Genomic DNA, 131,573 nt, shown 5'->3' with positions numbered 1-131,573 from the left:
CGCAGCTCTGCACCCTCCAGGCCACCAGGCCTCCAGGGGCAGTTTCTCTGTCTGCTCCTGGCGGAGTCTTCCCTGGGCCTACATCTGGGTGAGCCATGCCACCCCTCAGCATGGCGCCCGGAGCACTCTGCTTTCTCCCTGCCCAGACATCCTGGGAAGGAACCAGGCATATCCCCACTTCCACATCCAGGGCCCACCCAGCTCCTGGGAGAGCAGAGGATGTGGGAGAACTCTGCTCAAAATGTCCACTTCTGACGGCCAGCACCCAAGCCACAGAAATGTCCCAGGAAGAGAGTCCCGGCCACCCGTGCTTCCAGAGACTCCTGGCCTAGATGGCTACTTGCCCGCTGAAGCCTGGGGCCTCCTGGCTGTGCTGCCTGTCGTCAAGCTGATGCTTTGGGAGGTCTGAGTGGGGGCATTTGGCCTCAGGTCAATTTTGCTTTTCCAAGCTGGACTCCCCAGGCCCAGTGAAGAGTCCCTTCTCGCTGGCTCTCCAGCCATGGCTCTCTCAGACCATGGCTGACCACACGGCTGAAAGCACAGGCCCAGCCTCCTGATGAGGACCTGAAGTTTGAGGAAACCAGGAGAAGCAGCTTCTGCTTTGGGAGCCAGCCCTTGGCAGGTCCCCAAGTGTCCCTGATCCTGGGGCAGCTCCTCTGCTTGGCCTGTCACCTCCTCCAGGAGCTGAAGAAAGGGCCTCGAGTCCAGCAAGGGATGCCAACTGAGGGCCTCAGCCCCAGGCCCAGTGATGACAGGCGGGCCTGGGGTGTCCTCAGTGCTTCTGCTGAGGTCACAGCTCAAACCTGTGACCAGGGACATGAAGAATCCAATTACCCACAGGGACTTTTCCCAGGAAGTGCGTCGGGGCACTTGAGAGTCCCTGTCACCCGTGTTCTGGTTCTCAAGTGCTTAAGCAGCCTGGGAAGCAGGGGTGCAGTCAGGACACGGTCTGGATCGATGTGGAAGATTTCTCAAGACCATGGCTGACCACAGAAATGATCAGCACCTCCAGGGCTGACCTCTCCAGCACTGAGTCCAGAGGACATGACCTCTGGGAGTCCTCAGACCCTGAGTCTGCCCTTAGAAATGGCCTGGGGCAGGCTGAGTCCAGCACAGAGTGGGCGGGGGGGGGGCGCAACTGCCTTTCACAGCAGTGAGGAGCCAGCACCTCCAGATGTTCTAGTGCAGAGCCCCTGAGGTCCTCACTGGTGTCCTCCCTGAGGGCTGGTCCTCCAGGCTGGTCCTGAGCTTTGAGGCCCCATGTCCTTTCCAGTGCTGCAGGTAGGTTGAGAGCATTTCTTAGAAGGAGGCCTCCTCAGCCTCAGCGCTGCATAGACTTGAGGCCAGGTCTCCCCAGGGGACGTGTGGAAGTGCCCTCTGACCCCAGGCCCCCTGTCCCAGGGCTAGTATGGTCCCATGTGCCACTAGGACATTCCTGGATGTCCAGGAAGATAGTGGAGCATCCACCCCTTCCCCTGAGTGTGAAGGAGGCCCACACCTGTGAGGGACCCTGGGAGGTATCACATTGGCCACTCTGGTGGGTGTCCCAGGGTTGTTCCTGTCCCTGGCCTGCGATGAGGCAGATCCTCCACCAGGGGGCGCTTGGAGTTAGCTGCACTGGTACATTCTGGAAGAAGAGGACCAGGACTCCCAGGCTGACCCCTGCCCTTGATAGCACCAGCTGCTCCCATGCCCACCCCTACTTTTCTTCAGGGAGCCCCTTCATCTGTGCAACAGCTGTGGTTCCACGGGTTCCCAGCCTCCTGGAAACGGCCCAGCTGAGACCTTGCCAGGCCGACCCCAAACAGCCCCAGGGGCTTGGAGTGGAGAACAAGGGCCTTTTGTGGAAGAGGAGCTTGTGGGGAGTGGCCCCAGGTCTGTGGGTCCTCTGGCTGGCGGGCCAGCCCTGGGGCTGCCAGGTCACAGGCTTCCCAGGCAGTCCAGTCTCGGGGCCAAGCTCAGGACACTGCAGACCCTGCCCTATGAATGAGAGTGTGGTGGTCACCCCGAGTGGCTCCACAAGTGAGCCTGCTCTCTCCCAGCTCCGTGTCCTCAGAGGCTGTGCCATTGGGCATGTGGGTTCTTCTCACGGAAGCGTTCATTTCCACACGATGGAAGGATCGAGTCCCGCTTGGGTCAGAGAAGGAACCTACCTCCCAGTAAGGCAATCGACTCCGTTTCTTCCCAATACGCTAGTGTCCTGGGCTGGCCCCAGCCTGGCACATCTCCTCTGCGGGCCTGAGAAGGGCACCCAGGTCCTGGGAGGTACATCCCCGCCTGCGCTGGCCAGTGTCTGGAGGTCACTGAAGACCCCTGGGCTCAACTCTGCCCCTTGAGTGTGGAGTGCTGCAGGGGCTGCCCACACGCCTCTCCTTGCTCATCCCCAAGTGACAGGTGGGGACCTGAAGCCAGGCAAAGCCAAGCCTTGCAGGGTTTCCTGATGCCACCCAGCCCGGCTTAGTACCTCATGCGCAGCCACTGAGAGGAGCCTACAAGTCCTGCCTGAAGCTGCCCTGAAGCTGGAGGGGGGTCGGCCAGGGTCACAGGGCAAGATGCAGCCTGTGGCCCCGGCAGAGTGTCCTGCTTCTGTTCCAAGTGCAGAGGGAAATGTGGCCTACCTCCCGGGTCTCCAGGCCCAGCCAGGCCCAGGATGTCGTGGCACAGTACTTGGGGACGGGTCTTTAGAGAGTCTTTAGTGAGTGCAGTCACGAGGGTGGCCCTGATCCAGGGCAGCTGGAGCCCTTGTGAGAAGAGGAGATCAGGACAGAGACCCACAGCAGGACAAGGCATGAGGACACAGAGCGCATCTTGGCCGGGAGAGGCCTCAGGAGGGCCAGACCTGCCGACGTCCTCGCCTCTGACCCCAGGCCTGTGAGAGGTGAGCTGTGGCTGCCTGTGTTAGGGCAGCCCGGATGGGCTGGATGTGACCCCAGTGCCCCCAGGCCTCCCCGGTGGAGCGTTGACCCTCTGTGAGCACCAAGAGGAACAAGCTTCATCCGACTGTGGGGTGCAGAGGGTCAGGGTCAGGTAAGATCATCGGGGCCTACCCTTGGATCTGATGGCTTCACAGGAAGGAGAGACATCACAAGGTGCACACACATGCACCTGCAGGCTTCCTGTCCTCCCATGGAATGTCCTGCACCACCTTGGGGCAGCAAGAGCCATCCCCAGATGTCACCCCTCCACCTTGGCCTGCCAGAACCAAGAACCAAACCAAAGCTCTTTTCTTTGTGACGCCCCAGGCTGTGGCTCTGTCAGTGGCAGCAGAGACCACTCCCATAGCACGAGCAGGTCAAGGTGGATTCCTGTTAAGCCTTCGGCAGGGCTGCGATGGCCAGGGCTGCACCACACCTTGGCCGGGAGCCGGCCACTCGGTATCTTTCACTCCAGGCAGAGCTTGCTGGACGCTGCCTGAACTTTTCCTGGCCTGAAGGACAACTTAGTCTGGCCTGTCCAGCCCTAGAGAGCAGAGGGCACCACTGGAATCTGCCACAGCAGCGGCAACCATGGAGCACACATCCAGGACCTCGCAGGGCGATGCTTAGGACAGCCAGGAACACCGGAGCTCTGGGCCCAGAGGAGAAAAAGCCATGGACAGAGCGATCCCTGTCCCTGGCACAGGACTGCCATTGCTCCCCGTGAAGCAGGTCCCCTGCTGACCCATCACAGTAAGATCCATGCTCTCTCTGCTTTCCAAACCTCGAAATCTGACCCCATGCAATGAGTAAGAAATTCTACCAGGGCTGCCCAGGGGCTTGAGGACCAGAGCACAGCCATGGGCAGACGGAAGTGCTGGCCACACCCAGGAGCAGGCCCCCCTGGCTGGGCCCTTTAGGTGACTTGTGTGCACAGTAATGACAGATCACTGTGAGGTGGCCCAGCTCTGAGAATTCCTGCAGGAGGTGACTGAGGTGTCCTGAGGCCACACCCCAGTTCACCGAGCCTCGAGTGCTCCCCAGGGAGTGGTCAGGCAGCACTGCACCAGTGGCCAGTGTGGCCAGCGGAGCCAGTCCCCAGCTGTGTGCTGGACAGTGGGCCGAGGACGCACAGCCAAGGTGGGAACACAGCTGGATGCCAAGGCTGTCCCACAGGACCTCCGGGACCTCAGCCTGACCCCTTGCAGGGGCCCGAGGGCTGGTGCCACAGACCCCCACTGCTTTGCTTGTCTGTCCTGGCCTCGGTGAAGTCTGGAGTACTGCAGCCTTGGGGCCCAGAGATGCCAAGGCAGCTTCCTGTGACCCTCTGTCACCCAGGTCTGCCTCTTGAACACCACTGAGAGCAACCAGGAAGCCCATCCCGGGGGCTGTGAGGCAGCTGGGTGAGCCAGCTGCAGGTCCTCAGCAGTCCCCCACCATCCCCGCTGGGTGCCAGAGCCAGGGAGAGAGCCTGGCACTCTTCCCAGAGCGCCGATTTCAGACAAACCACAGACCAAGCAGTCTGTGGCCCTGTTCTCTTTTCTGTCTGTCGGAACCTGTTTGCAGTTTCAGAGGCAGAAACAGGCTTCTCAGCCCATCTTGCGGGCAGGAGAGGCTTTGTGCACAGAGAGGAAGAGGGAATTTTCTGGGTAGAACTTCTATGAGCCTCTTAAAAGGGGACAAACCCAATTGCTGGGCACTCGATTCCTTTTGGCTCTTGGCTCTGGCTGCTGCTGGGAACAAGCAGACGGTGGCAGGATCCCCAGTAGCTGCCATGAGAACAGGGGCACACACAAGGGTGGGGCAGGGGCAGGGCGGCCAGACGGCTCCAGGCTGCCCACCTACCACACCTAGGAAACCCACGTTCCTCCCTTTTCCAAAGCAGCCTGGCCTGGGGGCTCACTGCGGTAATCAGCTTGTCTGGGAGTTCCACGCTGCTCTCTACCACTGAGTAAACCAATCAACCAGAGGATTTCAGCCCGGCTCAGTCCCACAGAGGGACACTGGCTCCCAGCCCACAGCCGCAGAAGGTCCTCAGCTTCAATCTGGGAAGATCTGGGAAGGACTGGGTGGCTGGCAGCCCCACAGGGTGGACATGACCCAGCCCTGCTGGGGGGAGGGGGGAGCTGGGGATGGCCCTGCAGGGAGGAGGGGCAGAAATGCCGCAGATGTACTCTGTGGGCAAGAAGTCCTCAGGGGCTGTGAGGGCAAGCAAACTGAGCTGACCCCAGCCTCCCACACAATCTGAGAGGACGGCAGGGGTCAGCCACTGTCCCAGCTTGGCTGTGGGACACTCCCCCCACCACCATGCAGGCCGCTGTCCCAGCCTCCACCACTCTCCTGGTAGCTCCCCTCAGTTGCAGCTGTCACAGATGTCCCTAGGCACGTCAGGTCAGGGGACAGTGGCTCCCCAGGTGACAGCCTCTGTACTAACTCTGTGGAGAGCAGCGTCGGGAGCACACTGGACAGACGAGCGCCCAGTGTGGGAGGCCGGGCCGGCCACGTCGGCAGAGGGCACAGGAAGAGGAACCAGCTGAGATGTGGAGCTTATGGGTTCATGAGTGTGGAGGGAGCCACGTGGGCACAGGAGCCCCTCTCCCTCCTGGACACAGCGCCTGCAGGTCCTGGGCAGGGTCCCCCATGGTGCAGGAAGACGGAGCCATGCCATGGAGAAGGGCCAACACCCGGGGCTGCTGGCAGCCACCAACTGAATGGGCGCAGCCCCCAGGTGTGCAGTGGCTGGACGGTGGGTGGTGGGCACTGGGCAGGGCTTGTGGGAGGCCAGGTTTGGAGGAGGGCGGCTGGCTGAGATGGGGAGCTGGAAAGAGGTGCTGGAGGGTGGGTCCAGACTCGCCCTGGTGCACTAACTACTCTCCTTGGATTTTGAGGGGAGGAGTGGGGTAGGCCCCTGGGTCGGAAGCTGGGGATGCTCTGGGCTGGGGAGATCTGGGGAGACGGAGCTTCCCTACTGTCTGGATCAGGGCTGCGTACCTTACCTACCCCTCGCTGTCCCCTCCTTGAAGGGAAGTGCCACCTGGCTAATAGTACAGGAGCCACTCCCACCAGAGATGGACATTTTCCCCTGTGCTGCTAGCACCTGGGCCCCAGGGACAGCAGAATGTGCCCATGGCCACAAGGCCAGAAGTCTGCTGGCTGGGTGCACACGGGCCAAGTCAGCCGGCTGCCTGCCCCGGGTGGGAAGCAGGTCTGGGGTGGTTCCCAGCGGTCCGGGGCCCAGCTGGGGCAGAAGCTCTTCTTGTGTCACACATGGGTTTTCTCCAGCGTGGGAAAGCCGTGCCACCAGAAGCTGACCGGGGGAGGGAGACAAGTGCCCGAAGGGAGCCAGCCCAAACAGCACGTCCAGCGGCTTCAGGATTAATGTAGCCCCGATGGCTCCAGGAATGCAGGCGCCAGGGGCGCTGGGCTCCTTGCAGGAACAGCCCCCAGCCCCCCACCCCGCCGCTGGCACACAACTCCAGGGGCGTGGACGGACCAGCCACCACCCAGGAGGTGGGCAGCTCGGATCACCGTCTTGGACTCAGTGACCCGTGAGGTCATGTTCACAAGGCCGCTGTGGGCAAATGGGCAGGAAGCCATCCAGCCAGTCCTGAGACAGGGATACCGCCCACGAAACAGGCAGTGAACAGTGGGAACTCAGCAGGAGGAGGCAGAACCAGGTGAAGGACGGGAATGGAGACCTGGGGGCTGGGTCCCAGCAAGCGTGGGCAGAGGCGGGGCTTGGGGGCCCTGGGCAGGAGGGATGGACTCTGGGGATGGGGCTCTGTTTCAGGTGGTGGGTCCCTGGGGCCGGCCTGGGAGGGGCTGACCCCTTGCCCTGTGTCAGGCTGCTTCCCTCCACCAGGTCTCCCACCTCAGGCCTGGGCACTTCCGAAGCCACGAGCAAACATCAGCGTTTCCCGGCCAGGCACAGGGCACACACCTGGGATCCCAGCAGCTGGCCAGGCTGAGGCAGGAGGATCTCGAGTTCAAAGGCAGCCTCAGCAACAGCGAGGTGCTAAGCAACTCAGTGAGACCCTGGGGATGTGGCTGAGTGTCGAGTGCCCCTGAGTTCAATCCCCATTACTCCCCCACCCCCCAAAAAAGTCCATGCTCTCTCCTCTTCAGAGTTCTTGTTGGGACTTTGGTCACAGAAGCAAGAAGCTAATCAGCATGAAATCTTAGTGGCCAACTGGTTATTTAAGTAATAGACGAGGTCACAGCCCTTTACTGCTTTCTGGTACAGGAAGTCTACTCTGCTGCAGCGGAGACATGTTTGGTTCCTAAACATCCCAAGCCCTGAACACACGCCATGTTCTGAAGCGATGGCTCAGGACGTGGGAGATGAGGTCAGGAAGGTGGAGCCTCTCGAGGGGATTGGTGCCCACGTAAAGGGAGCCCAGGGAGGCCCTGCCCTTCTCCCTGTGGGAAGGAGCCGGAGGACACAGAGCCTGGGCCGGGAGACCCCCAGCTGCAGTGCCCTGCCTGGGACCCGCTTCCAGAGCTGTGGAGCTCGGTGGGAAGGCGTCATGCCACCCAGCGTCAGGACGCTCTCGTCACCTAAGAGAAGCCGGCTCTTCCCCAGCCTTCCTGGGTGGGCCTGTCCTGGACATCAGGCTGCCACGCTCCACAGCTCTCATTGACTCACAGTGGCTTTGCCAGGGCCACCTCCCTGCTCCCGTGAGATGGCCACATGTGCCACTCATCCAGCGATGGCGGGAACATGGCCATTCCACCCGGCTGCTCTGAGTGCCACCAGCACTATGTGCCCATGCTTTGGGCAGGAGGATCTTGAGCTCCTCTGGGGTGTGCCAAGGAGGGCGGGCTGTGCCACAGGGCCACCTTGCTGGCCTTTCCCAGACCCTGACGGTCTTCACGGCCACCCCATCGTCCCTCGCACTCCCACCCCCGTGAGGCTCTGGTCCCCCCATGTCCTTACCGGCACCTGCTGCTGCCTGTCTGGTGACAGCTGTAGGTGGGATGGGGCCTCTGAGACCACGTGTCACCTGTGAGGGGGAGAGAGCAGGGTGGCCCTCATGTGTCCCCATAGCGTCACCTGCTCAGGAATAGCTCCTGCTCCACACCTGCCTGGCTCTCCGCCCCATGTCCACCCCTGCCCAGCCCCTCCACCTGGACGTCCCCCACACCTGGACCCTCCACCCAGCCGTTCATGCCCGCCCACCCCTCTACCCCATGTCCATGCCTGCCTGGCCCCTCCACCTGGCCATCCACACTTGCCCTCCCAAGTGCCCCTTCTCTCATCCTCTTCTGTCCTCAGTGTGGCCCAGGTTCTTTACTGACCCCCAAACCCGTGACTGCCCAGTCCAGAGACCTCCACTGAGTACCACCCCCCTGACCTCATAGGAGTGTTGATGGTGGGCCCCGCCCTCTCCCTCACATGACTCCTGGGTCAGTGGAGTCCAGCATGTGGGCTGTGTCCTCTCCCCCTTTCTGATGGTCTTTGTCTCCTGGAGAAGCCCTCCATGTCCCCAGGTCACTGTCACTTGGCCAGCTGGGCCTGGCATGGACTCTGTCTTCAGACATGCGAGTTTCTCCTCACCAACCCACTGCCCTCCCCTGGACCAGGGCGGTCACCTCCTGCCTCTCCATGAGGAAGCTTGGGGCAGGTGTCCCCAGTGCCACCTCTGTGTGCTGTCGCTCAGGACCAAAGTCCCCAGTGCAGGGCCCATCGGAAAAGGGACCCACAAGCGTCAATAGCTGCCCTCCTCCCTGAGGCCACAGCCAACCTCTCATGGCCCAGGAAGGCCAGTCCACCTGCTCCTGGGGACACAGCAAAGTCTCGATGAGGACATGGGACTGCTGGGCATGGTGAGAAATGGGCACAGTCAGGGCCATGTCTCAAGCAAGCCTCTGGGTCTGGCGGTGCCACACCTGGCATGTCCCCCCGGCTTCCCACTGCCCACCCAGCTCCAGACCCACAGGGCTGGCTGCCACAGGGCCTTTGCCCCTTCTTTTGCTAGGAAGGCTCATTGGGTCCGGGCCTCACTCCTTGGATACCTGAGGGCTGCCCTGTGTCCCCTGAGCCTCCCATTGGGGTGCTTCTGCCCACGGGTTATGCCCCTGGCCTTCCTGAGGTGTGCCTGCCCACCAAGCTACTGCTCCTCAACCCCTGCTCTTACCGCCCCCACCAGGAGGGACACCCGGGGTGGGCCAGGGTTCTCCTCACCACACCCACCGCAGAGCCGAAACCTCGGCGGCTCAGTAACCACGTGCACAGCGGCACCCAGTATGCAGTGCTCCTGCCGTGGCACGTGGGTCCCCAGGTCAGCAGGGTTGGTAGAGATGGCCTGGGCCCAGAGAGCCTCTCCTTTCCTACTGACCGAGCCTCAGTGGACCTGGAATCCCAGCCGGCGGGGGGAGTCCAGCCTGTACCCAGGACTGGTGGTCAAGAAGCCAAGGTGTCCTGGGCACCCAGGCCCAGGCCCGGGATCTGTCCTGTCCAGAGAACATGGGCCCCTACCAGACCCTGGGGAGCCCTGGGGCGCAGAGGTGCCCTGCACCTGGGATCAGGTCCTCTGTGAGTCATGAGGAGAGAGCAAGAGCAGAGGACACAGAGAGGAGAGAAGCCATGGGGTGGTGTGACAGGTGGGCCTGCCCAACCCAGGCCTGCTCTAGCCCAGGAGAGGCCCGGGGGCCCCTGGCACTGGCCCTGGCCGGTACTGCCCAGGCTGAGGGCTGAGCGGCCTGGCAGGGACAGACGTGCATTCCCCACAGCGTTTCCCAGATCGAGTGGCAGCCTGTGCGGGGCAGACCCAGCCAGCGAGTCCTGTGGGGCCTGAATCGGACACCTAGGACCCTGACCCTGTGGACTGCTGGTGTCCACAGAGGGGCGAGAGGTGCCTCTCCAAGACAAGGTGGCTGCAGCTCCCTGCCTCCTCAGTGCATCCACACGCACACACTTCTCACACAGCTGCCAGCCCAGGGGTCTCACTGTCACCATGTGTCCCCCTGACGAGGTTCTGCCTGGAAGCCTGTGTCTCCCACAGGTTCCCCGGGGGGTGCTGGCCCAGGACCCTGCTCTGAGGTGTCAACAGAGGCCTTCCCCAGCTCTAATGGACACTTCTGATGAAGACAATCCACAGCTCCTGTTGTCTGGACCCCCAGGAGACCCCGGTGCTCAATGTCACCTCCAGAGAAAGCTCCTCATCTGCCTCCTGTGTCCACGTTGCAAAGCGGACGGCATCGGCCAGCTGGGCCCAAAGCCAAGCCAGGGCCGGTCTGTGAGGACCCCGCCTCCCTGACCTTGGAGAGGTGTGACCCCCCGGGGCCGGGTGTGCGGCAGGCTGAGTCACTTGTTTACCAGGGGCTGGGCCGGGCTGCAGAGCTGGCCAAGGACCTGTGACCTGCCCCACGACAGCTCCCCTGGGAGGGCTCCACCCGGCTCAGAGGCCCGGCAGTCAGAGCCACGCAGCACCCCTCCTTACCCGGTCCTGCAGCTGCTACAGGCATGTGGTGAGGCTTGGACCCTGCGTGCAGCCTCATGTGCACAGAGGGGTTACTGCACATGAACACGGAGCTAAACACACGTGTTACGTGCTACTGTGCTTCAAACTCTCGTGTCAAAACCTTGCTTCCCAGTGCAGCGGGCAGGGTATGAGAGGTGACTGGACGTCAGGCTGTGTCTCCTGAAGGGTTCGCCCTAGCCGAGGAGAGGGCCAGCCGCCCCCAGAGTGCTACAGAGGACTTGGCCCCCTGCCTCTCCTCTCGTCCCTCTGCTCCGGCCACAGTCGCAGCTCTCAGTCTTGGCTTCCGCCTCAGAACTGAGTGCACCCAACCCCAGGGCTCTGCCGGCGGACGGAGGCACTGCCGCTGCCTGAGTAACACCTCCTGCAGCACACAGCTTCCCCAGGGCGGAGGCCACCAGGTCCTATGGGGAGGGCCTTTACGCTGGCCTTTCAGGGCGGGGCTCTGGCCTGGGAGCCTCTGGACCTGGGTCCTGCCGGCTGAGGACAGGGGAGTGTCCCGGCACAGAAGGCCAGATGTGGCAGAGGCCTGGGGAAACAGAGGCGAGGAAAGGCTCAGGCTGGGGGCCAGGGGCCAAGCCCTGATGCTCCTTGGACTCAGATTCAAACAGGGAGTCGGCGTAGGGTGCTGTTTTCAGAAACCAGGCGGCTGGGTGGAGTGGTGGGGCCCGAGCTGAGAAGAGGAAGCCCGGGGGGACAGAGGGGAGGAGGGGCAGGTGCCCTCAGCACAGCGCCATCCGCCGCAGGTGGACAGGAGAAGTGGGAGCCCCGGAACACACTCCGTGGAGGTGAGAGGAATCTGGTGAAGACTTTGCCACCCCCTTCCCTGTCACCTGCTGCACAGGTACATGGGCACAACAGGACAGGAGGACTGTGCTCCTGGGTGTGCGTGACAGCATGAGGGCACCGAGCAGCAGGATTTGCAGGCCCTCGGCTAAATGTCCCACCTCTTCACCAAGAATCAGTTCAGAGAGGTTGAGGCTCATGTGAGCATCACACAGCTGTGACAGGCTAAGGTTGTGGACTCTGGTGAGCAGCTTGGTTCTCCCTGTTGTGCTGATCTGTCCAGGGTGCTGTCCAGGAAGTCAGCCCTTGACCTCAAGGCCCTGTTGGCTCTCCTGCCCTAGGGACCCCATGGGCTGGTGTCCCAGGTCTCCTCACAATGACTTCACTCCCATCTCCAGATTCTCCACAAGGGAACACTGTTGTTCACAAAACGTCCACGAGAGGGACTCTCAGAAACCCCAAGCCCGGGGCTGGGGACACAGCTCAGTTGTAGAGTGGTGCCTCGCACGCATGCTCAAGGCCCTGGGTTCAATCCCCAGCATCGGAAAGAAAATTAGAACCAGAGCTTAGAAAGAATGTGGGTTCCCCGGCCAACCCGCCGTAGCAGGAGTCTGCCTTTGGATGATGGGTCTCCTGCCAGTCCTCGCGCCAGAGGCATCAGGATGGTGTCACACAGGTGGCCTGCCTGGCAACGGGTCCAAAGGTGGAAAGTGCCTCTTGACCCAGGGGAAGATGCCTGGCAGCTGCCCTCACCAGCACCTTCCAGAGCCGCTCTGCAGGCCATCTGCCTGCTGTGCCCAGGAGGAGCCTGCCAGAGGTCTGCCCGCTGCCTTACCACCGAGGGAGCCTCCCGAGGAGCTGCTCTTGCCCTCGGCATGTTCCCCATCAGGAGAATAGACCACGCCCAGCTCGGACGAAGAGGACACCCTCAGACTGTGCGCAAATGGCACTCATCCTGTCCAGGTCCCGGTGAGAGGAGTGAGGCTCCCTGCCAGGACAGAGCATCGGAGGACTCGCGTGTCTCAGTCGGAGACACCCACACTCACCTACATACACACATGGACTCACACTCCCCTGAGCCCACTCACCTGCAGGAGAGGATCCCTGACAGGAAGTGCCCTCTCGGTGCTGGGGCCACAGAGGCCATGGCCCGAAAACCTCAGCCAGGCGCCCAGGGACACAGGGTGAGAAGTGACACTAACCCCCCCCCCACACCCAGCCAAGAGCTCGTCCTTCTAGGACCCCTCAGGAACCTCCACAGGCTCACACTCACCCACACCCACACACACCTGCACACACTCACTCACCTACACAGAGGCTCACACTCACCCACACACACACTCACCTACACACCCACACCCACACTCACTCACCTACACAGAGGCTCACACTCACCTACACTCACACACTCACCTACACATTCACCAACACTCACACTCAACCTACACAGAGGCTCACACTCACCTACACACACACACTCACCTACACACTCACCTACATCACACACTCACCTATACTTACACCTACACTTACTCACACTCACCTATACACACACTCACCTACACACACATACTCACCTACACACATAGGATCACACATATACACACAGGCTCACACTTACCCATATACACAGGCTCACCTACACACACATTCACCTCCACACATATGATCAAATTCACATATAAACACAGGCTCACACTCACATATACACACAGGCTCATACACACAGGATCACAGTCACCTACACAGGCAGACTCACACTCACATACTCACCTACACACATTCACATACACATACAGACTCATGCTCACCTACCCACACAGACTTACACTCACCTGTACACACAGGCTCACACTCATACACACAAATTCACACTACTACACATACACACAGATACTCATATTCACATACACAGACTCACACTCACCTACACACATAGGTTCACATACAGAGACTCATACTTACCTACACACACACTCACCTACATACACAGACACACACCTTCACATTCACACATGGACTCACACTCACCTACACACAGGCTCATACTCACCTACACACATAGGATCACACTCACCTACACACTGAAGCTTACACTCACTTACATACAGAGACTTACACTCACCTACACACATAGGCTCATTCACACAGGCTCACACTCACCTACACTCACACAGACACGTTTTTCAATCTACTCCTGGCCCCTCAGTCTTCCTGTGGAAATTTCAAAAGATCTGGGGAGTCGCTCCTTTCAACTTAGAAGTGGTAAATCAAGACGAGGTGGTGGGCACCTGTGTCAGATGCAGGAAGGACAGAGCAGGTCAGCCGGGTGAGAAGGCTCTGACCGCCAGCGGTTCCAACCGAGGCTGGCACTGCAGGGTCAGATGGAGCGGTCAAGCGTCAGAGTACCCCCTGCTTCCAGAGAGGAGCAGGGGAGAGTGACAGACCCGAGGCCTCCCAGCCGGCACGTTGCAGAAGTGGCCTGGGGGCTGCACCAGGAGGTGCAGGAACAGCAGGCCTGGCACAGGGACAGATGGCCTCCAAGCCACTGTGACGTCAGGTGTCACTGCCACCACCTTGAGGACAGGCTCACACATACACAGGCTCACACTCACATATACACACAGGCTCACAGAGATCTGATGGATGGTGATAACTACCCCTTTTCTTCGTTTCTGACAAAGGGGTGTTAAAGTCTCCAGTTTTGTGAAGAAGTCATCTGCAACTGTGTAATGACAATTGTGCTGTGTAATGACAATTGTGCTTTGGTAAACACGCCTTCCTGATAACCTTTTTCTTTTATCATTATGGAATGTCCCTGTTCTTCCCCGGCAATAGTTATCTGACATGAAAACAGCCACTCAGGCCTTCTACGCTCCACGATTGCATGGTGTGACTTTGTCCAGCCTTTTCTTTCAACCTACGGGCATCTTGTGTTTTGAAGTGTGACTCTGGGAAAGGGCATGTAGCAGATGGCTTTTCCTGTTTCATCCCCTCAGCCGTCTCCTCTCAGTTGGAGTCCGAGCCCTTCACAGTGTCCTTACTGGCGTAGATAGGTTTCACAGGACGGTTTTTTACATTTTCTGTGAGCCTGACCCTTTCTGTTTTGCCGTTACCCCCTCACACTCTTCCTGGTGCTATCTAAATATTCTTAGTATTGCATGTTAATACTGGGTTGGATTTTGCTATAGCTCTTGGCTCTACTTTATACGCATTACCTTGCACGGTCTGTTTAGAACTGATAGGGCACCACTTCGTGTAAAATGTGGAAAATCTGCCAATACGCAGTCTTCCCCAACACAGCCATGCTGGGCATGGGCTTCACAGCTCCATTCTTTGAAAACCACAGCAAACAAGGTTATCAATTTTGCTTTCTATATCATAAAACATAAATACCCAAGAGGGGGAAATAGTTCTTTGCATTATCCAGACACTTGTCAATTCTGCTTCTTTTCATTCTTGAAGACCCCGTCCCCACGAGCACTCTTCCCACTCAGCCCAAAGGACTCCATCGTCGCCGTGGCATGCCCATCTGCTGGGGGCAGCTTCTCTGAGTTCCTGCATCTGCAGATGCACTCACTTGGCCTTCATCCCTGTGGACATTTTTGCTGGGTAGAGTGTCTTGGCTGCAGTTCTTTCCTCTGAATACTGTACGCTGCATTGTCTTCTGAGACTTTCTAGAGAGAAACGCATGCATTCAGTCACAGTTTCCCTGTATGTAGTGTCTCATTTTTCTCTAGCTTATTTGAAGAACCGCAGTTTAAATAACAAGACTCAGTGTACAGTGCACTCTAGATATCAAAGAGCTTCCCCACTGGCATTATGCAGTCCGCACACCACCGAGGAGGCTGACTGTCCCGGTGGGGACAGGCACCGTTTGGAGTAGGGCAGAGACAAACCCAGAAGCCCTGCCTGGGACTCTCCACACTCAGTCCAGGGCGAGTGAAAAGCACCTGTCCACTGGGCGGCTGGGAGGAGGTGCCACACTCACTCATCCACAGGAACCAATGCCTCTGTGTGACGGAGCGGCACCCACACACGGGTGCACCCTGGACTTGCAAGGCATCCTGGGTAACTCAGAGGTGAAGATGAAGACCTGGTTCTGACGGAGTTTTTCAAACCTTGGCTGGAAACGCTGAAGCCAAGTCTGCCGTGGTGAGTCTGTGCCCTGCAGTTCCCAGCCGCGGATGGAGGAACTTGGACACACGGGGCTCCTGCCTAGGGCAGAAGGCGAGACGGAGGCTGATGGAGACCTCGCGCAGCTTGAGAAGGCTCAGCACACAGGCCTGTCTCAGCTCACCTGGCCTGAAGGGATTCTGGCTGTGACTGTGGGAATGATTATAAGTTTCAGGAAATGTGTTTGCCTTCAGGGTATTTTTAAAAGTCAATTTTCATGCTTATTTTATAACAAAAACCATAAACCTTTAGTATTAAAGTTATTGATTTCAGACAATTTTATTTTAAAAATTATTTTCTCAAATTTAACAAGTATAAAAAGATCTTTTAATTGTAATTATTCTTGAAGGAGCTGTACACAAAACAACGTGGCGTCTTCTGCTCTCAATTATGTTAGACATTGATGGGGAATTTGAGCTTTCTCACAGTGTGCCAAGGATTTCAGCCCCGGTCCAATCATGCATCCCATCAGCAATTAGTGTTTCCCTGCTGAGGACTGAGAGAGAGGGAGGGAGGGAGGAGGGAAAAGAGCCCTGCACCCACCTAGGGAGCTAGTTGTAGAACGGAGACACCACAAATGTGCCACCTCCGCTTCCTCCAGTGCCCAGGGGACGAGTGCTGTAGCTGAGCAGGCCAGCTCCTCCCAGGCCCACCTCTGTATCTGTGAAACAGCAAGACCTCCTGGGTGGAGGGAGGGCTATAAATCCGTGAGCCCCTTGTTCTCGCGCTCCCAGGCCTGCAGGAGGGTGGGCCAGGGAGCCCCGTGGGTCAGGAGGGCGGGTGCACCTGCCTCCTCCACACCTGCATCCCTGCAGCATGGTGCCCCTCCCACTCGGGTAGAACATGGAGGGCTTATTAAAATGCACATTACCCCTCCCAGGGGAGTCTTCTGGAAGGACAGCCAAGAAGCTGCCCACATGGAGCGCTGCTCCTGCCCGGCCCTGAGGTGCATGGGTGTCTCCCCGTGAGGGGTGGGTGCAGAGCAGCCCCACCCAGAACTGCAGCCCCCCTCCATAGCCACAGGCTTCCTTCTCCAAGGAGGTGGAGACCCACTTCCTCCTGCTTAGGTGCCGAGAGGAGTCACGCACGTGGACCTCTGCGTAGGGCCCTCCACCCCCAGCTCGCGGCTCCCGAGTAGAGCCCCTCAGGAGCATGTGTGATTGTCCACTTATTGCAGGATTTTTGAGTTGCTCCTGTGACCTAACTGGACTCTGGGCACGCAGACACACATTCTGTGCAGCGGGCCTCTCCCCTAGGGCAGAGGCGCAGGAACTGGGTTGCCAGGTCCTCTGAGATGTGTGTGTGTGACTTTGCAAGAAACTGCAGGAGTGGCTGCATCTGCAATCCCACCAGCGCGGACAAGAGCAGCTTCCTGTTGCTGACTCGTGTTTCAGGTGGCTTCCCAGCCCTGTGCAGACAGCCAGGAGGGTGACCTGGAGGAGGAAGGCTTGTGGTGGCTCACAGCTTCAGAGGGCTCAGTCTATGGTCACCTGGCCCCTTTGTTTGGGCCTTTGGAGAGCAGAGCTTCATGGTGGGGAGCCCTGGGGGCCAGAGCTGCTCACTTCATGGTGAGCAGAGGGAGAGGGAGCGAGACATGTGCTGGGGGACACGCCCTCACCTGGGGACCCAGCGTGCTGCACATCCCAGGTCCCCCACTGCCTCCTGGCCGTCATCAGCAGTGCTTCTCATTCTGGTGTTCAAACGGGTTTGACCCCTCTGACCCACGGTACTGCTCGCCTGCCTGTCTTCAGTGCAGGGTCCGCTCCAGGAATCTGCCACAGCCTGGCGCTGTCCTCTGCCTGTTGAGCTGAAAGCTGGCCCGGTGCAGCCCAAGTCTGTGAAGGGCTGCAGACGGCTTCTCCCTGGTCATGTCTGCATGGTGGCGCCCAGTGGATGGCGGCCAGCGTTCTCTACATGGGCCATGCTTACCCATCACGCCTGAGAGCCTTTGCCTGACCCAAGGCCAGGAAGGTGTTTGTCCTGTTTCCTCTAAAGGTCGCAGTTAGGTGCCATACATTTCCGTCTGTGATCCACGTGAAGCTGTTTGGGGCTTATGAATGTTTGCTGTGCCCACAGAATCTGGGGACAGGGCTACTCCCTCTCTGGGAATGGCCTTCTTCATTCTGCTTGGCTGGGGTGGCGTGTTTTGCCTGTTCCTTATTCCCTGTATCTGAACCCGCCCTTCACAAGCCCTGTCCTGACTAATGGGGGAGGAGGAGTGGGCCCCATCTCACCGTTGACAGTGTGGTGCTGACCTCTCATCTCTCTCCTCCGCCTTTCCAGTCGCACCAGGAATCTGCAGGCTCCTGCATGGCCTGGAGCCTGGATTCCACCTCCCTGGAGCCACCCCCATGTTCATCCTGGGGCTTCCTGAGGCTCTGGGTGCCTGGCGCCTGCCAGCACCTTTCTCTCTGGAGACGCTCTGCTGAGCTCCTGGGAAGCCCCTGCTACTGGGCCTTCTGTTGGGCCCTGGTGCCTGGTTACTGGCCTACCTTCACTTGCTGGCCCCACCTGATAGCAAGACCACTGCTGGGAGCGGGGCCCTTACGTATGCATGGGGGGTAAGATGAGCCCAGACTTCTTGTCCTGTACACCTGAGTTTGTGTTCCAAACCTACCATGGTGTGCGACGTCACCTTCCCGAGCTGCTATGCCCAACTTAACATGAAGGGGACAGTGCTATCCCATTAGCTGAAGGACAGACGCTGATGGTGTCCGCAGAGCACCTGTGCCGCTCCTGGGTCCCACTGGGCTTGCATCTGGAACGGGTCTCAAGGTCCCAGTTGAGGTTTCCGAGGCATCAGAAGGACCAAGGCAGGGGGCAGCTCCAGGCCCCACCCATCTCTCAGAATCAGAGAGGAGGGAGGCAGGTCCTGACACTGTGGCCCCCAGGCTCCTAGAGGTTCATTGTTTACAAAGACCAGAAATCCTGGACCGAGGGGCTGCAGCCGGCCTGGACGTGAAGGTAGGCCAGGGAGCCGCGCCGGTGGCAGCAACTTGGCCCCAAGTTTTACTATCCAGTGGACAGGCCCTCGCCCGTGCCAGGGTTTCCCAACATCATGAGGGTTTCTGTCTTCCTTACCTGCTTCTGCCATTTCAGTCCCTCCGGATGCTCCGGCCTCCCTGATTTCAGGTTTGTCCTAATGCTCCCGACACCTGCCCCTGCCGAGGTTCTCCCAGCCCCAGTCTCCCAGGCTGCACACCTCAGTGCACTCCAACACCGTCCTCCCAGCCCAGTGCCAGCTGTCAGTGTTAAGGAACAGACAAGTAAGGAGGGGGGACCCGAGGTTAAGAGAGGAGTTCTATAAACCGGGCCCATTGTGCTGACCCCCACATGCTTTCTTTTCCAAGAAGCAATTTACCTGCAGCCCTGCTCTGCCTAAGTGGACAGGAAATGTCACCTTCCTCAGCAAACTACACGTTAACTGCAGGAGAAACGCAGGCCCAAGATAATATGTTGGGAGGAACCCACATCTTGGGGACCAGATCCTGAAACTCCAGAAGATAAGCAGGAAATCTAAGAATGTATGCCTCAGAATCCAATTAGAACCAGTCAGCACGAGCCAAGGAGACCTAGAGTTGCCATGACAGTAGGAACTTGAAAGTCTGATGTCACCCTGCTGTCAGTCAAAAGTCAAGGGGTGGACCTGGGCAGGACTCTCTGGAACCTTCTCTGGGATCCCCAATAAAACTGGAGTGCGGCAGAGGCACATGTCCCTCTCTTCTCTGAGGACCCCTCTCTCCCTTGAGAGTGTCCCCTTTCCTATGCCTTTAGTAAATTCATTCCTGTTACTGAGTGACATGTCTAAGATCTTTCTGACTTGATCTCAAGAATCTGGGTTCGAAGACAGGGTCTTCGTGGTGCCTCAGTTTCCCGGAAGGCCCCAACTCCGTAACTTGGGTGTGGATAGAACACCCAAGCTGAAGCTGTCTCACAGAGGAGCAGCCGTAGCCCGAGCTGGGCTACCCTCCAGACCCTGCCTGGGGCGGAGCACAGAACACACTTCTAAAATCTTGCTACAAAATCCACTCCTGAGGCCAGAAGGTAACTCACAGGAATAGCTGGGGGTTGGTCAAGGAAGCTGCTGAGAACTCAGGTCAGCACCTTAGTGCCTAACCCTGTGCCCGGCCAGCATCAGTGGTGCTCAGTGCACCCAACGGCAGCAGTGCAGGTGCAGAGTCCATGCCTAGGTCATGCTCACATCTGGGCGGGTGGCACGACACAGCTCTGAAGGAGGGGTGGCCTCATGGCCATATGTGTCCAAGCCCTTGTGGGGGAATTTTCAGCATGTGGCTGGGCAGTGTCCTCTGACTGGGGAGCGGTTGCCTTGCTGATCCAAGGCCTTCACCCAGGCCCTGGCCCTCCACTGTGGGTCCTCTTTCCAGTGCCTACTTCCTGCCCCAAGTCCCTCCCGGTTCCTCCTGTGACCAGGAGCTGACAGGGCACCCTTTTGCCAAGCAACTGCCAGGGAGTAAGCTCCCACCCTGTGTGAGGAGAGCCCGCGGCTCCCAGGGCAATGCCCTCAGCTCTTAGATGGTCAGCCCAGGCAAAGCTGCTGACCCCTTGCACCCATAGGGTCCCTCTGCTCTGGGGGCACCTCCAGCCCTGGCCAGCTGCTTTTCATGTCAGGAAATTCTCATGACTTCTAAGAGGAGCCCCAATGGGGACAGTCCAGTAAGCCTATTCTCGTCCACGTTCAGGTTCAGGCCACATCTCACCTAGGTCTGACCTACGGTTAGTCTATATCTGAACTATACTCACTCTGTATCCTCGGCTCTGGATCCTCTACGTAGTCTACACTAGTGTGTATCCATCTACATTATTGTTTACCTAGCCTCCACCTAGCCCATGTCAGTGCCTACTCTATGCCATAACTAGATGTGAATCTAGTCTACTCTACAGCTTGTCTACACCCGGCCTGCGCCCAGTGGGTCTCTTTCCTTTTCTCCATACCAGTCTCCAACCCCAGCTAGCCTTCACTGTCTGGCTCATGGGCATCCATGCTGTATGTACCCGCCGCTGTCTTCTTCCCGTCTGTCCTCGCTATGTCTAGTCTCCTCTCTGTATTTCGGGATGTACCTGCTGGCACAATCCAGAGACAGACAGCACAAAGCATGGCTGCCAGTAGGTGCCCTGTGAACACTGCTAAAGGCTTTCAGCTTGGGAAGCAAGGGGCGTCGCCAAGCAGCTGGGAGCTGACTTGGAAAGGATTCCCAGAGAAACCAAGCACGCTAGGGGTGGGAGATAGGCGCTCAGGCTGGACAAGGTCCCGGAGATTGTCCCCCATGGACCGAGGGATGGGAATAGAGGTGACGACAGATTCAGTTTTGATAAAACACACTGAAAATGAAACTTTCCATGGCCCCTAATGATATGCTCAGTGTCAGAAAAGGAAAGACAACAGCATGGGAGCCAGAGCTTCTGCTCACTACCAACCCCAGACTTCCACAGGGGAAAGCCACACCAGCTGTGATTTCATCTTAGCATCGGGAGCCATCTCATCACAAAATCATGAAAAGTTCATTTCTGTTAGGGTGAAGGCGCTCCTGCACCCGCTGTCTGACGGGTCACAGCGCGGGGGAGCTGCAGCAGGGCCACACCGTCTGGAAACTGGAACCTTCGGGAATGCTAAGTGTTTGTTTATGATGCTCATGACGTGGATAACAGGGCGTACGTCATCAATAACAACAGTAGGTATTGCCTGAGATTGCAGGAAAATTCCCAGAATGAGACTAAGGATACAATGGAGACATGCCATGAGGTGCGTTTCAGTGTCTCTCAGGATACAAACAGTGGTGTTATTCCTCAAGTGTAAACAACAAGAAATATTTACCCCAAGGTTAACAATTTACACTAGCCCCCCACCCCCCAACCCCATCCTAAGCCACGACCGGTACAACGGCCTAGCTACAGAACCTCTCCACAGTGCGCCCTGCTCCACCTTCCCCCCACACACTGAGTCACAGTTACCAGGAAGGTCCACTGCTGGTCCCAGGAGGGGACTGCTGTGCAGTAATCATCAAGGAGCACAAACAAGAGCGGTTCCAGGAACTTCCTCCAGAGCGGCTGCAGGCTCGGTGCGCAGCAGTGCCCCTGTGCACATCCTGCCCGTCTTGCTCAGTGAGCCCAGAACGGCAGGGAGGGAACCCTAGAGCTGGAAGGGTGCAGACCATCTAGGAAGCAAGGACGCCAACGTCACGGGCTGTCTAGTCTGGGCTTTGAACTGTGGATCAATAACCACTGACGACAGATTCGGTTTTGGTAAAACACACTGAAAATGAAACTTTCCATGGCCCTAATGATATGCTCAGTGTCAGAAAAGGAAAGACAACAGCATGGGAGCCAGAGCTTCTGCTCACTACCAACCCCAGACTTCCACAGGGGAAAAGCCACACCAGCTTGATTAGTAGCTGAACAGTCATGGCAACGAGCAGAGGGAAATCATTCCTTCCCTCTCAGAACACCAAGCCAGCAGGAATGAGGCGCGTCCTGAGCCGGGGCTTCCTGGCAGTGTCCCAGACTACTGGGCTGGCACGAGGAACCATAATGGGAAAAACACTCCCTTGAAGATCACTTTGTTAAGTCGGGGAAACCTTGAGGGCATCACAGGAAGGACTAGGGAGGAGCTGCTGCGGGGGCTTTGCAACCTGCTTCCTTCCTGTGGAGTCCCAGCGGTCTCCAAAGGAAACCAGACACTCCAAGCACAGATGGAGACCCACAGACGTAAAACCAGTCACTGCTGGAGTCTCCACCACCTTCCAAACCCAGACATGCCGCCCACTAGCACTGCCTCTGGGCCCGGGGCTCCTGAACATTTGTTGCATGAATGTAAATGAATGGGAATCCTGCATGTGGATGTCTTGGGCATAAATAGAAACTCCTGAAGAACCCAGCAGGAGCCTATTCAGATGCCAGGACGTTGAAGAAAACCCAGGGCGCAACCTCAGGCCTGGGGCTGGCGCGGCTGAGGTTGGGCTGACACCCCGGTGAACTGTGCAAACACACGGGTGCTCTCCTGACGTGGCAGTTCTGCAGTCTTACAAAGTTCAAGATCGGGAGAAATGGAGACCTGCTCCTGCCACACACAAAATACTCAACATCAGATTTGCCATGTCACGAAAAGAAGGCTTGCTGCCTCTGAGTGAGAGCCCATTTTATCTCAGGCCCACTTTCCTTTTCCTGCTCAGGTTGCGGTACAGAACCACCCGAGACTGGGGCACTCCTGGGCAACTGTTGAGGACCCACCTCTTTCTTCATCCAGCTTCACTGTCACCTGCACAACAAGTTGTAGCCCAAGTATCATCTCGAGGTAGAAAGAAAGAGCCGGGCTCCCCTGGACACGGTGGGCCTTTTATTTGAACTGAAGGCGTCATTACATAGTGCAAATGTTTCTTTGGTAATGTACTGAATACAGTGAACATGAAAAGGCATTGGCTGTTGGTGACAGAACAGGAAACAAATATATACACTAGGCTTCAGGCCACAGCACGGCCCTCACCTGCTGCCAGGACACTCCTCAGGTCACCAAGACCGAGCGCCAGCTGGGGACTCCACAGGCACGTCAGTTGGAGTTACAGAGATTGACAGCCCTAGACCCTTGCCCCAGCCACGCACTGCACTGCAGCCCCTCTGTGTGCAGCAGCAGAGGCCCCAGTGCAGGTCACAGCCACTCTGCCACCTGAGCCACTAGCCATAGGATTTTAGGCAAACTCGTGAGCTTCCTCGTTCACAGAACTGTTTTAAGATTCGATTGCTAAATTTGATTTAATATTTCAGAAGAAATGCTGTGGCCTGGGAAATACAAGCCAGCCTTAATTTATTCTTTAGCAATGTGAGGATAAGCAGTCCAATACCCACACTTGTACACAGACCCTAGTCCACTGCCAACACCCCACGCTCTGTGCAGCAGGCCTCAGCGACCCCCTGGGTGGACACCAGGCTAGCCATCCATCACACCAACCTCCCCAGCGGGGAAGGCCCCTCCTGGGCCAGATGCTGCAAGAAGCCAGTCTTCCCTGTCCCCACGATGGTCTCACTGCATGTTCTCAGGCTGACTCCTGCCACCTGGCTCTAGACCTGGGTCCTCCGCGTCCCCTCCCAGCCAACCTCAGGCAGGAAGAGACTCAGAAATGTGTAGAAGGAAATCAGCAAGTTCAGAATGTTCCTCAAAACCCAGATCACTCCGTCTTTAGACTAAGACAGAAGGTTTTGGTCAATTAAAAAGAGACCATGAGGTATGACAGTTGCTTTTCACTAAATTCTAAAACCAAAAATTAAAAAATAAAAATAAAACAAAAGAATACTTTTGTATGATGATGTTTCTGCCATATCTACACCTAAGAAATGGGCAGGCTTCTTTTTAATATAAAACATCATACAGTTAAACAATACACAAGGTACAGGGATTCATTTTTTAAAGGTTCACATGATGTGGAGTCACAGTCCCCGCGCTGGGACTCCGGTTGTCACTGCCCTGCAGAAGGACCTGGAGAGTAGGCCTTGCTCGTGGTCAGCAGAGGAGCTGGCAAGCGCACCAAGGCCGCAAGCCACTGGCCAGTGCATGGGCCTGCCAGGAGGCTACAGGAGGAAGAGGGAAGGTTTCCACTCCGGCTCCAGGAGAAAGAGCCCGTCTGTGTGGTGGCCCGGTGACGTCCCTCCGTGGGAGGAGGAGCAGTCACTGACACACGGCTGCTTCGCTTCATGGTTAAATACTGAGTTGCTGAGAAAGGACCAAGAAGGTGGGGGCAGACAGCAGGCAGGGAGCGGGAGCCCGAGCGACCCGACCGGGTCCCCAGAACGCTCTCCTAAAGATCCCGTTTTGTTTCGTGCCAAATGTGATTTTCTTTTTTAGTGTGGTCTGATGCAGCCCAGGCTTCAAGAGCCTCCTGCCGCCTCTCTGTGAGGCACCCTACTGCCGGCAACACCCGTCTGCCAGTGCCTGGCCCCAGAGCCAGGCGCAGCAGGCGTTTAGAGGCCTCCTGCCTGACGGAAAAGAAGTGGTGTTATCAGGCAGAATCAATTTAGGAGCCTAAAGAGTTAACTGTGCGATTTAATAGTAGCACCAGATTTTCACTTGAAAGAATTAAATAAAACCTGAGAAGTCTAACACAGAGTCGCTCCCCTTCCTGCCTGCCGCTTCCTCCACGGAGCGCAGGTCTGGGGCGCCTGGGCTGCTGTCTGAGGCCCAGCCCAGTCCCGACACTCGAGTGCAGGGGCTCCCTCTGGTCTGCACTCCTGGTGGACTTTGTTCCTGCAAGAACTGTACAGACCACCCGAGAGCCTGCAGGAACTAGGGCTTCTCCTCCGTGCCTTTCTCCACACAGACTGGACAGCAGGCTCCTTCCGCTTCCACGGGCTCGGGGCAGGTGGCAGGAGGGCAGGATTCCACGAAGCAGGTGACCTGCCCGTCCTGGAGGAGGGGGAGATGGGCACAGTGTCATTTCAAGAACTGACCTGGACATGGGGCCGGTCACTGCGTATCCACGTCCCCACCCCTTGGCCTGCAGAGGCCTTCCCTCTCCTGTGACTAGAAAAGGGGACCTTCTTGGCAGGCTTCCCAGCTATAGACTCAAGGTAAGGGAACCGCCACTTGGATCATGGATGACTCACCCTCCTCCTACCCCTGACTCCTCCAGGACAATGGACCAGAGAACACCAGGAGGCCACCTAGGCCTGCTCTCCCTGTTTGCTGCCCAAAGGAGACAGGCCCAGGGTGCTTGGGTGCCCTCCCCACATCCCTGGCAAAGGCACAGCCTCATCTGCGGCGGCACCCGAGGCGCCTGGGGGTCCTCATGCTCACAGCCCCGACAGCCCCAGTCTGGGCTGCAGGTGGGCTTCTACGGCCTGCTGGTACCCACGCCCCACTGCTCACCTTCTCCCAAAGCCAGCTCGAGCCCCATTTCCTGTGTTGCTAGTGCCCCAGGCCAGAACTGGACAGAGCCAGCGGGGCAGGTGATTACCACGGACTCTCTGGGGGAAGGAGCCCAGCGGCTGTGTTTTCAGGTTTCCGGGGTGGACATGTTAGTGCCACAGCTGGCAGAAGGTGGAGCTGGAGCACACAGTGCCCACTGCTTACCCTGCCCTGAGCATGGCTGCACACTGCCCGGGCCTGGGCACCAGCACTGCCTGGCAGGTACAGCTACAGCTGGCACCAAGAGGTGGGCCCCCGTGCTCCCGTGGAAAGGCAGGGACAGGGGAGGAGCTGGACTGGCCCCTGACGTGTGGCATGGCGGGGGCTCTCTGTACTCACTTTGCACCCACAGACGGTGCAGGGGTCGGGTCTCCACGTGGCGCTGTTGACACGGGGCTCTCCACTGGCATCCACACACTCTGTGGTGCTGAGCCGGGACTCCAGCCTGTTGATCTGCAGCAGGGCACAGAGCGTCCCCGTCACCTCTGAGCCAGCCTCCCCCATGAGGTGACACCTTACACTGTTCACACACAAAATTCTGAAGCACTGCTGGGAACCTCAGTGGCACTGACCAGACAGGCTCCCGATGGCCTGGCAGCCTCTCTGAAGCCAGAGGAGCTCAATAGAACTAAAAGGAGGGGACTTGGGAGCGAGGGCACTTTCCTCCCATGACTGCCCCCAATCCAGGGCAAAGCGCACTGCACGCAGTGTTCCAAGGAGCGGTGGCGGGCCAGCCTGGGGATTAGGCCACCTTGCTTCCCACGGGTGGGGTGCTGGTGTGCACTGGACACATGGTGTCCACACTAAAGGTGTGGGTCAGTGATGCAGGATGTGGGGGAGGCTGCAGGAGCCCAGAAGACCCTCTGAGGGCCACCTTCCCACACCCTGGCCTTTGTGCAGAGGGCCCCCTCTACGAGCAGGGAGAAGCCAAGGTCCTGCCACTGTCTGCAGCCATGCACTCCGTGAGAGGGATGCTGTGCTGTGGCTCACTGAATGCTTCCCACTCGGGGTGTCCTGTCCCTTGCAGCTGAGCCTGATCTCAGTGGTGCTCAGGTCCGGCATAGAGAGAGCACACTCACCACACGCCTTCCTGTTCTGGGAACAAATGTCTGTGAACCCTGCCCAGCTGCAGCGGCAGCTGTCCTGACAGTAGGCCACACCAGCTGTGCGCAGAGGAGACCACCAACCTGTTGCCTGTGTGTGTCCACAGGGGCAGCTTCTTGTCGCAGCCCGCCAACCACAACAGCGGTCTCGGCCTTGCAGAGCACACCCTTACCTATGCACGGGCCAGGCTGCCCCAGAGTTGAGTGACCGCAGGCCTGTCTACCCTGCCAGGACCCTAGGCACAGGCGGCTGATCCCGAGTTAACTCAGAGCCGGGCCTGTGTGGGTCTCAACGGAGACATGCGTGTGAGCACTGAGCTCAGCACAACGACAAGGCCAGGCCTGAGCCATAGCTGCCTGAACATCACATGACCAAAGGAGTCAGCAGGGTGTCACCTGAGACCCCGTCTGTAGCCTGCAGCCATCCCTCTCCAAGCAGCTGAATAGGAGTTCAGGTTTGCCTTCTCCCCAGCGGCCCCTCTTGGGGCTTCCTGAGACTTTGCACCAGCTGTGTTCTCAGCAAAGTCACCTGGCTGGTGGCCACACAGCCCATGACACTACCCACTGCCTGTTGTCCCTGATCCTCTGGGAAACCCGGGGAGACGAGCAGGGCCCACAGCAGCAAGCTGTGGACTGGAGTGGTGCCCAGCAGGGTCCTCGCCCTCAGTCCTTGGAGAAGGAAGGCCTCCTGATCAGAGGAGGCAGGCGGGCTGCGGAGAAGGCTGCTGGTGGAGGGGCTCAGCCCGCCTCACCTGCTTCCTGAGCTCTGTGATGGTCTTCTGCATTTCCAGGACAAACTCTCGGAAGTCGCTGGTCGCTGGTGCTCCCGGGCGCTCCCGGGCGGCTGAGGTGGTGTTGCCCTGTAGTTCGCTGGGTTTCAGCACACTACGGGAGGGGAAGCACAGACTCACCCACGGTTCAGATCCTGGCTCCTGAGCTCCCTGAGCACAAGGGCCGTGGCCCAGCGTAGCCCCCAGGGTGAGGCTGCAGGCCTGTTCCATCTCCCCGGACATCCCTCCCGTGACAGCCTGGCTGAAAAAAAGCGCAGGCTGGCAGGGAGACCGCGGCCTGTCACAAGGCATCCGGCAGCTGGGGGCCTGCTTCCAGTGTACCAAGAGACCAGCACCTTCGCATCTTCCGGGGTCGCATTCCCCGGCGGGGCTTGTCCTCCCTGTAGCTGAAGTCCAGAGACCGCCTGCCTCGGAAGTGGTAGGAAAACGCGTTGAACTGTCCCCTGGTCCTACAGTCTAAAGAGAAACCAGAAAAGGGCACGCTGCAGACAGTGAGGAACTACGGTGCATCTCATCAAATGTGAACCCCCTTTGTGGGGCAGTCAATGAGCCAATTGTGGTGCCTGGGGCCAGGAAGGGATTGTGGATCTGACCTCTGAGGTCCCTAGGCATCCAAAAGGTGGGAGTGGGCCCCACTTCAGCACCCGCAATGCCACCAGGCCACCCTGTCGTCTGACCAGTCCCCCACAGCTCACACACAGAGGCCAGGGGCTGACTCCAGAGGCTGCTGGCGTGGGGGCCCCCTCCTATGGCCCGGTGGCCTGGTGCACCTGACAACCTCCCCCACCCATCCTACGGAGGTGGGTCCACCTCTGCTCCACCCAAGGGAGTCCCAGACACCTTCTCTGAGGCTTTTCTCCTGGGGCCCAGGTGGAGTGAGATGCTCTGGGCATGGGACCCTGGGGCTTCCCACATCATCCACACGGAGGTCAGGGTTTCTGGGGGCTTGTGACTCTGCCTCACTGAGGACCAGAAAGAAGGTCAAGGCCACTCTGCCCTTTCCTGATTTGACAGCCTCAGGGGACCACTGCGGCAGGAAGGTACAAGACCAAGGCCCACGAGGACAATACCGAGGCCCTGTGGTGGGCTCTCCAGTTCCCGTCCTAGGTGGTATTCGCGGGCTGGCTAGATTGTCATCTGGAGAGGGTTCTTCAAGGATCGCAGCCCATTTCTGCCCACGACACCGCTGAGGAGGACCCTTAGCTCGGCACTGTGTCCCAGCACCTAAGCACTGGGCTTCTGGCCCAGGCCCAGCGTGCCGACCCGCCCGCGGCACCCGGCCTGCCGATCGCCCCAGAGCACACGGAGTGAAGTGTCTGAAATGGCTCAGATAAATGCATCGGACCAGCCCGGCAGGGCCCCTCACAGCCCTGGCCCCTCCTGGGACCCCAGTCCTCCACGTGTGGCGGCCAGGCCAGGCCCCGCACTCTGACACAAGGCAGGATGAGCCTGACTGGTGTCCCCTCCCTGGCAGACTGGGGTGGGGTGGGTCCCTGCAGAGTCCCCAGTGGGGACTCAAGAAGGCAAGGTGGCTCCCAATCCCAGGCACCACAGAGTGGGTGCGCCAGGGAGGGGTCTGTAGCCATGAGGTCCCCAGGGAGCAGGCTGTGTGGGGACGGGCCCCAGCCCTGCCAGGAGAGCCCTCGGGCTGCCTGGTGTGCAGGGCGGGTCTGGGCCATGCTGCTCAGGCCGTGGGCTCTGCCCTGGCTCAGGAGGCAGGAGCTGCCCGGCTGGTTGGCCCCGGTGAGGCTGGGGGAGCAATGTGAGTGGACACAGGGAAGCCGATGTGCTCCTGTCAGTGAGCTGGACCACGCAGGGCCCAGGACAGCGTAGGCAGAGAGCCTGAGCCCAGAACCAGAATCCGTCCTGAAACCAGCCCTGCCCAGGAGTGCCAGTCCCTACTGGGCACAGTCCTCTGCCCAGGGCCCTGGGGGCTGTGAAGGAGGCGTTGCTCATCTCCCCCCTCGGGCAGCGTGCTCACAGACCCCTGGGTTTGGTGAAACACCAGCACAACCCCTTAGGGAGACCCACGTCCCCAGCCAGCAGACAGACTTCACGTGTCTCCTGATGCCCGGCACCAAGCCCAGCGAAGGGTCCAACCTGAGGAAATATCAGGTGAGCTGCCCGGAGGCGATGGCTACGTGACAGAGGAGTGAAGACAGGCCGAGACTCGATTCCTGTTTAGACGATGCCACAGGACATGCAGGTGAGAGGTAAGTCATGGCCCTGAACAGATCTGGAGCCCAGATGTAAAGCAGCACAGAGGACATCACTGGACATTACTGAACAGATGGCAAAATCTGAGTGACCTCCATAAACCGCTCACGAAAACGTCCCAATTCTGACAATACACACTTACGCTACTTAGAAGCAAGGCAGTGCAAGGCCTACAATATCCTGGGCTAATACAGAAAAACATCCACATTGCGCACACGCATGTGCACACATACACACACACACACACAGTGACAGAGGGGCACTGTAGGGCAAGATGTTAACAACTGGTGAAGCTAGGTTCAGTGTGCAGTTCCTAATCGTGTCCCAATGCTCACTACAACAATTCCAAACGATTTCAGAGTGCTTAGCGCAAATGAGGGTGTGGGCGTGCACTTGCATGTGTGTATGTGTGCATGTGTGAACACATGGGCCTCGGTGTGTGAGTGTACGTGCATCTGTGTTCATGTGTGCATCTGTTTTTCCCTAAGACTCCTCAATCCCACAAATAAGTCATCATTGCTACCCTGGTCAAGAGCATCAGTCACCCACCGCCCAGGAGCTGTTTCTTAGGATTCCCAGGGGCACAGGGGGCAGCCTCGGGGGCTGACAAGACGTGGCCACAGCTTAGGAAGTGTGCTGGACAGGCGCCTTCTTTGAAAGTTGAACCAACATAAATAGAAGCTGATATTCTGGCCTGTTGAACTTCAATTCTTTCTTTTTCTTTTCCTGCTATATTTTAGATACAGCTTTTGGGTTAAAATAAAAACAGATAACCTTACAAAGCATTTTTAAGCTGTGGTGGCCCAGGGCCAAGCCCACTGTTTCAGGGGAAAGTACCGGAACCCAGTGTTGGCAAGTAGCTCCTGTGGTTGTGGCTGCCCTGCAGAGAGCAGAGTGCCCACAGGAGCGGGAGCACCAGCCCAGCCGGCTGGGTCTTCAGTGGAGAGCAGACGCCTGGCTCCGGTCCAGCGCAGGCAGCCAGAGGGCCTGCTGAAGTTATCAGATCGCAGAGTCCCTGCATTCGAGAGTAAAAATAGCTGGCTTTCCCATGGCTTTCAATGGAACCATTTTCTGCCAGCAGAATGGATTTCTCTGCTGTGCTCGAGCAGAAGCGTTCACGCCCGATGCACAATGAGAACACAACAGAGACAGGTAAAGGTCCCCAGCAGAAGTGAGGAGGCAAATGCTGTGACCCGGAAAACTAGGCCCCCAGCAAGCAGTGTCCATGCACGTGAAGCGTCCCACCACACACGCAGGCACGTGTGCATTGATGTATGTGTGGAGACAGGAAATCAGATCACACACTTCCCTCCCAGAGACTGAGACCCGCCGAGGACCATCTGAACACCCAGTGGACCTGCTGCACCTGCGCTCCGGGCAGCAGGAGGAGGAGGAGGCCACCAGTTTCTGAACTCTGTGCTCCTCCTGAGCCCACCTACTGTGCAGGCTCCATGAGGGCAGCCTGGCCAGCATGAGGGGCAGCCCCGCTTTTTTAGGGTGCGAGTGCCAGGCTGCCTCCACGTGCCCTTCTCCACCTGCCCCGAGGCTGGGCTTCGCCCAGGGGCACTTGTGTTCAGACACTCACCAGGCTCTACAGGGAGACCAGCCAGGCCTGAGGAACACTGTGCCTGCGCCCCTCCCAGTGCTGCAGTCACTGTGGACACGGGGCCCACGGATCACATGGCCACCGTGAGGGGTGGGGCGAGGCAGGGCGGGGGGTGGAGTGGGGCCCGCCCTGTGCACATTTCCCAGTGCCAGGCAGGGACCATCACTGGCGTGCTGCAGTCTGCGTCTGCACAGACGACCTCCAGCTGTTATTTCCCCTGTGCCCTGCTCCTAAGGTCTGCCGGGAGGTTGTGCTGCACGGCAGCAGCCGCCTGATCTCATGTGGCCATGTCTCCTGATGGCACCGAGGCCAGGAGGAGCGGCTGCCCAGACCTGCTGCGTGTGCACAGCCCTCGGGGTGTGTGAGGCGCGAGCTCCTAGGGAGCATCTCAGGACGTGTGGCCAGTGGGCTGGGTGCAGAGGCCACAGCTACCCCACCCGTGCCCATCCCCCCCACACTGTCGGGCTGCCCTTGGCCGACACTGGAAACACAGGAGTGGGACGGGCAGCGTGGGCCCCCAACGCACCTTCGCAGCAGTCCTGCCACAGCCGCAGGTCCACGCGGGGGATGTCCTCGCAGCTGCCATAGCCATGTGGGAACTCAGCCACCCTGAACACGTCCCCTGGCACACGGGTGATGTTGTCTGAGTTGTCGCAGAGGATCCTGGCCAGGGACGTCTGCTTGAGCTGCGTCAGCTGGGCGGGGGAGAACACCCCGGGGTTTTCATACCACAACCTGCATGGGCAGAGACGGCGAGGTCAGAAGCAGGAAGGGACGCCCCGGGACCCAGGAGTGGGCTGGGCTGTCTCTCCAGCAGCAGGGAGCTGGCCAAGAGCAGCAGCTGCAAAGGGGTCAGCACTGCTCACGCTTCTCCCCAAACAGAGCGGATGCAGAACCCCGAACACAGGAGGCCACCTGCCAGCTGCCCGGGCAGCAACACGGGGGACAGGCCACTTACAAAACAATGATATCTGCAAGCCGTCTGCAGAGTTACTAAGGAATAGGGAGGGTGGGCCGCCTCCCAGGCATCCAAGTACAGTAACGACGCCAGCCTAAGACGCAGAGAGGGCCAGCCAGAAGCTCAGCTGCTCTGAGGTCCACAGGGGCAGAACTGCATGGGTGGACCCACAGGCTTCCAGGAGCTGAATCCTGCCCCTCAGGCTGGGGACTCAGGGCACCTGGCCACGTGTGGCTAGCCTAAGGAGGTGGGGCCATGCCCCTGGCAGGCAGGGAGGTCCTCATAGGTCCACCAGGGTGTAGCTTTTCCTTCTCAGCCAGGACGGGTCTCGGTGTCTCTGGTTGTCACGGCAGGCTCTGCAGGGCATCCGGGCTCACCTGTCCCCATCCCGCAGGCGCCGGAACTGTGTGCTGAGCAGGCACATCAGAGTGGGCCCCAGGCGGCTGCCAGGAACCAGGTCCTCCACCATGAGGGCCGGGAACAGGTCGATGTTGAGGGTGGAGCCGTACAGTCTGCAACAAAGAGGCAGGTCCCTTACCTCACAGGGCTGCACGCGGCAGAAAACACAGCAAATGCAAACGTCCTCATTTTTCCTTTCACTCCTTTACGTTATTCATAACTACACTTCACAAACAAATTCACCTTTATTTCTTTGAAACATATATCCATTATACTTCGAAGACTTTTTTCCTACTTTCTATTTTGTGGGTGTAAAATGTACCTGCCCCAACTTATCTATCAAAGATTTGAAAAACCCAAGAAAGCAAATTAAACCACACACCCCGCTGCTCTGCAGGGAAAACCCACCATCCACTATGCCTGCCGGGCCTCTGTCCATGGACGTATGGACAAGGACCAGTATGTAGCCACAGCCACAGCTTTAACAGAATGGAACTGCATTCTACCATACATTGGAAATATATCTGCCATAATGAAATGTTTTCTAACAAAGATGCCAAAGGACTAGGAGGAAGCTTAAGTGTCAGATGACGAACTTCTTTACCAAATTCTTCCAATTCCTCAGAAATGCTGGCTTACAAACACACACTGATGATTTCTACCGGTCGTTCACGTCCCAGAGTTTCACGGTTTTCAAAGGCTGTGCTGGTCAACAGGTGCCATGGTCCCAGGCTCACTGGAGTCCTAAAGGTCTGGGATCCCACGGCCACTCCCCACAGAGCACACAGGAGGCACACGTAGCCAGGGCCTCTGCCTCTGATCAGCAGGCACCCCAGTGGGCTCCTCCATGGGCACAAGCTCCCAGGGGCCTGCAGAACACAGCTGCGCTCTCTGTTCCATGTCCAGGCACCCTGGATGTCCAGCACCTCAGTGGGAAGCTGCTTCTCAGAGGAACCTGGAGGCTGACTGGTCTGTGCCGGACAGGGCACCCATTGGACTGCAGGGACCAGCCGCCTGCAGACTTCCCCAGAGGACTTGCTCCCTCCTGCTCTGTCTTCTTCCCATCCCCTCCATGCCCAGGGACTTCCCATTGGCTGCCCCGAGTGCTCAGGGGTGTGCCAAGCCTGACAGCTTCCTGTGCCCAGGTGAAGGCCTATCATATCCCACGACCGCTGCTGCTCAGAGATGGCACTTGGTGGGGACTCCTGGCAAGTGGAGGGGCTACAGGAAAGCCAGATCCACCTGCCTGAGTTGCTCAGCACAGCCTCAGTTCTGGAACATTCTAGGGTAATTGGCCCTTCAGTCCAGCCACACCCTGGCTAGAAGCACAACTGGGTCAACTAACTGGGAGCTTGTCCTGGCTCAGCAAAGCTCACCTCCTGAGCAGGCTGGGCAGGTGGGCAGCGAAGACCTGGCTGGGCTCTGCCCTCGCGCCCCCGACACTTGGTGGCCAATGGCGCTCTCCTCTCATCCCCGGGCGGTGCCACACACACACAGCAGCGGCACAGCCCGTGGCCAGTCACACTGGTGCCCACACAGGAGCCAGGGCAAGCGGCTTCCCAGAACTCACCTTCGCAGCTTCTCGCGGATCTCAGGGTTCTTGATCTCGTTCTTCAGGTCCTCAAAGGTGTGGGCGGCGGACAGGTTGCAGTAGACCCTGTAGTCATGGTAGGGCGGGATGCCGTGGTCCCGGCCCCGCTGGATGTTGATGGCAGCCAGGTCGAGGGCCACTGTGTGCGCCATGGAGAAGAGCCGCTCTGTGAGCTCCGTGTTCAGCAGCTGAGAGGGCACACGCATCTTCCCTGCCACCCCGAAGAGACCCCTGAGCAGTGGATCGATGCCCCCCTCGTTCACGATCCGGAAGGGTGAGAAGAAGGCTTTGTGGAGGGGGATGTGGCCCTGCGCGATGGGCTGCAAGTTCTCGTCCAGCCTCTGGAGCACAGGATTGATGAGCGTGTGGCCAAACCTGAAGGCCGCGGTGGCGAAAGCATTGAAGATACCAGCGTTGACGTTGGGGTCGTAGCCCCGGTACTCGCCCAGCATCTTCATGCCCACCTCCCCCAGGACTTTGGGCAGCCAGTGCTGGTAGGTGATGTGCTGGATCTCTGCCCCCACGATCTTGCGGGTCTCGTGGTAGATGGTGTCCCCGTCCCAGTGCGGGTTCAGCTTCAGCAACTCTGTGGCGATGCGGTTGTGCTCGCGGAACCACAGCGTGTGCATGCTGGTCAGGCCCAGCTGCTCGTTGGCCCGGTGGTCCCCAGCCAGGAAGCAGGGGATAGGGCTCTCATTCTCATCCCTCATGCACTCGGTGGGGGGTCCGGTGGCGAAGGGCAGCAGGGGCTTCCCGGAGCGCTGCACGATGCCCTGCCGGAGCAGGCCGCGGTGGCTGGCCAGGTCCCGGATGCTGCGGGCCTCGTGGTCTGAGCTGCCGTACACATTGGATGCGTCGATGTAGGAGGTGAGCTGGTTGATCTGCTCCCGTGGGTACACGGAGTTCATGAGCAGGGACGTCATGCCACTGCCGCACACGGGGCTGGAGCGCACGAAGAACATGCAGCGGGCACCGCTGCGCACGCGGGGGTCATTGGGTGGGATCATGACGGAGAAGCAGGGGGGGTCGTTGCTGCACACGGAGCTGCAGTGCTGCCCGTCGGAGAAGCGGGCCTGGCTCAGGGCCACCACCGTGGAGTCCAGGTCGTGGTCCAGGAACTGGCCCCACTGCATCAGCATGTGCGTGAACTGCTCGTCTGCCGTGACGGCCTCCGTGCCGATCAGCGTGGTGGACACCAGGCGGGGCATGGGCAGCACGTGCCCGTTGTAGAGCCGCTGGGGGTTGACGCCGCGGGGCGTGTTGAAGCCGTTCTCGTACACGGCCGTCAGCAGGCGCTCGAAGGCCGTGAGCGAGGCGCCCCACATGGGGTGCTGCAGGTTGTTGCAGGTGCCGTCGTGGGTCCGGTACTTCTGGTGGAAGCACATGTCGGAGCAGTTGTTCACTCGCCGGTGGGCGGTGCAGCCTGACAAGTTGGCGATGAGGCTCAGGTACTGCGGGGACACCAGGTCATTGTAGTGGTAACCTGCAACACAGGCAGTGCTTACCTCCTGAGGGTGCGTGGGCCTCTCTGGCTTTGGGGTAGAACTCTGCCCAATGCCCCTGCTGTTCCTGGTCATGAAGCCCTCACGGGCCCTGGGCCTCCATGCCAGGTCCACTGTGGCGACACTGACAGAGTGAGGCCACCTGCACCTTCCCATTTCCTCTCTTCTCCCATGTGGCCCAGCTTGCAGCTACTTGAGGAGAACAGGCAAGAAATACACCCCATGGCCACTGAACACCACTGCCTCCTGCTCACTGGCAGGGCCATTCCCCAGGCCCATCACTGCACAACCAAAGTCCCATCAGCTGCCACCAAACACCCCTAGGACACGCCCTCCTCACCACTGCTCTAGCACGGTCCAGAGGCAGATCCTCACGATGCTTGCCTCAATTCCGAGAGCCTCCTCTTGGCGAGCCCTGGCATAGATGGCCCTCCATCTGGTCTAGGCGCTGGCTCCAGAGGGTCACTGGGCCACTCAGAGACCTTCAGCCCACCTCCCAGCTGCACGAGTCCAGACTTGCCCACCAGGCAAGTGACCAGGTGACGGCTCTTCCTAAGCCAGGGCCCCAGTCTTCCCCTCAGACTTCTGCTCACTCAGAGCTCATGTTCCCAAACTGCCCAAACATTCACAAGGCCTTCCTCAACGCTCCTCTCCCTGGAGCGTGCCTGGGATCTGCCGGAAAGCTGGCACAAGGCACGCACGTGCTCTCACAGATCACGCCGGCACAAGCATGCTGACACCCTCACGTGTGAGCACACTGAACCACACATGTGAACTTTACATGTGCACACAGGCACAAACATCCCTCCACACTCGCACCATTGTGTGAGCACATTCGTGTGCGCATCTATATACACACAGGCACACTCAGATACACGTGCTCACAGGCCTGCTCACACACTTACACATGCACATAACCAAATACTGACACAGGCATGCTCTTGTTCCCACGGGCACACATCCAGACACTGCGCAGAATACACACTCTTGCTCACATGCTCGCACACACATATTCTGACACACTGACACAGACATGCATTCTTTTTATTTTGAACCTTGGACTAAACCCAGTGGCACTTAACCATTGAGCCACATCCCCAGCCCTTTTTACTTTTAATATGTTTTTAGTTGTCAATGGACCTTTATTCTATTTATTTATTTTATGGGGGGCTGAGAACCAAACCCAGTGCCTCATGCCAGGCCAGCGCTCTGCCACTGAGCCACAACCCCAGCCCCAGCCCTTTTTGGTTTTTGAGTCAGGGTCTTGCTAAGTTGCTGAGGCTGGCCTTGAACTTGTGATCTTCCTGCATCAGCCTCCTGAGCTGCTGAGATGATAGGGTGGCCACTGGGTCTGAGAAGGCATGTACTCGTGCTTACACGTGGGCATGTGCACATATTCGGAGAGGGCACAGGATATACACTCTTGCTCACACACATGCAAGAGACACTGATATAGGCATGCACTCTTGCTTACACTGTGCACACATGCACATATCCAGACACATGGAGACAGGATCCACACACTTGCTGAGTACTGAGCCAAGACTCCACGTTTCCAGCTCTGCAGGCAGCGTACACACGGCCTCAGAGGAAACGAAACTGCTAGTGTCTGTAGGAAATGGCACCCAGAACCCACAGCAGGCGGCGTGAAGGAACCTGGGGAGGCTTCCTAGGCCAGGGAGGGGAGGAGCTCTCAGAAACCCCGGGAGAGCAGAGGGGATGCGGCCTGGCTGCCTACCTCCCTGCCCCTCCGCAGTGCACACCTCCCGCAGAGAAGAACCAAGTCTGGCTGCTTTCACAGCTACAGCCGGGGAGCCTAGAAAACCCTCAGTCTTGAACCTCAGAGGCACCAAAAACCCAGAGAGCCAAGAAGGAAAGTCTTCCTTCCACACGTCTGTGCTGCAGCGTGGGCCTCGGGCCTTGCCTGGAGCATGCTCACCTTTTCCCTGGCATTGGCCATGGGCTGACGTCCTGGCAGCCCCAGCAGACAGCAGTCGAGATCCCCGCTTGGCTTCTCAGGGCTGGGCTCCCTGCGCCCCCGCCCCATGCCAGGCACCACAGCATGGAGGACAATCCCATTTCTCTGCTAGAAAACCTGGTGGCTCTGAGCCCCTTGCTGGCAGCCAACAGCCTCCCCACCCCTTCTCCCTGCACCGTCCCTCTGCTCCGGCCACACTGACTTGCCCACGTCCTGCCTCGCAGCCTGGGCACCTGCGGTTCCCTCATCCCAGGAGGCCTCTCCTCTTTGGGGTCCCCAATCAAGTACCATCTTCACTCTGGAATGGGCCTGCCCCCAGCAGGGCTGCCTGCCGCTGCTGCCCGGGCGGCTCCCCGGGGCTGGTCTCCTGGCTTAGCACCTGTGCTTCTCAGGAGTGCTGGGCCTTTGGGGCTGAGGGTTTCCTTTCTTTCATGTTGCCACATCCCCAGGCCTGGAGATGGAGCATGTGCCCCAACCGGGGTGGGGGGTGGACGGTGAGGCCAGTGTGGTGGGGCTGTGGGGGTGCTGTGGATTTGTGCCTCCCCAGCCCTTTCCCTGACGAGCACGGAGACATACGAGACTGGCAGGGAGCTCAGCAAATCTGAACAGGGCAGATTTGCAGCTGGCACCCCCAGGGGCTGATCCTGCAGGCCACAGGGGCGTTCCAGGCCAGGGGTAAGAAAGGCAGCCAGCACGCAGTGACGTCTGGCAACTCTCTCCTTGTGCTCCCTGAGAACGACATGCCATGAACAGAGGAGCCACACCTGAGCCTGGGGGAGGCCTGGGGTGCCCAAGAACACACGGCCTCTGCCGCACCCACCCCCAAGCTGTGCCCAGCAAGCAGAGGTGCCCAGAAACCCTGGTGGAAGGAGACATGCAGCCTGCAGTCCCACGTGGAACACCAGGCTGTTCCGTCTTCCCAGGCCTCCAGTAGGGAGGCTGGATGCCCCAAGGACAGAGAGGCAGCGGCTGCCGTCCACACGTCACCAGGCAGTGCCTAGAAGCTTCAGCTCTGGGACAGGACAGGATGAGGACCGCCCGTGGTCACCCAGCTCCAGAGAGAAGTGCCGCAGACCTCACCCCACGCCTCTTTCCTCTCACACGGTCACGGGCAGCCATGTTAAGCCCTGAGTCACCTTTTGCCATGATCGTTTAAAAAGCCTAGGGAAAATGGCCTGGAAACGCAGAAACCCCAGGAAGCCGCTCTGACGCAGCGTGGGACGGCTGCTCCCCGTCCCTCCTTCTGTGTGCAGGTGAGCAACAGGGCAGGACCGAGGTCTGCAGGGACTGTCGGCGCCACCAACAGGACAGAACTCACACTCTGGTCCCGCACCAGGGCAATGGTGGGCAGGGCAGAGGGCAGTTCACACTCGGCACCCACTCCAGCTGCCGCCTGGGCTGGCTTTTCAGATGCTGGGAATCTGCAAACACCCACACTGCACAGCACCCACGCATGGACACAGCACCCACGCATGGACACAGCACCCACGCATGGACACAGCACCCACGCATGGACCCGCGATTACCACATACTGCGCTCGAGCCTCCGCCCACGGGTCATCATGCTCACAGGGAGGACCTGGTGCAGACAGCATGGACAGGCCTTTACAGCCCGGTCAGCAGGTTGTGCACACGACAGTCCCCCTGAGGCCCAAAGCAGAGCCCCAGCTCCGACACTGTGTGCCAGTCGCCAGCCTGGGGTGGAAGGTGCCGGAAGCCCTCAGGGCTCACGTGTGGTGTGGGGACGCTGGTCAGGGAGGGGACGTGGTACTGACTCGTTCCGTTCAGGTCGACCATCAGGCCATGCTGCACGTGCTCCTGGATGAGCTGCAGGGTCCGCTCGAATATCTCTCCTGCTCGGGCCTGTCCCACGGTGTAGGGGTCCCTCGGGTACCGGAACAGGGCCAGCAGGTCGTTGGGAGAACGAGGCCGGCTGACAGGAGTTGGGAGAGAGGTGCCATGAAACACGGTCTGGAGTCAAAACCCGCCAGAGTCCAAACGTGCTGGCGCTATTATGTGTCTCTAGGGCTACTCTGGACAACAGGAGGCACCGTACCTGACTCATCCGAAGAGGAAGGCAAGAGAACAAGGACAGACAGACAAGAGCCAAGAGACACTAAAAACAAACCGTTAATAAGGCATCAGAGAAGGGCACAGAGCATTCCAACCCAGGTGCAGAGAACAGCCGGCACAGCAGGCGCGGGCTGCCTCCGAAGGGCTCGGCTAGGCCACCTCGTCCAGTGACACTGAGAGCCTCACGGCAGCCGTCTGGCCGCGCTTCAGCGTCCACCTTCTATTAGGAAAGGACACGTCCCTGTGTCGCCTAACACCCCAGTCAGAGCCGTGCTGTTAGTGACGGTGACACTCCAAGTTTCTCTGGGGACTAGACAGGGCAGAGCTCTGTGCGGGGCCCTGGGCTCTCCACCCGCACCCAGCCAGGGGACCCGAGGCCCGCCCCGCCCGCCCCGCCCCGTACCTGTCAAACAAGTGCGTCCGCGTGGAGTTGATGGCCCTGTCCACAGTTGCAATCGCTTCCACAATGGAGGTGGCAACAAATGGGTCCCCGTTTCGGCTGATGTCGGGAACTGGGGAGCACAGAGTCACAGGTTGCCAGGAAGCCACCACGTGACTCACCAGACCCCACCCAGACGCCTAGTCACTGGGACGTCGCCCCTTCCACCCCAGAGCTCAAGCCCGGAGACGGCTGGCTCCACCAGAGGCTGCCCCCCCCCCCCCAGGACAGCGGCAGCTGAGGACTCCACATCCCAGGGCACGAGGGGCGTGACCCCAAGAGCCTCAGGAGGCACCTGGAGGCCCCAGGGGCCAGCTCTGGGGCCTGCGGCCAAGCCCAGCCCCTCGCCTCCTTGAAGGCTGGCCTCCACCGCCCACGCCTCAGCCACTGCCCTGCCATCAGCCACCTCCACGGGGTGCTTCCCTGCTCAGGCACCCAGCATGGCACACAACCACACACCACACCACACCACCACACCACACCACGCCACCACATCACACCACACAACACCCTACCACGCCACCACACACCACTCCACACACCACACCACCACACACCACACACATACTACACCACAACACACCACCACACCACACCACACCACACCACGCCATACCACACTACCACACACCACACCATACCACGCCACCACCCACCACACCATACCACACTACCACACACCACAACATACCACGCCACCACCCACCACACCATACCACGCCACCACACACCACACCATACCTCACTACCACACACCACAACATACCACGCCACCACACACCACACACATACTACACCACCACACACCACCACACACCACACCACACCACACCACACCATACCACACTACCACACACCACACCATACCACACCACCACCCACCACACCATACCACACTACCACACACCACACCATACCACGCCACCACACACCACTCCACACCACGCCACCACACACCACACCATACCACGCCACCACACACCACTCCACACCACAACACACCACACACATACTACACCACCACACACCACAACACACCACCACACCACACCACACCACACCACGCCATACCACACTACCACACACCACACCATACCACGCCACCACCCACCACACCATACCACACTACCACACACCACAACATACCACGCCACCACACACCACACCATACCATGCCACCACCCACCACACCATACCTCACTACCACACACCACACCATACCACGCCACCACACACCACAACATACCACGCCACCACCCACCACACCATACCACACTACCACACACCACACCATACCATGCCACCACACACCACAACATACCATGCCACCACCCACCACACCATACCATGCCACCACCCACCACACCATACCTCACTACCACACACCACAACATACCACGCCACCACACACCACACCATACCACACTACCACACACCACAACATACCACGCCACCACACACCACACCATACCACGCCACCACACACCACACCATACCTCACTACCACACACCACAACATACCACGCCACCACACACCACACACATACTACACCACCACACACCACCACACACCACACCACACCACACCACACCACACCATACCACACTACCACACACCACACCATACCACACCACCACCCACCACACCATACCACACTACCACACACCACACCATACCACGCCACCACACACCACTCCACACCACAACACACCACACCATACCACACTACCACGCACCACACCATACCACGCCACCACACACCACACCATACCACGCCACCACACACCACACCATACCACACTACCACACACCACACCATACCACGCCACCACACACCACACCATACCACGCCACCACACACCAGTCCACACCACAACACACCACACCACACACATACTACACCACCACACACCACCACACACCACCACACACCACACCACACCACACTACCACACACCACACCACACCACGCCACCACCCACCACACCATACCACGCCACCACACACCACACCATACCACGCCACCACACACCACACCATACCTCACTACCACACACCACAACATACCACGCCACCACACACCACACCATACCACGCCACCACACACCACTCCACACAACACACCACACCACACACATACTACACCACCACACACCACCACACACCACACCACCACACACCACTCCACACCACAACACACCACACCACACACATACTACACCACCACACACCACACACCACTCCACACAACAACACCACGCTACCACACAACACCCTACCACACTACCACACACCACACCACACCACCACACACCACACCACACGGCACACACAACAACAATGTACACACACCACATAACGCACACATACCACACCACATGGCACATGCAGCACAGTGTACACACCACACCACCACACACCGCACCACATGGCACATGCAGGACAGTGTACACACCACACCACCACACACCGCACCACATGGCACATGCAGCACACAGCACACACATGCAACACAGCACACACTACAACACATGGCACATGCAGCAGTGTGCACATACCACACAGCACAGACCACAGTGCACACATACAACACACCACAGACACCAGTGTACACACAGCTGTGTACAAATGCCACACACAGCACACCATACACAAACACTACACCACACACAGCACAGTGTACACACACTAACACAACACACCACACAGAGCACACCTTATACACACAATCCACAGCCACACAGCACACACACACCATACTCCACAAAGCACACTATACACACAGCACACTATACACACCACACACAGCACAACCACACACGCACTTAGCCCTCTACTCAGCTGCTGTGAGCGGAGCTGGCCAGGACCGGACCTGGTTCCCGCCAGGCTGCCTCAGTGGCGGGTGGCTGCAGCTGCGTCCCACTGGGGGCGGGCAGGCCCGAGGGCCAGGCCGCCCAACCCACGTCTCTCTGCAGACTTGCTCTTGGCTGGGAAGACCCACTGCAGAGACCCGGGGTCCTCCGCCAGCTGCCAGCGCACTCCTCCGGCCCCGCCCCCCCCCCTCCTCCTCCTCCTCCTTGGGCGCAGCGCCTGCCCTCATCTCTGCGGGAGCACGGCCTCCTCGAGCAGGCTTGGGTCTCTGGTGCCAGCTTTTCCCTGGTCACTCGGGTGTCTTTTCACCAGTTGTCCTCCCTGCCTTACTGGCTGCTGGCTCACCCCGAGGTGTAGGGCCAGTCCCAGGTGACCTCACCGTCCCAGGACCCAACTTCTCCTTCATCTCTCCCTGGGGCTCCAGAGCCGTCCATCCAAAGGGCCTGCTGCAGGCCATGGCTCACCGTCCAAATGACCCCTGACCCTGCTCTTCCCAAACTGGCACCAAAGGGCTCTGGCTGGCCCTGCGGTGGCTCTGCGCAGCATCCCAGGACCTGGCCGCGCATCTCCATGCTACCAGCACCTGTGAGGCGAGGCTGTCATGGGACTCGGGACCATACTCCTGCGCCGGTGGACAAGCCTTGCCCACGGCGCAGTGGCCCCTGAGAGGAGGACGCTCACAGCTCTATCCCATGGGCATGTCCCAGTGGCTTCCCACATGCCCAGAGTGGAGGCCACACTGCAGCAGGGTGGGCAATGAGGCCCAGGGACTGGCCCTGCTCAGAGCCTCCCATGTCCCAGCCTCCGTTCACGGTGACTGGCACCTGCTGCTGCTGCCCTCGCAACTGGGCAAAACTGACCCCCTCATGCACCCCGAGCAGAGCAGCGCAGGCACCAGGCAAGTGAGCAGCTGTGCTCACATCTCAGAAGCCCGTGAGTCTGGGATTCAAGTGGCTCAGGAGAACCCGCCTGGCCCAGCCTCGTCAGGGGCACACCCTGAACAGGCCACACCCACCCCTGTCTGCAGCTGATATCCTCAAGCTAAAAATTAAGTCATTTTAACTGTGTTCCCCATCTGTTCTCAGGAAGACCAGCCACTACATGGACGCAGAAGGCAAAGCTGGGGCCTACCGGAGGCCAGGAGGTGGACTGTCAGGGCCCAAGACCTCAGGGGCGGGCGAGAGCCTCTTACCCAGGGGCCCTGAGCATTTTGAGCAGGCTGGCGGGCGGCAGGCGCATACCCAGAGGCAAGCCCTTGCAGCCCAGGGGCCCAGCAGCAGTGCAGGGTCAGGGGCTGTGGGAGGCAGGTCGGGTGAGAGGCCTGCAAAGCTGCCTGTGGAGCTGTGCCTGTAACCATGGGACTCACGAAATCCCTCGAGGAAGGGCTGTCAGGGACCAGGACACATGAGGGTGGGTGTGAGCAGGGCAGCAGCGCCTGCAGATGAGGTGGAATCCATATTCCAGGCCACTGACCAGATCAAGGGAGAGGACTGTCCAGGCACATGGTGAGGGAAGCACAGGACGTGCAGCTAACCCCAGAGACGCCCTGCACGAGCACAGGGCCCTCCACAGAGATGCCCCTGCCCATGGAGCTTGTGACCACCTTGCAGAGGGTCGAGACAACAGGGGTGCTACCAGAGGTGCTCGAAAAGAAGGCCCAGCCACACCCTGACAGCTGTCAGGGCTGTGGAGTAAGGACGGCCGTCCCCTGGATCATTCCCCGTGCCATTCACCTGGGGGACAGGGCTGGCCTGCGCACTGTGCTTCTGGCTGGCAGAGCAGGACACACCCCAAGCTCCCGGGCACCCCGTACCATTCACACTGAGCACCATGCCCACCGAGGCGTATCCAATCGTGTTCCGGGCCACACATTCATAGCGACCCACATCTGCGGTTCCAACGTCATTGATGGTCAAAAATCCTTCAGGGCTGATGTGAAACTTCCCACTTTCTGTTACCTGAACCCCATCCTGGAGCAAAACAACAAAAACAGTCTCAGCAACAAAGCTGAGAAATCAGGGGATTTTCCTGAGAGCGGGGAGGGCGGCCGGGACTGCGGGACAGCGTCCCAGGCTGTGCGCAGAGGGGCCCAGGGGAACTCTCCAGGACTCTCACACACCTCTTGCAGGGGCAGAGCCTGGTACCAGAGAGGCTTCACCACAAGCGCAGGGACACTCGGGTAACTCCCCTGGGCTACAAGCTACGGTGGCAGGGCCCGGATAGAGGGGCACCTGGGACTGTCCCTGCGTGAAGGGTGTTTGGGACCCAGGACAACTTGGAGACAGAAAAGACAAGTCACACGTCAGGTCCAGGTGTGCGTGGAGAAGGCCACAGGCTGAAGGAACTGGAGGGGGCCAGGACATCATTGGCCTGAGAACTGTGCCCTAAGGGGAGCCTGGCATGGCCACCTGTCGCCCAGGAAGCACTTCCTGTCCACACTGAGTTCAATTAGCATTTTTGTATTGGATTGAGTAGTGACAGCAAAATAAAAATCAATTGATCAATCAAATAATGAGCACTGTCTTTATTGTCCATGAGGCTGCAGACATACAGAGGGGGTCGGAGGGAGAGGGAGGACCTGCCACATGCACCTGCTCCTACTAGGAAGGGTATCCCTGAGAAGCCTGCGACACAAGCCTTTTTCTGCTGCAGGAAGTCTGTAGAAGGGTGGCAGCCACCTGAACCCTTCCGCCCAGAGAGGAGCCAGGTGGGGTGGCTTCAGCTCCTACCTTGTTCCAGGTGATGGCCGGCTGTGGCTCGCCCTGGGAGCTGCATGGGAGCTGCACATTGGTGCCCACCTCCACCGTCAAGTCGCTGGGAATGCTGGTGAACACTGGGGTGACTAGAAGGAAGCATGGATGGCAGAAAGCTTTCAGAAGAGCGGAAACCCCACCTCAGTCACGCCAACCCAGAGGCTATGGGTGACAAACCTCCCGGCCTCCCAGTGGCAACCAGGAAGAGCAAGGGGACCAGAGGGACAAGAGGTGGTCTGCCCCCCACCCTCCATCTCGCTGCTTCTACCCTGGGCCCCAAGAGCAGCAGCACAGGTGGACAGCAACTTGGTCCTCTGCAATAGCCCCCAGGACTCCCCATGCCCAGGTGCCCAGAGTGCCCTGACCCACACCATGGGCAGGACAGACTGCTGGGCTGCACGTTCCACTGGGCCATCGGCTTAGAGAGCCTCTGCTCGCAGGCTGGAGAGCCATTCGAGAAGGGAGGGACCACCAGCGGTGGGCTGGACGCCTCTCAGAACCCCACTGCCTGCACTCTCGCTGAGCAGGACAGGTCCTGACAAATCAGGGACTTGAAGGGCAGATCCATAAAGCCCAGAGCCCACCCAGAGGGTTGATAAGGGACGAGGCCCCCAGAGGCCCCCAGGATGCTCTCCTGGTCTTGATTTGATCTTCTCAGGGCAGCCAAGGGCCCTGAACATACCCTCTGCCCCCTGCCCCATCTCTGTGCATGGCAGGTGTAGCCTGAGAGGCCCGGTCCTCCTCAGCTCAGGGGCCTTTGTGCTGGAGACACTCCCTGACCTTTCCATGCTGGTCTACCAGGAGGGAGCGGGCAGCTGGGCCTCCTCTATCTAGAGGAGCAGGAAGTGAGACTTCCAGGAGGCCCAGGGAAGACAGGAGCCCAAGGGCAAAGGGGAGAGGAGACAGTGTGCCTGGGGACGGCCCGGGGTCTGCAGAGCCAGACAGTCCTCAGCCCCACCAGGCAAGGGCAGCTGGGGGTCCTTCCCCAGAGTCCCCGGTGAACCAAAGGGAAGCAACGGGCTTCCCATCAGCCGGTCACTTAACCACGCTCAGTGCAAGCACCACTAAGACAGAGCGAAAGAGCCCGGGTGGGCTGCTACGGAAACACCCTGGGAACACGCTGGTGGGGAATCAAACACGAGGGGGAGGGGCGGTGGCAGCAGAGTGGGCTGCAGAGATCCCAATGCCGGGTCCAACCCCTCACCCCGCCCGCAGCGCCTACCTCGGGGCTGCACGGTCAGGTGCACCACCACCTTCTGGGAGCCGATGATATTGACGGCCTGGCACTCATACTGGCCCTGGTCGTGCAGCGCCACCCCCGAGATCCTCAGTGTGCCTGAGGACAGCACCAGGTGCCGCCTGTCCACAGAGAGCTGGCTGCCTGCAAGGGGGAGCGTCAGTCACACGGCAGGGGCTGGGTGAGGCAGGAGGCGGGCCGCGGGGCATCAGGACTTTCTCTCTGGAAATGGCAGCCTTGCAGGAGCTGGGCTTCACCTGGGCCAGGAGGAGGCTGGTCCCAGCTGGGGGTGAGCAAGTCACCCTCCACCCAGCTGACGCCCTCAAGTGCCCAGGTGGGAGGCCACGCACACTGTGGGATCAGCTCAGGGAGGGATCAAACACAGTCCTGCACCTGGCCACTCCCAGCAAAGGGGCTAAGAAGAACCCACAATGGGGGAGAATAGGGGGTCAGGACTGCGTGGTGACTCTCAGGGGCTGGAGGGATTGACCCTAAGTGTGTCTGAGAAGAGAGAACAGGAAAGGAGCTGGGGGCTGGAGCATTCAGAAGCCCGGGCTCCCCCAAGCAGGGGCCTGGCACATTCCTTTGTGGAGAAGCCTCTCCAGATCCCACAGGGTAGCTGCCTGAGGACAGGAATGTGTCTGTCCTTCAGTAGCCCTGAACTGGGTCCCTTGGTGGGACAAGTGGACATGGTAGCCCTCTGTTCAAGCCAGGGTGGCTGGGACGGTGTCTGGAAGGACGGTCTGGGGCAGATGTTTCCCCAGCAGCCTGGGTGCCTGCACGCCCCCAGCCCCACACTGTTGGCAGCCAGACACCAAGTGGACAGAGGGCATCCGGCACTCTGGGTGTCAGAGTGAGCATGAGGCCGGGTGCTTTGGCATGTGCCATGAGGGACCCAGAGAGCTGCATCCCTCATGCTATGAGATGGGAGGCTTCTGATTAAAGGCAAGATGTATAGATCCAGGAGGCAAGCGCCCCAAGTCCCTTTAGCAAGGACAAAGCCTCGTGGCCTTCTGGCCACCTGTGCTGTGGACCCATGGGCACCTTGCCCTCTCTCAGCACCTGTCCCGTGGGGCATGGCCTCTGCTCGCCCTGTCTGGGAGATGCCAGGTTTGCAAGAGCTGGTTTCTCATGTCCTGAAGCTGTGGGCCCCGCAGGCCCGGGCTGGTGTTTTACCTCCCTTGGTCCAAGCGATGACTGGCTGCGGGTTGCCTGTCGCCTCACACTGGAAATCAACCGTTTGACCCTCAATGACCACTCTGTCCTCAGGAGTCACAGTGAACTGCGGAAGAGCTTCAGAAGGAAGAACATTTAAATGGGCAATGAAGGAGCGCACCGGACAAAAACGCTGCACCAGGAAGTGCCCAGGGCTGCAACAGGACACACCGTGGTGCACTGTCCACCTGCAGGTGTGAAAGGGGGAGGCACTGGAGGAAGACCCAGGCAGCAAAGCAGAAGGAACCCAGAAAGAGGGGTGTGTCCTCAGCATCACAGAGAGGTCTGCACTACAGCTCTGTGCACCAGCAGAGGCAGCTACAATGTGTCCAGAGAGGGAGGACAGGGTAGCTCAGCCTTGAGACAGACCAGCAAAAAGATACTGGTTCCTTCATCTAAATTAGTGTTTGCAAATGTTAAAACCCCACCTGGTGCAGTCGGATGCAGTGGGAAGTTGTCACCGCTGCTGATGACAGGGGCTGGAGGGATTGACCACTCTGATTGGCAGAGTGGAAGCCCATCTCACAGAAGGGACAAGCTCAAGGAAGGAGAAGCCCACAACAATGGCCTTGGGCACAGGGAAACAGAGTCTCAGCTTGTCGGGGGCAGGACCCAGCTGGAGGAAGAGGCGTGGGCAAGGGAACGAGTCGTCCACAGTCTGTTCTTGGGCATTGTTCAGGGCTTCCTGATGGACACCCCACTTGGCATCTCATCTAAAAGTTCTTACTCAGTTTAGGATCAACTAAGTGGCTTGGAAATGCACTGCGATGATCTTAAAGCTGCCTACTCCCCAGGGTCCTGCGCTCAGATGCTGACCTCAGGGCAGGACGGAAAGCTGCCTGAAAGGTACAGGACTGATGGCCGCCAGAGGACACAGGCATTCATGTCCCCCAGTGCTCAGGGCTGTCCACACCACAGCCCACAGGCAAAGCCCCGTGCTGAAGAAAACCAGCAATCAATGGTCATGGCAATCAGTCGAGTGGGTGAGTGAGTGTTGTCGGCAAAAACAGAGAGAGGGCTGTGGTTGTGGCTCAGCGGCAGAGCGCTCACTTAGCACATGCGAGGCCCTGGGTTCAATCCTCAGCACCACATAAAAATAAATAAATAAAATGAAGGTATTGTGTTCAACTACAGCTAAAAAATAAATATTAAGAAAAAGTATGTTGACACCCAATTCAAGTCAAATTGTGGTATATGTGTATTAAGAATTGAAATGCAAAAAAACTCCAAGAGGCATAAATTGGCATGAACATACAGAGATATGAAAAATTGTGCCCTATATGTGTAATAAGAATTGTGATGTTTTCCACTGCTGTCATGTAGTTAAAAATTTTTTTAAAAATCTAAAAATAAATAAATAAAAGCTTAAAATTAAAAAAAAAAATAACAAAGGGGAGCCAGGGGACAAAGGCCGGGGCTTTTGGTGGAGCCACAGCAGGCACAGGCAGCTTCCAGAGGAGGCGGTCAGGCTGCAGAGCCAGTGGCCCTGACACGCACACGGTGCTCACCCTGGACGATGATGAAGGCGGTGGCATGGATGCTGTCGATGCCGTTGGAGGCAAAGCAGGTGTACTCCCCGCTGTCTCCGGGGGCCACATTCTGTATGTACAGGCCACCAGAGGGTGTGATGTTCACCCGGGGGTCGGCGGGCAGGGCTGTGCGGTCCCCTCGGGTCCAGGAGATCCGCGGGGGGGGGTGGCCCGTGGCGCTGCACTCCAGCGTAACGCTCTCTCCCACCAGCACCTCCGTGTTCTGCGGCTGGATCACAAAAGCCGGTCGCGCTGTCACAAACAGAAAACCTCAGTTAATTTCTTCCAGTTTCACTGTTTTTTTTTTTTTTTTCTTGATAGTTTCGGTTGAGGCTGTTCATCCATTCCAGTGATCTCAACCACGTGGAACAGAATTTATGAGCTTACTTTCTTGCGATCGTTCTTTTTATCAAGAAATGTGCAGATAACGAGGATCCAGGGCATAGGTGGGAAGGGCACCTCTGCCCAGAGCAGCAGCAGCTCCAGGTGAGCACCTGCCCATCTCCTGGGTAGACTCCCGGCCCCCTGGAGCTCACCCCAGCTGGCTCTACATGCACGGTGCCCATCCTGCTAAGCCAGTAGCTCCTACTGGCACAAAATATAGTCTCTAAATTATATTCAGACCTTATAAAATGTCAATTTCATCACAAAAAGAAAAATGAAAACTACATTGAGATAATATTTTTCAAATCTAAATCTATAAAAAATAAATGAATTCTACACATTTACTATGTGTTCTATGGGTGTGAATGGAAATAGAGCCCTCGCACACTGGTGGGCAGGGTAGGGACAGAACCGAGAGCCCACCTGGACAAATACAGCCATTCATGCCCAAACCCAAACTGTAAACTGTACGTACTCTTCCACGAAGAAATTAGCCCAGTAGGAATTTAACCCATAGAAACTTTCTAAAGCATGTAACAGGACATACATGTGTACAGATCTTTTTTCTGTGTTTCTTTGGGCCAACAACCTTTAGCCACATATCTGAGATCCAAAAATCTCCAAAGTCAATTATTTTTTCACTGTCTGTTTGTTTGCAAAACTTGGCTGTCCACAGAAGGCCGCTTCCAGTCTTTGTTTACTCCACTTCCTGTGAACATTCAGTGTCCTGTAGGACACTAGTAATGGTTTCCAAGGGTGCTGTCCAAGACTCGACATTGGTAAACGGATTTGCTCTGTGTTACAGCAAGGAAGAGAGAACTCAGAGAGATATGTTTCACAGACTGAAAAGCACACAGAAAACCAGGAGCACATGATTAAGACGGGTGATGACATTTTGGAGAAAAAGGTAGAAAGAGTAGCTTCAGCCTTCAGTAGTTCATGATACAGTAATTTTCAGAATCCTGCAAGACCACGGCTGCCTTTGCATTTGCCTTGGAGTGTCCTAGCATGTCCCTGGATTTGAGCTGACCACAGGCCGGAGGCCCCCTCATTAATCACCTAGGACCCAGTGCTTTGGGAGTCTCGAGCAACAACCCTGTGTCCACTGTGAGATTAATGCTTCCTACTTTACGGGGCTGGGGTGCAAGGAAAGGAGAAGCAGATGGTCAGGATGGCTCCTGTGCAATGCCCTCCACGTACCTGGAGACCCAAAGTACCTGAGGGTCACCTCCTGTGTCTTCACTTCTCCAGCTACATTTTTCGCCATGCACTGGTAGATGCCCTGGTCTGTCTCCTGCGTATTCTGGATCATCAGGGTCCCATCGTCCAGCAGGTTTAGGCGGGAGTCTGTCTTCATGCTCAGCTCATTACTGCAAACACAGAGATCTGATGCTCTCGAATGCTTGTGCACAGGCTGTGCCTCGCCCATCCCAGACACAGGCAGCCCCAGCACAGGGTCCCAGCAGCCCAGAGTGCAGGCAGCAGGGAGAGGTGCGGGAGGGCAAGACCTGACTGCAGGACGCCCACTCCTTAGCTGCACTTCTGAGAAAGCACCTCTCAGTGCACACAGGTGTTCGCACTACCCCACGTTCAACCCACCTCACCCTTCCAAAGTGGTTGTCATTCCTAGTGGGAAGAAGCAGCAAGATGGGGGAAATTCAGAAGAAAATTTTCCTTTGTTTTTGGCAAATTAAATAAAAAGAAATCACCAAAGGCGAGAGATACACCTATCTGTAGTCCCAAGACCAAGGGGCGTGGGAGCACCCCGTGGCCCAGCACCTGGGAGGCAGAGGCGGGGGACTGACCCCATCACAAACAAGAACCAAAACCCCAGAAGCTGCTGCTCGGTCCCTTTTGGGGATTCGGTGGGCCCTTGTGCCTGCCCTGTTCCAGGGGCAAGGACCACTGCTACACCCAGGCTGTGGGGCCCAGGCCTCAGTCCTCACTGTGATCTCCTGCCACCCTGCACAGCAAGAAAGGCCAGCATGCATCGGCTCCTTGTCCAGCCCGGCCACCTTTAGCATCTGACCACTGTGTGAATCTGCCTGAGGCCTCTCTGTTTGGATGCACATGAAGAGGGGGCAGGGCAGGCTGCCGTCCCTTAGATGGCACGAGAACAGGCTGTTGCATTCAGCTGCAGAAAGCAGCAGATCTAGAGAGAAGTCTGTGCCACCAGGTCATCAGGATGGAGCAACCACTTCAAAAGTTCAAGCAACGCAGGCCTCAGCCTGGCCAACCTCTGCCTCGGCTCCCTAAGACACCGGCAAAGTGGGGACTGTGCCCCATCACGAGGGCAGAAGGAACTGAAAGCACTTCCCAGGCATCTGGGAAACGCACAGGCGAGCTCCCAAGAGGGAGGCTGGCTCCCGCGGCACAACCGCCTCTACCCGCCTGCTCACCATCTGCTGTGCCCGCCAGAGAACACCCAGAGAAACCCATCCCTGCCCAGGCTTTCACCTCGTCACCTGGGCCCAGGAGTGGCATGTACTGACGTGGCCCAGTCCCTTCCTAGACACTAGGTGAGCCACTGGCGGCAGGTAGACAGCAGAGGAGGCCCCCAGGGGAGGCTGCCCAGGGGAGGCAGGCGGGCACAGGTCACACCTCACAAGGTCGGCTCCCGCTTTGACACATTTGGAGCTGCTGCGATCGTATCTTTCAGCATTGAGTTTCTCATTTATAAAATATCACTATGAAGGTTCTGGACCAAGTTTATGCTTCTCTACCACTGAAATATAACAATGTCCTATTCTGGACTGTAAGTCTCATCATTGACGCCAGCCACCCGAGGCAACGAGGTTTCTGAGGAGTTGGACAGCGTCTCACACTTAGCCCAGGGCTGATGTGACCCTTCAGATAGGAGGACCAGAGCTCTGGACTTGGCACAAACCTCCAACAACTTCCCCTATTCTGAGCCGCCTTTCGACCAGGCCCTGACAGGTATCCGGTGTCACCTGGCCACTCTCACCTTCGCCTGTCAATACGGCTTCACCCGAGATGGAGAATGTGCTCTGAGATCTGGCCCTGGCTGGAAGAAGGGCCACTGGGTGTTTTCTGAGCTGCCTGGCCCTGATGTGGCTCTGATCTGAGACAGCTCCGGGCTCCTTCCAGCCTGGACGTGGCCAGCAAGCTCATGGGGAGTCTGACCAATGGTAAGACGAGGCACAAGGGCGCCTCTTGGTCCCCTGGCTCGCGCACCTGGGGATGCTCAGGACTTCCTCCTAAGGATTCCTTTTTCAAAACAGATGCTTAAAAGTGCTTCACGTCAACGTGGACAAGGGACTTGCCCCCAGGTGCCCTCCAGTCACCTGGCCAGATGCCCCCAGTCCTTTGCCCACACACAACCCAATCCCTACCTCACTGCGGTCCTTTCTTCCCTTTCCTTACCTTCCCTCTCCCCTCCGCACAACATCCAGGCCCAGCTGGGGACTAGGTGCTCCCCACACTCGGGCCCACCTCGGTCTGGCCTGCATGTAAGGGTCAGCTTCCAGGACCTCCCTTGGTTGTCCTGGAGCCATCCCCAGCTTATCAGCCCCTGGAAATGCTTTCGGAAGGAGAGGGAGTGCCCTGGGTCAAGAGGGCTGAACCCCAGTACCTGAGGAGCACAGCCCTCCTCCCACACTGGTGTTGCTGGAGACGCTGCCCCAGGACACCCCTCAGGTCTGGCCGCCAAGCCCAGGTCCAAAGCCTGCTAACGCAATGGTCAGACACCAGGAGGCCCTGCCAGAGGAAGAGGGTGGCCAGAGACCAACCAGCAGGACACGGCCCGGTTCCGGCCAGGCAGGGAGTGATGAGGGCCAGGTCTGTGGCTGGCCTCGGAGTGAGCCCAGGAAGGAGGCACCACTTCACCAGGGCGCTGCGTCTCCCTTACGCCTTCCCCAGCTGGCAGAGGAAGATCAGGTGGTGTCTGGCAGGGTGGTGACCGTTGAGCCCCTGGACACAGCACGAGACTCAGGAGCACTGTGCTCCCAGCGTGAAGAGCGTTTCACCAACTCCCAACTCACTTGTTTCGAAGCCAGATGATCTCAGGCTTGGGGTTGCCTTCCGCCCGACAGGTGAAGTACACAGTGTTCCCGGGCACCACGTCCGCGTCCTGCGGCTCTGACGTGATCCGAGGCCTCTCTGTGCCCGACAAAGAGGGAAAACCTTCTCAGTCTAAACCACAGAGTGGACAAACAAGAACGCAGGTGGAGTCCCTACCATCAAGAGAAAACTCCCAAACGCGCAGCGTGACCACAAACACTCCCTGCAGGGACAGCTCTGCCCGGAAGCTTCACAGCACCCTCCAGCTCCCAGGTGCCAGGCTGAGGATGTCAGAGGGCTGGCTTGGGGGTGGCCAGGAAAGCATCAGGGATGACCTTCACGTGGTGCGCGAGCGCCCTTTAGCTAGGGGCACGCCTGCGAGAGGGTGCTGCACGGACTCTGCTCCAGCGAACACGAGAACAGCAGCTGCGGCTCCTTGGCTGGTGGCCCCGAGAGGGTGGGCAGGGAGGGGCCTGCTGCGGCAGCTGTCCTACCCCACCCTGAGGAGGGCCGTCCCTCCCACCGCTGGGGAATGGCCAGGAGCCGCCCTCACGTCCCTGAGGCCAGAGGCTCCTAGCTCCATATCCATCAGCACCCAGCTGTCCAGGCACCGTGTCCCAGCAGCCGTCCCTCGTGGGCTCGAGCTGTGCATGCAGCTGCCAGCTCCACAGGCTCCTGTGAGGAACTGGGCTTGAGGAAGGGGCAGGCCTGTGTCCCCCTGCCTGGCCAGCCGTCAACTAACCCAGCCTTGAGGTTTCCTGCAAGCTGAGGGCACCACACAGGGAAGAGCAAGCATGCGCTGAGTGTGTGCCCTGCCCGGCCCTCAGGCCTGCAGGGCGAGGCCGTCAGCACAGACTCCTGTGCAGCAGCCCAGGAACTCGACCCCACGGCAGCCCCAGGCAGCCCAGGCCAGGAACACCACTCCTCTGCCTGCTGTCCACGTGTCTGCCTCCTCATGGTCCTCACTGCTGCAGCCGTGGGCTGGCCTCCAGCACCCTCCCCTGATGTAGTTCTTTCTAGAGCATAAACCTCGAACCTCATTTTCTAAATCCCCCTTGGCTCTCCACTGCTATTTAAAAACCCGTTACTATTTGTTTCATTGCTCAGGCTGCACAGCTCTGTAAATATCCTAAAACCCACTAAGCTGCACATTTCAACAAGGTGGCGTGTCCCATGTGTGCACAACACCTCAACAGAGCGGCTACAACAGCAATTAGCTGCTGGCAGGCAGGCCGCAGAGCCGTGGTGAGGCTCTCCCCAGTGCACCCTCAGCTCTGACACCCTGTGGAGGCTCCCAGCTGGCTCCCCAGAGCCTTCGAAATGGGATGGCTGGCAGGAAGGTGTGGGGCACCTCTGGGTTGAAGGCAGCAGCAGGACAGGCAGAGGACACCAAGTCACAACTCAGGAGCCAGGCAGAGTTCTGCCGGTCCAGGAGATGCCAGGCCTTGTGCCCCCCTGCCCCCAGGTGAGTTCTGCCCCTGGGGTAGCTGCAGCCACGGGAGGGGTAGTGGCAGGGAGTCTGCTTATTTCTGCGAAGAAACCTGCAAAGGGGCTCAGCTGCTTCTTCAAGACACGGCAGGGCAGAGCCTCACGAAGCAGAGGCCTCGCCCACCTGGACCTGAGGCTTGGCAGACTGCGTGGTGGTGGCTGCAGGCACAGGCTGACCAGCAGGTGCTGACCTGCTGGGTGATGCAGCCTGGTTGGGCGCAGAACCCACTCACCACAGGTCAGCTCCTCCGGGGTAATGGTCGCCACCGATCTTCCCTGCATGCGTCTGGGATATTCGCAGGTGGCCGCCGCCTGTGCGTTCCCAGACTGCGCATAAGCCTTCAGCAGATCTGCCAGCCACAGTATCTCACAGTCACAGTGAAGTGCGTTGGAGTCCAGTCGCCTGTGGGAAGAAGGGGCAGCCAGTGAGAACTAGAAGCCGTGGGACTCCTAGGCTCGGGGTCCTGACCCACAGCCTGCCAGGCTGTCCATTCTGCATACAACGGGAGGAACCCCAAGCCCTCCCGCCCTGCCGGGTACACACATCCACCCAAGAAGACCCCCAAGGCCCCGAAGAGGGACAGGACTGCAGCTTTAAATTCCAAAGAAAGGGACACGGGGGTGGACAGGTCAGGAGTCCCTGGAGACTAGGCAGAGCTGTTCCACAGGTCAGTGACGTAAGCCATGCAGCTGTCCTTCCCCGAGCCTCCCGCCCCGGGCACCAGGGCGTTCCCTCCCTGGGGAGTGAGGCAGGGGCACCTCCTGCCTGGGCCCAGGCTGTCCCAGGAAGTGTCTGGTGGAAGCACCACGAGGCCTGCCCATGGTCTCAACAGGTGAACCAGCAGGACTTCCGTGGGCACTGTCCCCACCTGGGAGAAGGCCTGAGATGGGAGCAGGATCACGCCCAGGGCTGCTGTGAGGGTCTGCACTGGGAATCATCGCAAGCCCTCACTCGGGGCCTGGTGCCTGCAGGGAAGACCACACCCCACCTGCCTTCTCCAGGACGTGGGCTCAGATGTGCGCCAGCCCCACTCCCGGCACTCTCTGGCCAGCCTCTGCAGACAGGCTGCACCTTCGGGGTACCTGGTTCTCAGGTGAGAAGGCTGCCAGGTGGGCCCAGCACCCGCACTAGGCGGGGCTCAGCCCCGCCCGGGCGCCAACTCCCCAGTGCGCTCTGAGCTGCAGCACTAGGAGGGCAGGGGACGGGGGACGAGGGACGGAAGGCCGCAGGGCCCTGTGGAGAAGGCTTCCTACTCACAATCTTTTCATGGACTCCAAGTGATTGAATGTCCCAGGAACCAAGTGTGTGATCCTGTTGTTATGTAAAAATCTGTTGAAAGAGAATGTGACAAACCCATTTTTAGGAAAACTTCTTAGAGATGTAGAAAAGAGTACAAGCAAATATACAAACTTTTAAGAATTCTTATTGATCCCACATTTATTTACTAGACATGGATTCCAGGATGCTTTGGAGTTCAGAAAAACAACCGGATCTTTTTCCTGTTTCATCACCATGCCCAACAGAGAGAGATTCAGATCCCACCTTGGAAGCGTTAGGCCAGGAAGGCAGACCCACAGGGGCAGTGAGCAGGGCGAGCCAGGGAGGACAGTGGAGGGTTAGAGAGAGCCCAAGAGGCCTTGCCCGGGGCCCAGGACCCCTGCACTGAGGCAGAGGACATCGTCCAGCCTGCCTGGGAGACACCCCGAGGGCCTTAAAGGAAGAACAAAAGTCAACTCACAGCCTCTCGAGCTTGGGTAAGTGCTGAAAGGAGGCTGGGTCCAGAGTCTCTATTTGGTTAAAGTGCAGGTATCTGGAGTTCAGAAAAAGAAACAGTGTGATCAATTTAATGACTTTCAGACCTAGATTCTCTGTCAAAAACCTTTTTCTAAGTCATTTCACGTTTGTAAGTCAATAGATAACTCTGGATTTCCTGGGATCAATCAGGAGGCGTAAGCTCGGCTGAAGTCACGCAGATGCCGAGCGGTGGAAGCGGGTTTGGCTGCTGGCTGGGCCTTCCTGAGCCCACAGATGGACAAGCACAGACACGCAGTCTTGAGACACAGGAACCCCCTCTCCAACCTCCATGCACGGCAGGTCCCTGGATGCTGTGTCAGCACACTGAGATGGCACCAGAGGCCACAGGGGAAATGGCACCACGCCGAGTCCGAGGCCCCTTTCCTCCAGGGTCCCCCCAGTGCAAAGTACCTTGGTCCACAAGTCTCCCCATTTAGGACATCTCCCTGCTTTCCGCAATTTGTGGATTTCTGGTGCAATTAATTGATTCTGCTGCATACCAGTTTCTCACTTTGGAAGTCAAATTGGTGGGATTTTTTTCTTCAAGTGAAACACCGTTGTGCTTCTCACACACCTCACGATGCTTCTAAGGTAGATCTCTGCCTGCACTGGCATGGAGACAGCCCCCAATCCCCACCCTCGGGGGCTAGAGGTCAAAATGAGCGGCAGGACCAACGCCCTGCCCTTCCACAAATCCCAACCAAAGCTGGCCCACCCCAGGTGACCACTTTCCAACATCTCTGTCACCTCAACTTCTGCCCTGGTAGCTCCCCAGGTATAGCTGCTCAGGTCTCTGAAGGCCACCCAGGCTGGCCACTCCTGTGCAGGAGCTCAGTACTCCGTGGCCTCCTTGCCTCTCCTAGGGTAGGTCTGTGCCCACTGCCCTCCACACAAGACAAGGAAGGAGTGCCACAGGAAGAGGAAGGCCAGTGGATGTCACGGGATGGCATTTGCCCAAGTGGTCCCCAAGGAGATAGGACCAAACAAAAATCCTCAGTCCCCGTCATAGGGCGCTGCATCTGTACTGGTCAGCAGGGGTCCAGAGCATGGACCTGGGTGGGCCTGGGCTCCTGTGCCCAGCACGGACACCAGAGGAAGGGCTCTGCTAACTCCAGCGGGGGAGTCCTGAGCTACACAGGGGAGAGGGCCCACAGGATAAAGAAAGGGGCCATGCCAGGCCCTGCAGGGTCCTCTCACCCTGACCCACAGGGTAGGCTCTCCAGTAGAGGGCAGGAGGACCCAGATGCCCTGCTTTAGAAGGCACCAACAGAAGGCTGCCATCAGGAGTTGGAACCCTGTATGGCTGGGGTTCTGGACAGCCATGGGCGCCTTCACCCCTCCCTGGACAGCCAAGGAAACAGGACAGGAAGTGACTCCCCATGTGCATGGAGGACACCCTGGGCTCAGACCCAAGCTCCTGACTCTGGCAGGCTTTTGATCCATACCAACAGCTTCCCAAAGAACAGCTCAGAGACTCTCAAAGACCTTGTGGCCTCCCAGCCGTGCTCCGGGCTCGTGCTTCCCAGCTCCCAGTGGCTGGTGTGAATGCACATCTTCTAAGGTTGGGGCTGGAGTGGGCTCAGGGCACAGGGGTGGGGTTCCCAATCACAGAGTGCTGGCCCTCCCAGCCTCAGTCTGCATACCCGGTGGAGAGGCTGTGAGCCCAGCCGCTGTGGACAGGCAGGTCACCCTAATGCTGCCAGAGGCAGCTGCCTCTGGTCCTCCTGGATGCACTGAGACCAGCGTGGAGTGAAGCCCAAGTTCCTGCAGCAGGAACAGCTCCTCCCTTGCCTCGCTTCCCCCACCCTGGGCCCCTCCTTCCTCAAAGCTCACAGGCGCCCCACCCCCTGAGGCTGCCTCGCACCCCAGCACCCTCAGGCTTCCACAGCTGCCCCAACTACCATTACATCCCCACGGCATGAATACCTCGCTGCACACAGGGCTTGTTCCTTTGCAAAGGCCCTGGGTGCTTTCTCCACCTCCCCATGTGAGCACAGACTGCACGCACCTTACACAGGACTTCTGCACCCACATACTGGTGTCCCCTGTGTTAAGCCCAGGAGACCTGCTCTCACTTGAAGGAGGCTCTTGTTCAGACGCACGGACTCAGGTGCCCTGAGTGTGCTCCTGCAGCTCCAGGCTCCAGGGCGGCCTCCAGCTCTGCCTGCTGTGCCCAGTCACCCCGTGACAGGTGAAGGCAGACTCAGGGCTGGAGCAGAAGACCTCCCACTGCAGGGCAAGCCGCTGCCCTCCATCCCTGAGGGGCGTTAACTGCAGTGACTGCAGTCCCTGGAGGACTGGCAGGTTCACTTGACAGAAAGACATTGCTGGTTTTACCAGAACTTTCTACTCAGAAATCAACATGCTGACTTTATAGCAAAGTACAACTTCACATGTAGCCAAAGAAACAGCATTAAGTCACAGGCAACTCCACTAACTAATCCAGCAAGGAGAGGAAAGTGTGTCTTCTTCCAAATCATGGCATCATGGTTGAAGAAGCTAACCCCACATGCACAGTCACAAAGAGGAAATAATGCAGCCAGGAGCAGAGGTGCCCAGCTGCAATCCTGCCACTCAGGAGGCTGAGGCAAGAGGATGCAAGTGTGAGGCCAGTCTCTGAGTGAGGCTCTGTCATAAAGAGGACTGGCCCCGCAGCTTAGGGGAAAGTGCCCGGTCTCCAAAAGGGAAATAATGTGCAGCGGGAACCACCAGGCCCCACGAGGCCCAGGACAATACCACTGGCTCTTGTCTGCACATCTGTCTCTCCCTTGGAACATGAGCAGTTTTCACCATGAAACAGGGAATCCATCCCTCCTATTGTTCTTGGAACCATGAGTGTCCACTCTGGGTCTGGGGCACAGAAGCAGCCCAGCAAACCTCTGCTCTTGGGTGGGTGAGGGGTGGACCGGGTGGGAGGTGGCACAGACGGGGAATGGCCCGTCAGGCCCTCACAGCAACATGCACGGCCTCCGACACCTCGTGGAGCTAACATGCATCATGCAACCAGCTCCACGGCTCCTCCCGTGGGGGCAAAGAGGCAGGTGTCATCCAGGACACGGAAGCACAGAGGAGAGGGCACTTACAGTTGCTCTAGAGAGGCAAGTCCCGTAAACGCTTGCCTGTCAATTGACTGGATCTCATTCTTGTACAAATAGCTGAAACAAGAAACATGGAGGAGTGTTAGCACAGGCGAGGGCACTCTGCAGATGGGTAAGAGAAACAGGGGCACGTGAAGCCAGGCCTACAGCCCCGACTGCTTTGGAAGACAACACAGCAGGACACAACAGGCTCCGCCCTGCGAAGGGTCCTTTCTGCATCTCAAAAGGATCAAAAGCAGGGGGACCCACCAGGGGCGCGAACTCTGCTTCCCCCACTGCCCCAGGGAGCAGGGGCCGCACTCTGCTTCTAAGCCTGGAGGAAACATGAGCGTCTCCCTGCACACACACAAGATGCCTGGGATGAGATCACACAGACAGGCTTCTGGAAGTCCTGAAGTCACATGGGCAGGGGTCACCAGGAAGCCCAGGGTGTCCTGAGCCTCTCACCACCTAGAACCCGCTTACTGAAGGAGCGGCGGGCCTCTCCAAGGAGCTCCGGGGCCAGCTGAGGCCTGCTCTTCGAGGCCTGGGAACCCAAGATGCAGTCCATATTTTTAAATGGTAAAATCTCCAAAGGAAGAATGAGTTGTGAGAAATGAAAATCACATGGAATCCATATTTCAGGGTCCACAGGAAAGTCTGCTGGAACCTGCCTGCACTCACCGTCTCACGCGGGTCTGAGTTCGTGCCATGTGGCTAAGACAGCCCGGAATGTGGCCTGCTGGTCCTGAGCCCATCTGAGGGGTGAAGGCTCTCAACACAGTCCCCCTGGTGTGCGTGTGGGCTTTGGGCCTGACCTGCCAGGGCTTCCTCACACCACAGCCCTGCAGCAGCAGATCTCTGGTGACCTGGGGGTGCTCTGCAGGAGTACGGCTCCCACCTCCGACATGGCTGCTACTGTGGCTTATGATAATCCACTGGGCTTTATCTCTGCGGCAGGTGGACTGAAGGTCCAGATCCCTCCACTCCCCTCAGCAGACACCTCCCTGCAAAGCCCTGCCCTGGTGGCGAGTCACCTAGCGATCCCCCTGCATGGACAGCATGTTCTGCCCCAGCACTTCTCATGCCACAGTTTCCGCAGGACAAAGTGCTTCACTGTATTCAACTGATGTCTGGTGCAGGACCTGGTTTACAGAAATGAAGGTGCTCTTGGGCTGCTGCAATCCATCCCAGTGGTCCTTGCCCTCCTCCCTCTGAGCAAATCCACTGAGGTGACCTCACAATAGTCTCGAGCCTTTGCACCTTGGCTGGACACCTGGGCCAGAGCCCAGCAGTGCCCGGCAGCCTGGAAAGGCAGGCAGCTTGTGGGGGCCTGACGCCAGTGCCACCTGTGTGAGAGGACGACCTTTCTGTGCCTGGGTTTCTTCTTCTATAAAGTGGACAGAATCACTGCATAAGTATGTGTGAAGCCCTCGGGTGTGGCCCTAACCTGTAATCCCAGCCATTTGGGAGGCTGAAGCAGGAGGATCCCAAATTCAAGGCCAACCTGGGCAAATTAGCAAGAGCTTGCCTCAAAATAAAAAAATACAAGAGGGCTGGAGGTACAGTTCAGTGGCAGAGCACCCTGGGTTCGATCCCTAGGACTGCAATATATAAGTAAATGAAATTAAAACCCAAGAAAGTTTAAAAATAAAGACACTGAGGCAGAACTTCGTGGGAACAGCTGGTATTGATCTTCCAATAATGAATGATGATGCTCTTCTTCCTTATTGCAGTTGCCTCTTTGACCATGAGTTCTGACTACAACACTCTTCGCACTAGGAAATGCAAGTTAAGGAGGGTCCCCAGAAGTACTGGGGGTCCAGGACAGAAGGTCTACACAACTTCCAAAACTGTGCTGCCAAATACCCAAGGCCAGAGCAGCCAAAGAGCCTCAGGAGAGCTCCACGCTGGAGCAGGAGGCGGTGGTCAAGCAGGCAGACTGACCAGATTTCCAAGGCACCTAGAGCAGCACCAGGACCTACGCACAGCCCGCCTGGGACCAGGGCCGCCTGCCAGCTCTGCCCTGCGAGGTGCCAGTTTCCAGCAAGACTGCCTCCGGAACGAGCAGCCCACCCCCTGATCGTGCCCCAGTAATCTGTGCCCACCACCTGGGGAGGGAGGGCAGACAGTTGGGCAGGAGCCCCCGAGTGAGCAAGGGATGGTGGGCCTTGGCAGGTGGAGCTGAAAGGGTTTGTGAAGAAATGGCCTCCCTCACCTCCCGGCAGGGAGGGTGTCTGCAGAGGATAAATTGCCCTTCAGTAGTTTAAAACCAAGAGCAAAACAGAAGCACTTAACACACACACAGCCCGACACCGCCGTCAGCCGCCGACCTGCAGGGGACTGCAACTGCAGCCCAGAGGCCAACCAGAGTCAGGGAGGACGCAGACCTCCCTCACGTCCAGCGGCACACAGGGCCCCAATGTCCACACCGCACGGGAAGTCAGCATTAAGGCAAAGGTGGTGGAGAAAACAGTCTACATATCACACTCTGAATGAGGAGAGCATTTTAATAGGCAGAGTTAGGGAGGTCTACGATTAGGAACCACTGAACATCTAAAATAAAGAGAGATTTCAAAACATACACCAACACCAAGAAGATGGCTTCGCTTTAACTATCAACATAAAAAAGACGTTTAGGTTGTTTTGTTCCAATAAATAATAAGTGATGTAAATCCTTCATTAAAAATGGCTCTCCTTGGAAAGTTATCTACATCCTAAAAAGAAAGAGTGATTTGATCAAAGCAAGCAGCATGTGCTGCTAATCTGGCTGGATCCAGGTGAAATCTAAGTCCAGTGCCGTCCATCTCCAACCTTTCTGGGTTTAAAATACGTATGTGGACAGTACCCAGCGGGCCCTCAAGGAGAAGCCATTTCTGAACTGCAAAACTGACTTCAACTAGCAGATACTTTTAATCAAAATGAATTTTAAAAAGGTAAAATAGAATTTAAGTAGATTAGACTAAAATTTCAAATCAGCCAGGGGACAAGAAAAACAGCAGGAATTAATGGCGTTCCACGTGGATTAGTCATTTCCTTTGTCTGTCCCCACAGCTGGAGAAGCCCTGGAGATGGCCACTGAGCTTGCATATGCAGACGCCCTCAGTTGTGTGTCTGAGCCTGCTGCCGCCTCCGCCTCCAGACCTGGGGACCAGAGGCTGTGCCCACAAGCCCACAGCTGACCTCCCCTGAGCACAGCAGCTGGACACTGCGGAGCACAAAGGCTGGCTCCGCCCAGCAGTGAAGGCCCACTGGAAATGTCCCTCACACGCCACTCACCTAGAGGCAAGGCTTCAGCTTGTGCCTGTGCAGAGCACACACACTCCTGCACCTCGGGGGTCTAAGCACAGACAGCCCACCCTGAGGGGTAAAGGACGGATGGTTAACTTACAGATATTTTAAATTTTCCAGGTCTTCAAACGCTCCGCTCGGGATCTTCTTGATCTGATTATTGTTGAGAAGCCTGTGAAAAACAGAGACCCTCCAGGTTATGCTGAGCAAAACCCTGCTTAGCCACGGGCAAGGCTGGGTCATGACTGCCCCTCAGACCTGCTGCCCAGTCAGCAACCGCGGATTCCACAGGACGGGCGTGGCCCCAGCTTGCGACCCACAGCCCCATACCCTGCTCCAGCAGGGTCCACATCCCTCCATGAGCATTCACCTTCACGCACACTGGAGAAGGCCATCCTGCCTCCCGTGAAAGGCACATCTCCTGCCAACCTCTCTGCACCTGTCTCCAGCCAGGGCTGTAACCCACTTGGAACAAGTGTGAGGTTTAGGAGGGTCCCACACAGTGTCACTGGAGGTAGAAGCTACGCCCGCTTCCACAGATGAGAAGTTGGTGGGCACAGCCACCACATGCCCTGCCCTCAGGGGACCTGGCTGGCTCCTCCCCACAGCCCTGCACCCAGGCCTAGCGCTCAGTCCTGGTGCCTAAGAGAGACCTGCGCATTCTAGAGAGACTGGTGTGCTGCCCCCACACTGCCCTCCAGGAGGTGCGAGCTCTGCAGCATAACTGTCTGCATGTCAAGCCCACCTACCTCCGTGCCAAGCTCAGCAGAGGTGCTGTCCTGCCCAACCCACAGCAGGGGAGCTAACCCACCCCATCCAGGAAGGAGCTGGGCACAAGGCCATGGGCGTGGAACATGCAGATTCCACCCCACTGTCCATCTCCAGCTGTCCCCATCATGCAGACTGGAGATGGCCTGCAGGTACCTGGTCAGGACCCTGCTTCTCCTACTGGACACCACCGAGCATTCTGACTTACAGTGTGTTCAAGTTCCTCAGCCGCCGGAAAGCCCCGGGTTGGATCTCTCTGATCCTGTTGAAGCGAAGGTCCCTGTGAAGACAGAGGAAATGCTGCGATCCCGAGAGCCCAGCCAGCAGCACTCCTGCTGCTTCTGCAGTTCTGCAAGGTGCAGAAGGCGTTTACAGATTAGATCTGGGTCACTCCCGGCAGGTCGCCTCGTCACAGAGCAGAACTGCAGGCACCACCTATATGGCCCCTGTTCAGCTGACGCCACAGAACGTGGGCCTTCAGATAGTCTGAGGATAGCGTGCTCTGGGGGAGTGGCACACACTCAAGACAGGCGTCGTGCCCACTGGTCAATGGGGAGACCTGAGAGGCCCCAGCACTTCCGTGGCTGGGGCTGGGCCACTCAGCGGCTCACTGCCTATGGAGTTCCGCAGCTCATCCCCAAGCTCAAGGCAGCCCAGTAGGTCCATCTACAAAGAAAGGCTGTCCCACCGACGGGTTTCTCCGTGGGTTTCCAAGTGGGAACTTTAAGTAAACGTGCACTGTTCAAAGTGCTGTCTGTGTTTTCAGGAGTGGGGCAAGGATCCAAACAGCCCGACTGAGACCGGGACAGAGTGGATTCCAGGCTGGCCGGGCAGCAGGAAGGCTTTGAACCCTGAGTAGTTGACACAGCAGAGTGCGCACGAGGCTCTGACCAGGCAAGAGCCAAAGCACTGGGCACAGCCAAGGTCCCAGGCTTGCTGCGGCAGTGGGTAAAGACCCACTGTGTTGTCTGGCTCAGGGCCTGGACCAGCCTGACCAAAACCATCAACTTGGGACGTACCCAATAGGGGTGGTCGTGGGGGACTGTGTCACCCCAAATCTGTGTTGGTGACCTGGCACGTCAGGTCTCCTCAGAGACGCATCCTCAGAGGGGGCCACTCTAACCCTCTAATCTGGGGACCTGGCACAGGGAGACCACCAAGCGAGGAAGGCAAGGCACAGTCGGAACACAGGTGGTCACTAGCAGCCTGGGAGAGGCCTGGACTACTGTGGAGGGGCCACAGTGACTCTCAAGTTTGGATTCCGGCCCCAGCACTGTGAGGCTGCACTTTCTGGTTGAGCCACCCGATTGTGGGGTGGCCACGTCACCCTGTAAAAACACTGGGCGCTGGGTGACGTAGTGGACACTGCATATGGTGCTTCCCACAGGACACTTCCTACCTCCTGAAAGGCTTGTTGTCCTCTCAGGGACGACTTAATAACTGCCAGTGACTTGCAGAGCCAGTTCTTGTCTGTGGTTCAGTAAGACACCTCTCGAACACTGATGTCATCACGATTCACCGTGAGTCGAGCAGCAGCAAGAGGCACGTCCGGCCCAGCACTGCCCCTCGCTCGGGGTGGGGGGGGGGCGGGGGAAGGGGCTGAGCACACAATAGCTTCTGCTCCAGGGATAGGAAGGCGGAGGCCAGTTCCTGCCCACAGGTGACCTCGGCCGCACTCGAGTCTCCAGCTGCAGCCCTCGCCTGGCGCTGCCTGACCCACACATGCCCCAGGACCAGCGCTCCTCGGCACTGCCACCACTGCTTCTAAACAAGTGGGGCTTTCACTATCCCTGGAATCCAGACCCCCAACAGTCCACCTGGGAAGGTGTGAAGGAGAAAGGGACAAGAGGAGCTGGCGTCCCAGCAGGACCTCAAGGAGCGCCCGCTCCTCGGTCCACTGAACCGACTGTAAGGGAAGAGTTCCTCAGTCAGGGCGTTAGCACCAGCACACACTGGCAGGGGGCGCTCTCTGGCCCCACAGTCAGGAGTGCAGAGTTCTGCTGCCTTGATCAGGTAAGAGGATGTCCTGGACACCCGCCCCATGGCCAACTTGCACGGACAAACGCCACAGCACACAGTTTCTGCTGGACAGAGCTGGCCTCTACGGAGGGGCTACCTCACAACTGGGCACAGCAGACCACTCCCCACATTACCAGCCTGACAGATAGGGTTAGGAAGACTGGGGTCAGGGTCCCTCGGCAGCACAGGGGATCTCAGCAGAGAAAGTGAGCCACAGAAATGGAGCACACTGCAGCTCCAGAACCAGGAAGTGCAGCAGCTGAAGGGGCACGCCACCGACCCGCAGAGGGCGGCCTCGCAAGCGCAGGACATCCGAAGCCAGCCCGAGGAGAATGCTGGGTGTCCACCCTGACCCCTCCACTGGCCCACACCTGGATAGTGGACCTGGGAGGAGCTGTGGCGGCCACTGTGATGCCCTGGAGTGTGTGGGCCCAGCTGGCTGGCCATGCAGCCTAGGTGTTGACACATCACTTGGGGACTAGGGACCACATGGGGACCATGACCCTCCAGAGCAAGGAAAAAGGCAGAAGGAAGAGGCCCTGTGGACCTGCAGGGCTGCACTTCTGCATGGGGGACTTGCAGAGTGAGGTCGGAGGGACTCGGGTCGGCCCACAGCAGCAGCAGCTTCACCTGGGCTTGTCAGAAAAGTGCATTCTGGGCGGTGGCCCTTGGCAGGCAGCGGGGACTGCAGGGCAGAGCAGCAGTGTGTCCTTGAGCTCCACTCCTGACCTTCAGGGATGCTGGGAGCAGAGTCCAAGCACATGTCCTTCTGCTGTGTGCGTGCGGGTGGCAGATGCAGGACGTGCACACGGCATCCTCACCCCAGCGGCAGCACCAGTCTTCCCCGCACCCCGTCCAGTCCCCGTCCTGTCCTCAGCCCGCTCCTCACTGGCACTGAACACAGGGTAAGTAAACAAAATTAACTCCCATATCCAGGGCCTCCCTGTCCCAGGAGACGAGCCTCCACCCAAGGCTGGAGAATGTGCAGGGTCCTTGGCCTCCTTCCTCACACGCACAGGCACAGGTTAGCTGACAGCAGAATATCATTTTTGAGATCATAACAAATATTTGCACAAAATATTCCCACTGAATGAACGCTTCCCTGAACTTCAGAGTTAGAGAGCACCTCCCAGGCCTCCTAGAATCTCCCAGCTCTCACCTGCCTCCTCCCTCTCCCCCTCCCCTGGGCTGAGGGGCTGGGGCGCCACAGTGGGCACCTGCCTCTAATGCTCTGGCCACCTGGTCACTGCCCTCAGCACCCCTGCAGAGTCACATGTCCTGGCAAGCAACCCATGTCTGGAGCTTCCTTGGGGTGGCAAGAAGAGGAAATGGGAGTGGATTCCAGAAAGTTCCTGGAAAGCCATAAACGGAGTGATTTCCTAAAAAGAACACGAAGAGCAAACCTCAGAAACGGCATCTGGGAAGCTCCTGCTCAGGCCAGGACTCAGCCCCACACGTTCCCTTTGACTGCGCTGGACCTGAGTGGTGTCTTTCTGAAACGCAGGTCAGCCAATACCAGACGGGAGTCAGAGGGAAGGAGGCAAGGGGGGCCCAGGTCTGCGTGAGAGGCGCTCAGGGACACACCCCTCCCCAGGAGTGTTCCCGATGAAGCCATGCCTGGCGGCTCCTCCTGAGGGCCCACAGCCCCCAGGGCAGTCAGGAATTCAGCACTGCCTGCACCCACAGGACGGCGGGGCAGGGACTCTCCCAAAGCTCCTGGGAACTTTCTCTTCTGTGTCCCCAAGGTAACACCCTGGCAAAACGGGACAGGGCTTGTTGGGGCACAGCCCCAGTGGAGGGCCACAGGAAGGAGGAACGAAGGGACAGGCAAGACGAAGCCCTTTACACAGCCAGAAAGAGCGCAGTCAGGAAGCGTCTCCCGCAGCCCTCGGCTTGGAGCAAGCAGAACCGGGCACTGCCCTGGGAGTCCACGTTAGCCCCAGCCCCCATGGAGCCCCCAAGTCCACCGCTGCTCCTTCTGACCATCAGGGAGCCTCTCCAGCGTGAAGAATGAGCAGGAAGAAGGAAGGGCCACTCTTCCAAGTCTCAGTGACCGCTGGGCTGACCTGAGTCTCTCATCAGTTTCCAAGGCCGGGAGCTTCGGCGTGGCTTTCTTTGGTTTGAATGTATCTATGATTCCAAAACCTTGATAGACCACAACCCACCCCCCACACAGCTGTCCAGACCTGTCGTGTTCAGTAGGAAGCACTGAAGGACAGGTTTATATCCAACATCGGGATTGTGCTTCATCTCAGAACCACAGGGTGACAAAAGTCCAGAACTAAAAGGGGACTCGGCCATGTTTCACTCAGTCAGCCCAGGGACTTGTGCCTTGGAATTCCCTTTCACAGTCGGAGACGGAGCAGGACGCTGGCAAAGCTCCACTGAACCACAGAAAGGTTACTGTGAAGATAAGAGATGGTCTTTAAAGACTGCATTGTAAAGCTCACCTGCCTACAATCTTCAATACTGATTTCTAAAATAAATAATCTCAAATTTCCCCATTCACAAAAGTGACATACTTTTAAATTTATTTTTAAACAAACAAAAAAATTAATGGCCTGCCAGCAAACTCAAAATTACAAAGTATATCCTGTTTGGTTTGAGAACCAAAAGTATTTCAGTTGTAGACAGAGAACTTAATGCACACACGTGACTTTCAGGACATGAAGAGGAAGCTCACTGTGGATGGTGGGGCAAGCTCAGGGGTTCAGACACCGCATGCAGAGCTCTCCACAAACAGCCGTCTCAAAGGCAGAGCCGAGGTGCTATCGGCATGCTTTTATTACCATCTTCTTCTTATCATCTGGGATTTCTGGACTTTTTAAACAGTATTTTCTGGACATCTTCCCATGTTACAAAAGACCTCGTATCACGTTTGGAACACATCACTGGGAGTCATTTTGGTGTCTAGCATGCACGCGTTCACCCCGTTTCACCAAAAAGAAAGAAAGGGAACAAGTCATCTTGGAGCACACCTGCAATCCCAGCTGCTAGGGAGCTGAGGCAGAGGCCGATCACGAGTTTGAGGCCAACACCAACGATTTAGCAAGACACTGTCTCAAAATAAAATCAGGACTGGAGAGACAGCTCCACGCTGGGGTGTCCTGGGCCCTATCCCCAGCGCCCCAAAGTCATTCTGATGTGAACTGCAGAATCCACGCTGCTTGACGCTCTTCCTCGTGACGAGCCTTTGGCAAAAAGCAGTGGCAGCCCCAGCTTTGTGCTTCAGCAAGAGGCTTCAGAAGCAGGAGGGACAGCAGGTGCACACCCCTCTCATGGCACCAAACGGGAACGCCACCTGGGCCCCAGAGGACCGCCCGGTGGCAGTGCTGAGCGCAGCTCCAATCACACTCCCTGTCCAGCCTCTCCAGGTGCAGAGCAGCTGTTGCAGAGGCTGGAAAACCGACCTAGGGGTCCTCACGGTGTGGGCTGGCCTAACTCACACGAGCTGATGGTGCCAAGGTCACTGTTCCCACACGGGATGTGCAGGCAGTCCTGCCTGGGTGTCTAACGAGATGGCTTTGCCGCAGTCCTCTGTGGCACGGGCCTCAACAGCCCAGAGGCTACCTGGACGGCCCTGTAGTGGGTCACTGTGCACTGCAACAGCTGCTGACGAGACAGGCAGAAAGCAGGCTGGCCTCGTCCTGGGTGAGGACAGCAGCACTGCTGCCGTGCCCCTGGTGCAGAGGGGCCAGGAGAGCACTTCAGGGTGCCTGGCTTTGTCTCCCAGCAGCATCTGAGCCCTGCAGGGAGAAGGGAGGGTCTCCCAGTTCGAAGGAGGGTGTGGAAGCGGGGGCCGGGGCAAACATCAAGTTCTGAGACGCCAGAGAGGCCACCCAGCAGACACCCAGGTCGGAGCCAGAGGCTGAGGGTCGTTGGACAGTAGGCGTGAATCCACAAGTGCGCTGCCAGAGGAGGCCCGTGGAGACCCTATCCTGCACAGAGGCAAAGCTGGAGTGTGGGAGAAAGTGCTTTCAGAGAAGGGATACCACGGAGGGATGGGTCCCGGAAGCGCAGGGCGCGACTGAGGAGGGTGGCCCGCACTGAGGCCCCGGAGCCACACCAAGCAGCTCTGTGAAGCACGTCCACATGCCATCTGCGCAGAGGGAAGCACACCGCTGCCCACACTGAGAGTGGACAGCCTCGCCCGGGAGGACCGTCTAACGGAACCTGCACACACGCTGAGGGAAACCACGCCGAGATCTACCCGACAGCCGCGTCTCCCTCAGGCTGGAACCGACTCAAGGCCCCCGAGTGGGTCCGGGCATCTCTGAGGGTCATGCACCTTTTCTCATGAAGACTGTTCTTTTCCATGTTTGCTTTAGGATAAAGCTAACTCTGCTGCTCCACGCACAGGAGGTCACAACAGGAGCGAGCACAGCCCGAGGCAGGTGGCTGTGTCGCCTGGAGGGTGCCTCCAGGTTGCAGCGGAGCTGGAAACAGACCTCCTGGCTGCGAGAAGGAGCCGTGGCTGGGATTCACCTTGCCCACTGCTGGGAGAGTGACCTGGGAACATCTCTCTGGGCCTGGAATAGTATTCCATTTCACTGTGTTCTCTGTTGATCCAGGAACAGTCTCCCCGGGACTCAAACCACACCAGCTTTCTTTGGGACAGGCAGTCCTGCCACATGCAGAGCAGGGGTCCCGCTCTGGGAAGCTGTACCTCATCCCAGCTCTCTCCGCCCTGAGGACTGGGAGGGGGAGACGCTGGACAGGGGTCTTGCCTGACCACATCTGCTATGCAGGTCCTCAACCTCCCAGTCTACTTGCTTTTAGGTATCCCGCATTTTACCTCAAAACCTGAAAATGCACTTCCCATGCAACTCCACAGCACTGTGGCCGCTTTAAAACAGAACACTTTTTTTTTTTTTGAGAGAGAGAAGAGAGAGAGAGTTTTTTAATATTTATCTTTCAGTTTTTGGTGGACACAACATCTTTATTTTTTATTTTATGTGGTGCTGAGGATCAAACCCAGCGCCCCGCGCATGCCAGGCGAGCGTGCCACCGCCTGAGCCACATCCCCAGGACTAAAACACAACACTTTTAAAGGACTAGCAGGAAAGAAGAGGCTCCTGCCCTGTCAATCACAGGGCACTGTCACCCCAGCCCAGAGGAACCTCATGCCGCAGGGCCTCCCCACAGATCCTGTTCTTCTCCAGCGTGGCCAGCAGCAGCTCCCAGATCCGGTCATGAGTGTGGGCAGCCCATCTGCGGTGTCCCCTTCACCTCCAGCAGGACAGCTCCTGATCCCCACCTCCTCCACCCCAGGCCAGGAGCCTTCCCCGTCTTCCTCCTGTGACGCCGATATTGCTCTTGGGTTTAAGCCCCTTCAATGGCTGCAGCTACGGCTCCTAAAAAGTCTCCACTACGAGGTCATGGAGGCCCTTCAGTCTGTGTGTGTGCCAGTGCTGGGGCCAGCGAGGTTCCCTCCGTCTTTCCACAGTGACCAGTCTCGGGCGTGTCAGCGCATGTCCCTTTTGCGTGGAGCGCACACCTCCTGCCCGCCAGCATCTCTCAGGACTCTCGTGGCTCAGGACAAAGCTGAGGAGCTCACACTTGTGCTGTGATTTCACATGACCTCCTGGCCACAGAGTGGGTGAACCCTGGACTGCAAACTGCCCAGGGGTCACCAAAAGCCTGCACAGGCCACCTGCCGGGACGGCTTAAGGGCGCCGGTTTCGAAGCTCCAAAGGCACCTAACCAGCGAATCCCCCCAACAGGGGAGTTGAGAAAGGCCAACACTCTACCACAAGCAAGAAAGCACGGGAACCGGGCGGCTCCGTCTCGGCCCAGAGAGGGTTTAAAAATCTATCACCAATTCTTATTTATTTAGGGGACACAGTCTTGCTAGGTTGTCCAGTCGGGTCTCAACTCCTCCCACGTAGCTGGGACTACAGGGGGCACCACCACACTCAGTCCAGCCCTGTGTGCTAAACGGGATTCTCACCCTAAGCACTTCTAGAGTACTGCACCCTCCGGGCTGTGTACGCGCTGGCCCCAACACCAGTACCCTGCGGGGGGTGCAGCCAGCCTTCTGCTCCAGGTGTTGGTGCACCGCCCACCCCAGACGCTCTTACAGCTCCCTGACCCCCACTGCTGGGAGCCAAAGGTCTGCATCTCCCCAAATTCACATGTTGGCACCTGATCCCAAGGTGGGGCCCTGGGAGGTATGAGGTCATAAGAGCTCCTTCCTTTTGGTGAGATCAGGGTCCTCATAAAAGAGGCCCCTGACTGCTCCTGCCCTCCTTCATGGGAGGGCAGAGGAGGCCCATCTGTGGGCTGCGGAGCAGACCCCACCTTGACCTTGGGCTTCCAGGCCCCAGAGCTGTGGGAAATGAACCTCTGTGGCCTGTAAGCCACCCTCTGTGTGGTGTCCTGTTATAGCAGCTGGAACACACCAAGACCCCCCTAGAACAATTAAGTCAGTCAGTGATGTCAAGTACATCAGGAGGGTCTGCTGTCCCTTCAGGGGCAGGGATCCTGGGACAGGCGCATACTTGGAGGCAGAATGACCGTCAGGCCTGGGCAGGGTGAAGGTGTCCATTCGGGCTTCCAGGCAGAGGCAGTGGGGCCCTGAGGCGGTTCCTCCTGCTGCTCTCCTCCTCTTTACAGCCCCCTCCCTGTCTACCCCTCTCACTGCAGATGGCTTCCTCTGGGCTGTGGGAACAGCCTGGGGCAGGGATGAGTGGGATGTGGTCCAGGAGAGAAGGGGAGACCAAGGCTGGCCCAGCAGCAGTCATGGCCGGGCCACGGGCTTTCTCGGAAACCAGCCATCCCCTCTGGAGGGGCAGACCACACATTACTCAACCTCATGTTCTGCAGATTTAGGGGGACAACACACAGAGGGGTAAGAAAGCATCGGATGAAGCTGGCTGAGGTTCAGGGGAGACAGCAGGGACACGCCAGAGACAGGGAGCAGGACTGGAGTCCACTTTGGCCCAGTGCCCAAGCCTCCACCTGCTGGAGGACCAGGATATCCTCCCCCACACCCAGCCACATCTGCCCTCAAGCACACTACCCCCAGGAACGCTGCACCTTGGATGGAATCTCAGTGTACTTTTGATTTGCATTTCTCTAACTGCCGAACTCCATCATGACCTAGGATGAGGGTGCAGCTCCATCATGACCTGGGTGCAGGGTGCAGCTCCCCATAACCTGGGTGCTGGTTGCAGCTCCCATGACCTTGGATGTGCAGCTCCACCATGACCTTGGGTACAGGGTGCAGCTCCCTGTGAACCTGGGTGCAGGCTGCAGCTCCCATGACCCAGCATATAGCCTCTGCTCTGACGACAGTTGTGGGTCTGTACATGAGGGCTCCTAATCATACTATCCCTAAGCTACAGATACGTCCCTGCTGACTGCCACCCTGTGCTTGCGGTACCCCCTGTGCCCAGCTGTTAAAGTGGGACTGCAGTGGCCAGTACTCTAACTGCAGCATTCTAGGCACTTGGGCAGGGCAGGGTCATCTCTGCCTGTAGTCATGGTCCCCAATACATCGGTGGTGCTGCTCAGCCAGCCCTCGAGGCTGATGATGTTCACCATCCGTCAAACCCAGTGACAGCCTGAGTGTCCCTCCCAGCATCTCTGAACTCCACTCTCATTCCTAAACTCCGGGTTAGTCCCTGGTTTGGAAAGGTCTGCCAGGGAACAAAGGCCTGTGGAGAGGTGGGAGTCCCCTGTGCCCATTCCTCTGACAGCCTCTTGTTCAAGTAGACTTCCAGTCCTCTGGGACCCTCCAGAGATGCTGTATGGACCTCCAACAGTGAGGGCCTCCCTCAGGCCACGTAGGACTGCTTCTGGTCTCAGAGCCCCGGGGGGGTGGGGGTGCCAAGTCTCTGTTAATTTCTCTGCCCATCAAAAGACAACCCAGAGCACCAGGCATCTGTAATCAACCCCAGGCACCTTAGAACCTTTTAAAACCAAACTGTCAATATAAGTAATCAAAACGCAATTTTTTACTATGATTGCAGATACGTCTGACTTTTTTTAAAATAATCAGCCCACACAACCCAGTCCCCTGCAGACTTTTGCTGCAGGTTCTGGAAGCCCAATGTTGCTGGGTCTTCCAGAATGAACAGGGGAGAGTCCTGCAGAGTGTCTCCGCAAGCCACGAAGTGGAGAAGGGCCTGGGGGTGAAAGGAGAAGACCTCTGTCCGCAGAGCCGGGGGCCAGCACAGGAGCAAATCCACGCCTGAGCGCCCAGGGCAGTGCTCTGCAGGAAGCCTCCTGGGAGTCCAGAGGCTGCACAGAAGGAACGAGGGCCCAGCATCCAGACTGACAGTCCCTAAGAATGAGGCTCCCACAGAGCCGGGGTGGAAAGGAAGCCCCGTGACCCTCAGCAGAGTCTCACAGCAGCCACAACAATGAGCTTTGTCCAGGAGTGAGGGCCGCCCAGCCCTGGCTGCTCAGTTCTCGTCCCACCCTGGTGCAGAGTAAACCCGGAGCTAATGTTTGCTTTGGACCTGCCCTTGTCCTGCCTGGGACTCCTGAGGCAGGGCTGTGGTCACACACGAGCCACCCCCTCGTCCTATCTCTGCATTGTCCTGCTCCGATAGCTCAGAGGGAGACGCTCCTCCACCCCTCCCAGAGTGCCCCCACCCACAGGACGGACTTGAAAGGAGGAGCGTGGGACCACGTGGCGGTCCTCCTGGGAGGGCAGGCCTGCCCCACGGTCACCATGCTTGCTGGGGCAAGGTGCCCAGGAGAATGAGTCCAGCTATGGCGGGTGGGTGGGGAGGGCCCCGCAGAGGAGGCTGGTTTGCAGCGGAGGCGGTGCAGGCAGCAGTGTGCCAGGTGGAGCCGGTGGATTTGGTGGGGACCCTGTGCACAGCCAGGGCAGGGTGGAGGGAGGTGCCTCTGCAGGAGGTCACCACACCTGCCGAGGCCGGAACACAGGACAACAGCAGCCCCAGCCAGCCTAGCCGTCCTGTCCAACGCACAGGTGAGGCTCCGCTGCCCGGCCTGCCTCGGAGCTCCTCCTCACCTGCAGCAGAGGAGATGTCGACAAGCACATCTAGCATCTCCCCCTCCTTGCAGCAGGCCACGTGCCACACAGCCTGCTTCACTGGGCTTTCCTACTCACTGTATTCTACACCTCGCTCCACAGCCCTGAAGGTTTGTGTCATCCAAGGTGCATGCTGAAGCCCTGGCCCCAGGAGTACGGTGTCAGGAGGTGAGGCCTTGGAAGGGCACTAGCTTTAGATGGGTCCAGAGAGGCCCACAGGGGATCAGGAGAATCACCAGAGAGCCGGCAGTCACCCTGCCCTCCCACTTCCAGCCTCTGGAGTAGCTGTCCACGTCCCTCTGTGGTGTCTGGTCACAGCAGCCCGAGCTGGCTAATGCAGACAGCACAGTAGCCGTCCTTCCTCAGGCTGCCCAGCCACCACCGCATGCCCTCACTACACTGACTTCCCAGCCAGTCCCTCCCTGGCACTGCCATCAACAGCACGGCAGCGCTGAGCTTTCTGTGCCTGCCTTTCCCAGTTCTTGCTCATGTTTATGGACAGTGCCTAGAAGGGGCACAGCGGGGTCAGAGGTCAGCCACTCATAATAATAGCTGCATCTGCCTATGTGCTGGCTCATGTCACTCAACAAACGCTCGCCCTCACTTACAGGACCCAGGACAGGCAGAGGCCGGCCCAGGGCTCCTAGCGCCCAGGGCAGTGCTGCACCCCAGGTCCCAGAGCTCGGGCTCCCTCCCGAGGTGACTCAGGCTGTGAGCAGAAGAGGGCACTGGACATGACTCTGGTATCCAACAGGAAGGGCGTCGAAGCAGGAAAAACACTTATCACAACTGGTGGGTTCAGGTGGGAGACACCTACACCAGCCCAGAGGGGGCTGCAGGGGAGGTCAGGCAGAGTGTGAGCAAGACAGGAGGCACAGGGAGGAGCTCAGGGAACCTCAACGCAGGAGTCACAGGGGCTCCTGGGTCCTGGCTGGGGGGCCAGCGGTGGTGCTTAGGAAGGCAGGACCCGGGAGGATAGGTCTGGTATCAGAGCAATAAAGTGACCATCGATGTCCAGGGAGAGGCCAGACCAGGGGAGAGACAGAGCCGTAGCTCAAGCAGACAACTGAGACAAAGACTGCTATTCTTCCCACACCTCTCTTGGCAGTGCAGACAGACCTGGACCCAGGCTCGCCTGATGTGCTGACCTGAGTCTCTCCATCTTAAAACACAGCATCCAGCACAGTGCCCTCCAAGTAAGGTCAGACAGTGCAGCAGCAACAGGTCAAGACTGTGCCACCTGAGAGGCTGGCAGTCTGCTGGGCCCAAGCCTCCCTGAGTGTCCCTGATGGGCATGTAGAGAACGCAAGCCGTCTTCGCCTGGGCCATCCCCAGAGCCGCGTCTGCAGCACGTAGCCTGGAGGATGAGGCACCATCTGCACCCACAAAACCATGAGCGTCCACTGCTTCCCAAGGAAGTGGTGATCTCCTGTGATCAATGCCACTCTCCTGTGTTCCCCTCAGCCTGCCTGCAACACCATAAGGAACACGGAGCACAGGGGCACCACGCAGCAGGAGACTTGCCTGCTAGGCTAGAAGTGATGACGTCCCATCGCAGACGCAGGGGTCCACCAGAGAAAAGCAGCCCTCAGTCTCCACCCTGACCTGATAAGGTCCTTCCAGTACACAACGCAGAACAACCACGCAGGCTTTTCCAGCAGCCAATCATATCTTGCTATCAGCCTAGATGCAACCAATGCTCTTGATTTAACCACAGGATCTCCCCCGCCCACCACCAATCTGGTATTTATACAGCTTATCTCAAAGCATAATCTACGTCAGCATTTGCTGATCTGCTTTGAAAAACCAGACTCGGGACTAGATACGCTGGGGATTGAATCCAGGTCCTTGCACATGCTGGGGAGAAATCACAGGGCTTTCATACACAATGACAGCTTCAATTCATGAGTGTTTTTATGCTTATCTTGATTCCTCTCACAAACAACTAGAGGCAAACAGAAAAGTCACACAAAGAAACCACAAATAACAGAGTTTAAGGAATTAGGGAGAAGAGGAAAGAAAAGGAAGGTCAGAGAAAGAACAAGGCTTCCATGCGGTTGGGAACAGCTCTGGCACCTAAAGTCCTAGCATCCAAAGCACAGAAAACCCCAATTAAATACAGGATGGTCCCAAACAACCCTCAGCCAGCTGGGAGAAACAAAGCTTTTACTGAGACAGCGACAAGGGAGGTTTCTTCCAAGCATCCATCCAAACACCAGGCTCACAGAGGCAGTAAGTGGCGTCCCAGATGAGGCAACAGCTGCTTCTGAGTGCACATGTCCTTGCCCCTCGCCAGAAGCACTATTTCAGGGCATAATCAACAAAAGCAAATACACCATACACCGATGTCATCTGCTCTCTAGGGTCAACCCTCCAACCTCCACAGCCCTTTCTGGACCCTGATTTGCACCCATACGGTGAGCTAACCCCTCAGACCTACTCTGTGCACACACAGTAGGCACACTCTCCTTCCTCCCATGATTGACATTAAGACAAAGCCATGCAGATCAGCAAGAGAACAGGCTGGCTCCTAAGAAGCCCAGGTGGGAGCCTTGGTCATGTCTGCACTGGCCTCCGGTTTCTAGATGAGGAAAGCTACAGAAACTCGACCTCAGATGGTTCTGGAGCCAGGCTCCCCTACTGCTGGGGCCTTAGTAGGCTCTCTCCACAGACAGCATGCTGCCAGGGCTCCAGACCACAAATGCTGCACAGTGAGGGCTCCAGATCACAAGTCCTCCACAGTGAGGGCTCCAGATCACAAGTCCTCCACAGTGAGGGTTCCAGATCTGTGAGTGCTGCACAGTGAGGGCTCCAGATCCGTGAGTGCTGCACAGTGAGGGCTCCAGATCCGTGAGTCCTCCACAGTGAGGGCTCCAGATCACAAATGCTCCACAGTGAGGGCTCCAGATCACAAGTCCTCCACAGTGAGGGCTCCAGATCACAAGTCCTCCACAGTGAGGGCTCCAGATCACAAGTCCTCCACAGTGAGGGCTCCAGATCACAAGTCCTCCACAGTGAGGGCTCCAGATCACAAGTCCTCCACAGTGAGGGTTCCAGATCTGTGAGTGCTGCACAGTGAGGGCTCCAGATCTGTGAGTGCTGCACAGTGAGGGCTCCAGATCCGTGAGTGCTGCACAGTGAGGGCTCCAGATCTGTGAGTCCTCCACAGTGAGGGCTCCAGATCACAAATGCTCCACAGTGAGGGCTCCAGATCACAAATGCTCCACAGTGAGGGCTCCAGATCACAAGTCCTCCACAGTGAGGGATCCAGATCTGTGAGTGCTCCACAGTGAGGGCTCCAGATCCGTGAGTGCTCCATGGGGAGAGCACTCTGGTTCCTGGAGTTTGGGTGGCTCCTGGAAACGCCCCAGGAATTATTCAAATTCTAGGAGGAAGACCAGCAGGAGGTTGGAAGGAGGCTCCGGACACCACTACCAAAGTTCGGCTCCTTGTTGCCCCTCCTGGAGCCCACGCCTGGAGATCTGGGCTCCTATCAGGGCTCCATCAGCATCTGCCTCCATCAGCACCTCTGTCATCAGTGTTTGCTCAGGGATTAGGCTGAATAAAATGAGGCCGAGCTGCCTGAAATAACTGGCAGGGAGGCTTGGGCACTCAGCAGCCTGGGCACTCCCGGCCCCTGACAGCAGGGTCCCACTGCACTGGGAGCCAAAGCATCACGATGACAGACTGACCTGCTGCAGCTCCCCAGCCACTGGGTTCTGTCTTGAGCTGGGGCCAGGGCAAGCCTGGGGGCGGGGATGCCAGACGGCCTTGCCATGCTGCCAGAGGGCCCCCTCAGCTCACCAAGGGCAGGATGGTGAAATAACACAACCGGTGCTCTTCAGGTATCTGTAAGTCTGGTTCCTGAAGGTACTGAGGAATGTACTTAAACAAGGAGGAAAGCAAAAACAGAAGGTCATCTTTTGTTCAATAGAGAAAAGAAAGGCTGAGAGAAGCTGGTACAAATGACCGGGCAGCAGAAAGGAGCTAGTGACTCCAGAGCAATTTCCCAAAGGTGGGACTGCTGGGGAGGATTTTCAGCTTCACTTTGGGCCCTTTTCACATTGTTCTTCATAGGTATTCCCTTAATTAAGCAAAAATGAATGAAGCCCCTGGACCCCAGGGCAGATGTCTGGGGCCTGTCTGCAGGAGGCCCCCGCATCCCCAGTTTCACTCCCTATGGTCACTCAGGGTCTCAGTGATGTCCAGTGCAGACCTGCTCCCCAGGGCGGGCCAGAGGCGGAGGTACAGCAGCTGCAGCTTCTGCTGGGCTCCCCAGCTGGAAGGAAAGCAGCCAGGGCTGCCACTGCAGACCTGGCTGAGCTCATGAGCCTGGCCGGGCTTCTCTCAGCTGAGCCAGGCAGCGAGACATGAGGGAAGGACACAGGAAGAGCACCTCCTTGCCCTCCCAGCCAGAGCAGGGGCCCCGCCTGGCACAGGCACCTGGACCTGCTGAGTGGCAACAGAGCTGCCCACACTTGGCCAAACCACAGACACCCAGCAGTGCAGCAGCTCAGAGGCCAGCTCAGCCACGTCCCCCAGAGCCAGATGGCACCTTGCTGTGCCTCCCAGGAGCCTCAGGACTCAGCTGGAGGCAGTACCTGGGACCCTGCAGCCACTAAGCACCTTGCAAGAGTGGGACACAGCTGAGAGGCCTGGCCACTGACCCCAGCCCAGCAGGAGAGGCAGGTGGACAGCCAGCAGAGGCACAGAAAGCACCACCTGTTGTCATGACTCATCCAACTTAAAACAGACACAAGAAAAGAGCTCCAAGTGCCTGGGAGGCAAGAGGAGAGCTGGGCTCGGCCACAGGGGCCGGGGGCCATAGCGGGGGCAGACCTCTTAGGTCCTGCCGCAGAGGCTTTGTGAGCAGCCCTCTGCACAGCCCAACAGTGTGGTCCCCTTCGACAGACGCCTCCGTCCAGCCATGGTCAGCACTGAGGGCACCGTCAGCCTTCTTAGCCAGCCCAGCACAGACTGCCTTCACTGCACACTGGGCCAAGTACTTGAGGGGCTGAGCAGGACCAGACCAAGTTCCCCACCCAGGAAGCCACTCTGGGTGCCCTGGGCACAGGTATGGCCCCATCTAGTGACTTAGGAGAGAAGACCTTGCTCCTTCAGGCAGCCAGGCGGGTCAGACCTGGAGCCCTGTCTGTTGGGCCTCCAGAACCTCAACCTGCCTCACCAGAGGCACAGCGGCTGGTCGCAGGAGTGCTCAACACAGGGCAGACTGTCCCTGCAGGCAGAGTTCGCCCTCCAGAGCACGAAGGCACCCAAGGCCAGGAGACAGCACCCTGGACTACACAGGGCAAGCCACCAGCAGCAGCACAGCTGCAGAGCACCGGGTGGGCGGAAGCATGGCCACGCACCACGCACTGCCAGGACGGGGACGAAGCCTGGGTCCCCCCATTTGCACATCAGGAAAAGAGACTCTGCCATAAAGTGGCTCTTGGGCCAGACGAAGCCAGCACGCACTGGATCCACCCCAGGAGGGGATGCAGGGGGGTCTGCCTCTCTGTGGGCCTGGCCCTGAAGAGCGCCCACTTCTAGCTTTGGTGGGGCACTGCTTTCCAGGCAACAGGCAAATGCAGACAGTTCATGCAAAGCCTCCCCTGTGCCTTACAAGGGAGCTACGCAGATCTAGCAGACGGCTTCCCTGGGGAAGAAGTCAGAACTTTGCCTATGAGCACTGAAGAGTTAAATCAGTATTTTCTGGCTTTCAAGACAAATAATTGGCCAGAACTGTGTACCAGCAGACCTCTTCCCAGTCCACCTTATTCTGACCCAGGGAGCTCCCCAGTGGTGTTAGATGAGAACAGCAGATCGTCAGAGGAAAGGGGCCTATGCTCGAGACCCAGCACACCCCTGCACGGTGGGGGTGAGGCCCAGGATTTCCAAATAAGTGTTCTTCGAGACATAAGCAGGCGGCACGTCCTGACCAGAAATGGCGAAGACAATGGCAGAATCTCACAAACACAGTCCCAGGCGATGGGCTGAGCGCTTGGCTTGTGCTGAGAAGCAGTACAAGTCTTCCTGTTTTGAAAACAGGACACAGGTGCCCAGTGACAGTGTCTGATTGAAAGAGCACACCATGGTCGAGGCAGGACGTCCACTCGCCTTTGGGCACAGAAGGCTCACTCCAGGGCCTGCCCACCCTCTGGGCGAGTGTGGCTTCCAGCTCTGGCCTGTGGCAGCAAGAAGCGCTCCGGATGGCGGCCGGGAGAAGAAGAGCAGGAACTGCAGAGCGCCAGGCAGAGGCCCGGGCACTGGTGGCTTCACCTCCAGGCCAGGGCCACCTCTCTCCCCACCCAGGCCTGCTGGCTGAGGCCCAGCATACAGAGACGAGGTGTTCAAGAAAGTCAGAGGCCTGTGTCCCTGGACGTGCTCACAGACCTGTGTTCTCCAGGCCACAGTCCGGCCCTTATGAAAGTACTCTGGGCAGGTCTCAACCCTTCTCCCCTGCCGGCCAGCAGGTGTTGACTGCAAGGAGGCAGAAGCCATGAATGAAATGAGATCCATCACGTGCAGAACTGACGAGAGGACCAGAGCAGACAGTGGGAAGGCTGGGCTCTCGGGCACCATGTGCAGCAGTGATGGGCTGGCATGCACCCCGAGGGCAGCCCCCAGAACCAGAAAGTGGCACCCAGCAGAGGACGTCTGTGCTGGGCTTGCTGCCCGCCTGTGGCCTGTGACATGCCACTGCCCCTTCTCCAGCCCCACAGGGAAGCCAACGACCCCTCTCCAAGGACAAAAACACGGGGCTGGACAGCCACCACAGGACATCCAGCTCTTGTGCATCGTCTTTCACCAAGTTCAGAGAAGGAGCTGACTCTTGGAGTCACACAGCTGAGAGGGCAGGGCCAGGAGGACGTCACCCCAGCCCTGGAGCTCCAAGGTGCCCCCTGGCTTGGGCACTGAATTTGGGCACAGCCACAGAGGCACTCCATGGCTCCAGCCTTGACTTGGCCAAGACACTCGCGTGGATGGAAAGACGGAGCTGATTCCGACCCGGCCATCTGCCTCAAGATGCTAGCACCACTCCCAGGCGGGACAGGTCTCCTCCTGCGTCTCCAAGCCGGGGCTCCAGGAGGAAGAGGCTTGGCCTGGGAGCAGCTGATGCCACAGCTGTGGTCTTGTCTGAGGCCTTTGTTCTCTCCGGGACGCCTGCGATCAGCTGGAACACCCAGCCCAGGTTCTGCTGTCTCAGCAGATCCTCCTGCACGGGCAGGGGGGCTGCCCAGACGGCCTCACCTGCCCCACCTTGGTACCCTCCTCCTGGAAGCAAACTCGAGACCAGAGACGGTCCTAGTCTACTCCACAGGGGACAAGCTGAGACCGGGGCACACTGCTGAGAGAGAGCCTGTCTGTGGAAGGGGACTGTCCCCAGGAGCGGGCCCATGTCACAGCCAGCGTGGGCTGTGGTCTACTAAAGGGATCTCCACTAGCCCAATCCCCGGTCCTGCCACAGTGACCCACTGCGGAAGTGCAGGCACTGACCCGCAGTGCCATCTGCCTGCACCAGCCACACTGCCCGTCCTGTTGCTGGCCCTACCTCATACGCACAGTGCCACCCTGACCGACGGCTCCACCTGTGCGCCGACCTCTCCACGCACCCCACGGGCAGCCAGGCCCTTCCTCCTGCCTCCTCGCCTGCCCACCCATTATCCCAGGGGAAGTCCCTGCCCTGCCCCAGCACAAGAAAGGGTGCAGGGCCCACAAGGGCAGCACGGGCAGCCCCCGGACAGCAACTGACCAGGTGTGTTCGCCAAGGCCAGAACGTGGCCAGAGAGGAGGGCGGAGAGAACACAGGGGAGCCCTGCTGTCCACATCTGTGCCACTGTGTCCCGTACCTGGCCGGCGGCTCCCCATGTGAAGGCAGCAGCCTGCAGGGCCCCCTCGGCTTCCCCCATGTCCGTGGTACTGTTGGAGTCCTGCAGGCACTGAACCAAGCCCACGGGGACTTTGCCCCAGAGAGGAAATCTCATGACGCCAGCAAAGTCCCTGCAGGGTGACTGAGCCACAAGTACGGCAGTGCTGACGGCAAAGCGAGGTCTGCACACAGCCAGCAGCACAAGCCCCAGCCTGACAGAGGGAGGCTGGGCCCCACCATGCCGACGTCCAGCCCTGGAGACGGGGGCTGGGAGCCCCGGCCTGACAGAGGGAGGCTGGGCCCCACCATGTGGACGTCCAGCCCTGGAGACGGGGGCTGGGAGCCCCGGCCTGACAGAGGGAGGCTGGGCCCCACCATGCGGACGTCCAGTCCTGGAGACGGGAGCTGGGACCACCAGCTCATCTTCATACCCCTCAGCCCTCCACCTTCAGGACCTCCTTGGGAAGGCCCAGCTGGCCCCACGCAGCAGTGGAGGCCTGAAGGGGCCCTTCAGTGAGAGTCCCTGGCAAGGATGCTCAGGGTGAGAGCCCAAGGGTGCGGCAGTCTGTGACCCTGCCCAGTGATCTCCCCAGCACCAGCCGTCACAGACACTCACAGCCTTCACACCTGGACTGACTCTGAGCCAGAGCGGATCCCAGGGAGAGAGAGATGTGAGGAAGGCTGGCGTGTGAACTACAAGACAGAAGCCACCAGAAGGCCAGAGGCAGAGTGCTGGCCCTGCCCCTGCCCTGCCACCTCTGAGGCACCATGGCCCCCCTCCTTGGTTTGCTCCCACACCTGGAAATGGGGCCAAGAGTAGCCACCCATGGTCTGTGATGGCAATGCCCGAGGGCGCCCATGATGCAGGCTGGTTATGATGAGGACCTCAGCAGGAAAGGACCCCGGGGCTGAGCAGGGGAGGGACCTGCTGACTCTGCACAAAGACCTCCACATCCACCAAGTGGGACTCACACAGAGGGGCACGCACACAGAGAGGCACACACATAGAGAGGCACGCGCAGAGAGGGGCACACACAGAGGTGGGCACAGGCAGAGAGGGGCACACAGAGAGATGAACACATGGAGAGAAGGACACAGGCAGAGGTGGGCACAGGCGGAGACAGGCCCACGCAGAAATGGGCACTTGCAGAGATGTACCCATGCAGAGAGGGGCACACAGAGAAGCACGGGCACAGACACATACGGGTACTTGGGGAGACCTGCACAGGCAGAGACAAAACAGATGAACAATGAAGAACTGAGCGACAGATGCACAGTGAAAAGGTGAAGCTTATGTGCCAAGGGTGACGGCGCAGGCTGGCCGTTCCGAACGTGGCATTGAAGTATTCCTCAAAGAACAGCCTTGAATAACAAGAAAAATAATTAATTTCTTATTAATAAGAAAAGAGGGTTCTTTCTCTTTCTTCCCTTTATCAACTGTGTTTCTAACCCATTTTGAGCTCAGGAAATAAAAGCTCTTTGCATGGCTCTCGGGCTGAACGGGGATGAAGGGCGGCAGAGGCTGGCTCCCTGGTGCTGGCTGACATGCCCCCAGCCCTGCCCTGCACCACCACCTCCTCCTCGGTGCCGCCTGCCCCCTCCACGCTCCAGCCCCTCTGGTCCCCACAGTCTCTGCTCTGGCTTCAGCACCACAGCCTGCTGCTCACTCCAGGTATTTCCTGGCTCAGGTTCCCAAGAGGCAGCTCCTACGTTGGGCCGAGCCCGACCATGAGTAACTGACCATGGACAGCACAGACTCACTGTTCTAGGTCAGGCCCAACCTGACCCCGTCATCTGTCCTGGAGGACCAAGTCATGTGACATACCACGAGGACACTGTTAGTCAGGGGTCCTGAAGACACAGAGCCACAGGACGTGTAGGGACAGGGTGGAGAGGAGAGAGAGGTAAGGGAATACAGACGGGCAGGAGGAGAGCCAGAGACACAAGAAGAGAGGAGGCTGGCCCCCGAGACGGTGGGGGTGGAAGGTCAGGATGTGCAGCGTGGGCAGGCAGGGGCCTGGGAGGAGTCGCTGCAGGCCCAAAGGCTGTGGGCTGCAGAACCCTCTCCTGCTCCGCGGGGCTCCACCTCTGCTCCACTAAGGGCTTAGCTGACTGGGCGAGGACCACCATATTGCAGAGAGCTATCTGCTTTACTCAGAGTTTATCGATTTAAATGTTAATCTCATCTTTAAAATACCTCCCCAGAAATACCTAGAATAATGTCTGACTCCATATCTGGGAGCCGCAGCCCATCCACACTGGCCCAAAAACTCACCCTCATGGGCAGGCAGCAGGGCTAAGGCAGCACCTTCCCGTCAGAAGGCCGGAGCGCAGCAGGCCTGCTAAGATGGAGCCGCTCACTGCAGCGAACACTGCCCCTCGACAGGGAGCAGAGACCCATGGTCAGGTCAGCCAGACCAACAAACAAGCCAGGCAGAGCCCTGGGCACTCACCCAGGATCCAGCCAGCTAGCAAGAGGAGGCCCCAGCTGGGCCAGCCACCCCCAAGAAGCAACTGGCCCAGGTCCCTGAGGCTCGCTGACCTTGGCTGGTGGCTTTCTACGTCTCAAGCCAGGTCGAGTGTGTTTTAATCAGCTCCCCCAAGGAAAAGGTCACGAGGTGGAATCCAGTGGCTACAACCAACACCGACCTGGGGGCTTCCCACACATGGGACTCAGGAACGTGGGAACACAGCCCCAGCCAACCAAGACAGGACAATGAGAACTCCGCATGACAACGGTGGTGTGAGGACAATCGCCAGGAAGGCTCTCAGAGAAGGTCCCAAAGGGAGCCTCCTCAAAAACCAAGGTGGGCCCCTCGGCTTATTCCCCATCACCACCTGAGAGCTCCCCCGCCCCTCGACGGCAGGCACTGCCTGCGTCCGCTGGCCCACTCAGCATCCCTGTGGCCACTAACCAATGAGGACAGGAGACCCAAGGCAGCACCCACGGTGTGTAGGCTGCAGCCACTAGCCAGGCACCCGGGAAGCCTGGAAAAACAGGCAGCCCTTCTCTGTAGAGCGTCATCCCCCAGAACCAGCTGAAAGGCCACTGGACCCAGGGCTGAGGACCTCACAGCAAAGAAGGGCCTTCTAAGGCTAAGAAGCGACGAGGGAGTCGGGCTTTAAAACTCTGAGCTTAGGAGGAAGGAAGTTTGGATCTGCTGGAGGAATTCCTTCTTCCTCCTCCTCTGTAACCCTGCAGCTAGGCATCGACCTCTTCTCAAGTCATGGAGAGGGTAGGGAGTAGAAGGGACAGGAGTAGGACAGAATGGTGCACACTGCTACCGTGGCGCTGCCACCACTGCTGGACACACTCACAGCCTGACCCCCTTGCACAGTGAGCACCCAACAGCAAGGGCTGCATGCGCCAGTGACTGACACCTAACCAGGACTCCAGTATGATGGATGGCGGACACACGGGCAGATGGATGGATGTGTGCGTGGGTGGTTCAATGGCGGGGGGGTGGCTTGGATGGTTGGTGGGATGGATGGGTGGATGGATGGACAGACAGATGGATGAACACATAGATGGATAGAACAATGCATGGATAGGTGGGTGGGTGTGTGGGATGATTGGGAAGTTGGACAGAAGGATGGATGGATGATGGATGTGTGGATGGAAGGGTGGATATGTGCATGGATGGGTAGATGGGTGGCTGGATATATGGATGAATGGACAGGTGGATGGACAGGTGGGTGGGTGAATCGTGGGGTGACACACTGACTTAAAAAGGTTACACTGTGAAACACACACACAAGAAAATAAGCATCCGATGTGCTTGTTTGCCCACTGTTGCCATGCCAACACAAACATCCCGCGTCTGGAACACCAACAGGGATGACTATCTACTTTAATTGCTGTTTTTAAAAGTTAAACATGCTGCTCCTCTGGTTATAAACTTTTAGAAATATTTGCTTTACTCCAGGAAGCAGCACCATAACTTCATCCCCTGGAGTCTGGCTGAGACTAGGAGGGGAGCATGACGTGAACAGTGGCGTGCAGCCCTGTTTCCCACCGGAGCAGCATAGACGCCCCCGCCCCCCAAAAGCCACCTCACCTTCTGAGTGAAGAAACTGCTCTGCCTAAAAACTGCAATAGTCTCATTTTTTTTTCCTACAGTGAACAATGCACACAAAGAGGTCAATCACTGCTGAGGCCAAATATTCTATCTCTACCAAGCCAGGCTCATTTTTAGAGTAAGCCTGGATTTCCACTGTCACTGTCCCTCACGCTTTGTGCGGGAGTTACGTGAGGTCTATGCTGATGTGGCACTTCAAGAAAGCAGGATGTTTCTAAAAATAAAGACGGGACTTTGGGAGGGCAAGGCAGGGCACCTGCAATTACGGAGCATTTCCTATGTCCCTCCTCAAAAGGGAAATCAGACGTTTCTCAAACATGTGGCGCAGTCTGTTGGGGAGAACTGCCCATCTGACATGCATCAAAGCTGGACTGATGGTGACTTCCTGTCTGCACCTTAAGTCTCCGCTGACTGAAAGTCAGCCCCTGAAATCAGGAAGGGATCGTGTCCTGCAAGCCACCTGCTCTCGGGGACCCTGCCGGCTCCAATGGCTCCTGCACCGTACCCCCTCCGCCCCCCCCAACTCCCCCACCCCCGCGTCTTGCACCAAGCACCCCCGCGTGTTGGATCTGTCACATTTACACCCGCACTTCGGTGCAGTCCAGAGGTTGGAGACATCCGCCCACAGTGAACAGGCGCCCATAGAGCCAGTGGCCTTGCAGGAGGCCCACAGGACCACTCCTCTGGCCCCCACAGACGGGAAAACAGGGGCCCTGCAGGTGAGGCCCAGGAAGGGTGCCCCAACCACCCCCCATCCTCCCTCTCTGCTTGCTGGCCGTCATGTCCTGAGCGGCTTCCTCTGCCTACCCTTCGTGATGTTCTGCCTCCACCTTGGCCAAGAGCAATGTCCACCAGGGACCAAGTCGCTGAAACTAGGAGTCCAAGTCAACCTTCCCGTCTCAGCTGTCCTTGTCGGGTGACTGGGTCACAGCAAGCATTGCTGACACAGCTTCTGTGGGGGTGCGCTCCTGGCCATGCATTCAGTGTTCATGATCGACAACGTGCAGGCACAAGGTACACACAAGAACATTTATGGGTGGCTGATAAAAACTCTGTGACCAGAGATTGACAGAAGGTCAATCTGCAGCTCCTCTAGGAGCAGTGGCCCAGAGCTGCCCCATTCAGTGTCCAGAATGTGACTCCAACAGACAGCAGGGAGCAGATGGCAGGGTGCAGGGCTGCCTGATATCCAGGGTCCTAAAGCCTGGTGTGACCACTGTCCAGCAGAAGTCAGCAGCCACTGGGCAGAAACCAAACAGGAAACAGCCATGAGCTGGGAGCCCTTGGAACGCAGAGTAGACTGAGCTGTCATCAAGTGTGGTGGTTGGTGTGGTTCTCAGGCACACTCGAGTCACAGAGTGTAGGGAGGGAGCCATCCTCAGGCAAGCACAGCTGGTGGCAAGATGGTGTCCCACGCCCAGAAGCCCAGCACCCCTCCCTGCACCCGCCCTCGCCTGCCCCAGGCTCACCTGTGGGATCTGGGCTGCTAACATTGTGAAGGACCAGGCTTGGCTAACAGGGACGGTCCTCAGGAAAATCGCACCCAGAACCCAGGCAGGAAGCCAACTCAGGATCCCACAGGAGGCCAACCAGGATCCCTGGTGTAGACTCAAGCCATGGAGAGATTATAGAAGCATACTCTAAAATAATCTAGACAGACACGTAAAACAATGCACACAAATGCAGCCTTATTTACAGCAGCAAAAAGAAAAAAAAATGGAAACAAAGAAATGACCTGTAATAAGAATTTCATTAAGTAAATGTGGCAATTCCAGACGAATAAATACTATGTGGCCGCTAACGGTGACACAGGAGCAGGGTGGACACTCAGTGGTAGAGCACTTGGGGAGCACACCTAGATCCTGGGTTTCACCCCAGCACTGCAAAGGAAGGAAAAAGACAATGTCCCTGTGCAGAGCTTGAATACTGAGCAGGACCAAAACACGCGGCCATGTTTTAAAACACACGAGGTAGAGACTAGGATGAACATCGCCACCCAACTGTTGGCACGTGATCGACACAGGGAGAGGTCTGCGAGAACCTGCATCCGAGGAAGAAGTCCAAGAAGCTGATACTTTTCCCTGATCATAGGAACGTGAGTCATTTGTTCTATCTGTATTTTTCAAATTTTTCTACTATAAACATGTGCAACTGGCAAATTCTTAAAAAAATTCTTTAAAAAAATATGTTGCAAAATAAAGATACACAGGATGGCGCCATTAGTGGGAAAGAGGGTGTTTCATAATTCTTTAGCTTATGGCCTGGAGAACACGCTGCCCAGCCCTGGCTTCAGGCCGGGAGGCTGCTCTGACACACGTGTGTGCACGGCCAGCTCCACAACTGCAGGGGGTGGGCACGATGAGCCGCTGAGAGGGCGCAGGAGTGAAGGCAGCGCGGCTCACTTCCAGAGACCTTCGGACCGCAGCAGAAAGCAGGAAGAGCGGGAGTCCCCTGGCCAGAGGGCAGAGCACACGAGGGCCCCAGGGCACACACCACGTCCCTGACGCAGGGCAGCAGAAGATGCCTGTCTCACACCTAAGCAAAACTGCTCCGCCATCCGGCTGATTCCAGGTCTGCAGAAGCCCACCTCTGACCGGAAAATCAGGGTTCTCCTGGTTCCCCTCCAGCCCTTCACCACTCACCCACCAGCTCCACGAACACTCAAGGCAGACCAATGTCAAAGCCACGCCGGCTCCCGCCTAGGGAAAGGTCCTCAGGTAAGCACCTGGCTGGCTCTGCAGGTTGTGGCTACTGAGACTACTTTACCTGTGCACAGATAATCACACTGGGCAGCTGCCCACCAAGCATTTTCCTTTAGTCCCCAAACCAGGAGCCACGCTATTCTGCTCATCAGGAGGATGGTTTCCCACTTGCATTTCTCTGGGGTGCTATTTGCTGCCTCCCACATCAGGAGTTGAGCTTGCAGGGGTGGAGGGCACTGTCAGCCCCAGGCACAGCACGCAGACACAAAAGGAACACCCAGAACACGGGGAGCTGGGGCCCCTCCCAGGGAGGGGAGATGCCCACAGCAGCACCCTGCCCAGGACAGCAGAGAAGGGAGAAGGACTTGGTAGAGGCCTCTGAGAGACCACGCAACACAGTCCGACGCCTAAGCACCCAAGTCCAGCAAGGCACGGCAGAAGGCAAGGCCCTCAGACATGTCCCCTCTGCAGGAACCTGCTGAGGCCTCTCCCAGGGCCTGGCATCCAGATGGACATGAGACCAGAGGCAGTGCCCACGCTCCCTCTCCCCTCCCACAGAAGCCTGGAGGCCGGGGCTGTGCAGGCAGAGCTTCAGACAGAGCCGGGACACTGTGCCACTGTCAGAACAAACATGGTCCCAAAGATCCAGATGTGAACAGTTCGGCTGCTGACAACTATGCAACTCTGCCTTTGTGGTCAGCAGGCAGCCATGGACAAAACTGAAGGGACATTCACAGCTCAATCTGCAAAGAGACTTCCCGCACAGCCTCCAAGAAGAGCCCAGAGCTCTGCACCGCCCCTCACATGGCGAGGTCCACGGGCTGCTCCACGGCTGCCACAGCACTGAAGCCGAGCTACCCCGACGCAGCAGCGTGCCAAGGGACCGGGGAACACCAGCGCCAGCCACTTCCAGAGAAGATTTGAAACTCTGAGCACATGAGCTCGTCAGCAGTTAATTCTGATTGTTATTTATTTTTACCAACCTTGATGCAGAAAAATTTAAAGGCTAAAAAACGGTGTTTTAAAATGGAGTGGGAACTTCTGCTTTCTGTCAAGATGGACCAGCAGCCGCAAGAACAGATAGGAGTGGGAGACACGAAGACCTGATGTGAGGCCACTGGTTTCAAAACATGCATCGGTGAAACTGGATGGCCCAGGAGGTGGACAGAGAGGCTCGCACCTTCCCAGCCCCTGCCCAGGGACACCTGCAGGGGCCCCAGACATCGCAGGATGGAACTCCAGGATGGCCCTGGGAAGAGACAGGCAAGCACTCCAGGGAGGGCACAGACACAACTGTGGAGAGCAGAGGGCGCTGGGTCAGCTGAGCACCGACCAGCACAGCACATGTGCGGTGCCAGGAAAGGGCCCCCAGTGGACTAGAGAGCAGTGTCCGGCACTCACCACAGCGCCTGTTCCCACCACCGGACTGAAAACCACAAGATGGATGGGGCACTGGGCACGGCATTTTGGAGGGTCTTGCCTCAGCCACCTCTTGGAAGTGATTCCTCTCAGCCTGAGGACTGCTCCAATCTTGCCTCAAGACCAGAAAGAGCCATGCCGTCTCCACTTAGCTGCACCCAGAACAAAGCCAAGGATAATGACTGGACACTAAAATATTTGGTGCTCAACAAAATGAAATTCACAGTGTCCAGAATCTAATAAGACATTATCAAGCATGAGAAGAGGCAGGAAAGTATTGATCCACCATTAAAAGATGAAAACATTCCATCAAACCAGCCCTGAACTGACACAGACGTCGACGTTAGCAGCCAGGAAAGACCACGCCATGGAATCGCATTGTACAGGTTCAGAACGTGAAGCAGAGACACGGAGGCCTGTGCCGAGGTCCACGTGTTCCAGAGATGAAGACTGACCTGAAACAGAGGAGATCAGTAGCAAACTAGGTATCGCAGAGAGAAGACCTGAAACCGTGCAGTAAGGGCAGAAAGCACGCAGAGTGACCCCCAGAGAAACGGACAGGAGCCTCTCACAGGCACTCCTGGAATCTTCAGAGGAGAGGGGACAGAGGAGGGGACAGAGCACACGGCTCAGGAATCAACGCCCCAGAGCGTCTAAGTTTATGAAATTATAAAGCCGTAAATCTAAGTTAAAAACCACAAATAAATAAACAAAACCCCGAATGTGAGAAGCAGGAAGAAATCCACGCCAAGGCAGATCTAATCAAACTGCAGAGAGGAATCCTCAGGCCGTCAGAGACACGAGGGCACCGAGGTGGGGCAGCTGCCGTGCCCCTGGACACGGAGTAGAGGACAGCACAGCAGCGTCTAGTCTACAGCAGGGGCCGAAGCTGTCCCACCAAACATCACTCAAAAGTTAAGATAAAAGAGACTATTTCTTAGGCATAACCAAGCTGGATGCAGGCATCCCCCAGGTGTGCATGTCAGACATCCTCCCTGCAGAAGACGGAAACATGCTCCCACACAGGGGGACCCACCAGGTAGGACCCCACCGTCCTGCCTATTTAAATCTCAAAAAGGAACTGTTTAAACAAAATAATGAAAACATAGTGTAAGTTGCAATAATGTAAAGTTAAAATGTGTGAAGACAACAGCCCAAAGGCCAGGGCTGGGGAGGAACCAAGTGTTACTGCAGGCTCCTCCAAGGCTCAGTGGCAATATTTGAAGTTAAGCTGCAATAAAACTCAGAAGGGTATTACAAATGCTAAAGCAAGTAGGTTCACAGCGGATGACCAATGAACAACAGAAAGTGTAGTGATATTAACATGCATTTAATGCCAAAGACATAGAAGTGGAGGGAAAACAATAACAGATGGGACGATTAACAAGAGGAGAGATTTAAACCCAGTCCCGCCAATTATCACATTAAGTGTAAGTGGTCTAGATATCCCAACTAGAAGGCAGAGGAGGTCAGGCTGGGTGACAAGGCTGGGCCCACCCACATGGTAGCACACCAGGCAAAACCAAGGGCGGAAGCCCACTCACAGCTAATGCTGACTTCAACAGAGGAGAAACAATATCTATATCAGAGCAAACAACATTACCAAAAATAAAGAGTCTCTTTAGCAAGAAGGAATAGGAATCTTAAAGTTTGTGTTCCTAATAACAGAGGTGCAAGATACATGAGGAAAAACTATAAAAACTTCAAGGAGAAAAAGGCAAATTCCCAGAGAGAGAGTCGTAGATTTCAACTCTTCTCTTTCAATAACCAGTGGAATAAGTTGAAGGAGACTGAGGCAGGAGGATCAAGGCCAGACTCAGAAATTTAAAGTATAAAAAGGCCTGGGGATGTGGCTCACGGGTAGAGCACCGTGGGTTCAATCCCTAGAACTGGGGAAAAGAAATGGCAAAATACACAGACATAAAGTTAGGAAGGCACAGAAGATCTGAACTGTCCACCAACTTGATCAAACTGAGATCACAGAATGTTCCAACAACGACAGCAGAATACGTTCCTTCTAAGTGCCCAAGAGACATTTCCAAAATGAATCATATCCCAGGCCAAGAAACAAGTCTCAATAGATTTAAAAGGATTTAAGTTCACAATTTATACTTGCTGCTGCTGATGGAACTGATCAGAAAGCAACAGCAGGAAGATGTCAGGAAGATCCTCAAATATTCAGCAATTGTCACCCCATCAACAAAGAAACCAGGAGGAGTCAGAAGGCACCCTGAACACAGTGAAAATGGAGACCCTGCTCGTGGCTCCGGCCTCCTACGTCAGAGAAGAAGAATCACCTGGCACCCCTGGCCTCGTCTTCACCTTGGTGAGGCAGGAGCACACCGGACCCCAACAGAGAAGGGAGCGAAGAGCAAGGTGGACATGAGCAGCATGGACACAGCAACCAAGAGGGAAATGGACATGTCCAAGTCTGGCCTTCAAAAACCACACAAGAGACCTTCAGAGGCTGACACAGGAAAGAAACAGTCCCTGAGGGCAAGGCGGACTCTGCCAGGGCTCAGTGACAGGGGAACTCATGCGCAACTTCATGCTGGTGATCCCAGCCACACCTGTGAAATGAAGAGTCTCTGGGTGGGAGCAGACTCCCAGGGCTCGATCCAGAGCAAACACCCTGGAAGGCCTATGCCAATGGGAAAGATCAAAACTGCAGCTCGAAATCCTTCCACAGCTAAGTAAGCCCCAAGACTAGGGCCTCACTAGGGAACCGGACCACATGCTGAGACCCACTCTCCACACCCTCTCCAGACGAGGGAAAGGGCGGTGCATCCCCACACCTCCAGGAGGCAAAACCTACCCTCGGGGGCCAAAGACAGACAAGAAAGAAAATGGAAGACCATCACCCTCCGCAAGCAAAAGGCTGGAAGGAGGCACCAGGAAGCAGTCAGGGCACAAGCTCACCACTGGACTGTGGGGACACGCTCCAGGGTCAGAGGCAGGACAAAATTGCCCAGGTGCACCACTAGAGCCTGCACCTCTACAGACATCAACTGTGTCTTGATGAGTCCTCCTTCCCTAATACAAATCCACCCTGAAGGTCAAATAAAGCCACAGTCCTTGGGTAAGCTTCCACTTCAGCCCTCAGTAGAATAAGGCAGGATGGCCCATGGGCTCCCATGGGCCCTGGGTGCTGCAGGGCTGTGCAGACTCCTGGTCTTTATCAAAGGATGCTGAGCAACACCCTGACCGAAGGCCAAGCTCCTCAGGTAGGAACGCAGGTCCCTCCCTTCTGGGGCTGATCAGCTGTGGGCAAACAGACATAGAACCAACCAGCAGCTGTAGCTGGAGCACGCCTACGATCGCAGCTACTCGGTTACTTCAGAGTTCGCTGGAGGATCCGCAAGTCTGGGCCAGAGAAATCCATCTCAAAATAAAAAAAAATAATAAAAATAAAAAGGGTTTGTGATGTGACTCAGTAGTAGATTCAATCAACTGAATCACTGGATTCAATCCCCAGAACGACTACGTAACTAAATAAATAAAATCCTGCCAGAGCAGAGCAGAGAAGGCCCTGGAACCACAGGGCAGTTCTGCTCCTTCTCCTCCCAGGTTTATGGTTTGAAGTTCTGAAGATCCGGGTCTCCCCTTTCTCTGCCCTCAGGAGTGTTGACAAATGGGGAGAAGCCACCCCTTCCAGAGCGAAGAAACCAGTTAACATAATAACATGGATCCTTGACCCTGAGCCGGGCCTTTTTAATCAGGGTGGAAAATGCAGCCGGATCCCCACACAAGGAGGTTGGAAAGCGGAGGAATGCAGGACAGCTGTCTGGCAGACAGGTGGCACCCAGAGGGAGTGCCTGTGGGCCCTGGCCGACCACATGTGTTCCCAAAGAAGCTGCCTCCCTGGGCTCTTCAGCCCCGCCAGCACTGGGGTTTCTGCCACAGACTTGGTTTGGCATAGATGCTGGGTTTTGAAGTGGCCTGGGTTGCCGAGTGGATGCTAGCTTTGCAAAGTCAATTCCTATGACCTCAGCAATAGAGGCTGAAGGGAAGAGAAAGGAGCTGGGGAAAGAGTAAGGCAGAGGGCAGAGGCCCTGCTGCCCAGAGGACCCTGCACCGTCTATTTAAATGTACTCTCCCAAAGGCTGGAGTTGAGTAGAGAAAAAAAGGGGGCAGAGTAAAAACACGCGCTTGGTCTCCGGATACCAGCTTGCCTCCTATCAGCATGACCGTGTCGACCACAGTGTGAGTACAGAGAGGTGCCTGCAGAGCTGCACCCAGCACGTACCCCGGGACGCTGAGGCCAGGCCCTGCTGCAGCGCGCTGCAGCCACGGCACACTCTTAGGCAGAGGGAGCTCAGGGGCAGTCCAAACCGGAATCCCAAGGTATCTTCTGCCCCTGTTTTCTGAGGCCCCAAGCCACATGTGGGACAGTCGTGTTGAAACACAGAGGGCCCAGGAGTCACATTCTCCTGTGGCTCTGATTTAGTCCCTTCCAGAAGCTGGGTGGGGTCTCCAAAGTAAGGGACAAGGCCAAGGTGGGATGGCCCGACCGACTGTGGGAGTGAGGTCTTGGTGCTGACCTCTTTCACATCGCCAACTTCTACCACATAGTTCTTAAAAAAAGAAAGCAGGCAACAGCAAGTATGAGGGTGCAGAGAGCTAGCAGAGGAGCTGCAGAGCCCTGCTTCTGCCAGTGCCTGTGCCCTGCCCTGCCCTGCCGAGCGGGTACCCACCCACGCCTGCCCCAACCCAGACACCACATAGGGGCTGCCTCCCTCCTTCCACTTCCCCAGCCCACCCTCTCCTGTCCTTCCCAAAGCCTGCCACCCCACCACACCACCGGTCCACTCACGCACTCAGGCCACACGGTAAACACATTCTCCCAGGGAGAGTGCTGTCACATCACCGGCTCCGGCACGCAAACCCTGGCTGGGTTCTGGCTCCTGGCTCTACCCTCTCTCTGCCCATGAGTCCACAGTCGTAGCCAGCTTCTGTAGTGGAATGAAGGCATTTTGATTTCACCCAGACTCCGCTCAGTTCTTGAGGGATTCCATCAACCGGACGTCTACGCTACTTGCCTCACAGAATCAATGACATCAGATGCTCCCATTTCAATCATTTCTGAAAGCCCCAAAACTCCATGTAAGTATGATATAAATTTCTGCAAATGTACCCTTTCAGGAAGTCTCCCAAGTGTGGACAGTGGTTTGAGCCTGTCCCCCTGGCTCCTTCACACTTCCGGTTATATTTTTGCTGAAGGCCACACATGCACAGAAGGACAGAGAATTCCACTTTTCTCCTACAAAACTCATTTTGAAATAGTGTTTTTTTTTTTTTTTTTTTTTTTTTAAAAAAAAAGCAATTAAGATTTGGGAACAAACACAGAGCAAGTATCAGGCTCTGACCACATGTGAAAAATGGCTTCAGGGTCCAAGTTTCTCCCACTAACTCACTAAAGAATTAATCCAATCATCCACATTGGAGAAACCTCACCCTGTCCCACGTAAGTCCATTTCGTAGAGTACTGTACCCTCCTAGATCCTGGGTCCTGGCTGACCATCACCCCCTCTGGAAGGACAGTCTTTTTCAGCTCTCTGGAGCAGTTTCCTGTGGGCATAACAGCCCCTGCACAAGCTGCCTGCATAGCCATGACCCACCAGGAGAGGTGGGCCATCGGTGTACTTTGTTTGCGAGGTAAGAACGCTCCCACCCACTTCCTGAACAGTTCACTCAAACTTTTACAACCTTTGCAGGCTCTTCAGTGGTGCCAAAAGTCTTCCAGTCCAGCCAAGAAAAGTGAAAACTATTTTTGGCATGCAGAGGGCAGCTGTAGGAGGCTGAATTAAAGTCGGCGCCTAAAACGCATGCTTGCCTCTACAGAATCTGAATTTTTCTAATCCAAGTATCATCAGCACACACCGAGGCCTGCAGCGAACTCTGGTGGCACTGGGTCCCTAAGAAGCAGGCTGTGCAAAAGGAAGAAGATTCCTCCTTAGGAAAAGGAGACATGGAAGTTCGTGCAGGTTTCTCTGGTCCATGGAGAGGTCCGCAGAGTATGTGACACATTGTATCTTATTTGAATACCAAGTATCCGGGAAGTTCAGCATTTGGGTAAACACGGCTAGGCCAGATTGGAAAAGGAAGGAAGGACGCACTCTGGGCAGAAGAGGGCTCTGAACCCCATTCCGTCTCAGCCCCAGATGCCCCAGAACTCGGTCATCCACACGGTGGGCCTTCCTGGGACCTTGGCCGCCAGGCTGTCTCCGGAACCAGGAAAAGCCTCAGACTAGCCCTGTGCCCGTGCCCCAGGAACACCCCAACAGACAGGAGACTCGCGCCTGGGGAGAATGCGAGGACACTAGCTGAGGTCGCTGTGGTCGCGGGAACTGAAGCTACACATCGGAGGTTTCCCGAGCGCGGGGGTGGGGTACTGCACTGAGGGAAAGGGGGGGGGGGCAGGGGGAGGGAGGAAGAGGGGCAGAGGAGGGGCGACCGGCCAGGAGCCCGACGCTCAAGGAGGAGAGTGGGACTCAGCGGGGACCAGACTGGACTGGAGGAAGAGGGGAGCGAACAGGAGAGAGAACGGGCCCTGGGGGAGGGCGCGGGAGGCGCGCGGGGATTTCCCTGGCAGTTCCCAACCCTTCTGGGTCCAGCCGGGGATTCCAAGTTCTGAACAAAGGCGGCTCCCGAGGCCCCGCGCTTAGAGCTCGGTCCGCCCCAGGGCGTCCAAGCCAGGGCGGACAAAGGCCCGGCGCGCCCTGCGCCGGGTTCCCCGACGTCCAGTCACCACGTCCTCCGACCCAGGATCCCCTGCACCGCTGAGCCCACAAGCTTCCCGCGCCCCTTGATCCGCACCAGCCCCACGAAACCCCACGTGGGGTCCCAACCCCACGTGTCCCCGATCAGCCCTAGGTCCCGGGCCGCACTCACAGGATGGAGGTCTGCGGCGCCACGGCCGGCACGGCCTCCAGCAGCAGATGCATGCAGCGCACGGTGGTGCGGAAACACAGACAGCGGCTCGGACAGCCGGCGCCTGGCTTCTGGGCGACCACCGCCAGCGCCCCCAAGCCGCAGCACAGCACGAAAGCCAGCAGGCAGCGGCGCGCGGTCTCCGCGGAGCGCGCGGTCATGGCCGACGGTGCGAACCTAGGCTCGCTCGCACCGACAGACTGTACTGGGCCCGGCGCGTCCACCGCCGGCTCTCGACTGAGCCCGTCTGGCCGAGGCCCACGTCCCAGCTGTGCGCGGGGGTGGGGGGGCGCCAGCTGTGCACATGCGCGCCGCTCCGCCCTGCCCCCTCTGCCTCGCCCAGGGCGGGGGCGGGGCGAGGACCCGAAACCGCGGCGTCCTGCTGCTGCGCCCCCTCCCCGTAGCCAGGACGGGCGGCGGAAGCGAGAGAGGTCAAGATGTGGTGGCCACCGCAGGAGCTATGGGCGCAGGGCGCCTTGGGTGCAGGGGAGAGGTTCGTGACCCAGGTTTGAATCCCCGATTCTGCTCTTGGAACCCAGAGGACTCAGCGCTAAGTTTCTCCGCCTTTCTTAGCCATTCCTCCTTGTGTGCAGAAGGGGTATGTTGTTGTTGGCGATGTCACTGTTTTTTAACACTTTTGAGTGTTAAAAAACACTTAATATGTTCCAGGCGCAGTTCCAAGCACACTTTGGTGCTCTCTCCCTGTCGCCACTCCCACCCCCATATAAAACCATTTAACTTTCATTACTTTTGGAGAAACTGAGGCCCCTCGTCCAGGTGCAGTATGGAGACAGGCAGGCACAGTGGCAAGTTTAAGAGCCAAGCTGCCTGCTCCCTAAGGCCTCTACCCTCCTGCTGTCTGCCTTCTCTTTGCTTTAGAGTGGAAGAACCCTTGGCCTCACAGGTGGGTGTTGGGTGCATCTGGTGGGGAAGGTTAGTGTGAACCCCCCCACACCCCCAGGAGGGAAGCACCCAGGCTCACGTGCGCACTGAAAGACTGCGTTCTCACACTTCTCAGTTGGCTCTCGAATATTGCTTCCCACCATTCTACAGACAAGGACCTGGAGGGCAGGCCTGGCTCCAAGGTACAGGGTAAATAGGTGCCAGGCTCTGAAATAGACCCCGGGTCTGTGCTGACCTGCCACTGCTGAGCTCACACAGGTGTTCTGTACCTGCAAGTTTGCTTCTGAGGGCCCAGCCTCTGGGAGCAGTGAAGCCGGGTGAAGTCCAGCTTGGCTCTCAGGAGGATTCAGGTCGCAAGGCTAGCCAGGCTGCACCATCTAGGGATTCATGGTTGTTGGGAGGAGGCTCCTGTTCCTTAGCATGTAGATCCCTCCACGCCTGCACACCTCTGACCTCCCACACAAGTGTTCCAAGGAAGAGAATTAAGAGCCCATCAAGACAGCTTTGGTTGCAGCCTCACAGCTGACAAGCCTGCATTCTGCTGGACCCCACCAGGCTCCAGGGAAGCACATCAGAGTGTAAGGGGCAGGAGGCTGGACCAGGGCTTTGCAGAGGCTGCCCACCCAGCAGATCTCAGGTTTGATGTCTGAGAATGGAACCAGGGCTGCTTGTGGAATGGTGTTCCTCAGTTTGCACATGGTCAGAAAGTCAGGGCATTGTGGAGTCAGACGAGCAGGCCCATTTAGCCAGCAGACTGTGATGGGACCCTGATGATGGCCACCTGCAGCTCCCGCAGACCCCGTGTGGAGGGCACAGTGTATCCCAGCAGGACTGCCTCGTGCAACATCAGCTAGAAGTTCAGAGTCCTCAGCCCCTCACACATCTCACCAGCTGCTTGGGAATTCCGTGCCCCACACTCCCCCTCCAGCTGGACAACTCAGTGGAAGTACTCACAAGACACAGGGAAGAGTGGAGTCACTGTCACCAAGTCATCACAAAGGGTACAAATTGGTACCTGTGAAATACAGAGGCATGGGGCAAGGTCAGGGAAGGTTCCAGACGCAGAGCCCCTGTGTCCTCACTGTGGAACCCGAATGCTCACCGTTCACCAGCCAGGAAGCTCTGAGCAATGCAGTCCAGAGTGTGGACCAGGTATCAGCTCCACAGCACGTTCAGTGAGTCTCTGGCCATGTGCTGAACTCAGCTCCCAGCACCCCTCCACTACCGGAAGTCAGACAGACATCAGTCCTCAAAGTCCCAACATTCTTATCCTATGGCCAGTCCTTCTGGTGACCAGCCCCATCCCAAGAGAGCTCATTAGCACCAACTCAGATGCAGTGAGGAATCACAATGAATGACACTCCTGCCACTGGGGGAAATGCTAGCCCAGGTGAAAGAACACATTCTTTCTTACACAGCACAAAAGGTTTAAAGGTTGTTCATATTTGGGCAACTTGCTCCAGGCTGCCATACATGTCTGGAGGCGAGTACACCCTCAAAGACTTGTAATGGCCTTCCCCTATCTGTAGACTCACAAGGAGCCAGACAGGTGTCCTACATCTCCTCTTTGACCTACTCCAGGGTGCTATTTGCATGTCCAATGCCTTCTTGATACCTCTCTCTGCATGCCCTACAAGAATCCCAAGGTTATCATGACAGAAGCCAAAATAGCCCCTTCCTTAAAAAAGGTGCCTTCCCCACTAGTCGCCCAAGGCGCTGTCTCACAGCCAGCCAGCAGCATGGAAGTTGTGCTCAGCTGGGTCCTCGCCCCACAACTGAGAACCCCAAATCCTGTTAGTCTCCTGTGCTCAGCGCCGCTCACTCCATAACTGAGTTCTGCACCGCCAACACCCGCCCCCTTGGGCCTGGACTCAGTTCAGCCTGGTGGGTCAGCAGTCCTTTGGCTGGGCCTCCATTCAGCTCTGCAGTGCTCTGTCTGTGTGCCCACCTCTCCCATGCACCAGATGCCAAGTGACCTCAACATCTGCTGGAAAACTTCTGGGCAACCTCCCAGACCCAACTCTGTTCCATGGCCCCCTGCTGTGAATTCCTCTGGTCCCCTGCTTCCACCCCTTTCGACATTAATTCCTGTCTAGTGCCACCTCCCACTTGTCCCAAGCACAGGCTAGTGTTTCTACACCCAGGTCCTTGCCTGGGCTGTGGCAGGCAGGGACAAGGCACACGCATCAAGAATGAACACAGCCAGCCTGCCCCAAGTGGCCCTGCCCACCTGGAGGGCCGGAGCAGCCCAGGAGGCCTGCAGTTCTGAATGTTCCTGGCACCAACCAGGGCAGGGAGCAGCTTGGACACAGACAGACGAGACTCCCCACGTGTGGAGCTGGGTTGGCTGCTTTGTTGGTCTAGACGTGCAGGCACCGGAAGACCCCAAGGGCACTGTGCTGGTTGTGTCATGTCTCCCCAGGGCTCCAGGAAGCACTTGGTCCTCATCTGAGAGGAGGCCCTGAGACTGCAGGTCTCAGGTGACCAGCTGGATATCCTGAGGCTACCTCGGGGTGGAGGGCGCAGGTCTCCTGGCTCCCCAGGTGGCCGGTGTCTGGCCCCACACTCAGGTCCTGACACAGCAGCCCCCTGGCACCTGTACCACAGGGCATCACAAGCCACCAGCTCTCCTCTCAGTTCAGCACCGTCTCCTAGGCCAGCAGTGGTGGCTGCTTTGTCTCTAGGCCTGCTTCCTCACTGTCCCGGGAACTGAACTCCAACAGTGAATCAACAGTGCCCCTATCCGTTGTCTTCCTGTTGGCGTGGCCAGTGGGAGTGACCCCTGCCCTGTGTCCTGAGACCTGTCACCCACAGGCAAAGGGTTAAAAAACACAGGGAAGGCAGGTGCCCGCGTCACCCTCCATCAGCCTGGGCCATGGAGCCAGGCGGTGAGGGCTGAACACCCTTCGTGACCTGAGCCTTCAGGGTCAGCTGGACCTGGCCTGGGGAAGGTCAAGGCCATGCCCAGACGGTTGGTCAGTCCCCCACAACAGGGGCCTGCACCGACTCGCCAAGGGCTTGCTGACTGGCCCAAGGTCAATCTGCCTCAGACCCACTGTGCACAGCCCCTCAACCCAGGAGCAACAGGGAGTCTCTCAGGGGGCCCAGAGTCCATCTGCACCAGAGCTTAGGTGACTCACACAGTCCTGAGCCACAAGCAGGCCCCCACAGTGTGCTAGGGCAGCTTCTCTCAGGAGGCTGGGGAGAATCTGCCTCTCCCGCCTCTGGGGACAGCCACGCCCTTGGCCCATCTCCTGGATCATGCACTCCAGCCCTCCTTCCTGGTCACTCTGTGCCCTGCGGCTCTGCCTTCTTATGGGCCAGGGCCCTGCAAGATTAGCAGTCACCCTGAGGAGCTCACCCTAACTTAACCCATCTCATCTGCAGGGCCCTCCTGAGAAGGCTCAATTCAGCTGCAGAAAGTCATGGAGGTGAGGCATCAGCACTAAACTCAGTCCACTGGAGATCAGAGTTGCAAACAGGGAGAGGCAGAGGGTTCGGCTCTCACAAGTGTGAATGGGATGGGCTACGAAGGCTCTGACCTCAGAGGAGGCCAGGAGGCTCAAGACCCCAGAGCCAGTGAGCCTGACTCCGAGGAAGGTCCCCACTGGGATCACTGTCGGGTGGCAGGTGTCTGAAGTTTCCGGAAGATGGGCCATCTTCATTCCAGCTGCATAGTGGCCTTTCAGAATCTGAGGGGTACTGTGGACCCTGTCTCTCCTTTACCTCATCGCCTCCCTGCCCAGGTTAGGGTCAGCACCCGAACACTTCCAGGGCGGCAACCAGAAGAGGAGCCCCGAACCCTGCCTGGGTCAGTCCCGTCCCATCTTCTCTGCCTGTGGCAGACCTGGGTAAATGCAGCCACGGCTTGCATTGCATGGGGTTTCTCACGTGGGCACCGATCAGGCCTTCTACCTGTCTGGATGATGGAGTCAGACCACCTGGCCTTTCCTGGGGTGCGAGGAGTCCAGGCTCAACAGTCTCAGCTCAACAGGGGCCTGGCATCTGCACCTGCCCGGGCCTCCTGTGTTGGAGCACAGTGACTCTTTCCTTAGTGAAGACTTCAGAGAGTTCAGGAGCCACCTGGGGTTGGGCGGTGCCCCAGTTTCCCAGGTGACCATAGTTTGTGGGGACCCCCCGGGACTGGAGGCACAGGCAGGGGTGTAACTGAAGAGAGTTCCACCCTGAGAAGGTGGAGCAAAGGCAGGGGTGCCTGGGAAGGCAGGGAAAGGAGGTGCAAGTAGACCCCAGCGAAGTGTAACTGGGAATGGGAGGACACAGGGCAGGGGTCACTCCCACTGGCCACCCCAACAGGAAGACAACGGATCGGGACACTGTTGATTCACTGTCAGATTCAGTTCCCAGGCAGAAGGGGGTCGGGGGCACAGAACAACTGGAAGGGGGGAGACAGCAGAGAGCTCATGTGCCCTCAGTTCCTGAGAAGCGAGTGAGGAAGAGAACCCAAGAGGACTAAGTCAGCAGCGCCCAGCCCTGAGAAACAGTCCAGTGGAGACAGCCTTCCAGGTTAGCCCCTCCATCCGGCTGGAGGTGTGCCCCCCTGCATCTCCAGCTACTGAGGAGGCTGAGGCCGGAGGACTGCGGGAACCTAGGAGTTCCAGACGAGCCGGGTGACATAGCAAGACTCCATTTCAAAAAGAACAGGGGCTGGGGATGTAGCTCTGTGGTAGAGCGCTGGTCTAGCATGTGGAGGCCCCGAGTTCAATACCCAGCACCATAAAAGAATAAAAGACAAACAAACAAAAACACTTCGATTCAAGGTGATCGGAGAGGGGTCAGCCCCAGTCTGCATGGGGCTCGGGAGGGCACTCGGTTGGAGGAAACGAGGACAGCCAGGGGACTCAGCCTGGGCTCACTATTCTTTCAAAAGAAAGATACTGTAGCTTTAAAAATCGTAAAGGAAATCGATGAAAAGCATTGTCTCAATCTCTCAATCTTGAACCATGAAAACAGTAGAAGACAAACATGCACACAGCGGGGACCTCCCCGTGATGACAAAGCTGGAATGAAACGGACCAAGATCTCAGTCCCAGGCCTTGGCTCCCTCAGAGGCCTGCTCTCTGAGCCCAGTGCTCACCCTGTCCCCTTCCCTGCCACCCCTATCCCTGGCCTCCTCAGGATGCGCCTGCCAGGCCACAGGACTTGCCCTCAGCCCAGAGACTAACTCAACCCTAGATCACCTCCCGTGGAGAGCCCGCCCTGTCCCCACACCTGTGAATCGTGATGCCTGTGCCTAGGTCAGAAGAGCATCTCTCTGCCCCAGCTCATCCTGAGCCCCTCTGCTCATTCACTCTGAGCTGTGGATCCACTCACTCCTCAGTATGGGTGCTTGTGCCCACCAGACACCACCGAGGACCAACAGAGAGCGTGCTCGCTGCCCTCCCCCGATGGCGAGGGCCTCCTCTCTGAACAGAGCACCTTGTTGGGCCAGGGGTCTGATTCCTTCTGCAGCCCCCACTCAGCACACTCTTGGACAGACTGAGGGACAAACTGGAACCAGGCAGTGGAACTAGAAAGTGGAACCTCCGAGCTGCCAGCGTAGGCCTCCCCCACACAGGAGGTGAACACACAGAATTCAAATGCAGAATTGGGTTGCTTTATAGCAACCAGAAGGTGCTGAGCCGCTCAGTACCACCAGGTCACAGAATTGCCAGGTTCCTCGGTTCAACAAAGACACCACTGCACAGGTTCCGAGTGGGCTCAAGGGAAACAGCAGAAGGCACCAATGCCGAGGGCCTTCCAGCCCTTTCCTACTTTGGCACACCTGCGGAGAAGCCCAGCAGAGCAGGTCCAAACATGACAACATCGTGGGGAAGGTGCTACCTGGTAGGCGGGATGCAGCAGAAGGACAAACAGGGGCCGCTGGAGAAAGCATCACCCTCATGTCAGAGTGGATCACATGGGTAACCTGGGCCTGAGGTGTGCCAAAGAATGGATTGTTACAGAGTTCAGATCTGCCTGGGTCAGAAGGTGCTGAGCCGCTCAGTACCACCAGGTCACAGCGCTCAGGAGAGTTGGAGTGCTCAAACGCCACCCTCCACTGGAAGCCTCATTGGCTGCAGCCAGAGTTCTGGGTAGGAGGCTGAGTGCTCCTGGGGCTCACGGGGAAAGCACAGCTGGTCCTGCCATAGGCTCTTCTCTGACTTGGAGTGTCCTGCAGGCCTGCCCACAGCGTGGGGCCTGAGGAATGGCAGAGTGCCTGCCGGCCCTCCAGCCCTGCCCGGCCTGCAGGAGCACCTTCCCTTCCACTGGGGCTTCGGCAGCAGACCTTTCCAGCAGCAGTCACCTGGCAGCAGGGCCCTCCACCACAGCAACTTCAGCCCAAGCAGAGAACCAGTGAGTCTGTATCATGGGAAACTCCAGGACCTTCCTCTTGGATCAATACAGTATCACAAGAGTCTCTTCAGGGTCCACTCGGTACAAAGTAGCTGACTGTTTTTGAGGCCTGGCTTCAGAGGCGCTGCTTGGAGTCCTGTGAGTTCAAGAAGTGGCCCCAGCACAGTGGGTGGAAAGACATTGCCCGACGTCTCTCCAGGGTCTGCTGCCCGTGAAGGTGCACACCACACCTGCCGGCTTCCGATGTGCCTCAGTGTGTGGAGCGGGTGCTGCGGATGGAAGGTCATAGGGTGTAGAACCAGACAGGGCTGCCTCAAAATCCTGGTCCCACTCGACTTTAGGCAATTTGACCACTGAATACCTCAGAATCCTCATTTGGACAGACACGAGAGCCAAAAATGATCCCCTGTGTCCATGGGTTGAACTCCAGTGAAGGTCAGCACAGTGTTCTACCCGAGCAGGCTGCGCTGTTCTAGGAAACCAAACTTTCCTCATCAAGCATAGCACCAGAGACCCAGGCTCCTTTTCACAACAGACTTTAGGCCTCATGTGTACGAAGTGGCTTTACTTGGCGTTCCTGGACTCTTGACCTCTGCCAAACCATCCTGGGTGACCACAAGTATCATTGGGGTTTGAATGGCATTACCTTCTTTGGTTCAAAATACCCCTCATCTGGGCTGTGCTCAAGTTATGCCACAGATGATAAAATCCTGGGTAGTTGAGGTGCACTGGGAAGGCAGGTGCCCTCCTGTCCCCTGGGAAGCCCTGGTTCCATCCACACGCCCAGCAGGAGCCGGCCCTAAGACCAGCATCCCACCTGGGACATGGCCAGACTCCTGCCCTCATAGTCCAGGAGAGCCCAGGCAGTGTCAGCAAATGCAGCTCTGGAGCGTGAAGGGCAGTGCACGGACTAGTGGTGCAGGGGGCTTTGTTCTCCTTTCTGGGTGCTTTGACTGCAGAGCTCTGTGGTTTGGAGATGTTATTATTGTTGTGGTGGTGGTGGTTATTATTATTATTAGGTGGTGCTGGGGGTTGAACCCAGGGACTTATGCATGCTAGACAATATGCTGAGCCATATCCCAGGCCCTGGAGGAGACATTTTGACACTAGATTCTCCTCAGTGCTGTTTTGGAAATACGGAGTCAAAACCGCTGGTTCCAAGGGACTGTGCCTGCAAAGAGGCTGGGCCCGCACCCCGCTCTCTCCTCGTGAGTGTCTTCTTTGCCTGGGCCTGGACCACTACTGTTTGATGCCAACAGTGGTCTGTGCTGGAGGGCTGCAGGCTGGGATCAGCCAGGCCATGGTGGTCAGCCAGGCCATGGTGCTCGGCCCAGCGCACTCCCTGGAGAAGCAGCCCAGGGAGCTGCCCTGCCGCAGGCCCCATGCGTCTTGCCCACTGTGTCGCTGGGGTTTCTTAGTGCTAGGAGCTCTGCCCAGGCTCCCAGGACTCTGTCCCTCTCCCATTGCCAGCCTTGGTTGGTGCGCTTCCACTGTGACCGACCTTTACCGTCCAAACAATGCTTTCCTGAGCTCTGAGTCCTGGCCCCGCTTTTCTTGGGCCCAGAGCAAGGGCACCAATGGGGGAAAAAAAAAAGCCCTACTTCGGGCCTGCACCTTTTCCTGTCCATCTGGGAAGTGAGTGGACGTGTCTTCCAGCTCTCAGCACACTGTCCCCACAGCCACCCCTCAGCCTGGGGCATACACAGGCCTGGAAGTGGGTGTGGCATCCCTGGGGAATGTCATGCCTTTTCTTGGAGTGTGAGAGTATGGAATGCAGCAGGACCCGTCCCCTGCCTGTGGTCTCCTCCCCCGAACAGCAAGGCAGAGCCAACCGGGCAGTGTCCAGGCAGACATTCTCAGAGGGGCTGCAAGGATGCAGACCACGAGGACACCATGGGCCTGGCTGCATGCAACCTCCCAACTCCAAAGTCAAGGGTGGGCTTCACTCCTTACCAATAATGCCCTTCTCTCACGGCCTGGCTGGGCCTGGCCTGGCCAGGTTCTAACCCATTGTGTTTTTTAAAGGCTAATTCTTTATTGCTGGATTCTAGATCCTTTCATTGATCAAGCTTTCCTGCCCCACTCAGGCTGGGTGACCTGCAGGAATTGGGCTCAGACATGCAGGATGGCTGTGCACACCTGGGAGCTGTCCCTCTGTGATGACCTGTTCCCGTGAAGGACAGGCTGCAGTCCCATCCAGGCCTGTGAGCATGCCCTTCTCGGGAAATGGAGTAATCAGGTAAACTCTCAGTTGCCAGGGCAGCCCCAGTCCAAGGAGACTGGAGTCCTCCTAAGAAGAGGTGCCAGGACACAGACACAGGGACAAGGATGTCATGTGACCACAGAGGCAGAGACCCGAGTGATTCAACCACAAGCCAAAGAGCATGTGGGACCACTAGGAGCTGGCAGAGGCAGGAAATCACTGCCTGCAGGTGCGGAGGGACAGGTCCCTGTGACTTGGGCCTCCAGGACCATAAGCCTCCCTTGGAGAACACACCTCTGTGGTCACACCTGCTATGCTTCACTGTGGCACTCTGGGCCACCACCAGCCAGTCCCTGTGCTGCCGGGCCAGCTCCAGGATGGGCTGCAGTGGGCCTGCTCTCTGCTGGCCATTGCTCTGTGACCAGTGTTTGGTCACGTCAGAGCCACGTGGAGTCTGTTACCTGAAGTGGCACTTCCAGGCGCACAGCGGGTACTTGGGTTCTGGTTCTTGTGCCAGGTATAAGGGGTATGTGTCCCTCCTCCCCCTTTGGAGGACCTGCCCAATTCCTGCAGGTCACCCAGCCCGAGTGGGGCAGGAAAGCCTGATCAAGCCCTGCAGAAGGCAGCTGCTCTCATTGTGTTCTCAGGCCCCGGAAGGTCCTCATCGAGCCAGGGGCTGAAGACCCTGGCCAGGTTGAGCTGCTCGCTTTGACCCGACCCCAGCATCCAGTGTCCAGTCCTGAGCCTCTTCTTCCCCGCCTCCTCCTGCAGCTCCCCTGGAAGCTCAGGCCACTAGCCTTGCTTCAGAGTAGATGAGATCCTTTTTGTTTTAAAATGAGGCAGATGCTGAGACACTCACAGCCGTTCCTCCAACTGTGCAAGGCTCAGCATTTGGGGGCTTTGGTGGCCCACCTCCTTGAGTTGGTGTCCTCTGAAGAGTCCGCACTTGCCCCGAGAGCCCTCTTGCCCTGCCCAGCATGCCTCTTTCTGTCAGGCCCTGTGCTCCGCGGTCAGCGGGAGAGGACAGCAAGAGTCTCCCAAGCCTACCTGTGTGGGGTGATGGCCCACCTCTGCTGCTCGGCGCCTGCCAGGTGGCAGGGTACAGCAAGCACAGACAGTACCCTGGGACACAGGAGCTGCTGCCTCCCTAACGGGCCCCCAGGTTTCTCCTTGGGCTCTCCCGGTCTTAGAGAAGGCCTGACCTGGACCACTCTGGGAAGGTCTGTGGGGGGGGGGTGCAGCCAGGGCACATGCAGCCAGGGTCTGCCTCCACTCTGCCTGTCATGCTGACCTTTGGAAGGTGTCTAATGTGGGATGCTTACTGGGCACAGCGTGGTCACTCTGCCCGAGGCGTGAACCCCCTCCTCCCTCAGACACGTAGCTGTGGGAGCGGCGCTGCCTGCATCTGCTCTCTCACTCCTGCTAGGAACTTCCTTTGGAACAAATGGGAGGACGCTCAGCCTGGCTTAGGAGGAGCTGACCCCCTCCAGCCGGGCACGACAGCTGTTGTCACTGTCTATAAAGTTCTGTCCCAGGGGGTGAGCCTCACTGAGCTTAGGCAGCACAGCTGTCCTTCCTCACCACAAAGATCGCGATCATGCCAGAAAGATGTCACACTGTCCCTCCGAAGAGCAGCATGAGTTCATTGAAGGGATAGGAAAAGGGAAAGGAGACTCCCCGGGGGAAACTGGGTCCTGCCAGAGAGGAGGGGAAAGCGTCCCTCCTGCCCTCCTGTTCTACTGGGGTCCTAGGGGAGCTTCCAGAGGCACCTCCTCACCTTTGAATGACAGCAGGATGACATCAGACTCTCAAGTCCCCACTGCCATGGCAACCCTGGGTCACCTTGGCCCATGCTGACCGGTTCTCACTGGAACCTGTTCTCACAGATTTCAGGGAATAATCCTTATCTCTCCAAATTCCGGGATCTGGTCTGGGTAGGGTCACAAGCTCCCACCCCTGCGGGTGACCTGTGGTCTGCTCATTGGCTTTTCAGGCCTGCATTTCTCCTGCAGGTGACAGTTTGCTGAGGAACGTGACATCTGTTGACTTAAGGCAGGCGGGACTGCAGGGAAGTTGCTTTTTAACGGAAGCATGGCGGTCAGCACAGTGGGCCCAGTTTATAGAAGTGTCCTCGTGTGCCCACGGATCAGTTCTTGGTGGGAAAAGCTGCATCACGGGAAAGGCTGACACTCAAGGTGTGAGCCACCTTTGGGGCCCCCACACGGGGCACCTGCAGCAACTCCCAGCCTCTAGTCCCTCCCCATTTCTAAGGCCAGGGTTTGGAACCGCCTTAATCTAACAATGTATTTGAAGGACACTGTAAGAAAAAATAAGACAGACAACTGTATTTTCAATAGTCAATAAAATGAAATAGATGTAGGTGATGAAAGGGTCTATCAGTGGCATTTTGTGTATTTGTTACAATATGATGGGAAGGCAGATTTGCATGTGGTATTCTAGCCAAATGTTCTATTCCTGCTGCCTGGCTCCCACCTCCTGCCATGGACAAGACCTGAGGCCCCTCTAAGGATGGGCAGCCTCCTGCAGAGACACATGCATGCCCAGCGCTGGGACGCAGCAGGTGTATTATTTTACAGCCTCCAAAAGGACAGATTCACACTTGCCAGAAATGGATGTTCCAGAAAAGTAAGTTTCATGCAGCAGAATCCCACAGAGGGGCAAATATAGTACTGCCCTACCAGGATTTTGGAATATTAAATCTGACCTGCAAGTTTCCCAAGTTCACATATTTACATAACATTTAAGCCAGAATTCCTTCCATTGAAATTAGTCTCGAATTTTGTGCTGAACACGTTAGTTACAACATGAGTTACAAACCTTATAGGAGTGCATTGATTTAGAACATGCAGAGCTGCGTGCCACGACCAGGATTCATTTTAATTCTAGTGGTCTTTATGGAGATAGTGGGTTTGCTTTCCAGCAGCTACAATTCAGACTAGGCATCTGGTGCTCACTTATGCTCTTGGTGCATTGAGGCTACTCCACCTTCTGAGTTTTAGAAACTCTTGTAAAGACGGTCAAGAGTCACACTCTGATGATTGGTGTTGCTGGTCAACTTGGCTGGACTGACAGCTGCCTGGAGAACTGGCAAAGCACACTCCTAGGTGTGTCTGTGAGGGCATCTGCAGAGGCCTTGGCCGTGGGGGCAGGAGCTGAGGGGAGAGGCTTGCCCTGTCCAGTGGGGAGGCCTGGGGGGGTAAAGGTAGTGTGGGGTGTGCACAAGCTCTGCTTGTCTTGAGCAGTGCATCTGCTGATGCTGCTCTCACGTGGACATCAGGCATGATTCTCAACTTGGGGCGCAGTTTTGCACCAGAGGCTGTCTTCAGCCTGGGCCTGGGCTGCATTGTTGGTCCCTCTGTTGGGGGCTCGAGTTCCTTGCACTGAGAAGCTACTGGTTCCCATGACTATCGATTCATTAAATTGAAAGCAATCCCATGAATGGCTTTGAATCACACATGTCCTTTTGGTCCTCTCTGGACAACCTGTATGAACACCCACACCAACAGCCGAGTCCAGACAGTAACTGCAGATGGGATCAGTAGCGCTCTCCTGTGGCCTCGTAGATCTGTGCAGCCTGTTTCTTTAAACTGGTCCTGGCCTGGGCTGCCCCTGTGCCGAGTCCTCACAGCATGACCCCAGTCTGAGCACAGGCAGTCACAGGGACACCATGGCTGTGCTGGAGCAAGGTGAGCCCAGAGCACAGCCCCACTGTTCTCCAGCCACCTCATTCGTCTTCTCTGTTCCTGGGCGACGCTCTCTGATCCTCCACTGGCTTTGAGGGCTACCTGGTGCGTCAGTTGTCTCAGCTCCATTAAACTCTTAAATTTGGTTTGCCTCATTTCTCCTCTAAGAAGCCCTGACCTTCAGCTGGTTCTTCTCCCGGTTGCTGGGAGCAGTGAGGCCTCACTGTCCGTGCTGTGCGTCCTCCCGTCTCCCCATTCCTGCTGGAGAGGGAAGTAAACCCTGTTCCTTTTGGATCCCAGGCTTCTACCTGGGGCCCTGTGGGGAGAGTGGCAGAGAGAGGGGATGGGAGGAAGAGAAACTGGGGTTCCGCCTCGTCTCAGGTGGCAGTCCTGGACATGAGTCACCCAGGGGTGACTGGCACATGCATTTACATACCAGAAGCAGAGGGCCTGGCCATGGGGTGCAGTGGCCACCAGGGGTGACCAGCAGAGGTGGTAGGCAGGTGTCCTGCCGGTGGAGCCACGGGGCTCTGGTGCTCACTGACTAGGGCTGCGGAGGGCCCTCCTGTCCCTGGTGCACAGCTGGAGTCCCCAGTATGCCCTAGGCTTGGGGCTCCCCCTGCCCCTCCTGGGCCTCAGTCTTTGGCCTTCAGTAGTCCAGGGAGCAAGGAGAGAAGTGGCTGGACCTCCTCTGCACACTGGTCAACTTTGTGGGGTGACGGCTTGTTCCCAGAGCACCTCTAAGGTGTGTGGGGACTTGGGGTAATGGACATTATCCGCAAGGCTTGAGCAGATGGCCGACTGTGGCCCATTTCCCACGGAGGTGCCCTTCAGTCCCTTGGCCCCGGGGCCGCACTGAGCCTCAAGTCTCTGATGTTTCCTCCCAGCTCCTCCTACAACTTGAATGCTCCCTTTCACTTAGCTCCATTGGCTGCTGGTTCCTCAGTGGGCCACCTGCAGGGTCCTACTTCCCTCCTCCTCATCCAGGTGGGTCACCATCTCTCCAGAAGGAAGTGGTGCTCTGGAGTGGGCTCTGAAAGTCTGCAGGACCTGTTCTGAGGCAGTGCGGATGGTCCCAGGACTCAAGCCCGGGCTCAGCTCGGCTGCTGTCCACTGTGGGGCTGGAACAAAGGGCGTGTGGCCTCGGGCAGTTGCCTGTGCAGAAGTGCGTGGCGGTCTGACTTTCGCATGCTTTGGAAGGCAGAGAACCTTGTCAATGTGAAATAACCCCTCTGCTTTAGTAGTTGATTCTCAGCCGAATACAAGTGACCGTGGCCTGGGAGCTGAATTCAAGTCACCCTGATGACAGGTTCTGTTGTCCATGAGGTAACATGTGAAGATTATGGAAAATAACTTCCCCCAAGCCAGCCTCCAGGGAAAACAGGAGGGCAGTGTGGCCCGGGAGGAGGGAGAAAAAAGAAGGAAGCATTACCCCTTCCAGCAGCAATGCGTCCTGAAGAGACTGAGCCTGAGCCTTGGACTTTCGCCCTGTGCCCTTGCCCATGAGTCCTGTGCAGCTCCGGGAACAGTGGGTCCCCGAGGAAGAGGACACACCGTGAGCTCCGGCCGGGTTCTGAGCTTTGGTCCCTTCCCCGTAACCATGAGTTTCAGACTTTCCACAACTTTTTTCCTAACTGCCCAACGGACACATTCTGCCTCAGTTTCCAGTGATCAATTCACCCTCATTGAAACCTATAACCCTCAGACTCCTTCTGTAACGGGGGCCATTTTCCACCCTGAAGATGGCCCTGCGGGTGCCTGACGGCGTGACTCCACTGCTGAAGGAAGGAAAGCTAGCTGGTCCTTCTGAGGTCTGCTCCTGTTGTTGGTCACTCCTGCAAGCAGCATGAATTTGTACAGCCTCAGAACAAAGCAGGTCATGGTCAACACCGTCCATGCACACAGTGGTGGGGGCATGAGTTTGGCAGCTACTGACTGGATGAGGTCTTCTTTTTAGAAGGTACCTTACAGAAAAAGTTATCCTGATACTGTCAAGTGTATATAAGGGATGCCCCCCTCAGGGTTCTTGCTGCCAGGGAGGGAGACCGAGCCAGGCACATGTGGGGATCTGCAGCCCAGAAGTGGCCTGGGGGTCTGGTCTGAAGGTCTATGTCCCCCAGATGCACATGCTCATGCCTTAGCACCGAGGAGCTAGCTTTAGGAGAGGGCCTTGGAGCAGGAGTGGGTCATGAGCGAGGCTAGTGTCCTTTAGAAGCAGGCCTGGAGAATGGTGGTGTCCCATCTCTCCACCAAGTGCACAGCCAGCAGCTGCTGTCCGAGAGCCAGCACACAGGTCCGCTCCATGCTGGAGCTCCTGGCCTTGGATAGTCAGCCTCCGGAGTGTGAGGAAGGACAGTCTGTGGTTCAGCCACCTGTCCATGGTGTTTTGTTAAAATATCCCGAGTGGACCCAGACAAGAGAACAGGGAGATTCTGTCTCAGTCAACCTAACAGGACTCCCACTGCAAGAGTCTTGGATGACCGGATCCCCTGCAGGGTGGTGACAGGAAAGAGCCTTGGGTATGGGGAGTGGCGAGGTCTGAAGGGGTTCTCCCTGCAAGACACCTGCTGCAGCTGGGCACTGCCAGGGCCCAGAGCACCCAGGGCTCTAGCAAGCTGGGTGAAGGCTGTCCCTGACAGGACCCAGGCACAGGCAGTGCATCAATGGCCGTTGGCTGCTCTGAATCTTGGCTCATTGTTAACAATGCAACATAGAAGTGACTTTTGCTTTACTTTGACACAACTAAACATTTAAGATCTGTTTTAGTCAGCTTTTTTTTTCACTGCTGTGGCTAAAAGGACCCAACCAGAAGCATTGTGGAGGAGGAAGTTATTTGAGGGCTCACAGTTTCAGAGGTCTTAGTCCAAAGAAGGCCGGCTCCATTCCTCGGGGCTCAAGGTGGGCAGAACCTCATGGCAGAAGAGTGTGGCAGAGGGAAGCAGCTCCCACGGAGATTAGGAAGCAGGGAGAGGGAGAGGTCTCCACCCACCAGACACAAAGGTACACCCCAAAGCCATGCCCCAGTGCCGTCCTCCTCCAGCCACATCCCACCTGTCTCCAGTTACCACTCAGTTAATCCTACCAGGGGGTTGATTCACTGATTGGGTTAAGGCTCGGATAACCCATTAATTTCTCCTCCAAATCTTCTTGCACACGTGAGGTTTTGAGGGACACCACATCCAAACCATAACAAAATCTTGGTTCTTTTGTAAGCATTTAAAGTTAAACTTAAATAAATATGCTGCCTTTTACATAAATATGATGCCTTGAACAATCAGTATTGAGTAACCCTTGACTAATATACGGTCTTGTCAAAAAATCTGGTGAATTGCACATCATTAAAACTAAGTTAAAAATTTAATGTCTTTATTTTCCCTTTCAAGAACTCTGCTGTCTATTAAACACCTCATGTTATTTTTATAATATAAGAATACCCTTTTAGGGCTGAGGTTGCTAGCACTTGCCTAGCACATGTGAGGCACTGGGTTTGATCCTTAGCACCACATAAAAAATAAATATAATTATTAAAAAATTGTAAATAAGGGAAAGAAAGGGCCAGTTTCCCTTTTCCTACCCACACTGTAAAAAAAAAAAAAAAGGATACCCTTTGAAACAGAGGAGGACTGTTTCTCTTAATGACTCATCGCACAGGTAGAGGGAATCACAGGTGAATCAAAACTAGAGTGCTGTATTGTGAATGGTGTGTGTCCCTCCAAGCTCACATGGAAACTGTGGCCTGTAAGAGGTGACAGAGTCCTGTGGGGGCTGAGTTCTTTCTCTTGGGCTGCCAGCTACCTCCAGAGCCCACTGTTGACCCTCGTGCTTGTCTTTTCCAACAACCTGGTTGCTCTTCTCTGCCAGAAGTTTGAGGAAGTATGGGGCCCTCACCTGGCTGGGGCCGACCATGACCCTCAGCCCCCAGGACCATGAGCAGATCGAGTCTCAGGTATCCTGTCATCAAAACAAAGATGGACAGATAGAACTTTGCAGTTTCCAAATGGGGACCCTATTCAGCATGATGCCCTGGGCATTTCAACTCATGCCTGCTAAGCCCAATTTTAACACAAAAGTGTTTTAGTTCTTAATTCTCACAGGTTGAAAGGTGCCTGCTAACAAGAATAAATACATAGAGAAAGGGCAGGTCACACATGACTAGCCTGCAGCCATCTACCCAGGAAACCAGCCTCTTATTTGTGATAAACAGGCTGGGATACCAGTCTGCTACAGGAAGCCAGTGGCTCTCCTAGAGCTAGACAGCAGCCCGTGGTGACCCGCACTGAGCGGTCAGCACACTGACTCATGGCTCCTGTAATGGTCCTTTCTTCCAACTTCGGATGTCGCAGGAGCCAGCTGGCCCCTGTACTGTTGAGGGCCACAGCCGAGTCGGGATGACGCATGGCATTTTTGCCAGAACGGAGTGGTTGAGAGGTGATGCCCGCGAGCCTTTGAGATGATGATGGTTATGTTAAGCTGTGTGTTCAACTGTATGTTAGACCCCTGCTGTCCGCGCTACTTTGGAGTTCTCCTGGGGATTCCTGGGGAGTTCGCGTTGGTTGGGGAAGTGCCGGAGGAGGGATTTCCGGTTGGTGTGTGGTGTGTCCCCGGAGGTGCGTGGCGTTCAGGGGAATTCGGAAATAAAGTTTGTTCCTGCTTGAGTGGCTCGTGATTTGTGCCCAGCCAGACTGCAGCACTGTACCAGTTCTGAAGGAAGCTCCCCAGCAGCCGTCTTCCTGCCCAGGCCAGCGGCCCCCTGGGCATTGCCCTGAGACCCTCCCTCCCCTGCAAGGCCTTCCTCCCCTCGCCGGCTTTGGAGTCTGCCCAATCCTGGTCCCAGCAGCTCCCACACAACGGCCTCCATCTGCTCTCAGCTGAGGGTCTGCTTTCGTTTCCGTACAGCTGAGGACACAATTTTGGGGTTTCCAAGTTATTTGGGGGGCTGTCTTCAAACTGTTGGGTTTTGAAACCACCTGAGACTTGCTGGTGGGGGCTGGAGAGAGACAGTGTCTGACTCGGGGGACCCAGAAGCCCAGGGGTAAAGGGGGACCCTGATGGGGTCTTTCAGTTGGCTTATGGAGCCAGTGGCTTCCTTGACCATCTGGGTCCTGAAGACCAGGAAATGAGAGTCGTGCTTTCCCCTTGACCCTCTCTTCCTGGGGGCATCGTCTCTACTGCATGCTCACGATGATCTGCCCGGATCCCAGGATCTGGGCCGTGTAAAGAGGCCATTCCCAGCAGAGGAGGGAAGTAGCATCCCCCTCGCCCCAGTTCTGTCCACTCCTGGACAGCGAGTGTGAATCCTGTGTCCGCTAGGAAAGCAGCAGAGGAGCAGGGTCCCCACCGCCGGGCTCCCCTAGTCGGGCGAGACACTTCCCAGGGAATGTCTGCCCTCAGCAGGGCCTTGGCAAAGCCGAGGTGGAGTTCGGGAGGTCTGTGTGGAGAGGATGGTGTGGGCGCCCAGCTTGGTGCACACAGAGGTTAATAAGGTCGCTTTTCTAGCCCACTCTCAGCTGGTCGTGGGCAGGTTTTGCCCCCACAGATTAGATGAAGAAAATGATCTTAATACTTAGTGTTTCTCTTTACACACGGGATAGAAAACCTGGGGCTGACTGAGCAGAGGGGAAGCTCTGACCGCCGTGGTTCTGCCCCGAGATGAGCAGTGCGCATCTCGGTGATGGCTCAGGGCTCCCCCTGGGGGCTGTGCAGGTCGCCCTGGCCGGGCTGCCCGGTTCCAGGGAAGGGAAGCTGAGCCTCGGGAACAACAGGGCCGCGGCCACCTGCAGCCCACCCACCTGTACCTGAGCCTGGGGCCGCTCCAGGAGTTCTGCTGTCACGCCAACTGAGACTGCTTCGCTCTGGCTGGGCCTGCTCCCCGGCCCTGCTCCCCGGCCCTCCCACCCCCCTCCCTGTGCTTGTCTTTCCTTCCTTATGTTTCTCTTGCCTTGCTCAAAAAATGACGGGAGGCCACTTAAGGGCACGGACGCAGCACAGAAGGGAAAAGCGTCTGGTGTGAAGAAACGGACAGGGAAGAACAGGGACATTGCCCACCTCCCACTCGTGGCCAGGCCGCCAGGCCTTGCTGGACGCTCAGGTTTTTCCTTGATGTGGATTTAGATTGCACTCTGCCTGAGGTCCTGGCTCCTCTGCGTTATCTGCTGCCCTGAATGCAGGGCACCAGTCCACATGGGCACTGCCCAGGAAGAAGAGCTGCATCCTGCCCAGGGGCCTAACTGCCGCGTCTTCCTCCAGCAGGATTGGCCTCCAGCTAACTCCACGGGAAGTGTGTTTGGTGACACAGAGAAGCCACTCACAGCTGGCAGAGGCTGCAAACGGCTTCCTGTGTGGAGGGGAGGGCTGCTTCCCAATAATCAGGGGATGCAGAGACACCAGGCTTTTGGAATCCTTGGGTCCCCTGGGGGATGGCCGAGGACTGACTGGCCAGAGGCCACCGTCCAGAGTCTGGCGGCCGCACCATTTCCCGCTTGGTGTCTATGCCCTTGCAGGCCCCTGGCCGTGTCCCTGTGGTTGCTCTGACACCCACAGGTGGGCTGCCCACGGGGCGTGTCCTTTGGATGGACTCACACCTGTTTCAGCCTCAGCCCCCCAGTGCCCCGACCACGCTTGGCCTCTGCCCAGTGAGACAACACTGATGCAGCCTCCTTGTTGGGTTCCACAAAGCCACAGGCACGCAGCAGGCCAGCCTGGGGCCACACGAGGGGCACTCTCTGTGTGCCCTTCTGGCCTGCACCGTCTTCCTGCTCTTACCTGAAACACAGGGGTGCTGCCCGAGGCACGACCTGCGCTCCCCGCCTGGCGCTCCTCCTCCTCGGGCATGGACTGCGGCCTGTGTTCTGCAGTCACAGGAGGCAGGGAGCAGCTTCTCTGGACATGCACTTGACTGGCCTCCATGCTGGCCACCGGCCTCACGTGTTCACAGTTCCCTGGTTTCATCCCAGTCATCTTCCCGAGTTTAAGGATCGCGTGTGTGCCGGAACCCAGGGCTTCCCGAGCACCTGGCGAGCACTCCGCCTCTGAGCTGCACCTGCCCCTCTAAGGCTCCTTCAACAGCCCCAACAGGGGCGATTCTCATGAATCCCTTACTTATCCCTCTATAGTATAATTTTAAGGCTGTTTTGATTTATTTTGATGCATTTCCGACTCTTTCAATAGTTTTAGGATAAAGTTGGGTGATTTGGGGTCAAAATTTTGAATTTTCAAAGATTTTGACATTAGTTAAGTTACCGTTTGAAAGTGCTATCACTTCTTGGGCACACACTGCTCCTGGGGAAAATGGCTTTTAATCATCAGGTGACAGACCTGGGGCATGGCAGTCACCATCTGCATGAACATCATTTGTTCCTACAGATGGCCTTTGAGGCTGGACAGAGGTTTCCCGCTGCAGGTCCCGGAGAGTGAAGGGGAGGCATCCCGAGGCAGAGCCCCTGCCCCTTCACCAGGGCGCCAGCTGGGCTTGCTGCGGGTGGGTGGCGACTCTCTGGTGTCACTCTCTGCTGGGAGTGACACCAGGCGCCAGCTTCCAAGGGGAGCTCTTGACCTGAGCTCAAGGCAGTGGGAGGCACCACTGCGCAGAAATTCTGAAATTTAACAAAACTTACAAGATCTTTTCCTTAAATTGTATGTTAAGGGGACTTGTGTGAGTGCAGTGGGGGATATTTTGGAATTTTAAACCATGAGGTTCCTTTTCAATTGAGGTGATGTGAGAGGGGGTTGGTCATCCACTGTGAAGCCACATTTGGAGGGTGCACGTTGGAGGGTGCTCGGATCCTGCTGCAAGTGCTGAAGCAGCAATGTGTCTTCTCCTCACACCCAGGTGACCATCCATGGAGACTCAGGCAGGACTGGATCTGGTGTGAGATCGAGAAGGCGCCTCCCCCGGGATCTACGGCAGAGGAGTGGCGGCAGCCACACAGACTACTTCGACACTTTGCAGAGCAGCTGCTGGAGGCCTGGGAGAATGACCCCTGCTGTGGGAGACAACGGAGGCCAAGAATAAGGAGGAGAAGGGCGAAGCCCGACACCAGCTGCCGCCTGTGACTCTGCACTGGGTCACAGGCAGGTGAAAGCCAGGACGGACGTCACTGGTTCCAATGGAGCCGTTGGTGTGGGAGCTGTTCAGTGACAACATGGTCACGGAGAGTATGAGGACTGCACCTCTGTTCCCAGCAGATGTCCCTGGGCACACCTGAGTGACAGGGGCAGTGTCCTCACCTCCATGCACACTCTGAGCTGGAAGGTGCTGCAGGAAATGTGACAAAATTGTGTTTTCAAAAAGGACACTGTGGGCAGACTAGGAAAGCACTCACACAGTTGTTCCCTCTGACCCGCCCCAGAGTTGAGGACCAGCCCTCGATCGTACGGCAGTGCAGAGAGTAGCTCTGGTTTGGGGGCCGGAGGCCCAGGGAAGACGCAGACCCGGGTAGAGATCCTTCGTGCTACAAACGTGGCAACACCTCTTTATTTAGATAAGATGTGTTCACATCCAGCATGACAAAGTTTGTACAAAGTTCACAATTTAAAAATGAAGTATCACAGCAACTTGTGATTCCACACATTTATAGCAAAATTAAAGTGTCAACAAACCCATGCCGTGTAGTACAAAAATAAATCAAACTTCAGTTCCACAGAGAGCACAATAAATAGTTTATACAAAATTCTGTCTTGATAAATGATTGCTTAAATTAACTCAAATGAATATGAACAATAAGTTATAATAAATAAGCTCTGGTAACTCACAATAGCCCATATGGAAGGTCAGCATTCTAACAGGTGGCACTGTGATCCCTATACAACAGTCACAGATGACTCTGATTTGATTATGTACCAACGTTACATGAGCAGCAGGTTTGTGCTTAGTGTCCCTTTCCATTGTACATGGGGGATGACAATGAGAATCCAAACCGATACTACCTATTACTCTACTAAAAGCATACTACATTGGCCGAGAAGCTGCAGACGAGACGCGGGGGAATGCGTGTGCCGCTATGAACAGGGGCCCTCCGAGGCGAGGCCCGGACCGTGTATGGCATCAGGTGACAGTGAGCACCTTGCTTCTGCTCTCAAAAGGCATTTCTGAGCATGGCAGCTAGGACTAGTCGCACAACAGAAGGGGCGTGCCAGGGCCCCGAGCAGTGACGTCGTCTTCTCCCAGCTAGGAATGACCGTCCTGGAGAACTGTAGGCGTCTGTACAGTGAACAGTATAAAGTGCCGCTGGGATGTACACACATCTATACACATATATATACCGAGGTCGAGTATTGTATCAGAATGTTCGTCGTGAGATCCCTGTAGTCTCCCTGGGCTACGCGGTGGGTCAGCCGTGGGGCCTCTGCTCTCATCCGTCCAGCTTCATGTCGCGAGGCGACCGACACAGGAATTGCACACCTCCGTACGGATAATAGGACAAGGTAAGTGCAAATAGTCGACTGGCACATTGTGGGGACAATGACCCTGTAAGTCCTGTTCTGCTAAAAATATTTTTTTTTAATTTTTACAAAACCCATCTTTTTTTTCATAACAAAATTTTAAAGTACTTTTGTACTTCCTGCATAACATCAAGACATGGAAGGAGAGATGCTACTAAAAGAAATCAACATCAGGAAACACAACACATCGTCAAAAGACTACTTAGAAGGGGAACGCAGCCGTCAAAAGTGGTCTTATGCATACAGATAGTGCAGTCATTGGAGTCAAACAATCCAATCCTGAAGGTGTAAGAAGTCTAAGATGACCTAGTTCAAAGCAAAAAGTGCTGCAGTATATTAGTCAGGTTAAACTCTGATTGCATTCATTCTCAGCATAGGGCACAATAGCCAACAAGGCTATGCAATGCTCTGTGGTCACCTGGACCCGCGAGGGCAGGGCGTGAGCGTCCGTCGTTCTCAGAGCGCTCTGAATAGGGCCAAGGCCGATTCAGAGTCAGGGTCGGGTGGGGCGAGGGGTGGGAAACTTTACAGAGCTGCTTTCCCACCGTCCAGCAGGAAATTCAGTCCAGAAAGCAGAGTGCTCACAGCCGTTAGCTTTTGTCCCTCAAACGTGAAATGAGAATAGCAACGATAATGATTTTTTAAAAGTGAAAAGGGGAAATAAATGCTCTTAAATTATCTTTTTGCTCAAATTGAAAGCACACAACTTCTGTTAGGTAAACTATGTTGCGGGAACAGTTCAGAGGGGCACGGGACTCTAGGAGAGATAAGAGAAGGTTGTTCCAGAGGGTACTGAGAACCAAAAGGAAATCTTCGTGCTGTCCACCTCTGACAAGGTCCTGTCTTAACGGAAGTCTCCAGAGTCACACCATGTAATGTTTAGGAGTTAATTTAAAAGTGCTGCTTAAGCTGCTTTGAATCTTCTGCCAAGTTTCCATGGCTTGATGTTGTCTTACAATAAATTACTTATTTCATTTCTTACAGTTAATCCATATGCCATTTCCTTGGAATGCAAAAAACCTCACTTATTGCCCCCACCATACACCATCCTCCTAAAACAAACAAACAAAAAAATCACATAATATTTCCAAGCATTGTTCAAAAATAAAGCATTTTGCAACCAATTCTCGCTATGAAACAATATGCACACAAAATGTATTTCTTAAATTCCATAAAGTCCTCCAACACGAGGCAAAATGATAATGTCTAAAAAGTGGCCGTGGGGCCACAACATGGTCATTCAAAGCTGTTTTTTTTCTTTTTCTTTTTTGTCCATTTCAGTTCAAAATACTAAAACATTTAATCACTAAAGCATTAAAAAGAATTTACACTCTATTTATTTTGATCAGCTTACCTCTTCAGAAATATATATACCCCCAGTGTGCATACAGTAGCAGCTATAAACATTACACGGCAGATCACACTACGTCAGCTCTTAGGAAAACGTACAAAATGTGAATGTGTTCAAAAACTATTCTGCAGGTGCTATCTTAAAGCAAGACACAAAACCGTGTGGAGTCTCGTAAGCATAACACTGTTCCGACAGAAATAAATAGAACGCTTTCTGGTAACAAGTCACAGCAGCCGAAACCAAGAGGCGTCCTTTCTTAGAATGAGTCTCGCCACTAGAGCAGCTGTTCAGACCTGAATTCCTCTCACAGCCTGCTTTATATTTTCCAGTAGGGCCTTATTTTCTGGACTCTGATAACGGTCTTGATTTGTATACATTTCCGTCAAAGTAGTCACGTAAGCATCAAAATTTTGTTCATTGATTGGATCCTACGAAATATTAAATAGTAGTTCATACACAACTTTTATTTTCTTCATAGTATATTCATAACAGCATAAAACAGAGCATAGCACCCTGCCCCTGCATCATCAACTAGACAGCCTGTCAGCAACTCGGCTTCATGGATCCGCCCACCACGGTGGCTAGCGGGCAACGACATGGCTTTGGGATGGTGACCAAGGTGCCCGCAGGCGGAGGACCATGGAGTGATGGCACAGGACATCTATCCACGTGAGAAGGGAGGCCGCCCTCCGGGCGCTCATTCACTTACCATGTGAGGCAGCTGGATGTTGGCCAGGCTGTGGATCAGGGACTGGCTCAGGTTGGCCAGCTCGTGCAGCAGGGACTCGTTCTGCTGCTCGATGACCTTGTTCTCCTCCTCGATCGTCTTCAGGTTGCTTTCCATCGTGGTGATCTAGAACACACACGCGTGTGACATGTAACACACGTCGCCTGGGCGTGCGCCCAGACTGCCCAGTGCACAGCAGCGTATGCGCAGGACTGGCCACCCGAAGGGCTGGTTCTCAGGCTTCTGGTCCATTACACTAGAAAACGTGTGAACTGGGGGCTGGGGCATAGCCCAGTTGGCAGAGTGCTTGCCTCGCATGCCCAAGCCCTGGGTTCAACCCCCAGCAACTCACAAAAGGAAAAAAGAAAGAAAGAAAATGTGGCAACTGGACTTGCTGGACTAGCTGGACCAGCATGGGAAGTCCTTGAAGATTCCGGGTTGCTTCTACTTTTCAGCTTTGGATGTTTTGAGAGTTGCTGCAGGTGGAGGTATCCCAATGATGGTCCCCAGCCTGGTGCTATCCCCTGGAGGCTCACTGGACAGTGCTGGGACCTGAGTTGGCAGTTACTGAGTGAGTGCTAAAGCTTCCTCTTTCCATCTGGCCACAGCTAAGTCCTAATGACCCCCATTCCTCTTCCTGCTCAGGTGGGGCCTGGGCTGCTCTGTCCACCAGGCTTCCTGCATAGACTTGCTTCCTCTAAGGATCAGGTCAGGACCTGACTGGGGCCTTGGGCCTCCCCAGCTCACACAGAGACAGTCTCCCGTGCTCTGAGTCTCTGCTGTCCTCTCCTCACAGCCCTGGATTCTCAGCCGTGACCCGGGCCTCTCCCTGGGCAACTGACCGAGGAACCTGGCTCTCCAGCATCTTCTTCCCACTGGCCACTCTGGGCTCCCATCCTCCCCTCTCCCCACTACTGTGCCCTCGTCTTGATATGGGGTGTACCTCCTGGGTAGCTCTCCTCTTCACGGCACCTGGGGGCCGGGGCTTGTGTGGAAGCCAAGGGTGGTGACGCCCCTCAGTGGTGACGCCCCTCAGTGGTGGGTGAATGGGGCTCTCCAGCCCCACTGTCCTCTGGGGTACTGCTCCAGGCCCCCTTTCCTGCTCCCTGGGTGACTCTCTCTTGTTAAAGTACCATCTCCGGGAACCCGTGCCGGCCACAGTGGGCGTGTGGCAAGCCCACCTTCCCTGGAGGACCCCTCCCCAGGTCCTGGCAGACTGTGCCTCCACCTCCAGGCCTGTGTGCTCCCGGAGGTCACTGGGGAGAAAGTCCCCATGTGCAGAGTGAGCTCCTCAGCACGAAACACAGCGGAGGGGTGTCAGGGCGGCCAGAGCTCCGCGGGGTCACCAGGCAGGGGAGCGCAGGCGGAGTGCAGGAGCACCACACTCCCTGAGCAGAGGCCCCGACACTGCTCCCTGCAGGGCCACCCAGGGCACTGGCCTGGTTCCCTGGGCTCAGCACCCTCACCCTCAGCAGGTCTCTGTGTGGCGCCAGCCCTGCTCCCCTGTGCACCTGATTGCTCTGACCCACTCCCAAGCCATTTCTCTTCCACGAGGACTGACACACAAAGTAAGGGCCTAGGCACCCCACCCCTGAGCTCCCAGGGCCTTCATCACACACCACACCCTGTCTGCCTGTCTCACCAGCGTTTGTGGGGACACATTTAATATCAACTTCTCTTTAACCCGGCTATCCCACTCCTCAGTTTATAGCCCAAAGACTTAAAAACAGCACACTACAGTGACACAGACCCATCAATGTTCATAGCAGATCAATTCACTATGGCTAAACTGCGGAGCCAACCTAGATGCCCTTCAGTAGATGAGTGGATAAAGAAACTGTGGCACATCTACACAAGGGAATAGTACTCGGAAATAGAAGATCATAAAATCATGGCATTTGCAGGTAAATGGATGGAGTTGGAGACTATAATGCTAAGTGAATTAAGCCAATCCCCCAAAACCAGATGCTGAATGTTTTCTCTGAGATGAGGATGCTGATCTATAATGGGATGGGTAGGAACTTTAGACAGGGTAAAAGGGAGGGAGGGGGAGGGAGGGGACATGGGAGTAGGAAAGATGGTGGCATGAGATGGACATCATTACCCCAAGTGCATGTGAAGACACGAATGTTGTGAATATACTCTGTACAACCAGGGTCTTGAAAAATTGTGCTCTATATGTGTACTACGAAGTGAAATGCATTCTGTTGTCATGTCTAACAAATTAAAATTTAAAAAATAAATAATAAAAAAAGATCAATTTCTCTTTCAACCTAAGCTCCCTACTCAAGAGCCTGGACCCTCCGAGTGTAGTGTTCTCCTGGGACCAGGGAGCCTGTAAATCCAGCCACCCTGTCAAGCCCCCAGGCCAGGTCCTCTGTGGGGGAACCCGAGGAGCTGACGCTGTGTGTTCTTCTCAAAGTGGGACAATTCTCACGGGTGCGTCCACTCTGCCATGACACAAACGTGGTCTGTGCACTCCAACCCTGTGGCCATGGGCACACATGCTCTGAACTATGCCTGGGACCTTTACTTCTCTGCAATGGGACCAGCCTGCGAGCCTGTGTGGTGCTGAGGAACACCAGGAAGAATAGACAGGCTGCTGGCGCACAGCGAGCCTCAGCCTCACCTGCTTCCCCAGCCCCCTGAGCCTGCAGCTCACCAGGGGGATCTCAGACTGCAGGTCCTCCTGTGGATCCTGCCCACATGCCTGAGGCCTTCTCAAGGTGCTCCCACCCTGAGGGTCAACAGGGCTGCAGGCCTGGGCATTCCTGGACTGTCCAGGCAAACCCTGGGTTCTTCCCTGGAGGTAGGAAGCCCACCTCAGGCAGAGGACATCTGCTGCTCCAGGGGCCAGATCCAGCCCACGGGACTCAAGCTGCAGAGAAATGCTCAGGAACACCTTGGAGCTGGCTGTACAGTGTGGCAGCACAAAATGGCAGACACGTGTGAAGGGGTGCAGGGGAGGGGGTGCAGGGCCTCCCACCCCAGCCTCCCCAGGATGTGCTGATCACAGTTGAGGAGAGAAAAGAAACAGGGAACATAGGCAGAGATCTTCGTGCCCACCCTCCTGGAGTGGCCCTCGGGACTTCAGAAGTTCTGACCTCAGTCCCTCCTGCAGGAGGGCCTGCACTGCTCTGCTCAGAGCCTGGGCCTGGGATCGAGGGCTTCCTGAACACAGGTGGTCATTAGAAATTCCCTGTCCTCACCTTCAGGGATGAGAGCACTGGCCCACACCCGGGCAGCATGTCCCCTGTGTGGATCTAAGTCTGAGGACCACCCATTCCCCTGGGATAAAGGTGGAGTGCCCGAGGACAGGGAGTCTGTAGGTGGTGCCGCTGTCTGAGGCTGCTGCACACAGCATGGGCGCTGGTTCCTCAGAGAGCATCTCACCAGCCTCAGAAAGGCCACGGGACTTGGCCAGATCCTGGGTTTGCACAGCCTGCTCCTCACTGTCTCCCCTGGACCTACAGTTTTCCTAAGATGGACATCTCTTGAGACCAGGGTCATTACAGGTCTGATTCACCCTGAGACCTGATTTGGAAAGGCCCGTGGTCTGGGACTGGTCTTTGCTTCTTGTAATGGTTAACAGCACCTGTGGTACACTGAGACGTGAACACACTTCAGGGCCACGTCGGCTGCGCAGGTCCACGGCCACCTGCCACGGACACAGGGTATCGCTTTCAGGTGGCCTGGAGCTAGGGGACGAAGCCCGGGTGAGCCAAGGCCGAGACACCTGCCGTCTGACTCCTGGCCAGGATGGCGTGAGCCACACAGACAGCACAGGAAGTCTGCCATGGTGCCCATCAGGGTCAGGAGACAGACTCTAGGGAAGGCCCCGCAGAGGGGAGCACTGCTCTCTGCCAGGGGGCGGGACAGGCACTCCAGAGTGGGTGGGCTGGGTTCCACAAGGACTTCAGGTGGCAGGGAGCCATCCGTGGGGGTTGGGTGGGGCACAGTGGAGGGTGGCCCAGCCCAGGTGCCTGTGCTGCTGACCTGCAGAAGCACAGCTGTGGGCGTGTGCAGAGCCACCACGCTCTGGAGAGGCCGAGTCGACTGCCAAGACTCCAGCCTGCCAGATCCTTCTCCAGTTCTCATTCTGACTTCTCAACCAGCTGTGCACTTGACCTTGTGAGGAAGGGAACCCCAGGGCACAGCTTCACCGCTTCCCACCCGCCCTCCTCTTGATCTAGCTTTCCCAGCCCAGAACTTTCTTCTCTTCCCGGTCACTCAGGTCCTGGAACCCTACCCCTCCTCCACAACCCCCAGGTGCAGCCCCTCAGACCTCCAGCCCCTCCTGCTGCCTGGGGCTGCGCCTGCTCCCTGCTCCCGCATCTCCTCCTTCTGTGCCTTCGGGTACACATTTTCTAGACTCTGAGAGGAAACAATTTCTGTGTACAGAGAAATCCCCATGGTACAGAGGCTGAGTCACGCCTATCTCTGTACTCTCTGTGGGCATGCACCCCAGCCCTTGTGGCTGGTGGTGACTTGGCTGCACTGGTGAGGCATGCACTAGTGGTCTGTGGAGTCCAGAGCCTGAGGCCCATCACATCTCCAGCACTGAAGTGTGTGCTGCCTTGGCCCAGCTCAGCTGGGATGTGTGGGAGACCAACCTTGCCCGTGACTGAGTCACTCTCCCTGGCTGGGTGCTGAGGTGCTCAGTCACAGAAATGTGGCAAGCTTTCCCCACCCTTCTTGGGTTCGAGGGTCGGTCTCGTGCATGGGTGTGTCTTGCTACAGCCCCTTGGGTGAAGCTACGCTCCCCTGTTCCTTTGTAATATTACCCCTTGCCCTGTTTAGGACAGAATCTTCCATGGAAGTGCCTTGTGTGTGTCTCCTCCTCTTACTGTGCCCTTGGGTGTGGCCTACCCAGGTGTCAGTCAACCTGCTGACAGTGGACATCATGAAGATAGACTCAGCCCCCTGAAACCTGACCCCTGGCCTCGTTTGAATAGCTTCTCCTCAGTAAAAGGGGTCAGCGAGTGCTCTCGCTCTCTCTTCCTGCAGACCCTTAAGGTCAGAGGAGCCGTCACAGTGACCCCAAAGAAAAAGGTATTTGTGTCTCTTGTGGGGTTACTTTGTGCAGCCCAGTCAGCCCAGTTTTCCTGGAGTGACCCCTGAGCCTTTTAGTCATGAGAGCAGAAACCCAGCAGGGGTGGGCTGGCCTCGGGCAGCTGGGCAGTTCTGGGCCTAGGTGGTAGGATGGCTTTTAGGACTTGTGATCTGATGGGGACTCAAAGACCCAGAAACAGACCCCTTCTCACTGAAGTGCAGACCATAAGAAGATCTAGGTTTTTGGGGTACACAGGAATTGTCTGGGCTGCACTTGACCCCAAACACTACTCAAACACATTCCAAAGTGGTGTGCACATCTACGCAACACACAAAGGTGTGCTTGCCCCGAGTCTGAATTCTTCAGCTGGACAGCAAACAGCATGCATGTGGCAATTGATAAGAACCCTCTTGGGTACGGGTGTGCTATGGTTTGGAAGTGGCCCCGGTGACTCAGGCTTCACTAGTGGAAACTTCATCCCCATCTCGAGGCATGATGAGGTGTAGACAGAATCCAGCTGCCGGTGTAGAGGTGTGGCCTTTGGGATCTGACCAGGATTAGAAGGTCACCAGAGTGTGGCCCTATGATTGAGTCCTGGTGATTTTATAAGGAGAGAGGCCAGAAGGAGCTCACGTGTGCCCGCACACCACACACAGACACAAACCTACACATGCACACGCTTACACACTCATACACATGCCTGCTCCCTGTCCCTCCTGTGTGGTACCTTGCAGCTTCCTTGGACTCTGCCAGCAAGAAGCCATCCCCAGAGGCAGTCCCTGTTCCTGGCAAGCTAGAATCAACCTCTTTTCTTTATAACTCAGCCAACCTGTGGCATTGCATTATTGGCAATGTTAAACACGCGTGCAGCTGGTGCCCCCTGCACCTTCGTATGGAGAGTGGTGGGGAGAGCTTCTTCTCACCCTGGGCAGTCGTCTGAAATTCAGAAATGCTGTCATAGTTCCCTTTCCCTCCCTGCTCTATTCTTTGACTGATTTAAATCTCAGCCCTCCCTGAGCAGGACCCCAGTGACTTGGGAGAAGCCCCAGCATGGGGTCATGATCCCTGTCCACTCCTGGTTGCAGCAGGAACGTCAAGGAGTGATGGTCCCCTCCACTGTCTGGCGGATGGCACACCTGGTCTGGCTTGTTGCAACTGGGTGCCATCACGTGTGGCTCAAGAGTGTGTGGAGGGCCCCAGGGGAGCAGCGTCTGATGAGGACTGATGATAAGCGGGCAGTGTGTCCACAGATGGAAGACCACCGGCTGGCCCGTGTCAGGAGGGACGGGCAGTCTCCTCACCAGCTGCACTCGCAGGTGCTCAGACCCACCCAGCCCTGCCCGGTAGATGGCCGGGATCTGCAGGCACAGGCGGCTTTCACCAGGGCACCAAGTGAGAAGTAGGCCCCTCTGCAGTCCTGGAGTCCTGCTGGCACCAAGTGAGAAGTAGGCCCCTCCGCAGTCCTGGAGTCCTGCTGGCACCCTGCCATCGCCGGTGTGACCTAAGTCTAGGGCTTGGAACACCTGAAGACACCCTGGCCTTTGCTGTAGTAGGTGGCCTTCTGGGAAAGGGCACTCAGGAGGGCATCCTACCACACACACACACACACACACACACACACAGAAAGGGGACCGTCATGGCCACTGGCTCACAGCAAACAGCGCCATGGGAGGAGTCCAGCAGGAGACCAGGACACAAGGTGGACGAGGAAGAATGCAGGGAGAAGAGCAGAGAGGTCAGCTGCCCCTGAAGAGGCCCTGCCCAGGCCCCTCCTTGGAGAGGACGGAGGCTTCAGAGACCGTTACCTGAGTCCTGAGCTTCAGCATGTCTGCCTCCATCTGGGAATTGGACTCGTTCAGCTCCTTGATCTCTTCGTCCAACTGCTTGATCTCCTCGTCATTTTCTATCCCTGAAAGGGCAGAATCCGTGTTCAAACGGCCATACCACAGGCATTAGTCAGGATTTTGAGAGACTTCTTTGTTCTTTTTTTATGTCAGGAATTGAGTTTGCTTGGGAAACACACAGGGGTGCCTGGCACAGTGATGTTATACTCATGTAAAGAAAAAACAGTCACAATCCACATGTCTTTCTGCCCCTGCCCCCACCTCTCCTCCAACAGGACACCTGAGCAGAAGAGGGGAACACCGCCTGAGTGTGCAGAGACCCCTAGGCCCGGAAGGACTGGGCCAGAGTCCTTTCACCTGCCCAGGTCACCTGCGCTGGGGCTGACTCCCCGGCTCCATCACCTCGGGCACCTGTGGGCTCCTGCTTCCTGCCTCCTCAGTCACCTGGGAGGCAGCCACTCCCAGTCCTCAGGGGCACATGCACAGGAAGGAATGGAGAGAGCCCCTCCCTCACCATGCCCAGAGTCCAGGCAAGGCTAGGCCTGACCCTTGAGTCAGAGTCCTCCTGGCAGAGGACAGCCCGTGTGTGAGACCCCGGCCGGCTGAGCATTTCAGGCCTGGTGTATCCAGGCAATGGCTTGGTGTGGGGGGGCACACGCCTGCAATCCCAGCATCTCCAGAGGCTGAGGCAAGAGGATGGCAAGTTCTAGGCCAGCCCCAGCATCTCAGAGGCACCCTGTCTCAAAATAGAAAGTAAAAAGCCTGAGGAGGGCCTCAGTAGTCCAGTGCCCCTGGGTTCAATCCCCAGGACCCAACCAACCAAGCAAACAGACAGGGATTTCAGGGCCGCTTCCTCCCAGGTGGCTTCTGCTGCAGGCACCCTTGGAGCCAAGGTCAAAAGGAAGGGGATCTCTTGTGCTTCTGGCATTGGGGTCTCATGGTTGAGAACCCATAGCAGAGGGAGAGCAGAAATGCCGCAGGTGCAGTCACTCAAAACCCAGTGCCTGGGATTCAGCTGCCACTGGTCAGTCCTCTGTCCCCAGGAGGGACCTTTCTCAAGGCAAGCTCCTCACGGATGATGTGTGTGGAAGTTCTGTGGACAGAGAATGCACTCAGCCCAGGGCAGAGCTGAAGCCACCCAGCACACTGCAGAGACTGCCGCCCTTCATGGAGACATCGCAGACCAGGAGGGGAGAAGGAGGTGGGTCATGGGGTGGCCTTGGGTGTCGCGTTCAGTGAATGAAAAAAATGTTGTGAGATGAGAACGCGCAGTGCCGAGAAGCCCTGCTGCGAAATGCAAGCGCAGCCTGACTGGCAGCGCAAGGTCTGCTGAGAAGGAGCCCGCAGGCAGACGCTCTGAGAGACGGCGACCAGGCAGCTGGCTGCCCACTGTCTGCCCAGGCAAGAGCTGCCCCCAGTGTGAGTATCCCTGCAAACCTGTCCCTCAGTTGTCTTGCTCTTCTGTTCTGAATGGCTCACCCCCTCTGCTACCTCTTCCTTCACCAGCGACTGACGACTGACACAGACCAGATGGACTTGCCTCAGGTCTGGCCTGCACTGGGGTTGCTGGGGTAAGGTGCATGCTCATGTTTTGCCAGGTGCAGGCACAGGAT

At 57.1% G+C, this 131,573-nt stretch overlaps 2 protein-coding genes across 22 annotated transcripts in view; both read right to left on the bottom strand.

The window, feature by feature from the left end:
- Nucleotides 1-22,696: 22,696 nt before the first annotated feature.
- Nucleotides 22,697-98,639, bottom strand: Pxdn (peroxidasin). Of its 2 annotated transcripts, XM_046431982.2 has the most exons (23): nt 98,342-98,639; nt 64,563-64,634; nt 63,687-63,758; nt 60,302-60,373; nt 57,163-57,234; nt 56,682-56,753; nt 55,657-55,826; nt 53,917-54,034; nt 51,116-51,285; nt 49,511-49,783; nt 47,964-48,080; nt 46,773-46,931; nt 45,527-45,639; nt 44,611-44,767; nt 39,890-39,998; nt 39,189-39,346; nt 33,913-35,416; nt 32,321-32,455; nt 31,512-31,720; nt 27,498-27,618; nt 27,124-27,256; nt 25,608-25,721; nt 22,697-24,767 (listed from the first exon to the last, which is right to left on the bottom strand). In XM_046431982.2, the coding sequence occupies exons 1-23, from the start codon at nt 98,539-98,541 to the stop codon at nt 24,648-24,650; spliced, it is 4,440 nt and encodes a 1,479-aa protein (XP_046287938.1). In that variant the 5' UTR covers nt 98,542-98,639; the 3' UTR covers nt 22,697-24,647. The 2 variants fall into 2 exon arrangements, with proteins under 2 accessions (XP_046287938.1, XP_046287939.1); XM_046431983.2 differs by lacking the exon at nt 60,302-60,373.
- Nucleotides 98,640-119,967: 21,328 nt separating this feature from the next.
- The window catches only part of Myt1l (myelin transcription factor 1 like), a 395,041-nt gene continuing 383,435 nt past the window's right edge, over nt 119,968-131,573 (bottom strand). For 10 of the 20 annotated variants that reach the window (XM_058574977.1, XM_058574974.1, XM_058574982.1 and 7 more), the window contains 3 exons: nt 129,916-130,025; nt 123,046-123,189; nt 119,969-122,764 (listed from right to left, as the gene is read on the bottom strand). In XM_058574977.1, coding sequence (XP_058430960.1) covers nt 122,624-122,764; nt 123,046-123,189; nt 129,916-130,025 — 395 coding nt within the window. In that variant the 3' untranslated portion in view covers nt 119,969-122,623. Of the gene's footprint in view, nt 122,765-123,045; nt 123,190-129,915; nt 130,026-131,573 lie in introns of all 20 variants that reach the window. The other 10 variants (XM_058574980.1, XM_058574983.1, XM_058574985.1 and 7 more) reach the window with 6 other exon arrangements.

The sequence above is a fragment of the Marmota monax genome, unplaced genomic scaffold (genome assembly GCF_021218885.2).
Source record: "Marmota monax isolate L192 unplaced genomic scaffold, Marmota_monax_Labrador192_F-V1.1 WCK01_AAM20220418_F8-fsc00633, whole genome shotgun sequence".
In the NCBI taxonomy this organism is placed as follows: Eukaryota; Metazoa; Chordata; class Mammalia; order Rodentia; family Sciuridae; genus Marmota; species Marmota monax.
This window is presented reverse-complemented; position numbering and strand designations above follow the sequence as displayed.

What these genes read in the sequence shown, in the direction of transcription:
- Pxdn (XM_046431982.2), bottom strand. Translation starts at nt 98,541, where the DNA reads ATGACCGCGCGCTCCGCGGAGACCGCGCGCCGCTGCCTGCTGGCTTTC. An exon ending in GCGCCGCAGACCTCCATCCT is followed by an intron (nt 64,635 to 98,341) that starts GTGAGTGCGGCC and finishes CTGTCTTCACAG; the next exon opens with GGACCTTCGCTTCAACAGGA. An exon ending in CAGGTACTTTGGGTCTCCAG is followed by an intron (nt 49,784 to 51,115) that starts GTACGTGGAGGG and finishes TGTTTGTGACAG; the next exon opens with CGCGACCGGCTTTTGTGATC.